At 44.0% G+C, this 112,286-nt stretch overlaps 1 protein-coding gene across 2 annotated transcripts; it reads right to left on the bottom strand.

Moving 5' to 3' along the window:
* Positions 1–11,603: 11,603 nt before the first annotated feature.
* LOC139578129 (microtubule-associated protein 1B-like) lies at positions 11,604–103,800 on the bottom strand. 2 transcript variants are annotated; one of them, XM_071405373.1, is made up of 7 exons: positions 103,523–103,800; positions 88,564–88,665; positions 32,611–32,693; positions 31,958–32,095; positions 20,293–31,696; positions 19,606–19,838; positions 11,604–17,334 (listed from the first exon to the last, which is right to left on the bottom strand). In XM_071405373.1, exons 1-7 carry the CDS (start codon positions 103,773–103,775, stop codon positions 17,179–17,181), a joined length of 12,369 nt encoding a protein of 4,122 aa, XP_071261474.1. In that variant the 5' UTR covers positions 103,776–103,800; the 3' UTR covers positions 11,604–17,178. The 2 variants fall into 2 exon arrangements, with proteins under 2 accessions (XP_071261474.1, XP_071261475.1); XM_071405374.1 differs by lacking the exons at positions 88,564–88,665; positions 103,523–103,800 and adding an exon at positions 59,726–60,022.
* Positions 103,801–112,286: the final 8,486 nt, after the last annotated feature.

Raw genomic sequence — 112,286 nt, 5'->3', positions numbered from 1 at the left:
TATTTCATATTCACCTATTTGTTCAAATTAGATTTCAAATGGGTTGTGTTCATTAGGCACCAACCCCCCCCCCCCCCCCCCCAAAAAAAAACTAATGGGGAGGGAATACCTGGACTTGTTGAATAAGAAATGTCCCTTGCAAAACGATTTCCCGCTGTGTGCTCTAATGAGCACAAACCTAATCAAGGGGCCTCTCTCTCGCCGCCATGGTCCTCTGACTGGAATCAGGCATGCAGCCATCGGTATCCAATTACACTTTCTAAAGCGGAACGGGTCACCATGGCAACCCCTGTTCCGTTCCTAGGGCGACTACCTGCAAGAGGCTGTTTTGCTTGGCTGGAGGGTGGCAGGATGGCATCCAGGGAGGCAGAGAGGCTGTGTGGGTCTGGTCACCCAACTGCAGACCTCGGAGAGACCGAAAGAAGGCAGGGCTGTCAGCTGAATATGGACCAGCTCACTCTCCCTCCTGCCTTGCATCTGCAAAGTGTGTGTATGTGTGTGTTTTACCTCTAACTAGGGTACAGAGAGTCTTTAAGAATCATTCACATCTGTAGATGACTGCTGCAAAATGTATTAGCAGAGATCGAGAGAAAGAAAGAGTAGAGTGTACAAGAAATTCAGAACAGCTTCCTAATATTGAGTCATTAGAGCCAGCCTCAGAACACCCTCCATTCATCAGGGCATGGACTCTAAAATGGGTCAAAAGCGTTCCACAGGGATGCTGGCCCATGTTGACTTCAATGCTTCCCAAAGTTGTGTCAAGTTGGCTGGATGTCCTTTGGGTGGTGGACAAACTGTTGAGTGTGAAAAACCCAGCAGCGGTGCAGTTCTTGACACAAACCAGTGCGCCTGGCACCTACTACCATACCCCCATTCAAAGGCTCTTAAATATTTTGTCTTGCCTATTCACCCTCTGAATGGCACACATACACAATCCATGTCTCAAGGCTTAACAATCCTTCAGTAACCCGTCTCCCCCCCTTCATCTACAGTGATTGAAGTGGATTTAACAAGTGGCATCAATAATGGATCATAGCTGGATTCCCCTGGTCAGTCTATGTCATGGCAAGAGCAGGTGTTCTTAATGTTTTGTACACTGTGTATAAACATCCATTCATCATTGGTTGCAGTTACACTACCATTCAAAAGGTTGGGGTCACTTAGCTTTTCTTTCAAAAACAAGGATATTTCTATTTTTTTGTCCATTAAAATAACATCAAATTGATCAGAAATACAGTGTAGACATTGTTAATCTTGTAAATGACTATTGTAGTTGGAAACGGATGATTTTGGATGGAATATCTACGTAGGTGTACAGAGGCCTTTATCAGCAACCATCACTCCTGTGTTCCAATGGTATGTTGTGTTAGCTAATCCAAATGTATAATTTTAAAAGGCTAATTGATCATTAGGAAACCCTTTTGCAGTTATGTTAGCACAGCTGAAAACTGTTGTTCTAATTATAGAAGCAATAAAACTGTCCTTCTTTAGACTAGTTGAGTATCTGGAGCGTCAGCATTTGTGGGTTCGATTACAGGCTCAAAATGGCCAGAAACAAAGACCTTCTTCTGAAACTCATCAGTCTATTCTTGTTCTGAGAAATGAAGACTTCCATGTGACAAATTGCCAAGAAACTGAAGATCTCGTACAATGTTGTCTACTACTCCCTTCACAGAACAGCACAAACTGGTTCTAACCAGAATAGAAAGAGGAGTGGGAGGCCCCGGTGCACAACTGAGCAAGATGACAAGTACATTAGAATGTCTAGTTTGCCTCACAAGCCCTCAACTGGCAACTTCATTAAATAGTACCCGCAAAACACCAGTCTCAATGTCAACAGTGAAGAGGCGATGTACAGACAAATCTAAGTTAGAGGTGTTCGGATCACAAATAAGAACATTCGTGAGACGCAGAAAGAATGAAAAGATGCTGGAGGAGTGCTTGACGCCCTCTGTCAATCATGGTGGATGCAATGTGATGGTCTGGGGGTGCTTTGGTGGTGGTAAAGTGGGAGATTTGTACAGGGTAAAAGGGATCTTGAAGAAGGAAGGCTATCACTCATTTTTGCAACTCCATGCCATACCCTGTGGACGGTGCTTAATTGGAGCCAATTTCCTCCTACAACAGGACAATGACCCAAAGCACAGCTCCAAACTATGCAATAACTATTTAGGGAAAAAGCAGTCAGCTGGTATTCTGTCTGTAATGGAGTGACCAGCACAGTCACCGGATCTCAACCCTATTGAGCTGTTGTGGGAGCAGCTTGACCGTATGGTACATAAGAAGTGCCAATCAAGCCAATCAAACTTGTGGGAGGTGCTTCAGGAAGCATGGGGTCAAATCTCTTCAGATGACCTCAACAAATTGACAACTAGAATGCCAAAGGTCTGCAAGGCTGTAATTGCTGCAAATGGAGGATTCTTTGACGAAAGCAAAGTTTGAAGGACACAATTATTATTTCAATTAAAAATCATTATTTATAACCTTGTCAACGCCTTGACTATATTTTCTATTCATTTTGCAACTCATTTCATGTATGTTTTCATGGAAAACAAGGACATTTCTAAGTGACCCCAAACTTTTGAACGGTAATGTACATGGTAGCTTATAAGTGTGTGTGTGTGTGTGTGTGTGTGTGTGTGTGTGTGTGTGTGTGTGTGTGTGTGTGTGTGTGTGTGTGTGTGTGTGTGTGTGTGTGTGTGTGTGTGTGTGTGTGTGTGTGTGTGTGTGTGTGTGTGTGTGTTAGGATCAATAAATCATCAATCAATAGCATGATCTGGCATAATACCAGTAAGGAGAGAGACGTAATAATATTGGCCAAGGCCAGAGCCTTCACTCATTTTGCAGTATAAAGTCAGCCAGGTGAAATATATTGAGATTTCATTCAAACCAGCACATTTGCTTAGTCAGGGCTTTGTAAATATCAAAATAAAATGTAAAAATACCTTTGATAGGTACAGTGCCTTCAGAAAGTATTCACACCCCTTGACCTTTTCTACATTTTGTTGTGGTACAAGGTGGGATTAAAATGGATTTAATTGTTATATTTTCTCAACGATCTACACAAAATACTCTAACATTTGTAAAATAAATAGAAAAGTATTCAACCCCCTGAGTCAATACATTCTAGAATCACCTTGCTGTGAGTCTTACTGGGTAAGTATTCAACCCCCTGAGTCAATACATTCTCCAATCACCTTGCTGTGAGTCTTTCTGGGTAAGTATTCAACCCCCTGAGTCAATACATTCTCCAATCACCTTGCTGTGAGTCTTCTGGGTAAGTATTCAACCCCATGAGTCAATACATTCTCCAATCACCTTGCTGTGAGTCTTTCTGGGTAAGTATTCAACCCCCTGAGTCAATACATTCTCGAATCACCTTGCTGTGAATCTTTCTGGGTAAGTCTCTAAGAGCTTTGTACCCCTGGATTGTACAATATTTGCACATTATTATAAAAGATCTTCAAGCTCTGTCAAGTTGGTTGTTGATCATTACTTGACAACCATGTTCAAGTCTTGCCATATATTTTCAATCTGATTTAAGTCAACACTCAGCAACATTCACTGTCCTCTTGTTAAGCAACTCCAGTGTAGATTTGGCCTTGTGTTTTCAATTATTGTCCTGCTGAAAGGTGAATTCATCTCCCAGTGTCTGATGGAAAGCAGACTGAACCAGGTTTTCCTCTAGGATTTTGCCTGTGCTTAGCTCCATTTAGTAAAAAAAAAAAATCCTGAAAAAACTTCCAGTCCTTTATGATTACAAGCATACCCATAACAGGATGTAGCCACCACTATGCTTGAAAATATGAAGAGTGGTACTCAGTTACAGTGGGGAGAACAAGTATTTGATACACTGCCGATTTTGCAGGTTTTCCTACTTACAAAGCATGTAGAGGTCTGTCATTTTTATCATAGGTACACTTCAACTGTGAGAGACGGAATCTAAAACAAAAATCCAGAAAATCACATTGTATGATTTTTAAGTAATTAATTTGCATTTTATTGCATGACATAAGTATTTGATCACCTACCAACCAGTAAGAATTCCGGCTCTCACAGACCTGTTAGTTTTTCTTTAAGAAGCCCTCCTGTTCTCCACTCATTACCTGTATTAACTGCACCTGTTTGAACTCGTTACCTGTATAAAAGACACCTGTCCACACACTCAATCAAACAGACTCCAACCTCTCCACAATGGCCAAGACCAGAGAGCTGTGTAAGGACATCAGGGATAAATTGTAGACCTGTACAAGGCTGGGATGGGCTACAGGACAATAGCCAAGCAGCTTGGTGAGAAGGCAACAACTGTTGGCGCAATTATTAGAAAATGGAAGAAGTTCAAGATGACGGTCAATCACCCTCGGTCTGGGGCTCCATGCAAGATCTCACCTCGTGGGGCATCAATGATCATGAGGAATGTGAGGGATCAGCCCAGAACTACACGGCAGGACCTGGTCAATGACCTGAAGAGAGCTGGGACCACAGTCTCAAAGAAAACCATTAGTAACACACTACGCCGTCATGGATTAAAATCCTGCAGCGCACGCAAGGTCCCCCTGCTCAAGCCAGCGCATGTCCAGGCCCGTCTGAAGTTTGCCAATGACCATCTGGATGATCCAGAGGAGGAATGGGAGAAGGTCATGTGGTCTGATGAGACAAAAATAGAGATTTTTGCTCTAAACTCCACTCGCCGTGTTTGGAGGAATAGAAAGATGAGTACAACCCCAAGAACACCATCCCAACCGTGAAGCATGGAGGTGGAAACATCATTCTTTGGGGATGCTTTTCTGCAAAGGGGACAGGACGACTGCACCGTATTGAAGGGAGGATGGATGGGGCCATGTATCGCGAGATCTTGACCAACAACCTCCTTCCCTCAGTAAGAGCATTGAAGATGGGTCGTGGCTGGGTCTTCCAGCATGACAACGACCCGAAACACACAGCCAGGGCAACTAAGGAGTGGCTCCGTAAGAAGCATCTCAAGGTCCTGGAGTGGCCTAGCCAGTCTCCAGACCTGAACCCAATAGAAAATCTTTGGAGGGAGCTGAAAGTCCGTATTGCCCAGCGACAGCCCCGAAACCTGAAGGATCTGGAGAAGGTCTGTATGGAGGAGTGGGCCAAAATCCCTGCTGCAGTGTGTGCAAACCTGGTCAAGAACTACAGGAAACGTATGATCTCTGTAATTGCAAACTAAGGTTTCTGTACCAAATATTCAGTTCTGCTTTTCTGATGTATCAAATACTTATGTCATGCAATAAAATGCAAATTAATTAATTAAAAATCATACAATGTGATTTTCTGGATTTTTGTTTTAGATTCCTTCTCTCACAGTTGAAGTGTACGTATGATAAAAATTACAGACCTCTACATGCTTTGTAAGTAGGAAAACCTGCAAAATTGTCAGTGTATCAAATACTTGTTCTCCCCACTGTATGTGTTGTATTGTATTTGCCGCAAACATAAAACTTTGTATTCAGGAAAAAAAGTGAATTGCTTTGCCACATTTTTTGCAGTATTACTTTTAGTGCCTTGTTGCAAATAGGATATATGTTTTGGAATATTGTATTATGTACAGGCTTCCTACTTTTCACTCTGTCATTTAGGTTAGTATTGTGGACTAACTACAATGTTGTTGATCCATCCTCAGTTTTCTCCTGGTGAAATCACTGAGCGGTTTCCTTCCTCTCCGGCAACTGAGTTAGGAAGGACGCCTGTATCTTTGTAGTGACTGGGTGTATTGATACACCATTCAAAGTGTAATTAATAACTGTTCCTGAGTGGCACAGTGGTCTAAGGCACTGCATCTCAGTCCTAGAGACGTCACTACAGACCCTGGTTCGATCCCGGGCTGTATCACAACCGGCCGTGATCGGGAGTCCCGTAGGGCGGCGCACTGTTCGACTGAGGGACTTTACAGATAACTGTATGTGTGGGGTACGGAGATGAGGTAGTCGTTCAAAAATCATGTTAAACACTATTATTGCACACGAGAGTCTTTGCAACTTATGTGACTTGTCAAAGCAAATTCCTGAACTTATTTAGGCGTGCCATAACAAAGGGGTTGAATACTTACTTATTGACATTTCTGAAGGCACTGTACAGTGTGAGTGGGGTGTAGTCAGCACTGGTAAACCTTACTCTCATATTTCCCATATATAACTTTAACTTTTCAAACCTCCTTTAGGCAACAGGGGTAACAGTAATATTTACCTGTCAAATGATATGGTGACAAAGCCCGTAACATGTTCTCTGACGTCTCTCCTTACATCTTCTGTTGACATACGGTTGACTCCTAACCTGAGATACTGTATGCATTCGTAAATCAGGCATTGATGTAAAAGGAATATTTTCAGAACGGGAAGTAAGATATCATCTCTGCATTGAAAATCTATGTCATTTTCTCCTACTTTACAGTTTTCTGGTTTGAATTATGCAGTATGCTAAGATTCAGCCCTTAGACAATGTAAAAAGATTGACAGACATTGACTTGGCTCTTGCTGAATGATTAAATATTCATTATTAGCATACTTCCATTTCATTTTTGACTATGAACCTATATCATAGTCTAACCAAGATTGACAATAGCAATTTATAGACTAAAGCATATCGTGCTACTTTAAACTTAGCCATTAATAATCCTCACAAAAATGTACTATTTGTCAAAACACCACTGAAGAATAGGCATTAATCAAGGTTTGCAAATACCTGGCTAACAAGAATGTCCAAATAAGGTATAAGAGAACTAATAGCGTAATTTTTGTTTGAGCAGGTACATTTTTTTGGGGAAAACTAATAGATTTTAGATTAATTCCTATAAAAAGCATTGCGCTGGCACACACCCAGAGAACATTATTTAGTGTGGAGGTGCTGACTAACGGAGAATAAACTGTAAGATATAAGAAAAACAAAGAGAGTCACACACTCCATATGTATAACCTCCCAGTCATTTATTGGGTAAAACACTTAGGTGAAGTCCTGACAGAAGCCTGATACATTGTTGGGAGAAAATATCATGTTATACATGTCATCTTAAATGTCATAGAAAGAGCAGCTGTTCCTAATGTTTTGTACACTCCCTGTATAAACATCCATTCATCATTGGTTGCAGAAGATTGAATTAGATTTAATTTGTAATCTCAGTCTTTCCTGACTGTAATCAATAAATGTTTATTATAAGTGAGACTAGAGATGATGAATGTGGCGTCAACTACCAACCAGTCTGCCCATTTGTTTTGTGTTTAGGTAAACAGCTCATTGTTGACTTGTGTGAGGTCAGTGTTAGCTTTGTGTGAGGTCAGTGTTAGCTTTGTGTGTCATCAGTGTTAGCTTTGTGTGTCATCAGTGTTAGCTTTGTGTGTCGTCAGTGTTAGCTTTGTGTGTCATCAGTGTTAACTTTGTGTGTTAGCTTTGTGTGTGGTCAGTGTTAGCTTTGTGTGTGGTCAGTGTTAGCTTTGTGTGTGGTCAATACTAGCTTTGTGTGTGGTCAATACTAGCTTTGTGTGTAGTCAATACTAGCTTTGTGTATGGTCAATAATAGCTTTGTGTGTGGTCAATACTAGCTTTGTGTGTGGTTAATGTTAGCTTTGTGTGTGGTCAATACTAGCTTTGTGTGTGGTCAATACTAGCTTTGTGTGTGGTCAATACTAGCTTTGTGTGTGGTCAATACTAGCTTTGTGTGTGGTCAATAATAGCTTTGTGTGTGGTCAATACTAGCTTTGTGTGTGGTCAGTGTTAGCTTTGTGTGTGGTCCGTGTTAGCTTTGTGTGTGGTCCGTGCTAGCTAACTTGTCCCGAAGCCACTACTCCATTGTCTTGACTGTGTGCTTAGGGTCGTTGTCGAAGTGAACCTTTGTGCCAGTCGTAGGTCCTGAGCGTTCTGGACCAAGTTTTCATCCACGGTCTCTCTGTACTTTGCTTCGTTCATCTTTCCCTCAATCCTGACTAGTCTCCCAGTCCCTGCCACTGAAAAACATCCCCACAGCATGATGCTGCCCCCACCACGCTTCACTGTAGGGATGGTGCCAGGTTTCCTCCAGACGTGACACTTGGCATTCAGGCCAAATAGTTCAATCTTGGTTTCATCAGACCAGAGAATCTTGTTTGTCATGGTCTGAGAGTCATTTAGGTGCCTTTTGGCAAACTCTAAGCGGGCTTTCATGTGCCTTTTACTGAGGAGTGGCTTCCATCTGGCCACTGTACCATAAGGTCTGATTGGTAGAGTGCTGCAGAGATGGTTGTCATTCTGGAAGGTTCCACACAGAGGAACTCTGGAGCTCTGTCAGAGTGACCATCGGGTTCTTGGTCACCTCCCTGACCAAGGCCCTTCTCCCCCGATTGCTCAGTTTGGCTGGGCGGTCAGCTCTAGGAAGAGTCTTGGTGGTTCCAAACTTCTTCCATTTAAGAATGATGGATGCCACTGTGTTCTTGGGGACATTCAATGCTGCAGACATTTTTTGGTACCCTTCCCCAGATCTGTGCCTCGACACAATCCTGTCTCGGAGCTTTACAGACAATTCCTTTGACCTCATAGCCTGCTTTTGCTCTGACATGCACTATCAACTGTGGGACTTTATATAGACAGGTGTGTGTCTTTCCAAATCATGTCTAATCAATTGAATTGACCACAGGTTGACTCAAAACAAATTGTATTAATATCTCAAGGCTGATCAATGGATACAGGATGCACGTGCGCTCAATTTCGTGTTTCATAGCAAAGGATCTGAATATTTATGTAAATAAGGTATTTCCATTTTTTATTTGTAATAATTTTGCAAACATTTCTAAAAACATATTTTCGCTTTGTCATTATGGGGTATTGTGATGTCATTATGTGGTTACTGTGTGTAGATTGATGAGAAAAAAAAATATTTAACGAATTTTAAAATAACGCTGTAACGTAACAAAATGTGGAAAAAGTCAAGGGGTCTGAATACTTTCCTAATGCACTATAAATAAACCCTGGACTGTACATGAAAGGAACGCTCCCTCTGACATGCCCCGTTTCCTTTCCCCTCTCTATACTACCCTATCAATACTCTATACTACCCTATCAATACTCTATACTACCCTATCAATACTCTATACTACCCTACACTCGCCATACTATTTATTTATTTTTTATTTCACCTTTATTTAACCAGCTAAGCTAGTTGAGAACAAGTTCTCATTTACAACTGCAACCTGGCCAAGATAAAGCAAAGCAGTGCGACACAAACAACAACACAGAGCTACACATGGAATAAACAAACGTACAGTCAATAACACAATAGAAAAGTCTGTATACAGTGTGTGCAAATGAGGTAGGATAAGGGAGGTAACGCAATAAATAGGCCATAGTGGCGAAGTAATTACAATTTAGCAATGACACACTGGAGTGATAGATGTGCAGAATATGAATGTGTGAGTAGAGATACTGGGGTGCAAAGGAGCAAAAAAAGAATAACAATATGAGGATGAGGTAAATAGATGGGCTATTTACAGATGGGCTATGTACAGGTGCAATGATCTGTGAGCTGCTCTGACAGCTGATGTTTAAAGTTAGTGAGGGAGATATGAGTCTCCAGCTTCAGCGATTTTTGCAATTCGTTCCAGTCATTGGCAGCAGAGAACTGGAAGGAAAGGCGGCCAAAGGAGGAATAGGCTTTGGGGGTGACCAGTGAAATATACCTGCTGGAGCACGTGCTACGGGTGGGAGCTGCTATGGTGACCAGTGAGCTGAGATAAGGCGGGGCTTTACCTAGTAAAGACTTATAGATGACCTCAATGGGATTGAGATTCGGGCTCTTCGCTGGCCGTGGCAGAACACTGACATTCCTGTCTTGCAGGAAATCACGCACAGAACATGCAGTATGGCTGGTAGCATTGTCATGCTGGAGGGTTATGTCAGGATGAGCCTGCAGGAAGGGTACCACATGAGGGAGGAGGATGTCTTCCCTGTAAAGCACAGCGTTGAGATTGCCTGCAATGGCAACCAGCTCAGTCCGATGATGCTGTGACACACCGCCCCAGACCATGACGGACCCTCCACCTCCAAATCGATCCCGCTCCAGAGTACAGGGCTCGGTGTAACGCTTATTCCTTCGACGATAAACGCGAATCCAACCATCATCCCTGGTGAGACAAAACCGCGACTCGTCAGTGAAGAGCACTTTTTGCCAGTCCTGTCTGGTCCAGCGACGATGGGTTTGTGCCCATAGGTGACGTTGTTGCCGGTGATGTCTGGTGAGGACCTGCCTTACAACAGGCCTACAAGCCCTCAGTCCAGCCTCTCTCAGCCTATTGCGGAAAGTCTGAGCACTGATGGAGGATTGTGCGTTCCTGGTGTAACTCGGGCAGTTGTTGTTGCCATCCTTTACCTGTCCTGCAGGTGTGATGTCCTGATGTAACGATCCTGTGCAGGTGTTGTTACGTGGTCTGTCACTGTGAGGACAATCAGCTGTTCGTCCTGTCTCCCTGTAGCGCTGTCTTAGGCGTCTCACAGTACGGACATTGCAATTTATTGCCCTGGCCACATCTGCAGTCCTCATGCCCCCTTGCAGCATGCACGTTCACGCAGATGAGCAGGGACCCTGGACATTTTCCTTTTGGTGTTTTTCAGAGTCAGTAGAAAGGCCTCTTTAGTGTCCTAAGTTTTCATTACTGTGACCTTAATTGCCTACCGTCTGTAAGCTGTTAGTGTCTTAACGACCGTTCCACAGGTGCATATTCATTAATTCTTTATGATTCATTGAATAAGCATGGGAAACAGTGTTTAACCCCTTTACAATGATGATCTGTCAAGTTAATTGGATTTTTACGAATTATCTTTGAAAGACAGGGTCCTGAAAAAGGGACTTTTCTTTTTTTGCTGAGTTTATAATATCCTGTACTATCCTACCAATACTCTCTATACTATCCTAATCTATATTATCCTAACCTATACTATCCTACCAATACTCTATATTACCCTAAAATACTCTATATTACCCTACCAATACTCTATACTATCCTAATCTATAATATCCTATACTATCCTACCAATACTCTATATTACCCTACAAATACTCTCTATACTATCCTAATCTATAATATCCTATACTATCCTACCAATACTCTATATTACCCTACCAATACTCTATACTATCCTAATCTATAATATCCTATACTATCCTACCAATACTCTATATTACCCTACCAATACTCTCTATACTATACTATCCTAATCTATAATATCCTATACTATCCTACCAATACTCTATATTACCCTACCAATACTCTATACTATCCTAATCTATAATATCCTATACTATCATATACTACCCTATCAATACTCTTTAATACCCTATCAATTCTTTCTATACTATCCATTCCTCAAACATTTCAACCTGAATGGATTTGTGAAGGAATTCATTCATTGTTTGGTGTCCATATTAGGACAGCCTCAGAGTACATTGTTTTCATAGTTATTTCATTAATTTCTCCTTTTGGCTACATTTTTGGGCTAATACATCTTTCACGATGTGTTCCTTTTAGTCTGCATATGCCCCTCCCCCTTCATTTACATAGGAATCACAACACAACACTGACTCACATGAGAAAGATCCTAAAACAACAAGCGGGTCGTGGTCTGATTTCAATAAATGCATTTTTATTGGTGATCACCAGGCTGTTTCCCTTTTACAATTAATCTGCGGTAGGCCTAGTTGTAGTTTTGCATTTTAGATTTAAAGAGAGAGAGAGAGAGAATTTTCTACAATCGCACTGAAGATGGTAACAGAACTAAGATTAATACAGCGACAAAGACCCAAGAACTACAACATGTTTTATTATAACAACATCTTAGGGCAAAACAATCACGCACAGCACAGTTATAATATATGTCATCCCAGTATCAGTTAAACAATCAGCTGTTTCAAATATACCATTTTAAAAGAGCATTTCCTGTTTTCATTTTCATGTTAATAAACAATTACATTCAGGATTATAACCAAATAGTTCACATGCAGAGAGATAAGATGGGACAATGATATATGTTCAAAAGAGTTCAATCTTTTTATGATGAGAGAGTTGGGGAGAATGGAATTGAAACTGAAAGCCGTTTATTTTTCATCTGAAGCTACCTAGTTATCATTGGCTATGTTTCTTTGTTCAAAGCTTGGGAGATTTTGATCATACACTTGATTAAAATCTGCTAAAATAACAAGAAGGATCATACGCTTCATAACATATCTATTTAGATTTTGTTTTAAGGTGTATATACATAGTTGTGTACAGTACATAAATGTACATGTATCATTCATTTGACTAATTCGTTATTTTTTTTCTGTCTCCAATGTGTTTTTCAAGTCATATTCAGGAAAAGTTTCAGCTGCAGTTAGTTTCTGTGTTATTGTAAGTATGTTTCTGTTTGTATAGGACACCAAGTCTTTGTGTTGTCATAAATGACAGTTTTCTCCTCTTGGGACAGAACCGCAAATGAAACAACAGCCACTGCAATGTGAATAAACTGTGCTATCCGTTTTGAGTTACAATCATTGTTCTAGAAATTAAATCTGAATACAGTAGTCTGTCTCTTCCTTAGGCTTTCCTCCACTGATATATCTCTTAGATATTTGCGTACAATTCTGTTTTGTTCGGGGGTTTTTTGTCCAGCAGCATTCAGTATAGTACCAACTGTACCAATGGTATTATTTCAGGTTTAGTGCATTCTGTAAAGTCATATTTTGTATATTATTTTTTTATTTAGCATTTCACAGCCATCTGCCAAGGCCCCAGGGTGCTTGATCCTAAGGCTGGGTATTTGGAATCGAACCACCAAGATGCTCCACGACAACTTAAAACAAAACTCAGACTTGAGGACAATACACCATATCAACCCATTCAGAAAACCCATGCCATAGACAGTATACGTTAAACAGCCAATCTTGAGCCTGGTTCAGATTTTCTACTTACCTACCCTGTACTAGATATAGAGTGCCAAAAAGGGGTAGAGAGACTTAGATTGATATGATCCGTTTAGAAACCGTAGTTCGTGACGACATTGTAATATATCCAAGGCCATGTATTTATACCTTCACTAACAACCTGTCGTAGGCTTAGTGTGGCCCCTCTATCCAGGGACATGTAGTTGCGCATACACAGCGATTTGATAAACATCCTCCATCTCTATCCCCGGGGGATAGAGATGCTCTCTTACTCAGCGTAGCAGCTATTCTGACCTTACTATTAATCAACATGACAAGCATTTCAACGCATTCGCAGTGCATACTAACTCTAAAGCTAACAAAATTGAGTATCTCAATAATACTGAAAGAAACCATTCAGCCGGAGCCGCGAGTCCGGCTAGCTCTGCCGCGTTGCTAGTCAGAGAGTGGGCCGGGCTAGGAACAGACCTGGGGGAAGCTGTCCTGCAGCCTATTATAGCAGCGTACATTTGAGTAAGTTGAGAGGGAAAAAAACGACAAAGATGGCAATGTTCTCAGGCTAGTGCAAGATGGCTACAGACTGTGGCTTTATGGGTTTAGCCTAAGAGGAGACTCCGTTAGGTTCTGGATCCGATAGAGGGAGAGAATGTTCCTCTTGCAGGTCGATGTAAAGGATGTCCGTGCGTCTGCAGACTATGAGTCATAGACAGTGTCTCCAGCAATATCTGTCTGCCCCTCCCAGTCCACTCTCTCTGGCCTCAAGCCAGGAGCCCCAAACACACAACACAGCAGCTCTAAACAGAAACACGTTAACATTTAAGAATCACTAAGCAAAAATGAATGCTGAAAATCAGACGCTTATTATAAAACACATTTTTAGCCAGTCTTTTCAAAAATACAATCTAAGAAATGTAAACAAAAGAGACAATCATAATTGTTAGTCCTACATGTAACTGAAATATTGAAAAACGATTCAAATCAATTTAAAAAATCTAATACTGACAATTTATACATCAATTCATTTAACTAATACAACTACAAAAAAACGACCAGAAAAGTACAATAAAACATAAAACAAACAAAAAAGTTACTCTATAATCTCTATGGAATTTAACACAAATCTGAATCACGTTTTGTAATGAGCTCCAATGAGCAGTGCGACAAAGTAAGAAGCTCCACCTCTGATTACCCACCGCAAACGGTAACTTTGAAGACACACTTCGTTGTCCCTGTCTCTCTGTGTGTGTGTGTCACTCAAGCACGTACTACAACGCAAAACGTCATTCTACTTGTAAGACCCGTGGTACACGTGCCACATCTCTCTCCACTACAATCAACAACATCACATTCATGTTCGTTTGATAAATATGATCTTAGGGTTGAAAAGTTGATTTTTATTAGATAAATATCTACCTTGCGTTATTGTTGGAACGTCTTCACATACAGTATGGAGCGTTTGCTCTAGCCACCTGTTCTAAAATCAAAGGCTACCATAGTTCACATTATGGTAAAGAACGCTGAATAAAAATAGCATCTGTGCTTCTCTCACTAGAACCACAGCCCCACTCCGAAGCTCCTCTTCTCCCCTTTGAAAAGTGCATTCTTGCTCTTTGACCACATTATTGTCTGATACATTTTCTGGGCGGCACTTTAAGATAGGGGACAAATGCTAACCAGCAATAAACTGATAAGAAACTGAATATAAAATGTGCTCGCTAAGCTGGCTACCGCACCTAGCTGCTCGCTAAGCTCACCTACCAACTGTGTGTATACAGTATACAGCATCCATCCACATGGATCAGACTAGATGCAGTATTCCTGGACAACAACTATGGATTTCTTTGATATTCTAAAGTGTTCTCCTCTCCACCATTTCTTGTGTTATCCCCGGATCCAGGTTCCCCTCTCTACAGTTTCTTGTGTTATCCCTGGATCCAGGTACCTCTCTACAGTTTCTTGTGTTATCCCTGGATCCAGGTTCCCTTCTCTACAGTTTCTTGTGTTATCCCTGGATCCAGGTTCCCCTCTCTACAGTTTCTTGTGTTATCCCAGGATCCAGGTTCCCTTCTCTACAGTTTCTTGTGTTATCCCAGGATCCAGGTTCCCCTCTCCACAATGCCTACTATAAAAGTAACCCTTCTCTCTTGACCAATACCTCAACCAGAAGGCGCATGAGAGCGATTGTCTACCACCGCAGTCATGTTTTTTTTTGTTGCACAAGAACACTCACACAACCTCCACACAACCCTGTCTTAGTGGGACGGAGTAGACTCTATTGCTGCATTCGCCATGGAAAATCAATGCAGTTTCCATCAATTCATTAAATAGTTTCATACAGACAGTATAATTTAACTGAAAACGGGAGAAAACATCAAATGTAATACATTCATCTCGGTTGCCTCTGTCCCGACCAATCAGCTGCATTCATTTAAACATCCTTCTCTAATGGGTTATAACACAATCTCTCCATGTATCAACATATCAACATACCAACATAGACCGTGATAATGGCTTCAGATCACAGGAGGACGGGCTCGTGGTAACGACTGGAGCGGAGTGGAATGGTATCAAATACATCAAACACATGGTTTCCATGGTTTCCATGGTGTTTGATGCCATTCCATTCACTCTGTTCCGACCATTATTATGAGCCGCCCCTCCCCTCAGCAGCCTCCACTGCTTCATATATTGATAAAGAACCATTACATCCAGCAGAAATATAGCTAATACAAGAGAACCATCTCTTTGCCCGGTGCCTACAGTGTAACGTTCCTTTTAGCAAACACACAGCCAAACGGTAAGGTATTGGAACATGTTTATAGGCTACTCGAGGGAGGAGTCTGAGCTAAATGCAAGAATCATGCTTCAGCTACCGAGGAAAAATAATTCATAAAAGCTAGCTAGTTATTTTAACTGAAAGTAGCACTTTCAGGCCCCTCCTAAAGCTTCACGACAAGCTATGTGGTAATAGTCCTCTGTAACACTAGTTGACGTAGTTAAGAGTACTGACAAAGTCAAACGGTACAGCATCTAGAGCTGCATCTTACGTAATATCTCCTAACAGGAGTAATGTCTTATATATCGAAAACAAAGCCTCAATTTAGGATACTTACTAAGCTACTACCATTATACAACATTGTGCGTAGTCTAGCGAGATCAAGTAACTGTTCATCTCGTAACGGTTTTGGACTTATTTTGGAGAGTGTTAACAACTGGCCGTGTCCGAATATCCATACTAGCATTCCTAAATAGTAGGCCGTTTGCGTATGTGAAATTTCGAAAAATCGAGTATTCAAGAAATGCCCAGATGTCATACTTATTTAGGCTGTTCGTCTGGTAGAATTTACTACACACTATTGAGGAAGTGAATTGCTCGTTCGACACCAGCTGATAATCAGATGTGCTTTACAAAAACAAAAAAAAATGACGTGGGACCAAGTGCGATAACACGTTTGATGATGCCTCCTCATTATGGACGAGTAGTATGTTGATATTTGTTGCTTGCTGCATACGTTTTTTTTACTAAGTACATTGTAGTATGTAGTACAATTAGTACGCAGTATACAGTTTAGGTAAGTAGTAGGCAAGCCAGATTTCGGACACAGCCACTGTCTTACCTCAAGACTGTTTTGGCACTTCCTTTGGATAAGCAATTTATACATTTTATTTTCATTTTGTATTTCTCTGTTGAGTTTAAGACAATAAGTAAGAGTGTTTAAGTTTCACATGTTGAATGTGACTTAACTGTGCACAATCTTAATGGAGCATTAGGCACTAGATGCCCCAACAACGCTAGACAAATCGATACATTGTTAAGATAGCACTTTTAGTTGGAAAGTGTTGTCCATTTAGATGTGGATTTGAGGTGCAGTACAGTGATTTGAAAGCTGAACTAGCTATTGAGAATTATCCTCATCACGGATGATGTGCGTGATCACAATATGTGCACGTTGGAGAGGTTATATGTGAAGAAAAAAAACTATATTGTTTAAGACCGAATCTAATAAAAAGGTGTTTTTATCGTGCAAGTATGTTGTTTAAATGGAAAGCATAATTGAAACAAATATACATCACACCTTTGTACAGCTACCATGTACCCTGTACTTTAGCTATGTTTCTGCCTGACATACTGTAGCTGGCTGTATGTCAGATAACATTGACCAGTTGGAAGCCAGTGCACATGCCGAAGACGGCAGCAAATGCAATGGAATCTTACATATGGGATGATAAAGAGTAGCACGGATGAGGGGAGGATGAAATAGCAACGGGTACAGAACTTAGAACTCAATCTTGCAGGCAGGGAAGGACTCGTCCTGCATGACCACTGTGCTGCTACTGGCCAAGACCATAATGTTCAGGTCCTGCTGTTTCTCGTGCGTCTGCTGGTACCAGTCCCGCGTCACCTCCGTGTCATGAGTAGGGATCAGAGTCACCTAGGTTAGAGATGGAGGACATGTAACAAGTCAAATTCACCAATACATTGATCAAACAATTAGCCGAACCGGCAAAATTAGGCAGCATAACGTCATAAAACATTTTTTTCCCCCCTCGTCAATAATATGTCATAAGAAGATTATAGCGAACCAGGAAAATTATTTTGAAGACGTCTGGTCAAATTACAACCAGATTAAGACGTGTTTTTTGTCGGATGCTAAATTAATGTTTTTCAAAATGTCATATTACAGCACAACCAGTAAACAACTGAACTATGATGTCACAAAATATGTCATACTGATGTTATAGCAACCAGTTTTGCCAACCGGGAATATTGAACAACATTGACAATTACACTACTGTTCAAAAGCTTGGGGTCACTTAGAAATATCCTTGTTTTTTAAATATATATATATATTTTTCCCCCCATCAAAATAACATCAAATTGATCAGAAATACAGTGTAGACATTGTTAATGTTGTAAATGACTATTGTAGCTGGAAACTGATGATTTTTTAATGGATTATCTACATAGGTGTACAGAGGCCCATTATCAGCAACCATCACTCCTGTGTTCCAATGGCACGTTGTGTTAGCTATTCCAAGTTGATCATTTTAAAAGGCTAATTGATCATTAGAGAACCCTTTTGCAATTATGTTAGCACAGCTGAAAACTGTTGTCCTGATTTAAAGAAGCAATAAAACTGGCCTTCTTTAGACTAGTTGAGTATCTGGAGCGTCAGCATTTGTGGGTTCGATTACTGGCTCAAAATGGCCAGAAACAAAGACCTTCTTCTGAAACTCGTCAGTCTATTCTTGTTCTGAGAAATGAAGGCTATTCCATGTGACAAATTGCCAAGAAACTGAAGATCTCGTACGTTGTCTACTACTCCCTTCACAGAACAGCACAAACTGGTTCTAACCAGAATAGAAAGAGGAGTGGGAGGCCCCGGTGCACAACTGAGAAAAAGGACAAGTACATTAGAGTCTAGTTTGAGAAACAGACGCCTCACAAGTCCTCAACTGGCAGCTTCATTAAATAGCACCCGCAAAACACCACTCTCGACTTCAACAGTGAAGAGGCGACTCTGGGATGCTGGCCTTCTAGGCAGAGTTGCAAATAAAAAGCCACATCTCAGACTGGCCAATAAAAATAAAAGATTAAGATGGGCAAAAAAACACAGGATACTGGACAGAGGAAGATTGGGAAAAAAGTGTTATGGACAGACAAATCTAAGTTTGAGGTGTTCGGATCACAAATAAGAACATTCGTGAGACGCAGAAAGAATGAAAAGATGCTGGAGGAGTGCTTGACGCCATCTGTCAATCATGGTGGAGGCAATGTGATGGTCTGGGGGTCCTTTGGTGGTGGTAAAGTGGGAGATTTGTACAGGGTAAAAGGGATCTTGAAGAAGGAAGGCTATCACTCCATTTTGCAACGCCATACCCTGTGGCCAGCACAGTCACCGGATCTCAACCCTATTGAGCTGTTGTGGGAGCAGCTTGACCGTTTGGTACGTAAGAAGTTCCCATCAAGCCAATCCAACTTGTGAGAGGAGCTTCAGGAAGCATGGGGTGACATCTCTTCAGATTACCTCAACAAATTGACAACTAGAATGCCAAAGGTCTGCAAGGCTGTAATTTCTGCAAATGGAGGATTCTTTGACGAAAGCAAAGTTTGAAGGACACAATTATTATTTCGATTAAAAATCATTATTTATAACTTTGTCAACATCTTGACTATATTTCCTATTCATTTTGTAATTCATTTAATGTATGTTTTCCATGGAAAACAAGGACATTTCTAAGTGACCCCAAACTTTTGAACGGTAGTGTACATTGTAACATTCACAATCTAAACGCTCAAATAATGATGTCAGTCTCAGTGGCTGTAAACAATGACATACATTGTCTAAAGCATTGTCAAGCATCTGTTTACACTACCAAGTCCATTTTACAAGTGATTCAGATCAGTGATTCTGAATATATCCCTCTGGATCCTGAGATTAGCAGTGGTGCAGAATGTCTCCACAGCGAGAAAACACAGGCTAAATGGAAATGTGGAGAAAAGTCAAAACAAATTTAGGAAAAACGTAGAAAACTGAATGTGGGGGAAAAAAAAAAAAGTCTAACAGAATGTACTAACAATGTGGAGAAAAGTCCAAACAAAATTAACTAACAATGTGGAGAAATGTCAAACATTTACTTAACAGCAGAGCCTGCATGTATGCAGACAGAGAGAGACCAAGGGAATGAAATAGAGCAGGCACCTGTAGATTGGAGCCCCATGTGGCCTTGCCCTCCAAAAGGGCATCCAGGACACCACGACTGGGCTCTCCACCGGCCGGGTCGTTGCCGCTCACCACGTAGTACGCAGCACGCACCCGCTTGAAGAACTCCTGGTCCACGTTCTTGGCACTGCAGTGGTTGGGCACGTAGGCCAGGTCCACATAGATTGGAGGCCCAGGGGGGACGGCTGAACTAGATTTCTGGGAGTTGGTACCTGGAGGAGGAGGGACCATATTGTAAAATTGGAGAAGTCTCTACTGACTTTAGAATGTCTAATGACTTTAGAATGACTAATGACTTTAGAATGTCTAATGCCTTTAGAATGACTAATGACTTTAGACTTTAGAATGTCTAATGCCTTTAGAATGACTAATGACTTTTCCCCTGTTTGAATGGGGGGGATTCAAACTTCTATGTCTATGTAAATCAGGAGTAAATTAGAATGGGGAAGTGTGTGTCATCAAGCCTTTTGGGGATGATTTTTGAAATTTAAAGGGGAATGGAAACACTAGGATTTAGAACACCAGCTAACTGTAACTGATTTACTTCCTAAAGTGTTTCCTTTCCCCTTTAAGGTTATAACGTATTGCATTGTTATCATCTTTGATGTTTTTCAAGTTTCCTCTACTACTGAATATGGAGTCATATCATCCTTCTTTATTTTTTACCCAAATTGCTCTTGACGCCGTTCACCAGGCCTTTCCCTGGAGCGTGTAGGTCACCCTTGGATCCCAGGCCCTCGGACTTCTGCGTCAGCCTGGAGCTCCTTTCCGTGTCCCTCCTTCTCAAAGAGGCCGATCGAGGCGAGGAGTCCTTGGAGGTCTGCTTCACAGGGGTGGTGGACCTCTTCCCCTTCCGGGCTGGGGACGCAGACTTAGGCTTGCCCAGGCCCTTCCGTAGGCTCTTGGTGGTCTTGTGATCCTTCTTGAGAAGTTTCTCAGTGCTGCTTTGGTCATTAGGGAGGGTCTCTGGGTCCACCATGCACACGTCAGGGTGTGGCGGGTGTGGGAGGGGGTCCTTCATAGGGGCAGGTAGGGGGTCGTGGGCCTTCGCAGCTGATCTGGGCGAGGGGGGTTGATGGCCCCCTCCGGTGGCGGAGGCTGATAGTTTATCCACCGGCAGGTGTTCTGCATCTTCGTCCGAGTCCAGGTTTCCCTCTGCTGTAATTGACGGGCACTCCTCGGTCTCTGGAGGTACGTCTGAGTCAGACTGCGACGCTAACGAGTCGCTCACTGATGTGGGAGGCGTCTCCTCTCCAGCTAGCACCACCCCGAGTCCAGTTGCCATGCCACCAGGAGGCATGGAAACTGGTTGCGACCCCTCCCCTGCTCCAGTAGCTCCACATTGAGTGAGATGTCGCTTCTGCTTGTGAGACCTCCTCTTGACCGAGTGTTGTTCGCGGTCGTCTTCATCCCCCTCAAGAGAGTGGTCGCTCCCTTTGTCCTCTTCGCCGTCATCGCTGGAGAGGGCGTGTGGACTGGGGTTGATGAAGGATGGGGAGATTTCTCCTTTGCGGTGTTTGTATTCACATGAGGAGTAGCTAGGGGGGGACGAGGAGGTAGCCTCCATATGCAGGTCAGTGGGACGACTGGATTCTCCATCTGTTTTGGCAGATGCCTTTGTATGGTGGGCATGTTCTGCTGTGGACAGAGGGGTGGGCTGGCCTGGAGCTACGCATTCTTCTTGACCATATTCTTCCTCTGCTTCTTCTGCTTCTTCCGTTTTGTACGCTTCCTCCTCCTCCTCTTCCCTGTCGTCTTCATATCCTGGAGGGGCGCTTGGGCATGCGCCCGGCCCTTGTAGGAATTCCCAGTCAGATAAGCTACTCTTTCTCCTTTCGGACATCTTCTCTTCCTGTTTCTCTGCTTTTTTATCCTCTACTTTCTCTTTCTCTCCCTCTTTCCTCTCCTTCTCTTTTTCACTCTCCTCATCAGTCTGATCTTTCTTCTCCTCCTCCTTCCCGTCTTTCTCCAATTGCTTTTCCTCTACCTTTTCCTTCTCTCCAGCCATCTCTTTCTTCTCATCCATATCTTTCTTCTCATCCATCTCTTTCTTCTTATCCTTTTGCTCTGGCATTTCCTTGTCCTCCTTTAGGGTCTCCACTTTGCTCTCCTTCTCCTCCTCTTTTATTTCCATCTTATCTTTCTCTTTCTTTGTCTCTTTTTCTTCTTCCTCCATTTTCTGATCAGATTTAAGCAGATCAGATTTAGGTAGATCTGACATTGTGGCACAAGAGGCTTTGCTTGCTCCACTGAAGACTTCTTGGGCACTTGTGCTAACCTCAGTAGGCCCATTGGAAGAGGCTTCAGTTGACTCCTGTGGTTTTGTCACCACATCAGATTGGGTCACTGTTGTGGTTGTACTGGAGACGATGGTGACCATGTGTGTCTCAGTCATGGACAGCATGCCTTCTTTTGGCTCTGTCACTGAAGATTTCTGGCATTCAATGCGGCATGGAAGAGTACTGTCCTCCATTTCATAAGTGTAGGACTCTTTGCTGCCCAGTGAGCTCTGGGATTCTCTGTCGGGAGAGTCAGCTCTTTGCAATGGGGAAACATCAAAGAGAGCCCTCGAAGTGGATATGGTTTCAGCAGGTTTGGACAGCTGGGAACTTAATGGTTCTGAAGCCCCAGCAGACATGGTTTTGGTTTCAACAATGCCCTCAAGTTTATGAAAGGTATCAGAGGTCTGACCCTTGTCCATTTTAGGGCTTGACGATGTGTCTTGTTGAATAGTGTCTTTGGCTGGAGTAGGTAAGACTGGAGAGACTTGTGTCAGACTGAATGTAGTTGTAGTTGTTGAGGTAAGCTTTTCAGAGGCTTCTAGGTACTCCTCTTTTAGTATTACCCCTGAGGTTGAGAGGATTGAGTGCTTGACTGAGGAGTCTTCATCTTTGAATGAAGAATACTCCACGGAAGCAACCTCAGAATCTGTCCTGTAGGGGGCACTAGACACTGTCACGGGAGTCTGTACCTCCTCTCGAAACTGGTGGCTGGTTGATAGAGAAGCTGAGGCAGATGGGAGGTAAGATGAAGGAGCTTCCTCTGGTTTTCGACTAGCGGTATCTGGGCTTCTCTGCCTCTCAGCTTCAATGTCTCCCTGACTGTAATGTTTATCTTCACTGGACTTGGTGGGCAGAGATAGGTCAGGACTGTCAAACCTCTCCTCCTTTAACCCCAGCTGGCTGTCCTCGGAATACTCTGAGGATTCAGAAGGATATCCTCCAGAACCTGTTTGTTGCATCGCAGTGGAACTGCCAGACTGGAGTGGCGAAGCACCAACTACATTCTTCAAAAGGGAATCTGTAGTATCTACCAGTGGAGGGCTGCTTGTGGTCATTGAATGGGTAGGTTCCTCCTTTTTGAGGAGGCTGGGTTCGGGTGAGATGGCCTTCTTGTCCTCTTCTTCTGTAACAAGAAGTTTATAAGGTGTGGTATCATCCGATGTAGTTTTACAGATTTCTTTTTCAGACTGCTCTCTCGCACCCTTCTCCACATCTAGATCACTGGCTTCTTCTTCTTCTTCCTCCGCATCTTCACCGTCCTCATCTTCATCAACATCTTCATCATCATCATCATCGTCATCATCATAATCCTCTCCTACCACCAGTAGCCTCTTATATACACTGTCCGAAGTGTCTTCTCTTTCAGAATAGCCCATTGTAGATTTACTGGTGATAGAGCTGCCAATTTGAGTGTTCTCAGATGCAAGAACATTATCGTCTATGAGATGTCCTGAATATGCGGCCAGGGGGGCAGCAGTAGCCTGATTTTCCTTTTCCTTAGGCAAAACTTGATGAGGTAACATGTCTTTCTCCGCTGGTGAGTAGCGACCAGAGGGAGAGTCTCCTCGCTCACTATCAGATGAATCCAACTTGTCTTTCACTGGCTCATCTTTTTCCTTCTCTGTTGTCTGCTTCTCAGGGACGTCTTCAAAAGGCATGGCAGTAGCTGAGGCTTGGGCACCAAGGTTGGATTGGCCCCATGACAGAGAGGCTGTTTCCTTTCTGCCTGACTGGACTGGCAGATACTCCTCTATACTAGGAGATGCTCCAGTCTTGTCCGTCTCTCCTGTAGATGTTTGAGGGGCCGACCAGGCATCGTCCTTCATTTCATCTTTCTCAACTTTTTCAGGTTTATCTTCTTTGAGATTGAAAGGTAATGAGCATGGCTCTGCTGGGGTGGTTTTGTTGTCTTGAGTCTCTGAATATGCAAAGCTGTTTTCCACGTGTGGTGTAGCATGTCCCTCCTTCCTATCACTCTCTTCTTCTTGACCTTTCTCTTTGTCATTGTGTTCAGGGAAGGCACTTGAGCTACAACTGGGGCTTCTCTCGCTCTCTGTGAAACGTGGGGGAGTGTAATCAACGCTGCTGAATGACAGCGGTTCCTCTTTTTCCTCGTCCTCTGAGTCGAATGCAGCTGCACCAGCGTCTGCCTGTCTAGTTCTCCTATTATCATCAATGCCAATATGTGCCGACCGATCAAACTCTCTAGAAACCGCACGGTCTTCTTTATTGTCTGATGCCTGGTCTTTCGAAATGGGCTTTTCATAGGGTTCATACTTAGAAAAGCCCTGATTTTCTTCTTGCAAGCTCACACTGATCGCCTCCTTCTCTGTTCTCATTGTGTCAAAACCTTCCACTTTTTCAGAGGCGCTGTCTGCTTTTGTAGCATCGATGTGGCCCACTTCCTCCGGAAACTTCGCAGAATCTTTATCCAAGAGAAAATATGAACAAGGTTGTGTGTGTCCCGGGGAAGCAACTTCCCGCTCTGTTTCTAATTCCCTCTCAGCTTCCTTGCCTGGTTTCTCCTCTCCTTCTTGAGAAACATGCTTCGTCTTTTCATCCGTATTAGATGCTTCTTTGCTTGTTGTCATAGAAGGCAGCAGTGTTTCATGCTGGGTGGATTCCTCCACACCTGCCTGGCTATCGGTGCTCGAGAGAGTGGAACTTACAGCCTGGCTGTCAACGCTTGATAGTGTTGAACCTACTGCCTGGCTGTCAGAGCTTGATAGTGTTGAACTTATAGCCTGGCTGTCAACGCTTGATAGTGTTGAACTTATAGTCTGGCTGTCAGAGCTTGATAGTGTTGAACCTATAGCCTGGCTGTCAACGCTTGATAGTGTTGAACTTATAGCCTGGCTGTCAGAGCTTGATAGTGTTGAACTTATAGCCTGGCTGTCAGAGCTTGATAGTGTTGAACTTATAGCCTGGCTGTCAACGCTTGATAGTGTTGAACCTATAGCCTGGCTGTCAACGCTTGATAGTGTTGAACTTATAGCCTGGCTGTCAGAGCTTGATAGTGTTGAACTTATAGCCTGGCTGTCAGAGCTTGATAGTGTTGAACCTATAGCCTGGTTGTCAATGCTTGATAGTGTTGAACTTATAGCCTGGCTGTCAATGCTTGATAGTGTTGAACTTATAGCCTGGCTGTCAGAGCTTGATAGTGTTGAACTTATAGCCTGGCTGTCAGAGCTTGATAGTGTTGAACTTATAGCCTGGCTGTCAGAGCTTGATAGTGTTGAACTTATAGCCTGGCTGTCAATGCTTGATAGTGTTGAACTTATAGCCTGGCTGTCAGAGCTTGATAGTGTTGAACTTATAGCCTGGCTGTCAGAGCTTGATAGTGTTGAACTTATAGCCTGGCTGTCAGAGCTTGATAGTGTTGAACTTACAGCCTGGTTGTCTGATCTTGATTGTGTTGAACTTATAGCCTGGCTATCGGTGCGTGATAGTGTTGAACTTATAGCCTGGCTGTCTGTAGTGATGGAGTCTGAGACTGGTTCTTCTTTGGTGGTAGAGATAGCAGAGACTGGTTCTTCTTTGGTGGTAGAGCTAGCAGAGACTGTATCCTCTTTCAAGGTAGGGAAACCAATGGTGGGCTCTTGGCTGAGATGGGGTCCTGATGTGGTCTCAGTTGTCCTGGTGTCCTTTTCTAGTTCAGGGGAGAGTCTATGTTGTTCTTTATGCTGCTCTTTGATGTCTTTCTCAGGAGAGGCCTCCCGTTTCGGTAATGAAGACGCAGGCCCAGTGGTCTGTTCAGAGTGGCGGTCCTTCGTTTGGTCACTAAGCACATTCTCTGATGGCTGAGTTGAGAGCAGATGTTGAGACATGATGTCGTGCTCTGATTGTCTAGGTTCCACTGATAAAGGTCTTGAGCCTGCACCAGCCATGCAAATGGATTCATCTTCCTCTTCCTCCTCCTCATCTCCGTCTGAGTACTGAACCTGAAATGTAGACTCGAGCTTTATCGCAGACGTCACCTCTAGTTTCTCTACCGTTCTTGTCTGTGTGGTGGTGTGTTCTTCCTCCTCGTTAGCAGGTTCAATCTCATGAGAATCATATTTTTCGGTCTCTTCCTTGCTCTTCTCGTCTTTGACTTTGTCAGCTGTTTCATTTTCTTTTGCTCTCTCCTCGTCTTTGATGGGTTCAGGTTCATAACTTTTATCTCTATCTTTCTCATCTTTCACGTCTTTGAAATCACTAGTATCTTCTTTCTCTTGCTCCTTTTCCATCTTCCGTTCTTTACTGACATCAGCCACATGAGTATCATCTTTCTCTTTCTCCATTTTCTCTTCCTGACTGACTTCAATCTCAAAAAAAGTATCCTTCTCTTTATTCTTCCCCTGGGTGTATTCAGCCATGCATGTATCACCCTTCTCTTTCTCTCTGGGCTCTTCTTTCGTCGGTTCACTGTCAAGGGTATCTCGCTCTTTTTCTATTTTATCTTCTCTTATCGGTTCAGTGTCAAAAGTATCCTTTTCTTTCGTCTCATCTTTCATGGGTTCAGCCACAAAGGTATCTTTGTCTTGTACTATTTGTTGTGTTGTGGTGGAGTCTGAGGCTGGCTCCACTTTAGAGGTAGAGATACAAGAGCTGAGCTCATCTTTAGAAGTTAATATAGTCTCTATTTCTTTCTGGTTCTCTTCTTTCATAGGTTCACACTTATCCTTGATGAGCTCGGCCCCACAAGTATCTTTATCTTCCTTGATAGTTTCAGCTTCAGTAGTACCAACCTTTTCTGTTTCTTTCTTCTGTACCTTGATGGGTTCAGTGTCAAGAATGACATATTTTTCTTTCCCATCGTAATCTTCCTTGATGGGTTCAACTTCATGAATATCACATTTTTCCTTCACTTTCAAATCTGTATCTTCCTTGATGGGTTCAGTGTCAAGAATGACATATTTTCCCTTCACTTTCGAATCTGTATCTTCCTTGATGGCTTCAGCTTCAGTAGTAGCAACTTTTTCTGTTTCTTTCGTATCTTCCTTGATGGGTTCATCTTCATGAATATCACCTTTTTCCCTCACTTTCAAATCTTCATCGTCCTTGACGAATTCAGCATCATGAATGTCCTCTTTTCCCTTCACTTTCAAATCTTTATCTTCCTTGATGGTTTCAGTGTCAAGAATGACATATTTTTCTTTCACTTTCCCATCGTAATCTTCCATGATGGGTTCAACATCATGAATATCACATTTTTCCTTCACTTTCGAATCTTTATCTTCCTTGATGGGTTCAACTTCATGAATATCAAATTTTTCCTCCACTTTCGAATCTGTATCTTCCTTGATGGGTTCAGCATCATGAATGTCCTCTTTTCCCTTCACTTTCGAATCTTTATCTTCCTTGATGGGTTCAGCTTCAGTAGTACCAACTTTTTCTGTTTCTTTCGTATCTTCCTTGATGGGTTCATCTTCATGAATATCACCTTTTTCCTTCACTTTCAAATCTTCATCGTCCTTGATGGTTTCAGCTTCAGTAGTAGCAACCTTTTCTGTTTCTTTCTTCTGTTCCTTGATGGTTTCAGCTTCAGTAGTACCAACTTTTTCTGTTTCTTTCGTATCTTCCTTGATGGGTTCATCTTCATGAATATCACCTTTTTCCTTCACTTTCAAATCTTCATCGTCCATGATGGTTTCAGCTTCAGTAGTAGCAACCTTTTCTGTTTCTTTCTTCTGTTCCTTGATGGTTTCAGCTTCAGTAGTACCAACTTTTTCTGTTTCTTTCGTATCTTCCTTGGTGGTTTCAGCCTCATGTGTGTCATGCTTTTCTGTCTCTTTCATGTCCTGTTTTATGGGTTTTACATCAGAAGTATCATCATCATCATCCTCACCGTCGTCATCATCTAAGAAGCTACTCTCCTTCTCCTTTGGGAATTTAGCCTTACTGCACACTTTGGATTCTTTCTCTTGATGGTCATCATCGTCTTCCTCATCACTGTGTCCGAGTATAGCCTCGCCACTAGAAATGTCTTCCCGTAAAGACTCCTTTCCTAATACGGAAACTTCGTCTTTCCTTGTGACTGACTCAGAGGGAAGAGGAGTTGTCTCCTGTTTCGGTTGGATCTCATCTTTGGAAGCGGAGAGACCATCTTTTTCTTCCACTTTTGTAACCGGCAAGTCTTTTTCAAATGATTTCTCCCCAGATGGTGGTGCATCTGACTCATGTTGACTTTCTTTCTGGATGTCAGCATCTAGTTTTCCATTATTACCTTCTTGATCTTTCTTCGCATCCTCATTGTCTGTTTTGGTGGCTGAATCATGAACGTCCTCCTGTGTTTGATGCTCCAGTCCTGGGAAGCTCTTGGTCTTTTCTTCCACAGGCGACTGATGAAGAGGAGAGTGAGTTGGAGAGTGGGTTGCACTGGGAGGTCCAGACTGTGTGGGAGAGGCCATTTTCACAGTGCTATCGTCTGGACTGAAGCACCGCTCTTCACCTTCTGAAGTAACTGAGTCTGACCTAAATGGCTTTGAGAAAGAGGGTGGAGGTGAAATAGGTTTTGAAGGCACTGCCGTTGAGATGTCTTCTTTGGACTTAAAGAGCTGTACCTCCTCATCAACTGGTGGGTGATCCAGCTTCAAATCCTGAACCGGTTTGGAGACGTGAGACTCAGAGGCAGGCAGCTTTTCCACATCCCTTTCTCTATCCTGGAACGCTTGAGGAGAGGCAAAACGCTCCTGTAGTTTTTCACGTGAAATGTCAACGTTAGGAGTTTGGTCTTCTTCTTCTTCTTCCTCTTCATCGTGAGCCTTGATGACCTTATCCTCAGTCTTCACATCAGAGACAACAGGAAGGCACTCCTCAGATGGAGGTGACTTTAAGCACTTGTCGTCCTCCAAGGAGGATGTTGGTGAGATGGTCCCAGCCGAGTGGAAGTGTTCTTTCCCATGTGTGGCCTCGGTTGGAATTGCCAGGGGAACGCTGTTAACAGTATCGTTAACCAGTGAGCTTTTGCCCGTTTCCTCAGTCTGAGGTGTAGTGACGGGAGTAACCAATTGGTCCTCTGCAATAGAGGTAGGAAAGGAGGACAATTTATCATACTCCGTGATGGATGTGGCTGAGGAAACAAGTTCTTCCTCAGCCAAGGGAGCAGACATGATGTTAGTGAATACCGACACTTGTTCCTGTCCACTAATGAAACCTTTGGCTGTTATAGCTGCGGCTTGCATCTCCTTCATCCCGTGGATGGTGTCAAAGGAGCCTGTCTGATCTGGGACAGAGATGTCATATGTACCCACTTCGTATTGGAGGTGTGGTATCCTGTCTTCCGCCTCCTCGTGAATCTCCTCATCCGAGATGGTCTGTTCAGTTTCGGAGTAGCCCGGAATGGTTTCGTCTTGAATGAAGGAGATGGGCTCGGCAGCAGCGGCTCCTTGCAGTGTTGATACTATGTCGGCTGTAGCGCCTCCAACATTTGAGATGTAGCCTTCCTCATCTTCCTCATCCTCATCTTTGGCTCCAGCAGTCTGTTCGGCTGCTTTGCTTTCCCAGTTCTTGGCCGATGTTTCTTTCTCTCCCGCTTCAGGTTTGTCTTTGACCTCTTCATCAGCTATCACGTCTAAGTCTTCTACCTCTTCCAGCTCGGCCTTTTCAACAACATCTTCATCTTCCTCTTCCTCCTCCTGGGATGAAGGCCTTCTGCTTTCCTCTTTAGCCATAGCTGTGGGCTTTTCAGCTTTCTCCATTTCCTCCACCTCATGTTTCCTGTCTAGTCTGTTATCTTCTCCTTCCTCTTCCTCCTCCCCTATCCCCATATCTTCCTCTTCCTCCATCCCTTCCTCTACCGTTTTCCTCTCTGCTATCAGGCCTTCTTTTTCCTCCACCTCATCGTCCTCAATGGCAGCTCCCTCATCCTCATAGATATCCACATCCTGTGCTTGAAAGTCTTCTTTATGCTCTTGTGCTACTTTGTCCTCTTTTCTTTGAGATTCAGTCTCAAATTCCATTGCTGTGGCTGCTCCCTTCTCAGGAGACTTTGTGCCCGTTGGAGTTTGAGAGACAGTTTCCTGTTCTTTCTCCTCCTCCTGGGTAGGGGATTCGGTCACGCTTTCTTCTGCTGGTGTCTCCACTGCACTCTCTGGTGGCTTGGTAAGATCCTCTGGAGTGGCGGAAGCAGACATGCCCTCAACAGCCCCATTCTGTAATGGCTCAGGCTGAATGGTATCTGCTGCTAGTTCCTCAGATTTGGGTTCAGCAGGCTCTGCCTTGGCCGTTTTGACTTTGCTTTTGTCGGTTTTGGGTTTACTTGACGCTTTTGCCCTGTGCAGGGTCTTTCTGACCTCTGGTGTGAGGGGTTTTAGGTCAGGTTTAGTTATCTTTCTCAACTCTGGTTTGGACGTGTCCTTTTTCTTGTCAACTTTGGGGTCTTTTTTTTTGTCTTCTTTTTTAGCTGTGTCATCTTTCTTGACTTTTTTGATTTCTTTCTTTTCCTTGTCTTTTTTCTCATCCATCTTGGATGCCCTTTCCTTTGAGTGTTTTTTCAAGGATTTCTCCTTCAATAGTTTTTTATTTTCTGGTCCATCAGTCTTGGATTTTAGTATTTTTGTGGGTTTTTCATTCTCTTTCAGTTTCCTCTCTTCCTTCACAGAGTCACTCTTTGCCTCTGTGGTCGCCGAAACCTCATCGTCTGCTTCTTTCTTTGGGGCTTTGGTAGTCTTGGGAGATGATTTGAGACTCTCTTTGCTGTCTGTCCTTTGCTTCAGCTTTGTCTGTTTTACAACAGCGGGTGGAGCTCCTGAGGCAATGTCTTTTTGTGTGGCTACCGGGTATCGCAAGAAGTCAAGGTGCTTTAATTTCTCCAGCCCCTCCAGGATTTTGTTTTGCGGTGCGTTTCCAGGGAACAGCACTCTGACAATCTTTTCTGCGGGATTGGCAGGAAGCCAGACGACTAATGCTGTAACTGACGTCAGGTAAGGTACTGATATTTCTCCCTCTTTTCCATTGGGGAGCACAATGCCAGTTTTGGCCTTGCTGTTACCCGCCCACTTTTGCATGAGAAACTGCATCTCTTTACTGTCCTTGACGGGGTTCAGAACATACATGTCTAACTTGCCCACTCCCATCTTATGGAAAAGAGTTAAAGGCTCAATAGGGTTACTGACCAGTCTACAGAGAGGCTCCGGCTTGATTCCCAGTTTGTTGAGGTACTGCAACGTGAGTGAGGCCTCCTCGATGCTACGCTTGACCTTTAGGTTTGATTCTGGCATACGTAGCTTCTCGGGTACATTGAAGAAGATCACACCAAGCTCTGGAGAGATCAGGTTCTTCATCCAATCACTGTAGCTAGCAGAGCCTTGTGACTGTTCCTCTTCCTGCTCTGCTATTTTCCTCTGAAGGAGCCCGTTGATGCCTGGCAGATTGTCTGCACCGATGTGAGTGAGTAAAATCGAGTCGATGCGGTCCAAGTGTCTGACCAACTTCCAGAAGCATGATTTCCTTTCAGAGCCTCCATCCACTAGGATGTTGAAGCCGTTGACCGCAAACAGGGCCGAGTCGCCCCTCCCCCCAGGGAAGACATAGCAGCAGGGCCTGGACAGTTTCAGGAAGCCTCCAGATGTGGGCGGCTCCAGGAGGTCAAAGGGCGAAGGCACGTCCACCGTCTCGGAGATGTACTCCGTGAACTCTGTGACTCCCTCCATCTTGGGGAGCACAGGCTCGGGGTTCAGTCTGTACTCAAGGAACTCCCGTAAGTGCTGCTGCTGACCCAGGGAGCTCCAACCCACCTCCGATCGGCAGGACACAGTGAGTGTGGCCCGCTGCTCGGGGGCCGCTTCGCCCAGCAAATCACTGACCTACAGGAGAATGACAGACAGAGACAAGCCCCAAGGTCAGAGGTCAGTGCTGATGTATAAAAATTGCTCAATGACTTTGTTGTTTTGATTTTCATACACAATTCCAGTTCATGGGAGTAATATTTAAGATACATTTTTCATTAGTAATCTAATCTTCATTAAAAGAAAACATAAGCTTTTCAGTACTACAGACTAGAGTCAACAATGCCAGAAAAGGCTGTTCTGAACAGGAATTGACTGTTCTGAACAGTAATAGCTTACCCCAGGATCAGCAAAGACTTGTGAGAAGCTCTGATAGGTGAAAACCCCACTTTGGAGAAGCAGATCACCGTGGTCTGAGTTCTGCCCACTCAGGACCAAGAGCTTATGTCCTGCTGAGTCTGTGACAAGAGACTGGATCTGGGCCAGAGAGCAAGACAGAGGATAATTATAGGACACAGCACAGGGTAAAGATATATATTTATATTGGTTAGGGCCAGTGGTTCCCAACTCCGGTCCTCCAGTATCCCCAACAGCACACAATGTTATTGTCGCCCCAGACAAACTCTACCTGATTCAACTCATTCAGGGCTTGACGATTAGTTGACAGTTGAATCCGGTGTGCTTGTCAGGGGCTACAACAACAAAACATGTGTGCTGCTGGGGGTACTCAAGGACTGGAGTTTGGAAACACTTGGTGAAGCTCTGAATTTAATCAAATGTTTTTCAATTTCGTTAAGCCGTTATGGTATGCCACTTAAATCACAGTGAGAGAAAATGGTTTTCTTTCAGGATGTTTTAATTTTTTAAATGTATGAGATTCTAAATCATCATGACAATTAATGTAAAAACAAAATGCATGTAATGATTGATAGGTCTAAATATAGCACAAGACTAGATTTTCCTAAATGTATTTTAAAATCTTGAAAACGCACCTCTAAAGCAACCGTATCCTCGGATGGGTTGACTAACACCACAGTCTCTAGGACATCACTTTTGTGGTGGAGAGTCCGTTGTCCTACAGGGGCGAGAACATCGAACAACATGAGGAGAGAGGACGTGTTTTGTCAATATCGTTCATGTACTTGCTTTAAAAAGGGTTCCTTTCAAATCCTTCTAGACATAAGCAACATTGGCACAGGTCAACAACTTAAGAGGCTACTGAGAATCTTGGCAGAGTCTGAGCAGTCTGCCCCAAAGACATCCTGCTGGAGAGTATCCAGTCTTTGAGTCTGGGAGATTTAGTACTGCATGGTGCCTGTACAGTATGTGGGCCAGACGCTTATAGAGACAGTGCGTCAAGGCAAGAACAAAAGTTGGAAAAGGAAATAGGTCACCAAATGTCTACTGGCTGTGGCTTGAAATCAGAGCTTCTTAGAACAGAACAAAGTTGAGAACAGCTATTGGTATTGTCATGCAAGGGAATTGAGAATTGGACAATACCGAAGCTACATTTGCATGGCTTGGTAACGTATCAACATTGGCCGAATATTTCAGAACGTATGGCAATCACCATCACAAGGGCTGCGAGCATATGGTTTTCAGGTTATTGGTCAATATCACAGACACTTAGGTATGAAGTCACTGACATAAAGAGAGAGGGCAAATACGATAAATCATACGAGGCTACTCAGTACATATGATGTTGAACGTCCCTGTCAGCATTTCTACTCATTAAAGTTCAAAAGTGTGACGATAAGCATTTCATTGCCTTTTGTTTAAGGACCAACGCAGACTCTAATAGGGATTCCCATACATCTCCTGAGTTTTTCCGTGCTGCGGCCATTTTGGTATCTGCACTGTCATCTGTTTGCTGTGAAAGACCTCTGCAGAGAGTCGGCTTCATGTCGCCGGGCAACCTGCAAGGTAGTGATTACTGGATTATCGACTGAGGTGAGTCAGGGTAAAGGATTAAGGCCTGGATTCAAGCCGTACACCGGAAGATCCATGTTAAAATGTAAAAGGTATTTTCCGATTGAGCTGACCTTTGCAGCGTTTACCGTGTATGCAGTCTCCGCGACCGCAGCAACGCTGCCTTTAATTGTCAATTGTGCAATAAATCGGATGTTCAAATCCAATGTTATTTGTCACATGCGCCAAATACAACAGGTGTAGACTTTACAGTGAAATGCTGAATACAACAGGTGTAGACCTTACAGTGAAATGCTGAATACAACAGGTGTAGACCTTACAGTGAAATGCTGAATACAACAGGTGTAGACTTTACAGTGAAATGCTGAATACAACAGGTGTAGACTTTACAGTGAAATGCTGAATACAACAGGTGTAGACTTTACAGTGAAATGCTGAATACAACAGGTGTAGACTTTACAGTGAAATGCTGAATACAACAGGTGTAGACTTTACAGTGAAATGCTGAATACAACAGGTGTAGACTTTACAGTGAAATGCTGAATACAACAGGTGTAGACTTTACAGTGAAATGCTGAATACAACAGGTGTAGACTTTACAGTGAAATGCTGAATACAACAGGTGTAGACTTTACAGTGAAATGCTGAATACAACAGGTGTAGACTTTACAGTGAAATGCTGAATACAACAGGTGTAGACTTTACAGTGAAATGCTGAATACAACAGGTGTAGACTTTACAGTGAAATGATGAATACAACAGGTGTAGACTTTACAGTGAAATGCTGAATACAACAGGTGTAGACTTTACAGTGAAATGCTGAATACAACAGGTGTAGACTTTACAGTGAAATGCTGAATACAACAGGTGTAGACTTTACAGTGAAATGCTGAATACAACAGGTGTAGACTTTACAGTGAAATGCTGAATACAACAGGTGTAGACTTTACAGTGAAATGCTGAATACAACAGGTGTAGACCTTACAGTGAAATGCTGAATACAACAGGTGTAGACTTTACAGTGAAATGCTGAATACAACAGGTGTAGACTTTACAGTGAAATGATGAATACAACAGGTGTAGACTTTACAGTGAAATGCTGAATACAACAGGTGTAGACTTTACAGTGAAATGCTGAATACAACAGGTGTAGACTTTACAGTGAAATGCTGAATACAACAGGTGTAGACTTTACAGTGAAATGCTGAATACAACAGGTGTAGACTTTACAGTGAAATGCTGAATACAACAGGTGTAGACCTTACAGTGAAATGCTGAATACAACAGGTGTAGACTTTACAGTGAAATGCTGAATACAACAGGTGTAGACTTTACAGTGAAATGCTGAATACAACAGGTGTAGACTTTACAGTGAAATGCTGAATACAACAGGTGTAGACTTTACAGTGAAATGCTGAATACAACAGGTGTAGACTTTACAGTGAAATGCTGAATACAACAGGTGTAGACTTTACAGTGAAATGCTGAATACAACAGGTGTAGACTTTACAGTGAAATGCTGAATACAACAGGTGTAGACTTTACAGTGAAATGCTGAATACAACAGGTGTAGACTTTACAGTGAAATGCTGAATACAACAGGTGTAGACTTTACAGTGAAATGCTGAATACAACAGGTGTAGACCTTACAGTGAAATGCTGAATACAACAGGTGTAGACCTTACAGTGAAATGCTGAATACAACAGGTGTAGACTTTACAGTGAAATGCTGAATACAACAGGTGTAGACTTTACAGTGAAATGCTGAATACAACAGGTGTAGACTTTACAGTGAAATGCTGAATACAACAGGTGTAGACCTTACAGTGAAATGCTGAATACAACAGGTGTAGACCTTACAGTGAAATGCTGAATACAACAGGTGTAGACTTTACAGTGAAATGCTGAATACAACAGGTGTAGACTTTACAGTGAAATGCTGAATACAACAGGTGTAGACCTTACAGTGAAATGCTGAATACAACAGGTGTAGACCTTACAGTGAAATGCTGAATACAACAGGTGTAGACTTTACAGTGAAATGCTGAATACAACAGGTGTAGACTTTACAGTGAAATGCTGAATACAACAGGTGTAGACTTTACAGTGAAATGCTTACCTACAAGCCCTTAACCAGCACTACGGATTGAACAGATCCCTATGTTAAGGGATAAAAAGGCTGGCCTAGGTGATGAGAAGGACAACCTGATACTTTTGATTCAAAATCAGGAGGGATACTTTTGATTCAAAATCAGGATGGATACTTTTGATTCAAAATCAGGATGGATACTTTTGATTCAAAATCAGGAGGGATACTTGATTCAAAATCAGGATGAATACTTTTGATTCAAAATCAGGATGGATACCTTTGATTCAAAATCAGGATGGATACTTTTGATTCAAAATCAGGATGGATACTTTTGATTCAAAATCAGGAGGGATACTTGATTCAAAATCAGGATGAATACTTTTGATTCAAAATCAGGATGGATACTTTTGATTCAAAATCAGAATGGATACTTTTGATTCAAAATCAGGATGGATACTTTTGATCCATTTCCAAAATATAAAGTTTGCATTTGAATAGCTACCCCCACACATCACAGGTATTATGCATATTAATGTAAACAAATGAATAAAAATGGACGTGTAAATTAAGTGATCGTCATGGCAATGCTGTGATTGGTTGGAGTCAGTCAGCTGACCCAGGAGGAACAGAATCATTGGCTGATACAAAACCAAGTGAAACTTCTTCTGAATGGTGGAAGTGATAATGAGCTTTCGTTGTCAATGATAAAGTAAGCTTTGTTACTGTTAAATGCTGGCTATATCATTACACCACTGATGAACAGACAGTCTTATTAGCAGTAGCAGAGGATACAATTACTACTGAAAGCTAATAGAACTTGGAAAGTGGAAACCGACCAGCATAAAAGGAAAAAAAGGAATATGAACATTTCTGGATGTCGTGGTAACAAGTCAGAGACATTTCGGAACAAAAGCACTCTGACCACAGGACACGGCTCACTTGGTTGCCGTTGCCATGGAAATGGACCAAATACCTCATCATTACCCTGACTTGGCCTCTTGTGGGGGTTTTTCCCAGTGAGACGCAAAGCAGCATTAGTCTGTAAGAGAGGAAAGGAGACTGGACCTGGGGCTTCAGGTGACCTGACCACTGCTACAGAACTGACCGAGTGCTGCTATTAGCTGCAGAAAGCAGCAAACTGTTAGTCTGGTCCCTGATCTGTTTGTTCTGTCATGCCAATTCCCGTAAAAAGCTGGTTAGATAACGTAAACAGATCTGAGACCAGGCACACCGAGAGGGACAGCTACTGTAAGTTGTACAGCCATAGGCCAACTATGGATGCGCAGTGAGCTACCAAGAGAGAACCCTTGTTCATCAGAGCCTACTGGAAGAGCAGCCTAGCCGTCCTCGGACTGCGGGGGATAAAATGATCACAGCATGATTCTACATCACTTTGTTTTGATATCTTCCAGAAGCAATGAGGGAGTACAGAGTATGAGCGACATAATACAATAGGGACGTTGGGGGATATTCAAAACATGGGCCTAGTAGTAGAATACGTGCGCAAAAGACATATGATATCAGACCTAGGGAGATGACGATCAGAAGAGAGACGCAATGTGCTCACTCAGGTCAAACAGAGGAGATTTCATCAGCTGCTTGTCCCTGTAGGATGACCCCCCCCCCTCTCTGACACTGCAGACTGGTACAGTGTGATACTCGATGAACAAAGAGTCTGTGTCAGACAGGGGCTGGTCAGTCTGACAGGGACGAGAGAAGCAACAACAACAGCAGTAGAAGTCATTAGGCTGGTCCCAGATCTGTTTATGCTGTATATCTCCCTATGATCATTATCTCCTAGGATCATTGTTATGCATCACCATGACCGCAGGAGCTTTACAGCACAAACAGATCTGGGACCAGCCTAATAACTCCCTGATGTTGTTAAGACTAAAGAGTAAGGTAATGAGCATCCCTACTGGCTGTAAATGGGTATCCCATACCAGTTCAGTGCTGTGGTATCATGTGCACATCCCTTACCTGTTACCAACTCTAAATGCTCTAGTTAAGGTAATATATGTGTGGCCCTGTGTCTCACCAACTCTAAATGCTCTAGTTAAGGTAATATATGTGTGGCCCTGTGTCTCACCAACTCTAAATGCTCTAGTTAAGGTAATATATGTGTGGCCCTGTGTCTCACCAACTCTAAATGCTCTAGTTAAGGTAATATATGTGTGGCCCTGTGTCTCACCAACTCTAAAATGGGTATGGATGAATTGAAGCATATCAGAACTTGTATCTAATGGCTCAATATTGGTATCTAAAGGGTTAAAGTGGAACTAGAATTTGTGGTAATCTCTGAGAAACTAGCTCATGCTAATGAACCGAGAAGCTCAATTCCACCCCCACATTTTCTGAAGTAAATCCGCCCCAAAGACATGCCTGCAAATCCACACTCAGATTTATAATAGGAAAACTCCAGTAATCCGATCCTCACTGAAATGAGTTGGCAGCAAGTAGCTTTAAGAGAAAAGTTAGTAACGATGTTCTAGAATAGTCTATACTGTGCAGTAGGTAGACGGGTAAATAATACCTTACACTAGAGATTTAAGGCTCGATTCAATCCGCAAAAATAGATCCAGTTATACAGTTGAAGTCGAAAGTTTACATACACTTAGGTTGGAGTCATTAAAACTCGTTATTCAACCACTCCACAAATTTCTTGTTATCAAACTATAGTTTTGGCAAGTCGGTTAGGACATCTACTTTGTGCATGACACAAGTAATTTTTCCAACAATTGTTTACAGACAGATTATTTCACTTATACAGTGGGGCAAAAAAGTATTTAGTCAGCCACCAATTGTGCAAGTTCTCCCACTTAAAAAGATGAGAGAGGCCTGTAATTTTCATCATAGGTACACTTCAACTATGACAGACAAAATGAGAAATAAAATTCCAGAAAATCACATTGTAGGATTTTTAATGAATTTATTTGCAAATTATGGTGGAAAATAAGTATTTGGTCACCTACAAACAAGCAAGATTTCTGGCTCTCACAGACCTGTAACTTCTTCTTTAAGAGGCTCCTCTGTCCTCCACTCGTTACCTGTATTAATGGCACCTGTTTGAACTTGTTATCAGTATAAAAGACACCTGTCCACAACCTCAAACAGTCACACTCCAAACTCCACTATGGCCAAGACCAAAGAGCTGTCAAAGGACACCAGAAACAAAATTGTAGACCTGCACCAGGCTGGGAAGACTGAATCTGCAATAGGTAAGCAGCTTGGTTTGAAGAAATCAACTGTGGGAGCAATTATTAGGAAATGGAAGACATACAAGACCACTGATAATCTCCCACGATCTGGGGCTCCACGCAAGATCTCACCCCGTGGGGTCAAAATGATCACAAGAACGGTGAGCAAAAATCCCAGAACCACACGGGGGGACCTAGTGAATGACCTGCAGAGAGCTGGGACCAAAGTAACAAAGCCTAGCATCAGTAACACACTACGCCGCCAGGGACTCAAATCCTGCAGTGCCAGACGTGTCCCCCTGCTTAAGCCAGTACATGTCCAGGCCCGTCTGAAGTTTGCTAGAGAGCATTTGGATGATCCAGAAGAAGATTGGGAGAATGTCATATGGTCAGATGAAACCAAAATAGAACTTTTTGGTAAAAACTCAACTCGTCGTGTTTGGAGGACAAAGAATGCTGAGTTGCATCCAAAGAACACCATACCTACTGTGAAGCATGGGGGTGGAAACATCGTGCTTTGGGGCTGTTTTTCTGCAAAGGGACCAGGACGACTGATCCGTGTAAAGGACAGAATGAATGGGGCCATGTATTGTGAGATTTTGAGTGAAAACCTCCTTCCATCAGCAAGGGCATTGAAGATTAAACGTGGCTGGGTCTTTCAGCATGACAATGATCCCAAACACACCACCCGGGCAACGAAGGAGTGGCTTCGTAAGAAGCATTTCAAGGTCCTGGAGTGGCCTAGCCAGTCTCCAGATCACAACCCCATAGAAAATCTTTGGAGGTAGTTGAAAGTCCTTGTTGCCCAGCAACAGCCCCAAAACATCACTGCTCTAGAGGAGATCTGCATGGAGGAATGGGCCAAAATACCAGCAACAGTGTGTGATAACCTTGTGAAGACTTACAGAAAACGTTTGACCTCTGTCATTGCCAACAAAGGGTATATAACAAAGTATTGAGATAAACTTTTGTTATTGACCAAATACTTATTTTCCACCATAATTTGCAAATAAATTCATAAAAATTCCTACAATGTGATTTTCTGGATTTATTTTCTCATTTTGTCTGTCATAGTTGAAGTGTACCTATGATGAAAATTACAGGCCTCTCTCATCTTTTTAAGTGGGAGAACTTGCACAATTGGTGGCTGACTAAATACTTTTTTGCCCCACTGTAAGTCACTGTATCACAATTCCAGTGGGTCAGAAGTTTACATACACGAAGTTGACTGTGCCTCTAAACAGCTTGGAAAATTCCACAAAATTATGTCATGGCTTTAGAAGCTTCTGATAGGCTAATTGACATCATTTGAGTCAATTGGAGGTGTAACAGTGGATGTATTTCACGGCCTACCTTGAAACGCAGTGCCTCTTTGCTTGACATCATGGGAAAATCAGCCAATACCTCAGATTTTTTTTTTAGACCTCCACAAGTCTGGTTCATCCTTGGGAGCAATTTACAAATGCCTGAAGGTACCACGTTCATCTGTACAAACAATAGTACGCAAGTATAAACACCATGGGACCACGCAGCCGTCATACCGCTCAGGAAGGAGGAGCGTTCTGTCTCCTAGAGATGAATGTACTTTGGTGCAAAAAGTGCAAATCAATCCCAGAACAACAGCAAAGGACCTTGTGAAGATGCTGAAGGAAACAGGTACAAAAGTATCTAAATCCACAGTAAAACAAGTCCTATATCAACATAACCTGAAAGGCCGCTCAGCAAAGAAGAAGCCACTGCTCCAAAACCGCCATAAAAGAGCCAGACTACACTTTGCAACTGCACATGGGGATAAAGATCGTACTTTTTTGGAGAAATGTCCTCTGGTCTGATGAAACAAATATAGAACTGTTTGGCCATAATGACCATCGTTATGTTTGGAGGAAAAAGGGGGACACTTGCAAGCCGAAGAACACCATCCCAACCGTGAAGCACGGGGGTGGCAGCATCATGTTGTGGGGGTGCATTGCTGCAGGAGGGACTGGTGCACTTCACAAAATAGATGGCATCATGAGGGAGGAAAATTATGTGGATATATTGAAGCAGCATCTCAAGACATCAGTCAGGAAGTTAAAGCTTGGTCGCAAAATGGTCTTCCAAATGGACAACGACCATTTGTGGCAAAATGGCTTAAGGACAACAAAGTCAAAGTATTGGAGTGGCCATCAGAAAGCCCTGACCTCAATCCTATAGAAAATGTGTGGGCAGAACTGAAAAAGCATGTGCGAGCAAGGAGGCCTACAAACCTGACTCAGTTACACCAGCTCTGTCAGGAGGAAATGGGCCAAAATTCACCCAACTTATTGTGGGAAGCTTGTGGAAGGCAACCAGAAACGTTTGACCCAACTTAAACAATTTAAAGGCAATGCTACCAAATACCCATTGAGTCTATGTAAACTTCTGACCCACTGGGAATGTGATGAAAGAAATAAAAGCTGAAATAAACCATTCTCTCTACTATTATCCTGACATTTCACATTCTTCAAATAAAGTGGTGATCCTAACTGACCTAAAACAGGGAATTTCTATGAGGATTAAATGTCAGGAATTGTGAAAAACTGAGTTTAAATGTATTTGGCTAAGGTGTATGTAAACTTCCGACTTCAACTGTATGCATGTATGTATGTATGTATGTATGTATGTATGTATGTATGTATGTATGTATGTATGTATGTATGTATGTATGTATGTATGTATATATATATATATACACACATATACATATTTGCAAAAACATATATTGGGGATTGGAAGTGATGCAGACAATTATATTGATGGAAGCCACAATCTATCTGCAATATTAAAGCTGCTCTACCTCCTAAACAACCCCAAACAAGTAATGGAGAGTATAAACGTAGATTACACTCAATTATTGATGTAGGTTTGTCCATCTGAGTCCACCATGATTAAGTCATATTTAGTAATATAAACACGTAAAACTAAATCACGAGTACACGTCAGACAGCTGTGTTTCCCAGCTTTGCCATTTTGTTTAAACAGTCCTTTTGAAGAGCAGGATGTTCAGCCAAGTTTCCCTCCTCTATTCATCACACTGGCTTTTCCTTTAACTCGCATCCCAGAAACAGCGAAAGCATCCCACTTCAAGGTAACTGACATCCCGCCAAAAGGCATGTCGAAAACTCCAATCCTAAAAAAAGAGGCTAAAGGCTGAACAAATGCATTTGGTGGTTGAGTTTCCTGCTCAATATCCCCAGACTGCTCTAATTTCAGCAAAGGATTTTCTATCACCTCTCACTTCTGCGTCATTTCCTGACATGTACAAAAAAAAAAGTATTCACCAGCTGTTAACATCTGAAAGCAGCCTCCATCACACATTCAGCAATAGGCTTGTTTCCCCAAGATCAAAGAAGATCACAGAGGAGGGACATTACCATAGAATTAGCTTGTGTAGTCACTTCTCTGTACAAGGGTGGTACTAACTTCTTGACGATACACATAATAAAATCCCATATGAACTCTCCCACACAATCCACAGAGACCCGAACCACCCAGACACCCACATTCAGAAGAACTTGAATGAGAAGCCAGTGAAACAAGAGCAGATACTGACAAATCTCAATGTCCTGATGCCTACGACTAAAGCAACACTGTTGACGTTGGATCACGTCCGGCTTGGTCAGCGGTTGACTTTAAGAACCTCAGTCAGGAGGAACCTAAAGGATTAGCTCCAGACTCGACTTGACTCTCCATTACAGCACTCCAACACCCAGAAGGTTGTTCTTCCAGACAGAACTCACTGTTACTCTCCTCGGTCCTCCTTTACCTCAGCTGACCTGCTTGATATAAATACCTCCATCTGAACTCTGGAAATGAGAGCACTCTGTTTAAAAAAGCAGCTCAACCACAGCTCAGATGCTGCACTGCTCCACATAGCCTGCTCCACATAGCCTGCTCCACATAGCCTGCTCCACATTTAGCAATAATCAGGGACTGAGAGGATGTTGAAGGAATTTTTTAAAAGAAGGCATCTAAACTTGTCTTGCTTTTGGTCTTCAGAGGCAGCATCTAACTCTGTCTCACTGTTGCCAGCTTTACCAGCTGGATTTTGAGCTAGAACTGAGACAATGTTGAATCAATGTTAGATGGTTGACATCCGTCGTGCTTCTCCTACTGATGAAACATGTTGCAGAGAGTTATCAGAATGTGAGGTACGGAGTAGGACACAGTTGATTTAGGGTCAGTTTTGCATTTTTCCATTACTAGATACTGGTTAGATAGGTACCTGCAGATCCCCCAGAACTACATAATGGTTAGATAGGTACCTGCAGATCCCCCAGAACTACATCATGGTTAGATAGGTACCTGCAGATCCCCCAGAACTACATCATGGTTAGATAGGTACCTGCAGATCCCCCAGAACTACATAATGGTTAGATAGGTACCTGCAGATCCCCCAGAACTACATCATGGTTAGATAGGTATCTGCAGATCCCCCAGAACTACATAATGGTTAGATAGGTACCTGCAGATCCCCCAGAACTACATCATGGTTAGATAGGTACCTGCAGATCCCCAGAACTACATAATGGTTAGATAGGTACCTGCAGATCCCCCAGAACTACATAATGGTTAGATAGGTACCTGCAGATCCCCCAGAACTACATCACGGTTAGATAGGTATCTGCAGATCCCCCAGAACTACATAATGGTTAGATAGGTACCTGCAGATCCCCCAGAACTACATCATGGTTAGATAGGTACCTGCAGATCCCCCAGAACTACATAATGGTTAGATAGGTACCTGCAGATCCCCCAGAACTACATCATGGTTAGATAGGTACCTGCCGATCCCCCAGAACTACATAATGGTTAGATAGGTACCTGCAGATCCCCCAGAACTACATAATGGTTAGATAGGTACCTGCAGATCCCCCAGAACTACATAATGGTTAGATAGGTATCTGCAGATCCCCAGAACTACATAATGGTTAGATAGGTACCTGCAGATCCCCAGAACTACATAATGGTTAGATAGGTACCTGCAGATCCCCCAGAACTACATAATGGTTAGATAGGTACCTGCAGATCCCCCAGAACTACATAATGGTTAGATAGGTACCTGCAGATCCCCCAGAACTACATCATGGTTAGATAGGTATCTGCAGATCCCCCAGAACTACATCATGGTTAGATAGGTACCTGCAGATCCCCCAGAACCGCATAATGGTTAGATAGGTATCTGCTGACAACTCTTATCAAGGGCGTTAGATACAGACACAGTCTCATGTAGTAGCCTGTGTTTTGGCTAAGATCCTCTATCCAAAACGCATAAAATATACAAACCGGCATAAATCTGGTCCCTGATAGAGATCTGATGCATTCTCTTCATAAACCTGCATATAAATAAACTCACTGGTACCCTTTTCACACTACCGTGCCAATTATAGCTGGGCTTGGGCTTGGTTTAGCTATGGATGAGAGACTGATTGGCTTGCTAAGACACCTTCAAAAGTACACAACACGTACGGTGCCATTGTGGCAGCCCTATGACGCTAAGCGTTTAGATAAAGCTCTAAGGGCTACGTCTGACAACGGTGACCTGACGACGTCATCTCCTGTTTACTGCTGTCACTCTTAACTCGTTGAGACAAGGTGGGCTTTTTTTTTTAACGCAACACCGGCACCCAACAGGTCAACAGGGGAAACGTAAGAAGGACATTTTTGACCTGATGCCAGCCGGGTCATCTTATCGAAAGACGCCCAATCGCAGTAAATAAAAGTAAAGTAAAGAGTCACATCAAAACATAGGTTAGCGCCGCTAATCTAATTTTGCTAATGTGACTTTAATTCTCTTCTGAGGACAAAGAGCCATTATCTTCACTATAACTTCTTGGAAAAAGAAGTGAACTGGAAAATTAAAAAGGAGTCGGCGAGACCAGGCAATAGCCAAAAGATCATTACGCAACCTTCACAGAACACCAAGTATTACGTTTCAAGTGAAAGTCCACTTTCGTGTAGGCTTCCTTATCAGATGCTGAACCACTGATGTGTCATATCTGCACAGAGCTAACAGGGCTCTAGAGGGCGGCCATTTTACTTGTATATACACCTAAACATCTGGAATTTCTATTTAGAAGCACCAGTGCACCTAGAAAAATTTAAGGATTTCAGCTTTATTACCTCAAATATTTTTAATTGTGCTCCTAATTTTTTTTGTGTGCGCCTACATTTTTTTCACATTTTCACCCACACGTGCTCCTTTAAAAAAAATATCAGCGTAGATCCCTGCCTAAATGACCACCTCAAATGTCTCTATACACCCTCTATGGGCTTATTCAGTGGAAAGACCATATAGACAGACCTTATTTTTTAAAATGTTTTTATTTTACCTTTATTTAAACAGGGAGTCACATTGAGATTAAACATCTCTTTTACAAAACAGTCCTGTATATATTACAATAAAAAAACAGCCCTGTATATATTACAATAAAAAACAGCCCTGTATATATTACAATAAAAAACAGCACTGTATATATTACAATAAAAAAACAGCCCTGTATATATTACAATAAAAAAACAGCCCTGTATATATTACAATAAAAAACAGCCCTGTATATATTACAATAAAAAACAGCACTGTATATATTACAATAAAAAACAGCCCTGTATATATTACAATAAAAAACAGCACTGTATATATTACAATAAAAAAACAGCCCTGTATATATTACAATAAAAAAACAGCCCTGTATATATTACAATAAAAAGACAGCCCTGTATATATTACAATAAAAAAACAGCCCTGTATATATTACAATAAAAAACAGTCCTGTATATATTACAATAAAAAAACAGCCCTGTATATATTACAATAAAAAACAGCACTGTATATATTACAATAAAAAAACAGCCCTGTATATATTACAATAAACATATTTAATAAAATCAATCACATTGAACTACATAGAGGTCCACAATCAATATAAATATATTGCATAAAGCTTGACCCATATATTTACTCAACATGAATGAGAAACATGTCAGTTCCACACCACACATCTCTATAGTACATATAAATGTTACTGTAGGTAATGTTGCACTCTCCTCAACTTCACTTTAGCACCTTTGGCTTTTAACTTTCGGGACATCTTGTCCTAAAAATAAATAATATATATTTTTTCATCTGTTCCGGATTTATTTCCAAACCCTCAAACAATATATGGGTCTCTTTTCTCCTATGACCTTGCTAAGGCACCTGTGACAGAGTCTATCAGGGACTGAGAGTAAGGAGCAGACAGCCACCCACTGTTTCTCCTAAACAAGCCCGATCCTAACACCAGCCAACCATTTCTTGGGTGTCGATTGGCTCACCAACTTGCACCTTAAAGCCGAACAGGAAGTGTATGTCCTAGTTCCTGGCCGTAATCCTAGTCCTGTGATTTGGCAGTGCTGGATGTTTGTGCTGCTAAGCCAGTGAAACCCTCTCTACGTTAATCACAGCTGGGCTTTCGAGTTCCAAGCTGTCCCAATCCCAATCTCAGACCCTCAACTGGATTCTGGGCGTGGCCATTGAGTCCAGGGGTGTGTTCATGAAGGCACACAAATGGACTAACGAAAATGTGTGTTTCTAATGCACGAGCGTTGCAAAATCAATGTACACATACAGTACCAGTCAAAGTTTTGGGCACACCTACTCATTTCAAGGGTTTTTCTTTATTTTTACTATTTTCATTCCAGGTGAAACTGGTTGAGAGAATGCCAAGAGTGTGCAAAGCTGTCATCAAGGCAAAGGGTGGATACTTTGAAGAATCTCAAATAGAAAATATATTTTGATTTGTTTAACACTTTTTTGCTTATTTTATTTTTATTTAACTAGGCAAGTCAGTTAAGAACAAATTCTTATTTTCAATGACGGCCTAGGAACAGTGGGTTAACTGCCTTGTTCAGCGGCAGAACAACAGATTTTTGTCTTGTCAGCTCGGGGATTCGATCTTATAACCTTTTGTTTACTAGTCTAACACACTAACCACTAGGCTACCTGCCACCCCATATGTGTTATTTCATAGTGTTGATGTCTTCACTATTATTCTACAATGTAGAAAATAGTCAAAATAAAGAAAAACCCTTGAATGAGTAGGTGTGTCCAAACTTTTGACTGGTGATTGTTATTCAATCATTTCATCCAAACTTCTCACGCGAGTCAACGAGCGTCTGCATAGCCAGGCGCTAAAATAGCACTTGGTTATATTTTTGACGTGTGACACACTGCAAGTCTCGCCTCTCCCATCTCCTCATTGGTTTTCACGAGCTTACACCCACGTAGATGATTGAAAGATGAACTGAGGTCCACACTCCAGTCCAGTTGGTGGTGGTAATGTACCTTAAAGTTGGTTGCCAACCGCCATATTAAATCCAAAGAAGAAGAAGTCTGAAGGAGGAGAGATTACTAGAAACTAACTAGGTTTCCCCTTTTATCTGGGGATTAATTGTCGGAGTAGAGAACACACGAATTCTACAAAAATCCTGAAATAAATGACCTTGTGCATTATTTCAGGTAAAATAATAACCCAATGTTTATATCCCAGGACAAATTAAATGTCCATGAATGTTTCATGTGTTTCGACCTGTCCTCAAATTAATATAGTTGGTTCAGAGTTCCGTTTTGATATTTCAACCTCCGTGTCCTGATCACGTCTGGTGTGGATGGACAAAATCAACATGCGCGTACGATGGCGCACCCACGCGCGCGCCCGGTTTAGTCGGCATGCAAGGCTCCATACCTTACTGCTCGGATCAGACAGAATAAACCCCAGGAAGCTAACAGTTGGATATATAGGCTGGGCTGGCATCATACTGCTCTCACATGCGTGGCCAATCTTCTCTGACCAATGAGGAAGGATGTGCTATAATAATAATATACAACAAGAGGAAAGGATCAAACTAAGTGTATTCACCTTCATCAATATCAAGACAGAGACACAAGGAGAGATAGACGACACAGCAGTGATGGTCAAATAATAGACTATGAAACCGAGAGAGAGTATAAGGATGGAGAGATAGTTAGAGGATATATAGGCAATAGAGTGGAGAGATGCATAACTAGACAGTCAGAGACAGACAGTCAGACAACAGATAGACACAGACAGACAGATAGACACAGACAGCCAAACAGACAGCAGACAGACAGATAGACACAGACAGACAGATAGACACAGACAGCCAAACAGACAGCAGACAGCCAGACAAAAAGACATCCAGAAAAGGGCAACAGTAGAGGATTGGCGCTGTGGCAATCGTCTCCTAGAGACCTGGGATACCCACACTGTGCCAACCATGACATCACTACTGCCATCAAGGACAACAACCACCTGAGCCACTGCCTGTTCACCCCGCTATCATCCAGAAGGCGAGGTCAGTACAGGTGCATCAAAGCTGGGGCCGAGAGACTGAAAAACAGCTTCTATCTCAAGGCCATCAGACTGTTAAACAGCCACCACTAACATTGAGTGGCTGCTGCCAACATACTGACTCAAATCTCTAGCCACTTTAATAATAAAAAATTGGATGTAATAAATGTATCACTAGTCACTTTAAACAATGCCACTTTATATAATGTTTACATAACCTACATTACTCATCATATTATATACTGTATTTTATACCATCTACTGCATCTTGCCTATGCTGTTCGGCCATCGCTCACCCATATATTTATATGTACATATTCTTATTCATTCCTTTACATAGTTGTTGTGAAATAAGGTAGTTGTGAAATTGTTAGATTACTTGTTAGATATTACTGCACGGTCGTAACTAGAAGCACAAGCATTTCGCTACACTCGCATTAACATCTGCTAACCATGTGTATGTGACCAATGACATTTGATTTGATTTGACACAGGTGGCCTATAGAGGCCCTGTGTGGGTCAAAGATCATAGACACACTTCCAATAAATATTTAACCTCCAACTCTCCTGATCAAACCATCTCTTTCACTCCCGTTTTACTATATCTCATATAAAATCATGTCTTTATTTTCCCCTTATTCCATTCTATCTCTATGTAGGCTACGAAGGAGCTTGATTGACTATTACGTAAGAATCTGCGAGGGGAGACAGAACAGTAATTAAAAAAAAAAAAGTTATCCATAGATCCTTGTTTTGACTTCTCTTATTAAATAATTCAGATGTAGGGATGTCAATTGCATGAGGCCGCAGGAAGCAAACGATAACAAGTTGGTAATGAATACTAATTGCATCCACAATGTCGTGCTTGTGTAACCACAGCTGATCTACAGCCCACACAGCCAGTAACATATTGGAGTAGTCTGGATATTGGATTTTTTTTCACTGTATGACAAAAAAAGAAGAAGCTTGTCATCACTTGTCATATATTCTTGTTATGCTGAGCATCGCAAAAGGCCAGAGGTGTCAGGTTTCAGGTCATCAATGAGTTGATGCACAGTGACATGTCATCCATCTTCATGACAACCCAAGACAGGGTCACGGGGTCAAATGGACAACCAGGAGACAGGTATTATGAAAAAGAACTGTCATAGTGACCTTCAACACAATGACAAGTGATACCATCGCTCGAGGTGAGAAAACCCAGAGAAAAAGAACATTCTCCATTCTTTCCCATCTCACAAATCTTATTTCGGGACACTGAGTCCTTCCAGGAAAGCTGACAGAGATAGCAATTCCCCTAAAGAAAAGTTACTCAGAAAACTAATTTGGTATAAAATTGGTATGGCTATCGAGTAAACCACTGCTTGCCTGGGGGCCTTTCAGTCACTCTTCATGGAGAGGAAGTGAGCCTCGGAATTTACTCTCAGTTTAGGGTGGATTTCAGAACTGCTAGTAGGCAGTTTGGGGTTACGGGTTGGTTTCAACCAGTTTATTTTAAAACAACGACGCCGTAGATATGCCTCTTCAAGTGAATGTTGAGCGTTAAGACATATGTAAAATATGTAGGCGGGATTATTTTCGGACAACAGATTTCCGTATTGACGTGGCGGTTATCATGGTTACGTACTCAAAACTCCCAGCCCTCAATTATGTTTTGTCTCTCACTGGATTTAGGATTTGGATTTTGTCTCTCGTTGGGAGTGTGGGAATTTATGTTAAAGCTTGAGGCATGTTTTTTTATTCCTTTAAAAGCTAACACAATACACAAATATAATCAAGAATAGCTGCAACACATATGAGAACGACGCCAAGCCAGCATGGTAACAAACCTAATCATCTAGTTTCCTCAGGGAGAATTTCAGTATGGAACTCTACGTCAAAAACAAAAAGGCAGAGCTGTCGCCTACGTGAAATTTAGCTTCCCAAAAGGACCGTCTTAGCTTGCACGGCTGGTTTAAGTCCAAGCACCTTAGAGCCTAGGTGTCAGGCAAATTGGATGCCTGGTGCACCAGGTGCAGTCAGCAGATCTGGGATCAGGGAGGGAGATGGTGCAGGACGACCAGTGGGAATAGAGCTCTTCAGTAGAGGATTAATGTTTACTGCTATACTGCACCGCTTAAATGGAACGGTCGCCTCAGCCCAATATGCTTGCTTTCAGCAATAATGCCTGTCTGTGATGTGACTGCTCTCCCCCTCTCCCTAGACTATCTTTCTATCAAGAGACAGACCATATAGAGAGAATGGTGTGTGTCTGTGTGAAAGATAGAGAAATTTGTCCTGTCCTACCTACCCACTGCATTTCAAAGGGAGAGTTTACTCACTGCAGAGAGAGAGTGAACGCCCACACAGTCCCTCAGCACCACAGTAGCCTTAGAAAGCTGGCACTCTCTGTACCTCAACACAGCAGGCAGAGAGACTGCTCACTTTAATTAATTGTTTTATTTTTATTTACCGTAACCTTTATTTAATTAGGCAAGTCAGTTAAGAACAAATTCTTATTTACAATGACGGCCTACAACGGCCAAACCCTAACCCGGATGACGCTGGGTCAATTGTGCACAGGCCTATGGGACTCCCAAGGTTATGATACAGCCTGGAATCGAACCAGGGTCTGTAGTGAAGCCTCTAGTACTGAGATGCAGTGCCTTAGACCGCTGCGCCACTCGGGAGCCCCAAAACTACTGCACTCTCTGAGACAGACGCCTGTTCTTTCTACTGCAGTCATTTCAGAGCATGACAGTTCTAGTATCTTCCTTTCCTTGTCTCCTTTCCTCAAGGATCTGAATGTGGTTGAGAGGTGTTCACAATAAGATGGAGATATATCCTGTGCTTCTACCTATCGGTGCTCATGAAGGAAAGAAGGACAGAAAAGACAAGTTGTAGAGGTACAGGAGGTGTTCCAGTCATTGTAGAGGTACAGGAGGTGTTCCAGTCGTTGTAGAGGTACAGGAGGTGTTCCAGCCGTTGTAGAGGTACAGGAGGTGTTCCAGCCGTTGTAGAGATACAGGAGGTGTTCCAGCCGTTGTAGAGGTACAGGAGGTGTTCCAGTCGTTGTAGAGGTACAGGAGGTGTTCCAGCCGTTGTAGAGGTACAGGAGGTGTTCCAGCCGTTGTAGAGATACAGGAGGTGTTCCAGCCGTTGTAGAGGTACAGGAGGTGTTCCAGTCATTGTAGATGTACAGGAGGTGTTCCAGCCGTTGTAGAGGTACAGGAGGTGTTCCAGCCGTTGTAGAGGTACAGGAGGTGTTCCAGTCATTGTAGAGGTACAGGAGGTGTTCCAGTCATTGTAGAGGTACAGGAGGTGTTCCAGTCATTGTAGAGGTACAGGAGGTGTTCCAGTCATTGTAGAGGTACAGGAGGTGTTCCAGCCATTGTAGAGGTACAGGAGGTGTTCCAGCCGTTGTAGAGGTACAGGAGGTGTTCCAGTCGTTGTAGAGGTACAGGAGGTGTTCCAGCCGTTGTAGAGGTACAGGAGGTGTTCCAGTCATTGTAGAGGTACAGGAGGTGTTCCAGTCATTGTAGAGGTACAGGAGGTGTTCCAGTCATTGTAGAGGTACAGGAGGTGTTCCAGTCATTGTAGAGGTACAGGAGGTGTTCCAGCCATTGTAGAGGTACAGGAGGTGTTCCAGCCGTTGTAGAGGTACAGGAGGTGTTCCAGTCGTTGTAGAGGTACAGGAGGTGTTCCAGTCGTTGTAGAGGTACAGGAGGTGTTCCAGTCATTGTAGAGGTACAGGAGGTGTTCCAGCCTTTGTAGAGGTACAGGAGGTGTTCCAGCCATTGTAGAGGTACAGGAGGTGTTCCAGTCATTGTAGAGGTACAGGAGGTGTTCCAGCCATTGTAGAGGTACAGGAGGTGTTCCAGTCATTGTAGAGGTACAGGAGGTGTTCCAGTCGTTGTAGAGGTACAGGAGGTGTTCCAGTCATTGTAGAGGTACAGGAGGTATTCCAGCCATTGTAGAGGTACAGGAGGTGTTCCAGTCATTGTAGAGGTACAGGAGGTGTTCCAGCCGTTGTAGAGGTACAGGAGGTGTTCCAGCCGTTGTAGAGATACAGGAGGTGTTCCAGCCGTTGTAGAGGTACAGGAGGTGTTCCAGCCATTGTAGAGGTACAGGAGGTGTTCCAGCCGTTGTAGAGGTACAGGAGGTGTTCCAGTCATTGTAGAGGTACAGGAGGTGTTCCAGCCGTTGTAGAGGTACAGGAGGTGTTCCAGCCGTTGTAGAGGTACAGGAGGTGTTCCAGCCGTTGTAGAGGTACAGGAGGTGTTCCAGCCGTTGTAGAGATACAGGAGGTGTTCCAGTCGTTGTAGAGGTACAGGAGGTGTTCCAGCCATTGTAGAGGTACAGGAGGTGTTCCAGCCGTTGTAGAGGTACAGGAGGTGTTCCAGTCGTTGTAGAGGTACAGGAGGTGTTCCAGCCGTTGTAGAGGTACAGGAGGTGTTCCAGCCGTTGTAGAGGTACAGGAGGTGTTCCAGCCGTTGTAGAGGTACAGGAGGTGTTCCAGTCATTGTAGAGGTACAGGAGGTGTTCCAGTCATTGTAGAGGTACAGGAGGTGTTCCAGTCATTGTAGAGGTACAGGAGGTGTTCCAGTCATTGTAGAGGTACAGGAGGTGTTCCAGCCGTTGTAGAGGTACAGGAGGTGTTCCAGTCATTGTAGAGGTACAGGAGGTGTTCCAGCCTTTGTAGAGGTACAGGAGGTGTTCCAGCCATTGTAGAGGTACAGGAGGTGTTCCAGTCATTGTAGAGGTACAGGAGGTGTTCCAGCCATTGTAGAGGTACAGGAGGTGTTCCAGTCATTGTAGAGGTACAGGAGGTGTTCCAGTCGTTGTAGAGGTACAGGAGGTGTTCCAGTCATTGTAGAGGTACACGAGGTGTTCCAGCCATTGTAGAGGTACAGGAGGTGTTCCAGTCATTGTAGAGGTACAGGAGGTGTTCCAGTCGTTGTAGAGGTACACGAGGTGTTCCAGCCGTTGTAGAGGTACAGGAGGTGTTCCAGTCATTGTAGAGGTACAGGAGGTGTTCCAGTCGTTGTAGAGGTACAGGAGGTGTTCCAGCCGTTGTAGAGGTACAGGAGGTGTTCCAGCCGTTGTAGAGGTACAGGAGGTGTTCCAGTCGTTGTAGAGGTACAGGAGGTGTTCCAGCCGTTGTAGAGGTACAGGAGGTGTTCCAGTCATTGTAGAGGTACAGGAGGTGTTCCAGTCATTGTAGAGGTACAGGAGGTGTTCCAGCCGTTGTAGAGGTACAGGAGGTGTTCCAGTCATTGTAGAGGTACAGGAGGTGTTCCAGTCATTGTAGAGGTACAGGAGGTGTTCCAGCCGTTGTAGAGGTACAGGAGGTGTTCCAGTCATTGTAGAGGTACAGGAGGTGTTCCAGTCATTGTAGAGGTACAGGAGGTGTTCCAGCCGTTGTAGAGGTACAGGAGGTGTTCCAGCAGTTGTAGAGGTACAGGAGGTGTTCCAGTCATTGTAGAGGTACAGGAGGTGTTCCAGTCATTGTAGAGGTACAGGAGGTGTTCCAGCCGTTGTAGAGGTACAGGAGGTGTTCCAGCCTTTGTAGAGGTACAGGAGGTGTTCCAGCCGTTGTAGAGGTACAGGAGGTGTTCCGGTCGTTGCCTGGTAAAATGGTGAGTGGCAGTCAGACAGACTTCACTGATAAGTGGAACCATGTGATCTAGTTTTGGAACTATAATGAGAGCCTAGTCATTTTCCATCCTTCTAGGGCTCAAAAGCAACCAGTGACCCAAATTGTTTACGGTTCACATAGAGTCTGACTGGGATGGAAGTGAAACGGTTCACATAGAGTCTGACTGGGATGGAAGTGAAACGGTCCACAGAGTCTGACTGGGATGCAAGTGAAACGGTTCACATAGAGTCTGACTGGGATGGAAGTGAAACGGTCCACAGAGTCTGACTGGGATGCAAGTGAAACGGTTCACATAGAGTCTGACTGGGATGGAAGTGAAACGGTTCACATAGAGTCTGACTGGGATGCAAGTGAAACGGTTCACATAGAGTCTGACTGGGATGCAAGTGAAACGGTCCACATAGAGTCTGACTGGGATGGAAGTGAAGCGGTTCAAGCTGATTTGAGAGCTACTGTTACTGCATTTACATACTAGTCCCTCGGTACTAGAAGAGTCTTGTAATCTACTTCAGAATATTGCAGTAGAGTGGTTCTTCAGTGGTCTAATAGCTGATTAACTTAATCACATACTCTGATGAGGAAACTCAATGCCGAGGCATGCTTGAGGGTAAATCTTAGCCTGGGTAAACCAGACTGAATGCTGAGTGAAACAATGGTGGCAGGGCATTCAGTCTGGTTAAACCAAGCTAGGCTAGCTAGACTAAATCCCAGCACATTAACCCATCTTTGAAACCAAATCAAATCAAATCAAATCAAATTTTATTAGTCACATACACATGGTTAGCAGATGTTAATGCGAGTGTAGCGAAATGCTTGTGCTTCTAGTTCCGACAATGCAGTAATAACCAACAAGTAATCTAACCTAACAATTCCACAACTACTACCTTACACACACACACAAGTGTAAAGGGATAAAGAATATGTACATAAAGATATATGAATGAGTGGTGGTACAGAACGGCATGGCAGATGCAGTAGATGGTATAGAGTACGGTATATACATATGAGATGAGTACTGTAGGGTATGTAAACATAAAGTGGCATAGTTTAAAGTGGCTAGTGGTACATGTATTACATAAAGATGGCAAGATGCAGTAGATGATATAGAGTACAGTATATACATATGAGATGGGTAATGTAGGGTATGTAAACATTATATTAAGTGGCATTGTTTAAAGTGGCTAGTGGTACATTTTTACATAATTTCCATCAATTCCCATTTTTAAAGTGGCTGGAGTTGAGTCAGTATGTTGGCAGCGGCCGCTAAATGTTAGTGGTGGCTGTTTAACAGTCTGATGGCCTTGAGATAGAAGCTGTTTTTCAGTCTCTCGGTCCCTGCTTTGATGCACCTGTACTGACCTCGCCTTCTGGATGATAGCGGGGTGAACAGGCAGTGGCTTGGGTGGTTGTTGTCCTTGATGATCTTTATGGCCTTCCTGTGACATCGGGTGGTGTAGGTGTCCTGGAGGGCAGGTAGTTTGCCCCCGGTGATGCGTTCTGCAGACCTCACTACCCTCTGGAGAGCCTTACGGTTGTGGGCGGAGCAGTTGCCGTACCAGGCGGTGATACAGCCCGACAGGATGCTCTCGATTGTGCATCTGTAGAAGTTTGTGAGTGCTTTTGGTGACAAGCCGAATTTCTTCAGCCTCCTGAGGTTGAAGAGGCGCTGCTGCGCCTTCTTCACAACGCTGTCTGTGTGGGTGGACCAATTCAGTTTGTCCGTGATGTGTACACCGAGGAACTTAAAACTTTCCACCTTCTCCACTACTGACCCGTCGATGTGGATAGGGGGGGTGCTCCCTCTGCTGTTTCCTGAAGTCCACAATCATCTCCTTTGTTTTGTTGACGTTGAGTGTGAGGTTATTTTCCTGACACCACACTCCGAGGGCCCTCACCTCCTCCCTGTAGGCCGTCTCGTCGTTGTTGGTAATCAAGCCTACCACTGTAGTGTCATCCGCAAACTTGATGATTGAGTTGGAGGCGTGCATGGCCACGCAGTCGTGGGTGAACAGGGAGTACAGGAGAGGGCTCAGAACGCACCCTTGTGGGGCCCCAGTGTTGAGGATCAGCGGGGTGGAGATGTTGTTACCTACCCTCACCACCTGGGGGCGGCCCGTCAGGAAGTCCAGGACCCAGTTGCACAGGACGGGGTCGAGACCCAGGGTCTCGAGCTTGATGACGAGTTTGGAGGGTACTATGGTGTTGAATGCTGAGCTGTAATCGATGAACAGCATTCTCACATGGGTATTCCTCTTGTCCAGATGGGTTAGGGCAGTGTGCAGTGTGGTTGCGATTGCGTCGTCTGTGGACCTATTGGGTCGGTAAGCAAATTGGAGTGGGTCTAGGGTGTCCGGTAGGGTGGAGGTGATATGGTCCTTGACTAGTCTCTCAAAGCACTTCATGATGACGGAAGTGAGTGCTACGGGGCGGTAGTCGTTTAGCTCAGTTACCTTAGCTTTCTTGGGAACAGGAACAATGGTGGCCCTCTTGAAGCATGTGGGAACAGCAGACTGGGATAAGGATTGATTGAATATGTCCGTAAACACACCAGCCAGCTGGTCTGCGCATGCTCTGAGGACGCGGCTGGGAATGCCGTACCATGCAGTGTCTTTGTGGCAAATTATACGTGTTTAATGACGACGGTAATCGCAATGTCCTTCCTCCTTGTGCATGTCTGCCAGTGTGTGTGTGTGAGAGAGAGTGTGTGTGTGTGTGTGTGTGTGTGTGTGTGTGTGAGAGAGTCTGTGTGTGTGTGTGTGTGAGAGAGAGAGTCTGTGTGTGTATGATTACCTGTAGTTATTCATAGATTGCACTTCACTTCAACAAATTAGGTTATCTAAATTAGGTCTCAGGCCAGTGATTACATAAGTTCCCGAACATATTTCCCCTGACATGCAACTGTCGGCCAGGTCGTGAACCAACACTCCTAATTTCAGAGTGAGAGTGGCTCATTGTTTCAAACCCAATCCCAAATCCTGACAGATTAGGAAGTAAGCACCCTGTTGAGTAGCTAAGACTCCATTGATTTGAAACCATTCAGAAAGTAGTTGAAGCAAAATGTACACGTATAGTGGCGACGGTAATCGCAAACGTCCTTCAATTAGAAATGGACTTAAAGAGGTTAAAGTTGAATCACCTGATTGTGCCTCAATGATTGTGCCTCCTAAATGACTTGGCAGACCACTACTGTTTATCAAGCGTTTGTCTGTTGATGTGGAATGTCCAGATTGTTATGGATATGGTTATTAAGTCCCTCGGTTTCCTAGAAACCTGGTGATCACAACTGAATGAATGGGACCGTAATTAAAAGGGCAACGCACTCTATAATCTACAGATGGCACCACACTCCATAATTAAAAAGGGCAACACACTTCCGTAGTCTCTGTTGCCTGCAGTTATCAAATGTCTAAACGTTAACTATCAGGACAGTGCCCAGACTTAAGGCATGTTTCATTGAAGAATCCCTATTGTTGACCAATGACCGAAGGGTCGTAGACTTTGGCTCCGAACTTCGACTTGCCTCAAGGAAAAATGCTGTGTTCACAAAGAGCAGAAAAAAAACCTTGCCGAAGACCAAAACTAACAAAAACGTCACAAAAATGGCATCATAATATATAGGATGGGAAGCATTCGGACGCCTTTAGCCTAACCTGGGGCGGCAGGTAGCCTAGTGGTTAGAGTGTAGAGGTGGCAGGTAGCCTAGTGGTTAGAGTGTAGAGGTGGCAGGTAGCCTAGTGGTTAGAGTGTAGAGGTGGCAGGTAGCCTAGTGGTTAGAGTGTAGAGGTGGCAGGTAGCCTAGTGGTTAGAGTGTAGAGGCGGCAGGTAGCCTCGTGGTTAGTGTTGGGCCAGTAACTGTAAAGGCTGCTGTATCAAATCCCCGAGCTGACAAGGTACCAATCTGTCGTTCTGAGTAAGGCAGTTTAACCCACTGTTCCCCGGGTGCTGAAGACGTGGATGTTGATTTAAGGCAGCCCCCCCCCCACCTCTCTGATTCAGAGGGGTTGGGTTAAATGTGGAAGACACAATTCAGTTGAGGGCATTCAGTTGTTTAACTGACTAGGTATCCCACCTTACCCTAAGCAAGCTAATAGCTCTACGAAGGTCAGAGAAACAAAAGATTACGACTGATATAGCTAGCTTGTAGAGAACAACCAGACAGGTTTATCTAATGACTCGTGTCTCTAGCCCACAGACACATTTAGCTCACTGTCAATCTAGTGCACTTTCACTTGACCCTGGTGGGTGAGTGAGAGCTGCAATATATTCCGATTGTTCAGTGTGTGTATGTTGGGATTCAAAACATCACCCCAGAATGCGAGCCTGATCCTTTTATTTTAAAATATATATATATCTATATATATTATTTTTTTAAATAAACATCTCCACTTTACAGTCATACTAATGGCTAAATCGTTCATTTACATAAACCTTCATTATATTGCAGTACAAACATTTAATGTGGCATCTTTTCAATTCAGGCTTGAGTAACATCATTTGAATCCCCGTCTCATCCCTGCTGTCGATCAGTTTTTCCATTCATCATCCCCTCAAGTCATACAGACACACGCACACACACGCACGCACACACATAGACATGTCATACATGCTGCGTCTGAGTCATAGGGACCATTGCTGAGTCACTGGAGAGGCCTGGGGTATTCCCAATGCACCCAGCACTAGTATCCATAGGTAACAACATTGCTCCTGAGTCTCAAACGAAAAGGGTGCAGATCGCATTGATTCCAAAGCAGGAAAATAATTATCTCCCACCATTTCTTTACAGCAGGATATTTGTTTCATTCATAACATAACGCAGATGGTGACGTTGAACAAAGAACCACATTCAACAGCGTGAACGCTCAGTTAACCAATATTCAGTCCCTGCGGTGACTGAGAGAAATATCTGACATGAACAAATATGACTAATTCATCTAGTTTACGATTAATGCCCCCGGATATCTTTAGCAAATCCAAAACATTCTACCCGTGCACATTCTGAGGAACGTGCACGAGCATTAACACTTCATTATAGTCCATTTTGCTATAGGGGCGTTTGCGCGTCCTTGTGAGATTGTAAATTGTCCTCGATTGAACCGAGAGGCAAGCTAGGTCATACACGCAACAAGGTCGATCTACACAGTTCAATAAACGTACATCATCCAATCAAGCGGAAGGAATCGAACTATAGCTTAATTAAGGCGCCCAGGGGTAACAAAACAGCAATCTACTGCGCCAATGTATTTAATCGTATTCATATCTCAGTCTATTCAATATTAAATTCTAATAAATGCAAAGGCTACATTCGTAAACCTGATACAGTTCAATATTAAAACGCATTATACCACATGCGTACGTCCAAGCTTCACCTTACAGACCGTTAATCCAGTTACGTTGGATAAAGGGAAGGAGTGGTTGAAATCCGTCACCTGAACGTACAGTAAGTAGCCAGTACTGCTGTCCATTATGTCAAGGTAGGTTTAAATGAGTCTGATTATTTAATGACTTAATACTGTCTCTGGCAAGTTTTCAACAAATTACTGTCACGGTAAATATTATATTGAAATCATATGAATTAAATGTGTAGTCAAACTGTAAATGGAAATAGCATACGGATGGTGTCGTTTAAAAATGGGTCCGTAAAGTTTCTGATGAAATACATTGGAAATTAAATGCGGTCATCTGAGGATAGATAACGGGAGAGGAGACAGTCACCCCCCTACGAGTATATCCGTACCGTACACGTCGGTAAACAGTCTACCAGTGATCAATTAAATGAAAACAAACGAAATCATAGAAAAGGCTAAACCTATAGGCTAGGGTAATCATTCCGTATATTTTTTTGTAAAACCGTTTAGCCAAGATAACTTGTTATAGACATATACATACCGTTACCGATGCAGAGCACTGAGGTATGATAAAACGATGCAGAGCCACTTTACCGGAGAGTCGTGTGTCTAGAAACTGGAGAGCATTGTTGGTGGTCTGCGGGCGGGGGGAGGAGGAGGATAAGGAGAAGGAGAAGGGGGAGGGATGAGAGGGAGGGACTGGAGAGAAGATTGGCAGATTTGGATACGAATGCAAACCTGTGGCAAAGCGGGACGGGATGCGGCAACGTCGTCAGGCAGCCAGCCGCCTCTGGTTCAGGCCAGGGAGCGGCGCTATGCGACTCACATTGCACCAGCGGTAACTCACTGCCTGAACTCAAGACTAAACGAAAAAAACATTCTGGCGAATCTGACAATGGAAATGTTTTAACAGGAACTTACCAGACAGGTTTCTTGACATAACAGCTCATAATTTGGAAGCAATCTGATACAAATAGAAGTATGATGACGCAGATAATAGCGTTGCCTTTGGGGTGAATAGGTTCATATGGAGAAGAGGCATGCAGCAAATAGGCTATCTTGGTTCATATGGAGAAGAGGTGTGTGTGTTTTAGTTCAGACAGGAGACTACATCAGACAGCTGTTTGGTGCAATGGGACTGCTACTGCATCTATTCACACACACACAAGCCTCGTTATCTCTTCCTTTACAAACATCACAGCTATTTTCTGCCTTTCTAACACTCCCAGCCAGCTGGTAATGCTGGCTCTGCTTAGATTCTTTATATAGCAAATAAGGAGGTTACTGTTCTCATTCTCTCCACTTCTCTCTCTCTCCCTCCTCTCGCCACCCCTCTCTCTCCCCTCTCCCCACCCCTGTCTCTCTCTCCCTCCTCTCACCACCCCTGTCTCTCTCCTCTCACCACCCCTGTCTCTCTCTCCCTCCTCTCGCCACCCGTCTCTCTCTCCTCTCCCCACCCCTGTCTCTCTCTCCCTCCTCTCACCACCCCTGTCTCTCTCCTCTGCCCACCCCTGTATCTCTCTCCCTCCTCTCACCACCCCTCTCTCTCCCCTCTGCCCACCCCTGTATCTCTCTCCCTCCTTTCCCCACCCCTGTCTCTCTCTCCCTCCTCTCACCACCCCTGTCTCTCTCTCCCTCCTCTCACCACCCCTCTCTCTCTCCTCTGCCCACCCCTGTATCTCTCTCCCTCCTTTCCCCACCCCTGTCTCTCTCTCCCTCCTCTCACCACCCCTCTCTCTCTCCCCACCCCTGTATCTCTCTCCCTCCTCTCCCCACCCCTGTCTCTCACTCCCTCCTCTCACCACCTCTTTCTCGCTCCCCCTCCTCTCCCCACCTCTCTCCCTCCTCTCCCCACCTCACTCTCTTTCTCCCTACTCTCTCCCACCTCTCTCTCTCCCTCTCTAACCTCTCTCTCTCCCTCTTCTCCCCACCTCTCTCTCCCTCCTCTCCCAACCTCACTCCCTCCTCTCTCCACCTCTTTCTCTCTCTCCCCTTCTCTCTCTCTTTCTCCCTCCTCTCCCCACTTCTTTCTCCCACCTCTCTCTCTCCTCCCTCCTCTCCCACCCCTATCTCGCTCTCTCCCTCATCTTCCCACCTCTCTCTCTCCTCTCCCCACCTCTCTCTCTCTCCCCACCTCGCTCCTCCTCTCTCCACCTCTTTCTCTCTCCTCTCCCCACTTCTCTCTCTCCCCACCTCTTTCTCTCCCTCCTCTCCCCACCTCTCTCTCTCCCTCCTCTCCCACCTCTCTCTCTCTCCCTCCTCTCCCCACCTTTCTCCCTCCCACTATCCCCACCTCTCTCCCTCCTCTCCCCACCTTTCTCCCTCCTCTCCCACCTCTCTCTCTCCCTCCTCTTCCCACCTATTTCTCTCCCACTATCCCCACCTCTCTCCCTCCTCTCCCCACCTTTCTCCCTCCTCTCCCACCTCTCTCTCTCCCTCCTCTTCCCACCTATCTCTCTCCCACTATCCCCACCTCTGTCCCTCATCTCCCCACCTTTCTCCCTCCTCTCCCACCTCTCTCTCTCTCCCTCCTCTCCCCACCTATCTCTCTCCCACTATCCCCACCTCTCTCCCTCCTCTCCCCACCTTTCTCCCTCCTCTCCCACCTCTCTCTCTCCCTCCTCTTCCCACCTATCTCTCTCCCACTATCCCCACCTCTCTCCCTCCTCTCCCCACCTTTCTCCCTCCTCTCCCACCTCTCTCTCTCCCTCCTCTTCCCACCTCTCTCCATTCAATTCAATTCAAGGGGCTTTATTGACATGGGAAACATATGTTAACATTGCCAAAGCAGGTGAAATAGATAATAAACAAAAGTGAAATGAACAATAAAAATGAACAGTAACATTACACTCATAGAAGTTCCAAAAGAATAAAGACATTTCAAATGCCATATTATGTATATATACAGTGTTGTAACGATGTACAAATGGTTAAAGTACAAAAGGGAAAATAAATAAGCATAAACATGGGTTGAATTTACAATGGTGTTTGTTCTTCACTGGTTAACCTTTTCTTGTGGCAACAGATCACAAATCTTGCTGCTGTGATGGCACACTGTGGTATTTCACCCAATAGTTATGGAAGTTTATCAAAATTGGGTTTGTTTACAAATTCTTTGTGGATCTGTGTAATCTGAGGGAAATATGTGAGGTTAGGAATTGCAGCTCAGTTTCCACCTCATTTTTTGGGCAATGTGCACATAGCCTATCCTCTCTTGAGCCAGGTCTGCCTACGGCGGCCTTTCTCAATAGCAAGGCTATGCTCACTGAGTCTATACATAGTTAAAGCTTTCCTTAAGTTTGGGTCTCTCTGTTTAGGGCCAAATAACATTCTAGTTTGCTCAGTTTTGTTGTGAATTCTTTCCAATCTGTCAAGAAATAATCTTTTTGTTTTCTAATGATTTGGTTGGGTCTAATTGTGTTGCTGTCCTGGGGCTCTGTGGGGTCTGTTTGTATTTGTGAACAGAGCCCCAGGACTAGCTTGCTTAGGGGACTCTTCTCCAGGTTCATCTCTCTGTAGGTGATGGCTTTGTTAAGGAATGTTTGGGAATCGCTTCCTTTTAGGTGGTTGTAGAATTTAACAGCTCTTTTCTCTCTCTCCCTCCTCTCCCCACCTCTCTCCCTCCTCTCCCCACCTCTCTCCCTCCTCTCCCCACCTCTCTCCCTCATCTCCCCACCTCTCTCCCTCCTCTCCCCACCTCTCTCCCTGCTCTCCCCACCTCTCTCCCTGCTCTCCCCACCTCTCTCCCTCCACTCCCCACCTCTCTCCCTCCTCTCGCCACCGCCCTCCTCTCCCCACCTCTCTCCCTCCACTCCCTCCTCTCCCCACCTAGTTCCCTCCTCTCTCCACCTCTCTCCCTCCTCTCCCCACCTCTCTCCTCTCCCCACCTCTCTACCTCCTCTCCCCACCTCTCTACCTCCTCTCCCCACCTCTCTCTCTCCTCTCCCCACCTCTCTACCTCCTCTCCCCACCTCTCTCCCTCCTCTCCCCACCTCTCTCTCTCCTCTCCCCACCTCTCTACCTCCTCTCACCACCTCTCTCTCTCCTCTCCCCACCTCTCTACCTCCTCTCCCCACGTCTCTCTCTCCTCTTCCCACCTCTCTACCTCCTCTCCCCACCTCTCTCTCTCCTCTCCCCACCTCTCTCTCTCCTCTCCCCACCTCTCTACCTCCTCTTCCCACCTCTCCCCACCTCTCTCCTCTCCCCACCTCTCTACCTCCTCTCCCCACCTCTCTACCTCCTCTCCCCACCTCTCTACATCCTCTCCCCACCTCTCTCCTCTCCCCACCTCTCTACCTCCTCTCCCCACCTCTCTCCTCTCCCCACCTCTCTCCTCTCCCCACCTCTCTCCTCTTCCCACCTCTCTACCTCCTCTCCCCACCTCTCTCTCTCCTCTCCCCACCTCTCTACCTCCTCTTCCCACCTCTCCCCACCTCTCTCCTCTCTACCTCCTCTCCCCACCTCTCTCCTCTCCTCTCCCCACCTCTCTACCTCCTCTCCCCACCTCTCTACCTCCTCTCCCCACCGCTCTCTCCTCTCCCCACCGCTCTCTCCTCTCCCCACCTCTCTACCTCCTCTCCCCACCTCTCTCCCTCCTCTCCCCACCTCTCTCCCTCCTCTCCCCACCTCTCCCTCCTCTCCCCACTTCCCTCCTCTCCCCACCTCTCTCTCTCCTCTCTCTCTCCTCTCCCCACCTCTCTCTCTCCTCTCCCCACCTCTCCACCTCTCTCCCTCCTCTCCCCACCTCTCTCTCTCCTCTCCCCACCTTTCTACCTCCTCTCCCCACCTCTCTCCTCTCCCCACATATTTCTCTCTCTCTCTCCCTTCTCTCGCTCCTCCACACTATGGTTGTTTTTGGGACACAAGGCAACAGCTGCTCTGATCATCACAGCCCAATCAAGTATGGTGTGTGTGTGAAACCACGCCCCTTCATTTCCATTGTCACTCCCAGCCAGTATAGCTGAGATATCAACTACAGCATCAGACATTGCAGTCATGCACCAAATCTCCCAACGCCTAGACAAGTGTTTATCATGTCATTAACCGCATCAATATGATATCGCTATCTGATGCCCGCCTGCTATGTAAATTATGTGGCATTCAATCAAATTTGTGCAGCAAGACTGATTGAGGATTGCAGACGGTTTGGAATGCTGACAGAGATTGCCAGCTAAAGAGTCGGACGTGGCACTGGTGTAATTCTGAGGGTACAGATCTTGGATCAGCTTCCCTTCCCCCATTCCTCACCTTAACCACTAGTGGGTTAGTAAAACTGACCCGAGATCAGTGTCTTGGGGCAACTTCAACAACACCAAATGTATCACTGCAATAGACCTACATCTCATCAGACAGACAGACAGACAGACAGACAGACAGACAGACAGACAGACAGACAGACAGACAGACAGACAGACAGACAGACAGACTCACATAGACACGCAGACACACACAGACACAGACACACACAGACAGACACACACAGACAGACACAGACACACAGACACACACAGACACACAGACACACACAGACAGACACAGACACACATAGACACAGACACACAGACAGACACACAGACAGACACACAGACAGACTCATGTTTGGCCACAAACACTGTTTTGATTTGACTTGATTCATTATTCAGTTTGTTATGTTTGTTTTTCTGAAAAGCGGTTTCAAAAGGAAAGTGATACGATAAATTTGTCATTCTAGTAATGTTTACAGTCTCATTTCAATTTCTTGTCAGACGTTCCTGCCGGCGCTATCTCTTTGTAGTGTAAAGTGTGAATGTTCAAAGTAAAAATTCCTTCCATGGATTCTCTGTGTCCTGTTATCTGTTCAGGCCTGGTGTACCCCCTGTAAACCCAGGGTTGGGTTCTGTTTGGCCCCCTGTAAACCCAGGGTTGGGTTCTGTTTGGCCCCCTGTAAACCCAGGGTTGGGTTCTGTTTGGCCCTCTGTAAACCCAGAGTTGGGTTCTGTTTGTCCTTCTGTAAACTCAGAGTTGGGTTCTGTTTGGCCCCCTGTAAACCCAGGGTTGGGTTCTGTTTGGCCCCCTGTAAACCCAGGGTTGGGTTCTGTTTGTCCCTCTGTAAACCCAGGGTTGGGTTCTGTTTGGCCCCCTGTAAACCCAGAGTTGGGTTCTGTTTGGCCCCCTGTAAACCCAGAGTTGGGTTCTGTTTGGCCCCCTGTAAACCCAGAGTTGGGTTCTGTTTGTCCTTCTGTAAACTCAGAGTTGGGTTCTGTTTGGCCCCCTGTAAACCTAGGGTTGGGTTCTGTTTGTTACCCTGTAAACCCAGGGTTGGGTTCTGTTTGGCCCTCTGTAAACCCAGGGTTGGGTTCTGTTTGGCCCCCTGTAAACCCAGGGTTGGGTTCTGTTTGGCCCTCTGTAAACCTAGGGTTGGGTTCTGTTTGTTACCCTGTAAACCCAGGGTTGTGTTCTGTTTGGCCCCCTGTAAACCCAGGGTGGTGTTCTGTTTGTTACCCTGTAAACCCAGGGTTGGGTTCTGTTTGGCCCCCTGTAAACCCAGGGTTGGGTTCTGTTTGGCCCCCCTGTAAACCCAGGGTTGGGTTCTGTTTGGCCCCCTGTAAACCCAGGGTTGGGTTCTGTTTGGCCCTCTGTAAACCTAGGGTTGGGTTCTGTTTGTTACCCTGTAAACCCAGGGTTGTGTTCTGTTTGGCCCCCTGTAAACCCAGGGTTGTGTTCTGTTTGGCCCCCCTGTAAACTCAGGGTTGGGTTCTGTTTATCCCCAGTAAACCTAGGGTTGGGTTCTGTTTGTTACCCTGTAAACCCAGGGTTGGGTTCTGTTTGGCCCCCTGTAAACCCAGGGTTGTGTTCTGTTTGGCCCCCTGTAAACCCAGGGTGGTGTTCTGTTTGGCCCACCAGGATACCATTGCAGTGTGGGAATGGTCTGAGTGATCAATGGGATGATGAGAGGGTTGTCGTCCGTTTGAACTAAGCTTTTTCTATCTCTCGCTCTCTCGCTCGATCTCTCTCTCTCTCTCGATCTCTCTCTCTCTCTCATTCATTCTTCCCCCTTCTCTCTACTCCCTCTCAACCTTTCTCTATGTATCTCTCCATATCTTTCTCGCTCGATCTCTCTCTCGCTCGATCTCTCTCTCTCTCGATCTCTCTCTCTCTCTCATTCATTCTTCCCCCTTCTCTCTACTCCCTCTCAACCTTTCTCTATGTATCTCTCCATATATTTCTCTCTCTCTCTCTCTCTCTCTCTCTCTCTCTCTCTCTCTCTCTCTCTCTCTCTCTCTCTCTCTCTCTCTCTCTCTCTCTCTCTCTCTCTCTCTCGCTTTCTCTCTCTCTCTCTCGCTTTCTCTCTCTCTCTCTCTCTCTGAGCCAGACTGCAGTGATATCAGGCCCTGGGATCAATATCAGTAGTGCTTTGAATTATTCAACAGCTACTTCAATAATACATGACGCATGGGTGCGCAAACACACACACACACACACACACACACACACACACACACACACACACACACACACACACACACACACACACACACACACACACACACACACCATTTAGGAGAGACTGCGCTCTTACGCCAGATGACTGAAGCCACTTTTTATTCCTGGGTTTTGGATTCTCTGTTGGTATTCATGATTGTTGTTTTTCATTCATATTAATTCATGAGGTTCTACAGCTGTATGAAGTCAATAGTAATTCATGAGGTTCTACAGCTGTATGAAGTCAATAGTAATTCATGAGGTTCTACAGCTGTCTGAAGTCAATAGTAATTCCTGAGGTTCTACAGCTGTATGAAGTCAATAGTAATTCCTGAGGTTCTACAGCTGTATGAAGTCAATAGTAATTCCTGAGGTTCTACAGCTGTATGAAGTCAATAGTAATTCATGAGGTTCTACAGCTGTATGAAGTCAATAGTAATTCCTGAGGTTCTACAGCTGTATGAAGTCAATAGTAATTCCTGAGGTTCTACAGCTGTATGAAGTCAATAGTAATTCATGAGGTTCTACAGCTGTATGAAGTCAATAGTAATTCATGAGGTTCTACAGCTGTATGAAGTTAATAGTAATTCATGAGGTTCTACAGCTGTATGAAGTCAATAGTAATTCATGAGGTTCTACAGCTGTATGAAGTCAATAGTAATTCATGAGGTTCTACAGCTGTATGAAGTCAATAGTAATTCATGAGGTTCTACAGCTGTATGAAGTCAATAGTAATTCATGAGGTTATAAACTGACCCACTGGGAATGTGATGAAAGAAAAAAAATCTGAAATAAATCATTCTCTCTACTATTATTCTGACATTTCACATTCTTAAAATAAAGTGGCGATCCTAACTGACCTAAGACAGGGAATTGTTACTACTAGTATTAAATGTCAGGAATTGTGAAAATCTGAGTTTAAATGTATTTGGCTAAGGTGTATGTAAACTTCCGACTTCAATTGTACAATGTTCACTGGATTCTCCCTATGTAGCCCTTTGGATGACCTTTTGACTCCCCTGTCTCTCTGTCTTTACCCCTGTAAACTCTCTCTCTCACCTCCTCCCTTGCTATATGCCACTGTAGTAGAGCAGAAATGCTTCCTAGAAAGCACAAGTCAACCCAATGTGCAGGGAGGTGGAAAAGGGGAGAGCCAAGGCCATGTTCTGTTGATTTAGAGACTACTGACATGGAATGGAAGCTGGCAGCTCTACACCGTCCATTCAAATGTGTGTGTCTGTGTGTGTACGGAGGACTGAGATGAGCAGGACAAAGCGGGTACCAGACGTATGTCTAAGGGAAGTTCACAACCACGTGTAACAAGATTAACCCCAGTTATTAAAAGACCACCATTCCACTAAGAAAGTAATCCACAGCTCAACCTGGGCTTCTACTCAGGACAATGCATTGGGGCACGGTAAGACTGAAAGAGCAGGGTGACCCAGTCAGAACACCAGTGGCTAGCAGGGTAATGAAGCACAGCCAGTCTCGGGGCCCCGAATGAGGTCAGAGAACTGGGCTGTGTCGAATCACAAGGCACTAATAGAACCAGGAAGTGTCACTGATAGAGCTAGGAAGACTATCACACAGTTTTAAAACTCTGTTCTCCACCACTCTGGCCTAAGATGACCTTGAAACAAAAGGCATATAAAACAAGCAGAAGCACAGATGCCTGGTAAGAATGTTGAATAAGTATCTAGTACTGACCATATAAAGGTATTTCTAATAAAGTACCAGCTGACCAATACATATGATTAAGACTTGATTAGTTGTTGTTAATATGATGTTATTAGTATCTTGTATCATAAACTGTTATTTATGGACTTGCACTCACTGTTACTGCTGTTCAGTTATTAAAATCCCATAGCAAACTAAGGACAGGCCACATCTTTGAAAGGAACGAGACAAGAGGAGATGAGAAAGCACTTGAAGAGCTGTAGAGAGGAGAGGAAATTAACAGTCTGCAATATTGCTGTGGTGCCTTGTGATAGGGAAACAATCTCCTTGACTTCCTGTTGGCAATCAGTTAGAGCGTCGGACTAGTAACCGAAAGGTTGCAAGTTCAAATCCCCGAGCTGACAAGGTACAAATCTGTCGTTCTGCCCCTGAACAAGGCAGTTAACCCTAATTGAAAATAAGAATTTGTTCTTAACTGACTTGCCTAGTTAAATAAAGGTTAAATAAAAAAGAAATAAAAATCGATTCCTTCTCTGGATTATAGCAGAGCTTGACAGTAATACAAATGTCAGAAACAGATATGGATTCATGAGGATGGGGAATGTCAGAAACAGATATGGATTCATGAGGATGGGGAATGTCAGAAACAGATATGGATTAATGAGGATGGGGAATGTCAGAAACAGATATGGATTCATGAGGATGGGGAATGTCAGAAACAGATATGGATTCATGAGGATGAGGAATGTCAGAAACAGATATGGATTCATGAGGATGGGGAATGTCAGAAACAGATATGGATTCATGAGGATGGGGAATGTCAGAAACAGATATGGATTCATGAGGATGTGGAATGTCAGAAACAGATATGGATTCATGAGGATGGGGAATGTCAGAAACAGATATGGATTCATGAGGATGGGGAATGTCAGAAACAGATAAGGATTCATGAGGATGGGGAATGTCAGAAACAGATATGGATTCATGAGAATGGGGAATGTCAGAAACAGATATGGATTCATGAGGATGGGGAATGTCAGAAACAGATATGGATTCATGAGGATGAGGAATGTCAGAAACAGATATGGATTCATGAGGATGGGGAATGTCAGAAACAGATATGGATTCATGAGGATGGGGAATGTCAGAAACAGATATGGATTCATGAGGATGGGGAATGTCAGAAACAGATATGGATTCATGAGGATGGGGAATGTCAGAAACAGATATGGATTCATGAGGATGGGGAATGTCAGAAACAGATATGGATTCATGAGGATGTGGAATGTCAGAAACAGATATGGATTCATGAGGATGTGGAATGTCAGAAACAGATATGGATTCATGAGGATGGGGAATGTCAGAAACAGATATGGATTCATGAGGATGGGGAATGTCAGAAACAGATATGGATTCATGAGGATGGGGAATGTCAGAAACAGATATGGATTCATGAGGATGAGGAATGTCAGAAACAGATATGGATTCATGAGGATGGGGAATGTCAGAAACAGATATGGATTCATGAGGATGGGGAATGTCAGAAACAGATATGGATTCATGAGGATGGGGAATGTCAGAAACAGATATGGATTCATGAGGATGGGGAATGTCAGAAACAGATATGGATTCATGAGGATGTGGAATGTCAGAAACAGATATGGATTCATGAGGATGTGGAATGTCAGAAACAGATATGGATTCATGAGGATGGGGAATGTCAGAAACAGATATGGATTCATGAGGATGGGGAAGTCAGAAACAGATATGGATTCATGAGGATGGGGAATGTCAGAAACAGATATGGATTCATGAGGATGGGGAATGCCAGAAACAGATATGGATTCATGAGGATGGGGAATGTCAGAAACAGATATGGATTCATGAGGATGGGGAATGTCAGAAACAGATATGGATGATGTGACCGTGTAATAAAATGGGCAAAAGAGTACGGGATGACATGTGTGTTGTATTTGATAAAAAATACTGTTTATACTATTTTGACTCCTCATATGGATTGAGTTGCTGGTGCTCTACTACAGCTAGGAACCTCGGACTGTAAATGACTTTAATCTGATTACAACCTCTTAACCTGTCACACTAGTCTTCATTACTGTCCATCTTTAAGTCTAACCAAGCACACAGTGATGAACCCTGTGACAGACACTTTGTTATGATGGGGTGGGGATAGGTAGCCCAGGGTGTTATGATGGGGTGAGGATAGGTAGCCCAGGGTGTTATGATGGGGTGAGGATAGGTAGCCCAGGGTGTTATGATAGGGTGAGGATAGGTAGCCCAGGGTGTTATGATGGGGTGAGGATAGGTAGCCCAGGGTGTTATGATGGGGTGAGGATAGGTAGCCCAGGGTGTTGTGATGGGGTGGGGATAGGTAGCCCAGGGTGTTGTGATGGGGTGAGGATAGGTAGCCCAGGGTGTTATAATGGGTTGGGGAGAGGTAGCCCAGGGTGTTGTGATGGGGTGGGGATAGGTAGCCCAGGGTGTTATGATAGGGTGAGGATAGGTAGCCCAGGGTGTTATGATGGGGTGGGGATAGGTAGCCCAGGGTGTTATGATGGGGTGAGGATAGGTAGCCCAGGGTGTTGTGATGGGGTGGGGATAGGTAGCCCAGGGTGTTATGATGGGGTGAGGATAGGTAGCCCAGGGTGTTATGATGGGGTGAGGATAGGTAGCCCAGGGTGTTGTGATGGGGTGGGGATAGGTAGCCCAGGGTGTTGTGATGGGGTGGGGATAGGTAGCCCAGGGTGTTATGATGGGGTGAGGATAGGTAGCCCAGGGTGTTGTGATGGGGTGGGGATAGGTAGCCCAGGGTGTTGTGATGGGGTGGGGATAGATAGTCCAGGGTGTTATGATGGGGTGAGGATAGGTAGCCCAGGGTGTTGTGATGGGGTGGGGATAGGTAGCCCAGGGTGTTATGATGGGGTGGGGATAGGTAGCCCAGGGTGTTGTGATGGGGTGAGGATAGGTAGCCCAGGGTGTTGTGATGGGGTGGGGATAGGTAGCCCAGGGTGCTATGATGGGGTGGGGATAGGTAGCCCAGGGTGTTATGATAGGGTGAGGATAGGTAGCCCAGGGTGTTGTGATGGGGTGGGGATAGGTAGCCCAGGGTGTTGTGATGGGGTGAGGATAGGTAGCCCAGGGTGTTGTGATGGGGTGGGGATAGGTAGCCCAGGGTGTTGTGATGGGGTGGGGATAGGTAGCCCAGGGTGTTATGATGGGGTGGGGATAGGTAGCCCAGGGTGTTGTGATGGGGTGGGGATAGGTATCCCAGGGTGTTATGATTTTAAAAATGTTTTTATTTCACCTTTATTTAACCAGGTAGGCTAGTTGAGAACAAGTTCTCATTTGCAACTGCGACCTGGCCAAGATAAAGCAAAGCAGTTTGACACATACAACAACACAGAGTTACACATGGAATAAACAAACATACAATCAATAATACAGTAGAAAAATCTATAAACAGCATGTGCAAATGAGGTAGGATAAGAGAGGTAAGGCAATAAATAGGCCATGGTGGCGAAGTAATTACAATATAGCAATTAAACACTGGGATGGTAGGGTGTGCAGAAGATGAATGTGCAAGTAGAGATACTGGGGTGCAAAGAAGCAAGATAAATAAATAAATACAGAATGGGGATGAGGTAGATTGAATGGGCTATTTACAGATGAGCTATGTACAGGTGCAGTGATCTGTGAGCTGCTCTGACAGCTGGTGCTTAAAAAGCTAGTGAGGGAGGTAAGAGTCTCCAGCTTTAGTGATTTTTGCAATTCGTTCCAGGTATTGGCAGCAGAGAACTGGAAGGAGAGGCGGCCAAAGGAAGAATTGGCTTTGGGGGTGAACAGTGAAATATACCTGCTGGAGCGCTTGCTACGGGTGGGTGCTGCTATGGTGACCAGTGAGCTGAGATAAGGCGGGGCTTTACCTAGCAGAGACTTGTAGATGACCTGGAGCCAGTGGGTTTGGCGACGAATATGAAGCCAGGGCCAGCCAACGAGAGCATACAGGTCGCAGTAGTGGGTAGTATATGGGGCTTTGGTGACAAAACAGATGGCACTGTGATAGACAGCATCCAATTTGTTGAGTAGAGTGTTGGAGGCTATTTTGTAAATGACATCGCCGAAGTCAAGGATCGGTAGGTTGGTCAGTTTTACGAGGGTATGTTTGGCAGCATGAGTGAAGGATGCTTTGTTGCGAAATAGGAAGCCGATTCTAGATTTAATTTTGGATTGGAGATGTTTATTGTGAGTCTGGAAGGAGAGTTTACAGTCTAACCAGACACCTAGGTATTTGTAGTTGTCCACATATTCTAAGTCAGAACCGTCCAGAATAGTGATGCTGGACGGGTGGGCAGGTGCGGGTAGCGATCGGTTGAAGAGCATGCATTTCATTTTACTAGCATTTAAGAGCAGTTGGAGGCCATGGAAGGAGTGTTGTATGGCATTGAAGCTCGTTTGGAGGTTTGTTAACACAGTAACCAAAGAAGGGCCAGATGTATACAGAATGGTGTCGTCTGCGTAGAGGTGGATCAAAGAATCACCTGCAGCAAGAGCGACATCATTGATATATACATAGAAAAGAGTCAGCCCGAGAATTGAACCCTGTGGCACCCCCATAGAGACTGCCATAGGTCCAGACAACAGGCCCTCCGATTTGACACACTGAAATCTATCTGAGAAGTAGTTAGTGAACCAGGCGAGGCAGTCATTAGAGAAACCAAGGCTGTTGAGTCTGCTGATAAGAATACAGTGATTAACAGAGTCGAAAGCCTTAGCAAGGTTGATGAAGACGGCTGCACAGTACTGGCAGTTGCTGCGGGGGGTGCAGAGCTGTTGGCCGGGGTTGGGGCAGCCAGATGGAAAGCATGGCCAGCCGTAGAGAAATGCTTATTGAAATTCTTGATTATTGTGGATTTATCGGTGGTGACAGTGTTTCCTAGGCTTAGTGCAGTCAAGTCTGTAGTGAACCAAGGGCTGTATCTGTTCTTAGTTCTACATTTTTTTAAAGGGGCATGCTTATTTAAGATGGTGAGGAAAGCACTTTTAAAGAACAACCAGGCATCCTCTACTGACGGGATGAGGTCAATATCCTTCCAGGATACCCGGGCCAGGTTGAGTAGAAAGGCCTGCTCACAGAAGTGTTTTAGGGAGCGTTTAACAGTGATGAGGGGTGGTTTGACTGCGGACCCATAACGGACGCAGGCAATGAGGCAGTGATCGCTGAGATCCTGGTTGAAAACAGCAGAGGTGAATTTAGAGGGCAAGTTGGTCAGGATGATATCTATGAGGGTGCCCGTGTTTACGGATTTAGGGTTGTACCTGGTAGGTTCCTTGATCATTAGTGTGAGATTGAGGGCATCTAGCTTAGATTAAAGGACGGTTGGGGTGATCTACTTAGTGGGGATTGTTATTACAGGGCTTACTGTATCTGACACACACACACACTATACCATCTCATCTCTCCTCCTCTCCACCTGTGGACATGTACGGCAATTAAAGCTGCTTTCGTTTCCACCTCTCTCTTTCTTTCCCTTTTACTGAAAGAATAAATGTCCTCACTTTAAACCACCCCATAGGCCTTTTGGGCATTGAAGCCTGCATCCGCCCTCATTTCCCATAGCTCACTGCTCCCATAGCTGTTTGATAGTTTGGGAGGAAATGGAGCCAATTCTGTTGACGGGGAACGTTTGAGAGCCATCGATACTCTCCATGTGTGGCTCAGCCTACACACCTCTGTGTGTATCGGTGTGGTGTAACTAAGGCCTTAATTAAAACGGTAGTGCTGAAAATCTGCTTTATTGTGCGATTGGCAATTAAAGGCAATGTTCCAGCGGTCGTGGAGATTAGAGGTAAACGCTGCAAATGTCGGCTCAATCGGAAATGACCTTTACATGTGAACCGTGCTACAAGGCAGATATTTTGGGCCCTAAACATAGAGGCATAGGGGGTTTAATAAGAGTAAATTGCTGACGGTAATCCATGCCTCATACCTCGCTTCACTGTAGGGGGGGTGGGGGGTATTGTGGGGGGGTTGAACCCACCAGAAATTAAAACCTCTCACTTTCAGCTAATTGAAAATTGAAATCTTTTTCAAAATATCGTATTTTCTAAAATAAGCCATTCAAAGCTGGTTGCAATTCTAGTTTTATTCTCTACAAAAGACAGAACAAATATATTTTTAAATTATGTGGTTTATTCAAATATACTAATTGATAAAAAAAAATATATATATATAAAAAAATAAAAAAAATAGAATGAATTATCTTTGTTAATGATATTATGAATAGAGAAGGTGGAGTTATGTCACATGTGCAGTTAACAAACATAAATGGAAATGTTTGCTTTATCCAAAATTACAACCAGCTGATTGCAGCATTAACACAAAAATGGAGGAGGCAAGTGGAAGAGGGAGAAGCTGTTATGCTGATGAATGAGGACCCAAAAGCGACGTAATAGTAACAGAGTCTTTATTCCAGTATTAAACAAATAATGATTCTCCTGGATATTATCAATGGTCAATCCAAAACAGGAACTGAAATCCTCTCGTCAATAGAGAGGAACGACTGGAGACGCGACCACAGACTGCAGGTCGCTTCAGGAAGGCACTGGCCGTAGCTGACATAGACACCTGCTCACTCGCAGCATCTGAAGAAGGCAAAGAACACGACAGGGCGGAACAAGGACACAGGAACAGCAAACATCAAACAAGAATCCGACCAGGACAGAAGCGGAAAACAGAGGGAGAAATAGGGACTCTAATCAGAGGGCAAAATAGGGGACAGGTGTGAAAGAGTAAATGAGGTCGTTAGGAGAATGAGAAACAGCTGGGAGCAGGAACGGAACGATAGAGAGAGAGAGCGGGAGAGGGAGAGAGGGAGGAGGAGAGAGAGAGAGAGAAAGAGGGAAAGAACCTAATAAGACCAGCAGAGGGAAGCACAGGGACAAGACATGAAGATCAAAGACAAAACATGACAGTACCCCCCCACTCACCGAGCGCCTCCTGGCGCACTCGAGGAGGAACCCTGGCGGCAACGAAGGAAATCATCAATCAACGAACGGTCCAGCACGTCCCGAGATGGAACCCAACTCCTCTCCTCAGGACCGTAACCCTCCCAATCCACTAAGTACTGGTGACCACGTCCCCGAGAACGCATGTCCATGATCTTCCGTACCTTGTAAATAGGAGCGCCCTCGACAAGGACGGGGGGGGGGGAGGGAAGACGAACGGGGGCGCGAAGAAAAGGCTTGACACAAGAGACATGGAAGACAGGGTGGACGCGACGAAGATGTCGCGGAAGAAACAGTCGCACAGCGACAGGATTGACGACCTGAGAGACACGGAACGGACCAATGAACCGCGGAGTCAACTTGCGAGAAGCTGTCGTAAGGGGAAGGTTACGAGTGGAAAGCCACACTTTCTGACCGCGACAATACCTAGGACTCCTAATCCTACGTTTATTGGCGGCTCTCACAGTCTGCGCCCTGTAACGGCAAAGTGCAGACCTGACCCTCCTCCAGGTGCGCTCACAACGTTGGACAAAAGCCTGAGCGGAGGGAACGCTGGACTCGGCGAGCTGGGACGAGAACAGAGGAGGCTGGTACCCAAGACTACTCTGAAACGGAGATAGCCCGGTAGCAGACGAAGGAAGCGAGTTGTGAGCGTACTCAGCCCAGGGGAGCTGTTCTGCCCAAGACGCAGGGTTTCGAAACGAAAGGCTGCGTAATATGCGACCAATCGACTGATTGGCCCTTTCTGCTTGACCGTTAGACTGGGGATGAAACCCGGAAGAGAGACTGACGGAAGCACCAATCAAACGACAGAACTCCCTCCAAAACTGTGACGTGAATTGCGGACCTCTGTCTGAAACGGCGTCTAACGGGAGGCCATGAATTCTGAACACATTCTCAATGATGATTTGTGCCGTCTCCTTAGCGGAAGGAAGCTTAGCGAGGGGAATGAAATGTGCCGCCTTAGAGAACCTATCGATAACCGTAAGAATCACAGTCTTCCCCGCAGACGAAGGCAGACCGGTAATAAAGTCTAAGGCGATGTGAGACCATGGTCGAGAAGGAATGGGAAGCGGTCTGAGACGACCGGCAGGAGGAGAGTTACCTGACTTAGTCTGCGCGCAGTCCGAACAAGCAGCCACGAAACGACGCGTGTCCCGCTCCTGAGTAGGCCACCAAAACCGCTGGCGAATAGAAGCAAGCGTACCCCGAACGCCGGGGTGGCCAGCTAACTTGGCAGAGTGAGCCCACTGAAGAACAGCCAGACGAGTAGAGACAGGAACGAACAGAAGGTTACTAGGACAAGCGCGCGGCGACGCAGTGTGAGTGAGTGCTTGCTTTACCTGTCTCTCAATTCCCCAGACAGTCAACCCGACAACACGCCCTTCAGGGAGAATCCCCTCGGGGTCGGTAGAAGCCACAGAAGCACTAAAGAGACGGGATAAGGCATCAGGCTTGGTGTTCTTATTTCCCGGGCGATAGGAAATCACGAACTCGAAACGAGCGAAAAACAACGCCCAACGAGCTTGACGTGCATTAAGTCGTTTGGCCGAACGGATGTACTCAAGGTTCTTATGGTCAGTCCAAACGACAAAAGGGACGGTCGCCCCCTCCAACCACTGTCGCCATTCGCCTATGGCTAAGCGGATGGCGAGCAGTTCGCGGTTACCCACATCATAGTTGCGCTCCGATGGCGACAGGCGATGAGAAAAGTAAGCGCAAGGATGGACCTTATCGTCAGAGTGGAAGCGCTGAGACAGAATGGCTCCCACGCCCACCTCTGAAGCGTCAACCTCGACAATGAATTGTTTAGTGACGTCAGGAGTAACAAGGATAGGGGCGGATGTAAAACGCTTCTTGAGGAGATCAAAAGCTCCCTGGGCGGAACCGGACCACTTAAAGCAAGTCTTGACAGAAGTCAGAGCTGTGAGAGGGGCAGCCACTTGACCGAAATTACGAATGAAACGCCGATAGAAATTAGCGAAACCGAGAAAGCGCTGCAACTCGACACGTGACTTAGGGACGGGCCAATCGCTGACAGCCTGGACCTTAGCGGGATCCATCTGAATGCCTTCAGCGGAAATAACAGAACCGAGAAATGTGACAGAGGAGACATGAAAGGCGCACTTCTCAGCCTTCACGTAGAGACAATTCTCTAAAAGGCGCTGGAGTACACGTCGAACGTGCTGAACATGAATCTCGAGTGACGGTGAAAAAATCAGGATATCGTCAAGGTAAACGAAAACAAAAATGTTCAGCATGTCTCTCAGTACATCATTAACTAATGCCTGAAAGACAGCTGGAGCATTAGCGAGACCGAACGGCAGAACCCGGTATTCAAAATGCCCTAACGGAGTGTTAAACGCCGTTTTCCACTCGTCCCCCTCTCTGATGCGTACGAGATGGTAAGCGTTACGAAGGTCCAACTTAGTAAAGCACCTGGCTCCCTGCAAAATCTCGAAGGCTGACGACATAAGGGGAAGCGGATAACGATTCTTAACCGTTATGTCATTCAGCCCTCGATAATCCACGCAGGGGCGCAGAGTACCGTCCTTCTTCTTAACAAAGAAAAATCCCGCTCCGGCGGGAGAGGAAGAAGGCACCACGGTACCGGCGTCGAGAGAAACAGACAGATAATCCTCGAGAGCCTTACGTTCGGGAGCCGACAGAGAGTATAGTCTACCCCGAGGGGGAGTGGTCCCCGGAAGGAGATCAATACAACAATCATACGACCGGTGAGGAGGAAGGGAGCTGGCTCTGGACCGACTGAAGACCGTGCGCAGATCATGATATTCCTCCGGCACTCCTGTCAAATCACCAGGTTCCTCCTGAGTAGAGGGGACAGAAGACACAGGAGGGATAGCAGACATTAAACACTTCACATGACAAGAAACGTTCCAGGATAGGATAGAATTACTAGACCAATTAATAGAAGGATTATGACATACTAGCCAGGGATGACCCAAAACAACAGGTGTAAAAGGTGAACGAAAAATCAAAAAGGAAATGGTCTCACTGTGGTTACCAGATACTGTGAGGGTTAAAGGTAGTGTCTCACATCTGATACTGGGGAGAAGACTACCATCTAAGGCGAACATGGGCGTGGGCTTCCCTAACTGTCTGAGAGGAATGTCATGTTTCCGAGCCCATGCTTCGTCCATAAAACAACCCTCAGCCCCAGAGTCTATCAAGGCACTGCAGGAAGCAGCCGAACCGGTCCAGCGTAGATGGACCGACAAGGTAGTACAGGATCTTGATGGAGAGACCTGAGTAGTAGCGCTCACCAGTAGCCCTCCGCTTACTGATGAGCTCTGGCTTTTACTGGACATGACATGACAAAATGTCCAGCAGAACCGCAATAGAGGCAAAGGCGGTTGGTGATTCTCCGTTCCCTCTCCTTAGTCGAGATGCGAATACCTCCCAGCTGCATGGGCTCAGTCTCTGAGCCGGTGGGAGGAGATGGTTGAGATGCGGAGAGGGGAAACACCGTTAACGTGAGCTCTCTTCCACGAGCTCGGTGACGAAGATCTACCCGTCGTTCTATGCGGATGGCGAGTGCAATCAAAGAGTCCACGCTGGAAGGAACCTCCCGGGAGAGAATCTCATCCTTAACCTCAGCGTGGAGTCCCTCCAGAAAACGAGCGAGCAACGCCGGCTCGTTCCAGTCACTGGATGCAGCAAGAGTGCGAAACTCTATAGAGTAATCCGTTATGGATCGATCACCTTGACATAGGGAAGCCAGGGCCCTGGAAGCCTCCTTCCCAAAAACTGAACGATCAAAAACCCGTATCATCTCCTCTTTAAAGTTCTGATAATCGTTAGAACACTCAGCCCTTGCCTCCCAGATAGCTGTGCCCCACTCCCGAGCCCGACCAGTAAGGAGTGATATGACGTAAGCGATCCGAGCTCTCTCACTAGAGTACGTGTTGGGCTGGAGAGAGAACACAATATCACACTGGGTGAGAAAAGAGCGACACTCAGTGGGCTGCCCAGAGTAACATGGTGGGTTATTAACCCTAGGTTCCGGAGACTCGGAAGACCAGGAAGTAGCTGGTGGCACGAGACGAAGACTCAGAAACTGTCCAGAGAGATCGGAGACCTGAGCGGCCAGGGTCTCAACGGCATGACGAGCAGCAAACAATTCCTGCTCGTGTCTGCCGAGCATTGCTCCCTGGAACTCGACGGCAGTGTTGAGAGAATCCATAGTCGCTGGGTCCATCTTGGTCGGATTCTTCTGTTATGCTGATGAATGAGGACCCAAAAGCGACGTAATAGTAACAGAGTCTTTATTCCAGTATTAAACAAATAATGATTCTCCTGGATATTATCAATGGTCAATCCAAAACAGGAACTGAAATCCTCTCGTCAATAGAGAGGAACGACTGGAGACGCGACCACAGACTGCAGGTCGCTTCAGGAAGGCACTGGCCGTAGCTGACATAGACACCTGCTCACTCGCAGCATCTGAAGAAGGCAAAGAACACGACAGGGCGGAACAAGGACACAGGAACAGCAAACATCAAACAAGAATCCGACCAGGACAGAAGCGGAAAACAGAGGGAGAAATAGGGACTCTAATCAGAGGGCAAAATAGGGGACAGGTGTGAAAGAGTAAATGAGGTCGTTAGGAGAATGAGAAACAGCTGGGAGCAGGAACGGAACGATAGAGAGAGAGAGCGGGAGAGGGAGAGAGGGAGGAGGAGAGAGAGAGAGAGAAAGAGGGAAAGAACCTAATAAGACCAGCAGAGGGAAGCACAGGGACAAGACATGAAGATCAAAGACAAAACATGACAGAAGCCTTTTATTAAAGACTAAAATGTTTTGAAAAAATATCATAATTTTTTTTTTAAATATCAGTTTTAATTGAGGACCAACATGTTGACCACGGTGCCATACAGGTTGCAAAATAGTTGAGATTTTCGATGTGCCTATTCCATGGCACATGTTTTATGAACTGACATACAAAACAACGCTTGATTCAAAAGTTTTTCAATTTAAATTATTACACAAAATTCTTGCCACAAACAGATAGTTTTTTTGTTGTTGTACTTTTACCCCTTTTTCACGAGAGCATTCCCCAGCCTTTGGTTGTGTCATGCTAGAAGATGTTAAGACTAGCCTTCACTTTGTGGACATGGACACTGATTTTTAGTTCAGGACAATGCTTAATCTGTGTCCAAAACACAAGTCTGCCAAAGTAAACACCAGCCAAGAGTCAGCTTGCAGGCATCCAGCCCACCATAAGGAGTCACAATGGGACAAGGAAATCCCGGCCTGCCAAACCCTCCCCTAACCCAGACAACACTGGGCCCGTTGTGCACCACCTCATTAGTCTCCTGGTCACGGCCAGTTGTGACACAGCATGGGATTGAACCCGGGGCTGTAGTGACACCTCTACAGACCACTGCGCCACTCGGGAGGCCCCACAAACAGAATGTAATGTATGGGGCATACAACCATCTCAGCTCTGCAGATTTTGCTACGAAGAGACAGAATCATTAGATCAGTTATTTTGGTATTGTAGCTTGTTTCTGGTCACAGGTTGAGGAATGGCTGAAAAATCACAACAGTTATCTAAAATTAACACTACAAATAGCACTGTTGGGAGATTTGGAAAACCATAGTCAACCTATCAACAATATAATAATACTTTTAGTAAAAATATGTATCTTTAAGTTACAATCTGTAGATACTATGTGACTAGACAGGTTCAGAATTTATGTGAAACATCACAGTACTGTTGAAAAATATATGGCACATGGAAATCAGAGGGCGGTTTACAGAGATAGCTACTCTCAGTCCATCCCACCTATCACCTTAACCCCACCCCTCAGCTACTCTCAGTCCATCCCACCTATCACCTTAACCCCACCCCTCAGCTACTCTCAGTCCATCCCACCTATCACCTAAGGGGTGGGGTTAAGGTGATAGGTGGGATGGACTGAGAGTAGCTGAGGGGTGGGGTTAAGGTGATAGGTGGGATGGACTGAGAGTAGCTGAGGGGTGGGGTTAAGGTGATAGGTGGGATGGACTGAGAGTAGCTGAGGGGAGGGGTTAAGGTGATAGGTGGGATGGACTGAGAGTAGCTGATGGGTGGGGTTAAGGTGATAGGTGGGATGGACTGAGAGTAGCTGAGGGGAGGGGTTAAGGTGATAGGTGGGATGGACTGAGCGTAGCTGTGGGGTTTAAGGTGATAGGTGGGATGGACTGAGAGTAGCTGAGGGGAGGGGTTAAGGTGATAGGTGGGATGGACTGAGCGTAGCTGTGGGGAGGGGTTAAGGTGATAGGTGGATGGACTGAGAGTAGCTGAGGGGTGGGGTTAAGTTGATAGGTGGATGGACTGAGAGTAGCTGAGGGGTGGGGTTAAGTTGATAGGTGGGATGGACTGAAAGCACCTGAGGGGTGGGGTTAAGGTGATAGGTGGGATGGACTGAGAGTAGCTGAGGGGTGGGGTTAAAAGCTCATGTTCTATAATAGTTATGACAGAACAAGATTTATACCAAAATATCAAATTAGTTTATTCTTGCTATGTAACTAGTGTAAAATAAAAATACATTTAAAAAATGGCATGTGTGTAGAATGTAACAAGAACAGAAAAAGCTGTAAAAACAACATTTATTTTTGAGTGTAGAGGACAGATTCCAAAAGGAATAAACAGATTGAACAAAATGAAAAATAAATGCAGCAAGGTGCCACATACGCTGCAGACATCCGTTCTAGCTGAGGAGGCCAATAGGAGAGCGTTCACTGCTGCACTTCTAACAAGACTTGAGGGCGCCAACTGAAGAATCCAAGGTCACTGAAGCAACGTATGTGGTTAGAAGGAGCCAGTCAGGAAGACTGCTCTAAAGGACCCGAAACGAAATGTCACAGGTGACGTCCCAAATGGCACCCTAATTTCTATGAACGAAGAAGAACGTAGCACAAGCATTTCGCTACATTCGCATTAACATCTGATAACCATGTGTATGTGACCAATAACATTTGATTTTATTTGAATTTCTAAGAATGTAGCACAATTCTTGCTTGAGAAATTGTTCTTTGATAAAAAGCTTATTTTTTCCCTCTTCTTTTTGACCATTTTGACATCAAAACAGTCACAGTATGGTACTCCATTGTTACCCAGAAATAATTGACTGTATACTAACGGCTGCATTGGATCTTCAAGGCTGACAATATGAGTCATGTATTGCTCCACAACATAAATGACACCACAGTTTCCAAATGCATTCCCCAGCCTTTGGTTGTGTCATGCTAGAAGATGTTAAGACTAGCCTTCACTTTGTGGACGTGGACATTGATTTTTAGTCCAGGACAATGCTTAATCTGTGTCCGGGAAACCAGTCCCTGGGTGTTTTTCATCGACTCTGAGCAACATGATCCCATTAAATATTTCTGTAGTGTTGAATTCCCCTTCCCATCCAGTGCCATTGATCTGCGTTGTAGCCTTTCTCCTGCTGAATAGACGAATGCAATCCATAGCCCCAGCCCTTCTCGCTTCCTACCCCCCCATCCCCAGCCCTACTCTCTACCTCCCCCATCCCCAGCCCTACTCTCTACCCACCCCCCCATCCCCATCCCCAGCCCTACTCTCTACCTCCCCCACCCCCAGCCCTTCTCTCTTCCTACCCCCCCAACCCCAGCCCTACTCTCTACCTCCCCCATCCCCAGCCCTTCTCTCTTCCTACCCCCCCATACCCAGCCCTACTCTCTTCCTACCCCCCCATCCCCAGCCCTACTCTCTTCCTACCCCCCCATCCCCAGCCCTACTCTCTACCTCCCCCATTCCCAGCCCTACTCTCTTCGTACCCCCCCCATCCCCAGCCCTACTCTCTACCTCCCCCATCCCCAGCCCTACTCTCTACCTCCCCCCATCCCCAGCCCTACTCTCTACCCACCCCCCCATCCCCAGCCCTACTCTCTACCTATCCCATCCCTGGCCCTCCTCTCTATCCACCCCCCCATCCAGCTTTCTCTGGCCCTCCCGCTCCTCAGAAGCTCCTCAGAAGCTCCAGCCCCACACTCAACCTAAGCTGCCTCAGAGAACCAGCAGTCCCTGTGTCTCCACTCTTCACCACAAAGCCCAGACTCGACACATTCTGATCCCATTCCCGAGTGCCCTTGGCTGGGTTTGGTGGCCTCGCTCACCCCCTCTCTGCCTGGAGGACCAGCATGCAGACATGATGTAATGTAGAGGGGGTCTAAGATTAAAACAACACACTAAGCTATACACAGCACCGTATGGGACCATTTTTTCAACTCTTTATTGTGTCAGTGTTTCAACCCAAGAATAAACCCATTTAAGAGCATAAATATTGACTTAAAATACTTTTTTCTGGACATCCAGAAACGGCAAAGTCACTGGCTTGGTTACATGTTCAGACTATTCAGCATTTCTTCAGTTTCTGCAAATGGCATGGATCAATAAAATACAAGTCAAGAGTTAAGTGGAAAACCTAGCTGAATGTTAAACACAAAATAGAGAGAGGTGACAGTATGGTCCATTAACTCATCATTATTATTGTATCAAGGCCAGTTTGTCGCTTCTATTGAAGGAAATCAGTGCTAAATTGCTTGTAAACATTTCATAGTTCCCTTGGGCTGAAACCATTTTTATAATTTTTTATTCACATTCAATCACAGTAAATATCTACATTCTTATGAGATACATAAAGGGCGGCTGAACCCAAAAAAAGACTACTTTGTCACGGCTGTTGAAAGAAGTAGACCAAGGTGCAGCGTGGTCAGCGTACATATTCCTTTTAATTTGGAATGTCGCCAACAAAATAATAAACGATACAAAACGACCGTGAAGCTTAACAGGGCTATGAAGCCTCTAACAAAGTTAACTACCCACAACCCTACCCTGATTGAGAACCATACCCGGCCAAAACATAGAAACACAAAATCATAGAAAAACAAAACATAGAATGCCCACCCCAAATCACACCCTGACCAAACCAAATAGAGACATAAAAAGGCTCTCTAAGGTCAGGGCCTTAGATGAGTCACTAGCACACAGCGCCTCTCGACTTCGGGGTTTGATTGACATGAGACAATGAACCAGACATGGTTACAATACATCGTCCCCAACGTTATGTTAACGAACCAGACATGGCTACAATACATCGTCCCCATCGTTATGTTAACGAACCAGCCATGGCTACAATACATCTTCCTCAACGTTATGTTAACGAACCAGACATGGCTACAATACATCGTCCCCAACGTTATGTTAACGAACCAGACATGGCTACAATACATCGTCCCCAACGTTATGTTAACGAACCAGACATGGTTACAATACATCGTCCCCAACGTTATGTTAACGAACCAGACATGGTTACAATACATCGTCCCCAACGTTATGTTAACGAACCAGACATGGTTACAATACATCGTCCCCAACGTTATGTTAACGAACCAGACATGGTTACAATACATCGTCCCCAACGTTATGTTAACGAACCAGACATGGTTACAGTACATCGTCCCCAACGTTATGTTAACGAACCAGACATGGCTACAATATATTGTCCCCAACGTTATGTTAACGAACCAGACATGGTTACAATACATCGTCCCCAACGTTATGTTAACGAACCAGACATGGTTACAATACATCGTCCCCAACGTTATGTTAACGAACCAGACATGGTTACAATACATCGTCCCCAACGTTATGTTAACGAACCAGACTTGTTCTTTATAAATGTTGCTAGTTCGAATCCCCTAGCCAGCAAGGTAGACATCTGTCGATGTGCCCTTGAGCAAGGCACTTAACCCTAATTGCTCTAGGGTCGCCGCTGATAATGACCGTGATAATGGCTGTGACCCCACTCTCCGAGGGTGTTTCATGGAGAGTTGGGATAAACAAAAAACATATTTCCGATTCACACATGCGTATTAACACAGACTTGTACATGTGTGAAATAGGACAAATATAACAACCCACCTATTTTTATTATTATTATTTCAACTGTCATTCCTTTAGCCAGTCATAGATAGTACAGTGGCTCCTCAACTGCAGAGATAATCAACTGCAGAGATGACTACAGAGATACTCAACTACAGAGCAGTGGCGGTTCTAGACCATTTCAACTGGGGGGGGGGGGGGGGGTTGTACTGTTAGAGGGGCCAGTTACATTAGACGTTATTGTTGTCATATTGTTTTCTTCACTGCATTGCAGGCATTAGCAGGCAAAAGACCATGTTCATAATCATCATCGTTGCCACTGTCTAATAACGGATGTAAAAAAAGAACGATAGCAAAAATTAGTTATGTAAAAATTATTTCATACTCCACATTTTCATACTCCACAAAATTGTTGTCACAGGGGCACTGGCCCCCCCTGCCCCAGAACCGCTAGTGCTAGACTACAGAGATAACTCAGATACAGAGAACTCAACTACAGAGATAATCTACTACAGAGAACTCAACTACAGAGATAACTACAGAGATAACTCAACTACAAAGATAACAGCTACAGAGATAATCAACTACAGAGATAACTCAACTGCGGTGAGTGAAGAGGAACAAACAACCATAACTGCCAGGGAAGGATATAACAAACATCAAACCACACCCCCACGACACAAATCTTTTTTGTTGTTGTTCTTAATGAGGACAAAAACCCTGGCGAAATCAATGAGTTCGTCCCCCCCCCCCTAGATCGCTAAGAAAATATCGACTTTAGATCAAAGCTGCCCATACAAGCAGTGCACAAGGTCTCTGATGGAGGAGAGGGCTTTTATGCAGCACAATGTCAGTGTGTATTTATGACGACACCTTTTAGAGCCACATGGAAAAACCCGGAAGGGACGGTCCAAAATAAATGTTACACCACTAAAAATAATCATTTTTATAAGATGGTACATTATCTGGATGTCTTGACAAAATGCTGCGTCATTTCTGCTGGCTTCCATATAGCTCAGTACTTACTGTCAGTGCATTGTTGCAATGTATCCCATAGTTTCCTATTTACCGTGTGTGTGTGTGTGTGTGTGTGTGTGTGTGTGTGTGTGTGTGTGTGTGTGTGTGTGTGTGTGTGTGTGTGTGTGTGTGTGTGTGTGTGTGTGTGCGTAATACAGAGGCTATGGGATAGCAGTCAAGCCCCTTGGATGCGATGAAGAAGTATCAATCACCATCTTAGTTTCCTATTTACCGTGTGTGTGTGTGGTTTAGGACATGTGTGGTTTATGTGATCTTTGAGCAATGAATTCAGACTGCATTGAAACACTGTGCCTTGAGATCATAATACGTATTCCTACCGTAGCTGTGGAGATGAATCATAAATCCTTTGATGACCCCTTAATCTTTCTCAGAAAACATCTATTCTGAGTTACTGTACATTGTGGATTCTCCTCAGATGGATCAAGAGGTCCATATTGAAAACTGATGTAAAATGCAAATGCATTATAATGACACAAACGATAAGAAAATTACAATTACAGTGCCTTCAGAAATTATTCATTAATTTCAAATCGATTAAATTGAGGTTTTTGGTCACTGGTTTACACACAATACCCCATAATGTCAAAGTGGAATTATGTTTTTCACAAATTTTTATAAATTAATTCAACTTGAAAAGCGGAAATGTCTTGAGTCAATAAGTATTCAACCCCTTTGTTATATCAAGACTAAATAAGTTCATGAGTAGAAATGTGCTTAAGTCACATAATAAGTTGCATGGACTCACTCTGTGTGTAATAATAGTGTTTAACATGATTTTCGAATAACTACCTCATCTCTGTACCCCACACATACAATTATCTGTAAGTTCCCTCAGTCGAGCAGGGGACTTTAAAACATTTACAGAGTTGAATGGTTGTGCCAGGAGAAAAGTGAGGATGGATCAACAACATTGTAGTTACTCCACAATACCTTAACCTTACTGACAGATGGAAAAGAAGGAAGCCTGTACAGAATATAACATGCATCCTGTTTGCAACAAGGCACTAAAGTAATACTGTAAAAAATGTTGCAAAGCAATTCACTTTTTGTCCTGAATATGAAGTGTGATGTTTGGGGCAAATCCAACACAACACATTGCTGAGTACTACTCTCCATATCTCCAAGCATAGTGGTGGCTGGATCATGTTATGGGTATGCTTTTAATTGTTAAGGACTGGGAGTTTTTCAGGATAAAAAATAAACAGAATGGAGCTAAGCACAGGCAAAATCCTAGAGGAAAACCTGGTTCAGTCTGCATTCCACCAGATACTGGGAAATCAATTCACCTTTCAGCAGGACAATAACCTAAAACACAAGGCCAAATATACACTGGAGTTTCTTACCAAGAAGCCAGTGAATGTTCCTGAGTGGCCGAGTTACAGTTTTGACTTAAATCTACTTGAAAATCTATGGCAAGACCAAATGATTGTCTAGCAATGATCAACAACCAATTTAACAGAGCTTGAAGAATTACAATAATCCATTTTTAATTCAGGCTGTAACACAAAACAAAACGTGGAATAATATTACAAAACGTTTATGGACCACACCATGTATGTAATTAAATAGTTCATGAAATTATTTAAAAAAAATACCTTACTGACCATACAGTCTCAAACCCCTGGCCATCCTAGTATTGTGTTCAACAGCTCATTTTTATCTGATAAAGATACATGAGTAAGTTAATAATATTATTATCATGACTTATCAGTAAAGAAATGCATCTTTCCCTCCATCCTCATTGGATTTAGTCACCTGACAAGTCTGGATGGGTGAAAGCATTTGAGTAGTACTAGAAACACATCATATGTGTGTGAAGGTGGAAGGACTCCACAGAGTAACTCTACTCACCTTGCACCGGAGTACTATTACTGTACCTGAAGTAATAAGGAAGTCATCATCTTATTTACTCTGACATTAATTCTTGTCACTAGGTGTTAAGAGCCTGGGCCCGGTCCCAACTCCTATGTCATCATTGTCATTGTTTGTTGTGACAAAAACCATAGGAGTTGGCAAGGTAGAACAAACAGAATCTGGGACCAGGCTTGTTTGAAAAAAGGTAAAAAATGTAAAATGTAAAAAAGGGCCCATTATAGTCCAACGTTGTTGTGTGTGTGTGTGTGTGTGTGTGTGTGTGTGTGTGTGTGTGTGTGTGTGTGTGTGTGTGTGTGTGTTTGTGTGTGTGTGTGTGTGTGTGTGTGTGTGTGTGTGTGTGTGTGTGTGTGTGTGTGTGTGTGACGTCACAGGACCCAGGTTTGACTGACCTCTAACCTCTGCGGAGAACTGGGCGGAATGACGCGTCACAAACAGCTGCAGCTGATGGTCCAGGTCACATGACTTGAGGCTGACGTCCCAGGAGCGGATCCCTGGTATAACAAGACAGAAGAAGAGGGTAATGTTACATTAAAGGATAAGTTGGCTATTCAAAACCCTTACTGTTTTATGGTTTCTTATCCTGATAGTAGTACATGGGCCAGAAGAAACTGTTTTTGTTTACTTTTCTTTAAACAGTCACTACTAACTTCAATGGACGTGATGAGGGCAACCGTTCAACAGTGGCCCATTCTGTACTTTCGTGGCGAGAAACTATTTAAAATTAATTTATAAAATACTAAACTTCCATTTGAGTATTTCTCATTATCTGCAGATCTTGTGCAAAGGGCACAGGAAATTGGAAAACAACCAACGTCTTTTAAATCTCTATATCTTTATTATTTAAAATATTTCAGTGGGATTTTTTTTTCTCCATTTCATGGAAGACTTAATTTCTCCAAGATGGTAATTGAACCCCAGTTGATACTGGATGTAATTGAACCCCAGTTGATACTGGATGTAATTGAACCCCAGTTGATACTGGATGTAATTGAACCCCAGTTGATACTGGATGTAATTGAACCCCAGTTGATACTGGATGTAATTGAACCTCAGTTGATACTGGATGTAATTGAACTCCAGTTGATACTGGATGTAATTGAACCCCAGTTGATACTGGATGTAATTGAACCCCAGTTGATACTGGATGTAATTGAACCCCAGTTGATACTGGATGTAATTGAACCCCAGTTGATACTGGATGTAATTGAACCCCAGTTGATACTGGATGTAATTGAACCCCAGTTGATACTGGATGTAATTGAACCCCAGTTGATACTGGATGTAATTGAACCCCAGTTGATACTGGATGTAATTGAACCCCAGTTGATACTGGATGTAATTGAACCCCAGTTGATACTGGATGTAATTGAACCCCAGTTGATACTGGATGTAATTGAACCCCAGTTGATACTGGATGTAATTGAACCCCAGTTGATACTGGATGTAATTGAACCCCAGTTGATACTGGATGTAATTGAACCCCAGTTGATACTGGATGTAATTGAACCCCAGTTGATACTGGATGTAATTGAACCCCAGTTGATACTGGATGTAATTGAACCCCAGTTGATACTGGATGTAATTGAACCCCAGTTGATACTGGATGTAATTGAACCCCAGTTGATACTGTATGTAATTGAACCCCAGTTGATACTGTATGTAATTGAACTCCAGTTGATACTGGATGTAATTGAACCCCAGTTGATACTGGATGTAATTGAACCCCAGTTGATACTGGATGTAATTGAACCCCAGTTGATACTGGATGTAATTGAACCTCAGTTGATACTGGATGTAATTGAACTCCAGTTGATACTGGATGTAATTGAACCCCAGTTGATACTGGATGTAATTGAACTCCCGTTGATACTGGATGTAATTGAACCCCAGTTGATACTGGATGTAATTGAACTCCAGTTGATACTGGATGTAATTGAACCCCAGTTGATACTGGATGTAATTGAACCCCAGTTGATACTGGATGTAATTGAACCCCAGTTGATACTGGATGTAATTGAACCCCAGTTGATACTGGATGTAATTGAACCCCAGTTGATACTGGATGTAATTGAACCCCAGTTGATACTGGATGTAATTGAACCCCAGTTGATACTGGATGTAATTGAACCCCAGTTGATACTGGATGTAATTGAACCCCAGTTGATACTGGATGTAATTGAACCCCAGTTGATACTGGATGTAATTGAACCCCAGTTGATACTGGATGTAATTGAACCCCAGTTGATACTGGATGTAATTGAACCCCAGTTGATACTGGATGTAATTGAACCCCAGTTGATACTGGATGTAATTGAACTCCAGTTGATACTGGATGTAATTGAACCCCAGTTGATACTGGATGTAATTGAACTCCAGTTGATACTGGATGTAATTGAACCCCAGTTGATACTGGATGTAATTGAACCCCAGTTGATACTGGATGTAATTGGAATGAATACAAGTTGGTCCAGACAGCTAATATGTTTTTTATAGTATGGAGAAAAAACATTGGTCATTTAGTTAAGGAACAGAGTTTACCTCAAAATAACTGTCAGAATCACGATGAGATTACAATAATAGGGCATTATAATGGGGGTCATATGCTTATGACAAGACTTACAATATAACTGCATCATAACGCGTTGTACATACCTTGAAGTCTATTACTGAAACAGACACACTGATTATTAAGGAGAAACAGGCTTAGTACAAGCTGAACATTTCTAAGCCATGTTCCTGGGGGGGGGGGGGGGGGTCATACATGCTTATAACACGTCTTACAATGCATTATAACTGCATCATAACACATTATACCTGGATTTAAAGTAACGTATTACCAGAACAGACACACTGATTAAAGAGCAAGCAAAACAATTCTCATTCATGTTCCAGTCAACTTCCTCGTTTCCAACCCCACAATAGAGAGAGAGCCTTTGTCAGATTGGATTCGAGTGAAGATTCTCAGGAGTTCAGAGAGAAACCTGCGTCAGATGTCATTCAACAGGGCATTTAGCCGCAGGAGAAGCCTGTCTCTGATCCTATTCAACAGGGCATTTAGCCGCAGGAGAAGCCTGTCTCTGATCCTATTCAACAGGGCCTTTAACAGCAGGAGAAGCCTGTCTCTGATCCTATTCAACAGGGCATTTAGCAGCAGGAGAAGCCTGTCTCTGATCCTATTCAACAGGGCCTTTAGCAGCAGGAGAAGCCTGTCTCTGATCCTATTCAACAGGGCCTTTAGCAGCAGGAGAAGCCTGTCTCTGATCCTAATCGACAGGGCGTTTAGCAGCAGGAGAAGCCTGTCTCTGATCCTATTCAACAGGGCATTTAGCAGCAGGAGAAGCCTGTCTCTGATCCTATTCGACAGGGCATTTAGCCGCAGGAGAAGCCTGTCTCTGATCCTATTCGACAGGGCATTTAGCCGCAGGAGAAGCCTGTCTCTGATCCTATTCAACAGGGCTTTTAGCCGCAGGAGAAGCCTGTCTCTGATCCTATTCAACGGGTGGATACTCTGTCTGAGTCTGGGATAGGAGATGAATATCATTTCCTTTCCTCCACCCCCTTAGCCTCAATAAGAAGAGGATGACTGTACTTAGGTTATGTTGTATTTTTTCCAGCCTCTGTTTTGCTTCACAGAGAGAGAGAGAGAGAGAGAGAGAGAGAGAGAGAGAGAGAGAGAGAGAGAGAGAGAGAGAGAGAGAGAGAGAGAGAGAGAGAGAGAGAGAGAGAGAGAGAGAGAGAGAGAGAGAGAGAGAGAGAGAGAGAGAGAGAGAGAGAGAGAGAGAGAGAGAAATGTTCCCCGTTGCAGACGACTACGGTCTATTCTCAGAAATGCTGAGTCACTGATATTAATTCTGTCAAAGGCCTCAATGCTCCTTGCTCAAATTGGTATTTTGTGTTTGGACTGACAAAACCCTTCTCAAAGACGTGACAATTGCATCGATCATTATGACAGACAACTTGACATGTTTTGACATGTCTAAAATGTAATTTCCTGGACTGGTGGAAGGTGAGATAAGATAGTGGGTATCTGTCTTTCAATACTTAACTCATAGAAGAAGGTGTGTGTGTGTGTGTGTGTGTGTGTGTGTGTGTGTGTGTGTGTGTGTGTGTGTGTGTGTGTGTGTGTGTGTGTGTGTGATCACTCAATAGTCGTAGGAAAACTGTGTTCAGGAGAGCTCTCATACCACCCTGCATCCCACTGCTGGCTTGCTTCTGACGCTAAGCAGGGTTGGTCCTGGTCAGTCCCTAGATGAGAGACCACATGCTGCTGGAAGTGGTGTTGGAGGGCCAGCAGGAGGCACTCTTTCCTCTGCTCTAAAAAATATCAAAATTCCCCAGGGCAGTGATTGGGGACATTGCCCAGTGTAGGGTGCCGTCTTTCGGATGGGATGTTAAACAGGTGTCCTGACTCTCTGAGGTCATTAAAGATCCCATGGCACTTATTGTAAGAGTAGGGGTGTTAACCCTGGTGTCCTGGCTAAATTCCCAAGCTGTCCCTCATAATGACCACCTAATCATCCCCAGCTTACAATTGGCTCATTCCTCCTCTCCCCTGTAACTATTCACCAGGTTGTTGCTGTAATTGAGAATGTGTTCTCAGTCAACTTAACTGGTAAAATAAAAAAACACCCACTGAATGACACTGCAGCTCAACAACTGATTGGCTCAAACTTCCCACAGAACCAATAAGCATCATTGAAGAGGTCCAGAGAAGTAGTTGATTAAAAACTCATTACAGTAACTCCTTTGCTTATAATTTATGTCATACAAACTTATCAGACACCAATTCACCCAACTAGAAAATTATACTACTAAGTTAGTAATGATCAACTAATTAATACAATGCATTCGGGAAGTATTCAGACCCCTTCCTCTTTTCCACATTGTTACATAACAGCCTTATTCTAAAATGGATTAAATAAAACATGTTCCTCATCAATCTACACACAAAACACAATAATGACAAAGCGAAAACAGGTTATTAGAATTATTAGCAAATTTATTAAAAATAAAAAACGGATTCCTTATTTGCATAAGTATTCAGACCCTTTGCTATGAGACTCGAAAATTTTGCTCAGGTGCATCCTGTTTCCATTGATCATCCTTGAGATGTTTCTACAACTTGATTGGAGTCCACCTGTTGTATATTCTATTGATTGGACATGATTTGGAAAGGCACACACCTGTCTATATAAAGTCCCACAGTTGACAGTGCAAGTCAGAGCAGAAACCAAGCCATGAGGTCAAAGGAATTGTCAGTAGAGCTCTGAGACAGGATTGTATCGAGGCACAGATCCGGGGAAGGGTACCAAAACATTTCTGCAGCATTGAAGTTCCCCAAGAACACAGTGGCCTCCATAATTCTTAAATGGAATAAGTTTGGAACCACCAAGACTCTTCCTAGAGCTGGCCGCCCAGACAAACTGAGCAATTGGGGGAAAAGGGCCTTGATCAGGGAGTTGATCAAAAACCCGATGGTCACTCTGACAGAGCTCCAGAGTTCTTCTGTGGAGATGGGAGAACCTTCCAGAAGGACAACTATCTCCGCAGCACTCCACCAATCAGACCTTTATGGTAGAGTGCCACTCTTCAGTAAAAGGCACATGACAGGTACATGAGAGCCGCTTGGAGTTAGCCAAAGGGCACCTAAAGGACTCTCAGACCATGAGAAACAAGACCTGGCACCATCCCTACGGGGAAGCGTGGTGGTGTTTTTCAGCGGCAGGGACTGGGAGACTAGTCAGGATCGAGGGAAAGATGAACGGAGCAAAGTACAGAAAGATCCTTGATGAAAACCTGCTCCAGAGCGCTCAGGACCTCAGACTGGGGTGAAGATTCACCTTCCAACAGGACAACGACCCTAAGCATACAGCCAAGACAACACAGGAGTGGCTTCGGGACAAGTCTCTGAATGTCTTTTTAAATTTTTAATGTATTTATTTAGCCTTTATTTAGTTAGGCAAGTCAGTTAAGAACAAATTCTTATTTACAATGACGGCCTACCAGAAGGCAAAAGGCCTCCTGCGGGGACGGGGGCTGGGATTAAAATGTTTAAATAAAATAAAAATATAGGACAAAACACACATCACAACAAGAGAGACACCACAACACTACATAAAGAGAGATCTAAGACGACAACATAGCATGGCAGCAACACATGAAAACACAGCATGGTAGCAACACAACATGACAACAACATGATAGCAACACAACATGGCAACAACATGATAGCAACACAACATGACAACAACATGATAGCAACACATGGCAACAACATGATAGCAACACAACATGACAACAACATGATAGCAACACATGGCAACAACATGATAGCAACACATGGCAATAACATGATAGCAACACAACATGACAACACCATGATAGCAACACAACATGGCAACAGCACAACATGCTAGCCGGCACAAAACATGGTGTCCATGATTGAGTCTTTGAATGAAGAAATGGAGACAAAACGGTCCAGTTTGATAGTTTTTTGCAGCTCGTTTCAGTCGTTAGCTGCAGCGAACTGAAAAGAGGAGCGACCCAGGGATGTTTGTGCTTTGGGGAACGGGTGTTGTATGTGGAGGATGAGGGTTGCAGTAGGTATCTCAGATAGGGGGGAGTGAGGCCTAAGTTACCTTCCTTGAGTGACCCAGACAAACCACAGACTTGAACCCGTTTGAACATCTCTGGAGAGACCTGAAAATAGCTGTGCAGCGACGCTCACCATCCAACCTGACAAAGCTTGAGAGGATCTGCAGAGAAGAATGGGAGAAACTCCCCTAATACAGGTGTGCCAAGCTTGTAGCGTCGTACCCAAAAAGACACCAGGCTGTAATCGCTGCCAAGGTGCTTCAGTAAAGTACTGAGTAAGGGTTTGAATAATTATTTAAATGTGATATTTCAGTTTTATATTTTGTATAAATTTGCAAAAAATTCAAAAAAAAATGTTTTTGCTTTGTCATTATGGGGTGTTGTGTGTAGAGTGATGAGGAAAACAAATTTGTTAATCCATTTTAGAATAAGGCTGTAACGTAACTAAATGTGGATAAAGTCAAGGGGTCTGAATACTTTCCGAATGCACTGTACATGCTTAGTAATACTTCAAACATGTTCCGCATCCATCCACATTCCCCAAGTGTTACCAAATGAATAATGCAGGACAAGTTCTGCACAACACCCCTGTAAATCTGTGTGGAGGGCGCACAGTGCCATACAAAAGGTGGTTGAGAAATCCTGTGAGGACGAAGGGTAGAGAATACAAAATGGGGACTCTATGTTCGCATCGTGTCCGAGGAGCGGAGAAAGCTGGGGGAGCCCACATTCTCAATTACACTGACAAGGGGTAATTTTCCATGCTGCTGTCTGCCTCCCGTCTGCCTCTCTGCCTCTAGTTTTGGCTAAGCTAGTGTGTGAGCTAGGCTATATATCTTCTCCTGACACTTAGTTTTTTGTGGAATATGCCTGTAACCTATATCATAAGCTCATACAGAACATGTTTCAGACGTTTGATTAGTAGGTTATTCCCTATATCTCCTTGTGCCTGTTTTTTAACATGACATTTGCTGTTCCCTGAACTAAGTCTATGTTCAGTGGTGTAGTGGAGGGTTTACGCCGTATCAATTAATAGGGTTGATGAAACAGATCGGAATGTTTCGCCTTAAGATATCGGAATGTTTCGCCTTAACAGATCGGAATGTTTCGCCTTAACAGATCGGAATGTTTCGCTTAACAGATCGGAATGTTTCGCTCAACAGATTGGAATGTTTTGCCTTAACAGATCGGAATGTTTCGCCTTAACAGATCGGAATGTTTCGCTTAACAGATCGGAATGTTTCGCTTAACAGATCGGAATGTTTCGCTTAACAGATCAGAATGTTTCGCCTTAACAGATCAGAATGTTTCGCCTTAACAGATCGGAATGTTTTGCTTAACAGATCGGAATGTTTCGCCTTAACAGATCAGAATGTTTCGCCTTAACAGATCAGAATGTTTCGCCTTAACAGATCAGAATGTTTCGCTCAACAGATTGGAATGTTTCGCCTTAACAGATCAGAATGTTTCGCCTTAACAGATCAGTTCTAAAATGCACATTTGCACATGCGATCAGTTTCATGGACAGAGGTGGAAGTATCTGTTAGAAAGAGGGGGGGAGGGGGGGGTCTGAAGATGCAACAACTATCATGGGTTGCTAATATGACTGAGATAATGCCTTTGGCTGTTAGACAATGAAAGTAAGTTGACAGAAAACCAATAGAACAGGAGAACGCATAATGAGGAAGTCTGTATAAAAAATGATTGCCTCCACGTTTCCATGGTGGGATTTTGGCTATAGGCTACTTTGAAGCAAGGTAAGACATGCCTCATACCTCATAATATGAAGTAAAACATCCAGGTTTCAAACAATTAAGGAACAGGAAAAATATAGCGATGATAATGATAGACCTAACTGTTTTCTGGTAGATGGAAAGGCTTTCCCAAAATCCTTCTCTATTAAACGTTAACTAGCTACAAAGTAGCCCATGTCTACCTGCCAGAATGAAATCATGTCGTGCCATTAATCCGCCACCATCACCTCATGTTTCAACATGATAATGCACGGCCCCATGTAGCAAGGATCTGTACACAATTCCTGGAAGCTGAAAATGTCCCAGCTCTTCCATGGCCTGCATATTCACCAGACATGTTATCCATTTAGGATGCTCTGGATTGATGTGTGTTCCAGTTCCCGACAAATTTCCAGAAAGTTAGAGCAGTCAATGAAGAGGAGTGAGATAACATTCAACAGACCACAATCAACAGCCTGATAAACTCTATGTGAAGGAGATGTGTCACGCTGCATGAGGCAAATGGTGGTCACACCAGATACTGACTGGTTTTCTGATCCACACTCCTACCTTTTTTTTAAGGTACACTACATGACCAAACATTGATGCGAGGGACTTGCTTCCATTCAGCCTCAAGAGCATTAGTGAAGTCGGGCACTGATGTTGGGCGATTAGGCCCGGCTCGCAGTTGCCATTCCAATTCATCCCAAAGGCGTTCAATGGGGTTGAGGTCAGGGCTCTGTGCAGCCCAGTCAAGTTCTTCCATACCGATTTCAACAAACACTTTCTGTATGGACCTCGCTTTGTGCACAGGGGTATTGTCATGCTGAAACAGGAAAGGACCTTCCCCAAACTGTTGCCACAAAGTTGGAAGCACAGAATCGTCTAGAATGTCATTGTATGCTGGAGAGTTAAGATGTCCCTTCACTGGAACTAAGGGGACTAGCCTGAACCATGAAAAACAACCCCAGACCATATTTCCTCCTCCAACAAACTTTAGAGTTGGCACTTTGCATTGGGCCAGGTAGTGTTTCCCTGGCATCCGCCAAACCCAGATTCGTTCATCGGACTGCCAGAAGGTGAAGTGTGATTCATCACTCCAGAGACCATGTAAACCCCGAGCATATTTCAAACCATGTAAACACCTAGCATATTTCACACCATGTAAACACCTAGCATATTTTACACCATGTAAACACCTAGCATATTTCACACCATGTAAACACCTAGCATATTTCACACCATGTAAACCCCTAGCATATTTCACACCATGTAAACACCTAGCATATTTCACACAATGTAAACACCTAGCATATTTCACACCATGTAAACCCCTAGCATATATCACACCATGTAAACACCTAGCACATTTCATTCACACCATGTAAACACCTAGCATATTTCACACCATGTAAACCCCTAGCATATATCACACCATGTAAACACCTAGTACATTTCATTCACACCATGTAACCACCTAGCATATTTCACACCATGTAAACATCTAGCACATTTCACACCATGTAAACCCCTAGCATATTTCACACCATGTAAACACCTAGCATATTTCACACCATGTAAACACCTAGCATATTTCACACCATGTAAACACCTAGCATATTTCACACCATGTAAACACCTAGCATATTTCACACCATGTAAACCCCTAGCATATTTCACACCATGTAAACCCCTAGCATATTTCATTCACACCATGTAAACACCTAGCATATTTCATTCACACCATGTAAACCCCTAGCATATTTCACACCATGTAAACCCCTAGCATATTTCACACCATGTAATCACCTAGCATATTTCACACCATGTAAACACCTAGCATATTTCACACCATGTAAACACCTAGCATATTTCATTCACACCATGTAAACACCTAGCATATTTTACACCATGTAAACACCTAGCATATTTCACACCATGTAAACACCTAGCATATTTTACACCATGTAAACACCTAGCATATTTCACACCGTGTAAACACCTAGCATATTTCACACAATGTAAACACCTAGCATATTTCACACAATGTAAACACCTAGCATATTTCACACCATGTAAACCCCTAGCATATATCACACCATGTAAACACCTAGCACATTTCATTCACACCATGTAAACACCTAGCATATTTCACACCATGTAAACCCCTAGCATATATCACACCATGTAAACACCTAGTACATTTCATTCACACCATGTAAACACCTAGCATATTTCACACCATGTAAACATCTAGCACATTTCACACCATGTAAACCCCTAGCATATTTCACACCATGTAAACACCTAGCACATTTCACACCATGTAAACACCTAGCATATTTGACACCATGTAAACACCTAGCATTTTTCACACCATGTAAACACCTAGCATATTTCATTCACACCATGTAAACCCCTAGCATATATCACACCATGTAAACACCTAGCACATTTCATTCACACCATGTAAACACCTAGCATATTTCACACCATGTAAACCCCTAGCATATATCCGACCATGTAAACATCTAGCATATTTCACACCATGTAAACACCTAGCATATTTCACACCATGTAAACCCCTAGCATATTTCACACCATGTAATCACCTAGCATATTTCACACCATGTAAACACCTAGCATATTTCACACCATGTAAACACCTAGCATATTTCATTCACACCATGTAAACACCTAGCATATTTTACACCATGTAAACACCTAGCATATTTCACACCATGTAAACACCTAGCATATTTCACACCATGTAAACCCCTAGCATATTTCACACCATGTAAACACCTAGCACATTTCATTCACACCAAGTAAACACCTAGCACATTTCACACCATGTAAACACCTAGCATATTTCACACCATGTAAACACCTAGCACATTTCACACCATGTAAACACCTAGCATATTTCATTCACACCATGTAAACCCCTAGCATATTTCACACCATGTAAACACCTAGCATATTTCACACCATGTAAACACCTAGCACATTTCACACCATGTAAACACCTAGCACATTTCACACCATGTAAACACCTAGCATATTTCACACCATGTAAACACCTAGCACATTTCACACCATGTAAACACCTAGCATATTTCATTCACACCATGTAAACACCTAGCACATTTCATTCACACCATGTAAACCCCTAGCATATTTCACACCATGTAAACCCCTAGCATATTTCACACCATGTAAACACCTAGCACATTTCACACCATGTAAACACCTAGCACATTTCACACCATGTAAACACCTAGCATATTTCACACCATGTAAACACCTAGCACATTTCACACCATGTAAACACCTAGCATATTTCATTCACACCGTGTAAACCCCTAGCATATTTCATTCACACCATGTAAACCCCTAGCATATTTCACACCATGTAAACACCTAGCATATTTCATTCACACCATGTAAACACCTAGCACATTTCACACCATGTAAACACCTAGTATATTTCACACCATGTAAACACCTAGCATATTTCATTCACACCATGTAAACCCCTAGCATATTTCACACCATGTAAACACCTAGCATATTTCATTCACACCATGTAAACACCTAGCACATTTCATTCACACCGTGTAAACACCTAGCATATTTAATTCACACCATGTAAACCCCTAGCATATTTCACACCATGTAAACACCTAGCATATTTCACACCATGTAAACACCTAGCATATTTCATCCACACCATGTAAACACCTAGCACATTTCACACCATGTAAACCCCTAGCATATTTCAAACCATGTAAACACCTAGCATATTTCACACCATGTAAACACCTAGCATATTTCATTCACACCATGTAAACACCTAGTACATTTCACACCATGTAAACCCCTAGCATATTTCACACCATGTAAACACCTAGCACATTTCACACCATGTAAACCCCTAGCATATTTCACACCATGTAAACACCTAGCATATTTCACACCATGTAAACACCTAGCATATTTCATTCACACCATGTAAACACCTAGCACATTTCACACCATGTAAACCCCTAGCATATTTCACACCATGTAAACCCCTAGCATATTTCACACCATGTAAACCCCTAGCATATTTCACACCATGTAAACACCTAGCACATTTCACACCATGTAAACACCTAGCACATTTCACACCATGTAAACCCCTAGCATATTTCATTCACACCATGTAAACCCCTAGCATATTTCACACCATGTAAACACCTAGCATATTTCACACCATGCAAACACCTAGCACATTTCATTCACACCATGTAAACACCTAGCATATTTCATTCACACCAAGTAAACACCTAGCATATTTCACACCATGTAAACACCTAGCACATTTCACACCATGTAAACACCTAGCATATTTCACACCATGTAAACACCTAGCATATTTCACACCATGTAAACCCCTAGCATATTTCACACCATGTAAACACCTAGCATATTTCACACCATGTAAACCCCTAGCATATTTCACACCATGTAAACACCTAGCATATTTCACACCATGTAAACACCTAGCATATTTCATTCACACCATGTAAACACCTAGCACATTTCACACCATGTAAACCCCTAGCATATTTCACACCATGTAAACACCTAGCATATTTCACACCATGTAAACACCTAGCATATTTCATTCACACCATGTAAACACCTAGCATATTTCACACCATGTAAACACCTAGCACATTTCACACCATGTAAACACCTAGCATATTTCACACCATGTAAACACCTAGCATATTTCACACCATGTAAACCCCTAGCATATTTCACACCATGTAAACACCTAGCATATTTCACACCATGTAAACCCCTAGCATATTTCACACCATGTAAACACCTAGCATATTTCACACCATGTAAACACCTAGCATATTTCATTCACACCATGTAAACACCTAGCACATTTCACACCATGTAAACCCCTAGCATATTTCACACCATGTAAACACCTAGCATATTTCACACCATGTAAACACCTAGCATATTTCATTCACACCATGTAAACACCTAGCATATTTCACACCATGTAAACACCTAGCATATTTCATTCACACCATGTAAACACCTAGCACATTTCACACCATGTAAACCCCTAGCATATTTCACACCATGTAAACCCCTAGCATATTTCACACCATGTAAACACCTAGCATATTTCACACCATGTAAACCCCTAGCATATTTCACACCATGTAAACACCTAGCATATTTCACACCATGTAAACACCTAGCACATTTCATTCACACCATGTAAACACCTGGCATATTTCATTCACACCATGTAAACACCTAGCATATTTCACACCATGTAAACACCTAGCATATTTCATTCACACCATGTAAACACCTAGCATATTTCATTCACACCATGTAAACACCTGGCATATTTCATTCACACCATGTAAACACCTAGCATATTCTACACCATGAATGTGTTCCAAATGGCATCCTATTGGACCCTGCTCAAAAGTAGTGCACTATAACGGGAATATGGTGCCATTTAGAACGTAGGCCGTGTGTCAGAAATCACTGGACCAACACCCTCCATTTGTACCCAACTATCTATCATCCAACATGCCCGTTTAGCTCATATTGAAGATTTTTACCATGCTGTACGTGCAACAATTGGCATAGCCCTGGGCTACCTTGATACAGAAAGAACATGACAGCTATGGTTTTGAACAAGACAACAACATTACTGTATTTAACTGAACATCATTTTGAATGCTTTAGTGCAACGGATGACTCATTATTAATGAGGGCAACGTCCCAGGAGTTTGGCACAGTGCATTCGTAACAAGCACAAGCAGTTAGTCTACGGATTTTTCCCCCTTCGTGGTCAATTTAGGCTTTCATATTGTTGTTGTTTTTGTATCACACCATTGCTGAGAATGTGTGCAACTGTTTTCTTCCTGTAGCAGGCCCTCTCATGGCAGGCTACATGTGAGTTATTACAGTCTGGTCTCATAGACTAGACGTAATATAGTAAATGTAAATCGGGGATTCTCAAATTAGTATGATGTGTTACGTTGGTATGGTTACATAAGACAGAAGTTTACTTTGGTATGGTTACATGAGACAGAAGTTTACTTAAAGCAAAAACAAAAGGAGGGTGATTGGTCGGGCGTATAACGCGAACATCTAGCAACCCTAAGGTTGCATGTTTGAATCTCATCACGGACAGCTTCAGCATTTTAGATAATTAGCAACTTTGCAACTACTTAGCATGTTAGCTAATCTTTCCCCTAACCCTAACCTTAACCCTTTCAGCTAACCCTTCCCCCTAACCCTCACCTTTAATCCTAACCCTAACCTTAACCCTAACCCCTAGCTAACGTTAGCCAGCTAGGAATTCGTAACATATTGTACGAATTGCAAATAGTAACAGGTCATATGAAATGTATGATGGACATCCACAAAATAATACATACCATACGAAATGTAACATGTCATATTATATGGTGTGTCTCGGATTTATGTACAGAATAACACGAAATGCTCTGAGACCATGTTGGTTAGGATCATAGGCACAGTTTTGGAATGACATGGCTACATATTATGTTGGAGGTTTTATAAAACAACCATACATTTTCTGGGAATCCATGAGACTTGCCTGTTTGTGTCCCTATTTGAAAAACGAATAAATGTCTATATTTTTTCATCAAAGAATTACAGAATACCTTGTAATTATCAAACGAATGTGAAACGAGTAGGCAAGGCTCCACAACGTTTTCGTTCCACTAAAAAGTGGCGTAGTAGGCTATTCGTTTGTGCAAAACTGCTGATTCAATATGCCTGATGCGTCATTTTTTTTCATTAGGAAACCGGCCACACATTCTTCATATCTTTCAATTGCATCTTATACATTTCAATCCGTTCTATGCTATCTTTTTTTATATAGGTATATATTGGAGGTTATGCATGCTGGAATTACAGAATTCGTGTGTAAAAGTGAGACTCGTTGAAGTAGCCTACTCACCCCGCTCTAAGTGATCTCTGGCGCGTTGCAGCTGGTGGTCTGTCGCTATCTCTCCGATCACTATGAGCATGTAGTAGTTCCCTTGGCTGAAAGGGGGTCCTCGGCACCGCTTCTCTCCAAGGTCCTGAATTCGCTTCTCGGACCCCAGCCGCGAGCTGCTCTCTTCCTCCAGCACTGCCGTGAGCGGACCTCGAGCCGGGATCTCCATGGCAACACCCCAGCGAGCAGACGCCGGGGACGGTTCTATCTCCATGACAACTTCCACAAGCGCGGAGTGTGCGGCGGAAAGGTAGGAGGAGGGCTAGCAGGGCTATTAGAACGTTCACTTTTGAAGCTATTTACTTCCATGTGATTGGTCGAAAGGCCCATGTAGCAGGATGATGTCACATATTGAGTTATCGGGCAAGTCCAATGGTTAGGACCTTGATTTTGGAAACAGTGAGCCCCCCCCAAAAATATGATTATGTTGAATTCTCAAAGGTAAATTGTAAATACCAAAATACCAATGGGCTGACTCCTGCAGCATCTAAAAGTTTATTTTCAGTAGCTTACAGCCTATTCTGAGAACACACACACACACACACACACACACACACACACACACACACACACACACACACACACACACACACACACACACACAGATCAAATAACATTTGAGCAGTTTGTCAAAGTGTGTTTGTGTTAGCCTCTGCCCAAATTGGCAGATTAAGGTGTCAGTATGTTACCAGTCTAATTCCAAAGCCATGGTAAACTGCTGATTCCCCTTCTGAAATTTGCACATTTCTCAGACAGTTTGGCGATGCCAGTCTGAGTGACAAAAAAAACACAACAGAGGGAGGAACTCTGTGGCAGCAAGCTATCCATTTACCCTGTTATATATATATATAAAATGAAACACAGATCACTGTTATATCTCTTCCTATCTATCTATCTATCTATCTATCTATCTATCTATCTATCTATATATATATATATATATTATCATTAGTATGATATCATATATATACTGTATATTCACATCACCAAATAATTGATTAAAACACACTGTTTTGCAATGAAAATCTACAGTAGCCTCAACAGCACTCTGTAGGTTAGCACCATGGTGTAGCCGGAGGACAGATAGCTTCCGTTCTCCTCTGGGTACATTGACTTCAATACAAAACTTAGGAAGATCATGGTTCTCAGTCCCTTCCATAGACTTACACAGTAATTTTGACAACTTCTGGAGGACGGCCTCCAACTTATCAGAGCTCTTGCATCATGAACTGACATGTTGTCCACCCAATCAAGGGATCATATTAATCTAGTACTGAAAGCATAAGCTACAGCTAGCTAGCACTGCAGTGCATAAAATGTGGTGAGTAGTTGACTCAGAGAAAAAGACCATAGTTGAACAGTTTTGAACAAAATAATTTCTTACAAAATCAGGAGAAGCAACAGAGCGAGAGACCTGTCTATTTTTTCACCACTTTCACTTACTTAGCTAGCTAATGCACCTAGCTAATTTAGTCTACTCAAATACCCGGCTCAAACAGAAAGGAATGCTATTTATGTTAGCTAGCTGGCTAAGGCTATCCAACACTGGAACTCAAGTCATGGTAAGCTTTCCATTTTATGAATATATTTCCACCGGTGCCAGCCATTTTAACTGCTAAACTGCTTGCTGTACACTGTAGAGTGCCTCTGTGGACATGTGCGAACCTTCCAGAAAGGACAAGCATCTCTGCAGCACTCCACCAATCAGGCCTTTATGGTAAAGTTGCCAGACTGAAGCCACTCCTCAGTAAAAGGCACATGAAAGCCCGCTGGAATTTGCCAAATGCCCCTAAAGGACTCTGAGAACATGAGAAACAAGATTCCCTGGTCTGATGAAACCAAGATTGAACTGTTTGGCCTGAATGGCAAGCGTCACATCTAGAGGAACCCTGGCACTGCCCTACGGTGAAGCATGGTGGTGGCAGAATCATACTGTGGGGATGTTTTTCAGCGGCAGGGACTGGGAAACTAGTCAGGGTTGAGGGAAAGATGAACAAAGCAAAATACAGAAAGATCCAAAGCGCTAAGGACCTCAGACTGGGGCAAAGGTTCACCTTCCAACAGGACAACGACCCTAAGCACACAGCCAAGAAAACACAGGAGTGGCTTCTGAATGTCCTTGAGTGGCCCAGCCAGAGCCTGGACTTGAACCCAATCAAACTTCTCTGGGTCTAAATACTTATGTAAATGTGATATTTCAGTTTTTTATTTTGAATACATTTGCAAAAATAAAAAATAAAAACTGTTTTTGCTTTGCCATTATGGTGTATTGTGTGTAAATTGATGAGGGGAAAAAATTATTTAATAAATTTTAGGATAAGTGTATAACGTAAAAAATTGTGGAAAAAGTCAGAGTCTGTATACTTTCTGAATACACTGTGTGTCTTCCTCAACGAGGACTATCCAGAGGCTGTGTGCCAGAAGAGAAAATAACTTATCCCAGCTATGAAATCTGCCAGAGCGCGTGGGGACATTGCTTACGTCCGCTATGACAGGCTCATTGTCCACCCTCCCTCCCAAAATCCTCGAAGGGATGAGAGAGCTAAGCCTATGGGTTCATAGCTTCAACCCTGCAGCACATACACACACACCAACTGATTGATGGACTGCTGAATGTTTTTTTTTTTTTATCTTGCTATGTTTGCTCTTTTCTATATTATGCCTATCTCTGATAAGCTACCCAGGAAAGGGCTGACAATAGCCCATATGAATATATGTAGCCTTAGGAATAAGGTTCATGAAATCAATAACTTGCTAACATCAGATAACATTCCTATATTAGCCATTTCTGAGACTCACTTAGATAATTAATTTGATACAGCAGTAGCAATACAAGGATATAACATCTATAGAAGAGACATGAATTCTCATGGGGGAGGTGTTGCTGTATATATTCAGAGCCATATCCCTTTAATGCTTAGAGAATAGCTTATGTCAAGTGTTATTGAAGTGTTGTGGTTGGAGGTTCACTTGGCACATCTAAAGCCTTTTCTTTTGTGGTGTTGCTATAGGCCACCAAGTGCTAACAGTCTGTATCTAAATAATGTGTGAAATGCTTGATAGTGTATGTGATGTAAACAGAGAGGTCTACATTCTTGGGGACCTGAATATTAACTGGTTTTCATCAAGCTGTCTGCTCAAGAGGAAGCTTCTCACTGTAACCAGTGCCTGTAATCTGGTTCAGGTTATTTTTAAAAACGACCAGGGTTTTCACAAACACTACAGGAACAAGATTGTCCGCATGTATTGGTCACTTTTTTACTAATACTGTAGAACTTTGTTCTGAAGCTGTATCTGTACCCATTGGATGCAGTGATCACAATACAGTGGCTATATCCAGGAAAGCCAAAGTTCCAACAGCTGGGCCTAAAATAGTGTATAAGAGATCATACAGAATATTTATCTGTGACTCATGTGGATGATTGTAACGACGTGCGCTGAGAGTCGGGAAGCAAGTTCAGGGAGTGAGTGTTTTAGTAAATAAACGTAACATAGTACAAAACAAGAAAACACGAACGCACAGACATGACCCCAGAAACAATGACGCCTGGGGAAGGAACCAAAGGGAGTGACATATATAGGGTGAGGTAATCAGGGAAGTGATGTAGTCCAGGTGAGTCTGACGACACGCAGGTGCGCGTAACGATGGTGACAGGTGTGCGCCGTAATGAGCAGCCTGGTGACCTAGAGGCCGGAGAGGGAGCACACGTGACAGTACCCCCTCCCCGACGCGTGGCTCCAGCCGCAGGACGCCGACCAAAATGACGATCCCGGGGATCAGGAGCGGACCAGTCACCCCTGCTGATGCGCGGGAACTTGTCGCCGGCTGGGGCGTGGGAATCTGACGAGCCGGCTGAGGCAGGGGAGCCGGACGAGCCGGCTGAGGCAGGGGAGCCGGACGAGCCGGCTGAGGCAGGGGAGCCGAACGAGCCGGCCGAGGCAGGAGAACCTGACCATCTGTCTGAGGCATGAGAGCCTGTAGCGGCTCCCGGACCCGACAGCATTCCCACCGAAATAAGAAAAAAACCACTACCTGATGCTTCCCTTAGGTGAGGCGTCATTCTGAAACAACGTGCGCTGAGAGTCAGGAAGCTAGTTCAGAGAGTGAGTGTTTTAATAAACGTAACATAATACAAAAACAAGAAAACATGAACAATGCACAGACATGACACAGAAACAATGATGTCTGGGGAAAAGAACCAAAGAGAGTGACATATATAGGGAAGGTAATCAGGGAAGTGATGTAGTCCAGGTTTGTCTGACGACACGCAGGTGTGCGTAACGATGGTGACAGGTGTGCGGCATAATGAGTAGCCTGGTGACCTAGAGGCCAGAGAGGGGGCACATGTGACAATGATGTTAGAAATATATAAAGAATGATGGAGAATTTTTTTTTTTAAGTACTTAAAATGAAATGATGGGCAGAAAGACAAATTCAACTCCATATTCAGATGACTTATTCATTGCAAAACCATTGAATGTTTCCAATTCTTTTAAACGATTATGTAATTTGCGAAGTGGCAAATGTAGGCAGGAAATGCCAACAATGAACAGTGAGCCACCGTACTTATGCATAAAAAACTACTAATGAAAGAAAAGCATTGCAAGTTTGAATTTTGTCAAGTTAGTGTGGGAGAGGTGGAAAAATGATTGTTAATAATGACAAGCCTCCTGGCATTGACAACTTAGATGGAAAGCTACTGGGGATGGTAGCTGACTCTATAGCCACTCCTATCTGTCATATATTTAATCTGAGCCTAGAGGAAAGTCTTTGTCCTCAGGCCTGGAGGGAAGCCAAAGTAATTCCGCTACCCAAGAGTGGTAAAGTGGCCTTTACTGGTTCTAACAGCAGACCTATAAGCTTGCTGCCAGCTCTTAACAAACTGTTGGAAAAAATTGTGTTGGAACTAATACAATGTTATTTCTCTGTAAACACATGATCAACAGACTTCCAGCATGTTTATAGAGAAGGACACTCAACATATACTGCACTGACACAAATATCTGAGGATTGGTTGATAGAAATGTATAATAACGAGATTGTGGGAGCTATACTGTTAGATTTCAGTGCAGCCTTTGACATTATTGATCATAACCTGTTGTTGAGAAAAAGTATGTGCTATGGATTTTCAACCTCTGCCATATCGTGGATTCAGAGCTATCTATCTAATAGAACTCATAGGGTTTTCTTTAATGGAAGCTTCTCTAATGTCAAACATGTAAAGTGTGGTGTACCACAGGGAAGCTCTCTAGGCCTTCTACTCTTTTCTATTTGTGAGTCTATGTATGCTGATGATACAACCATATACCCATCGCAACCACAGCTAGTGAAGTCACTAAAAACCTTAACAAAGAGTTGCAGTCTGTATTGGAATGGGTGGCCAATTATAAACTGGTCCTGTACATCTCCAAAACTAAGAGCATTGTATTTGATACAAATCATTCCCTAAGTTCTAGACCTCAGCTGTATCTGGTTATGAATGGTGTGGCTGTATCGCCGTCCACGGGAGGAACTGGAGGCAGCAAAAGCAGAGAGGCAGTGTTACGAAGGGACACGACTAGCAAGGAAACCCGAGAGGCTGAGTCAGGTTGGAGACCTGAGCCAACTCCCCGTGCTTACCATGGCGAGCATCGTACTGTTCAGGCACCGTGTTATGCGGTGGAGCGCACGGTGTCTCCAGTGCGCGTGCACAGCCCGGTGCGCTACCTTCCAGCTCCCCGAATCGGCCGGGCTAGAGTGGGCATCCAGCCAGGTCGGAGGGTGCCGGCTCAGCGCATCTGGCCTTCAGTACGTCTCTACGGCCCAGGATATCCTGCGCCAGCTCTGCGCACTGTGTCTCCGGTGCGTCTGCACAGCCCAGTGCGTCCTGTGCTAGCGTCCCGCATTTGCAGGGTGAAGTTAACCACCCAGCCAGGACGGGTTGTGCAGGCTCCTCGAGACCTCCAGTGCGCCTCCACGGCCCAGTGTATCCGGTGCATCTGCCAAGGACAGGGCCTCCTGTATGTCTCTCCAGCCTGGTGAGTCCTGTGCCTGCGCCCAGAACTAATCCTCCTGTATGTCTCCCCAGCCTGGTGAGCCCTGTGGCAGCTCCACGTACCAGACTGCCCATACGTCTCCTCCCTCCAGTGATGATCCATGGCAAGAAGCCTCCAGTGATGATCCATGGCACGAAGCCTCCAGTGATGATCCATGGCAAGAAGCCTCCAGTGATGATCCATGGCACGAAGCCTCCAGTGATGATCCATGGCAAGACGCCTCCAGTGATGATCCATGGCACGAAGCCTCCAGTGATGATCCATGGCAAGACGCCTCCAGTGTTGATCCATGGCAAGAAGCCTCCAGTGATGATCCATGGCACGAAGCCTCCAGTGAGGAGTCATGGCACGAAGCCTCCAGTGATGATCCATGGCAAGACGCCTCCAGTGTTGATCCATGGCAAGAAGCCTCCAGTGTTGATCCATGGCAAGAAGCCTCCAGTGATGATCCATGGCACGAAGCCTCCAGTGATGATCCATGGCACGAAGCCTCCAGTGATGATCCATGGCAAGATGCCTCCAGTGTTGATCCATGGCAAGAAGCCTCCAGTGATGATCCATGGCACGAAGCCTCCAGTGAGGAGTCATGGCACGAAGCCTCCAGTGATGATCCATGGCAAGACGAAGGCCTCCAGTCCGGAGCTTCCAGCGACGTTCTCCAGTCCGGAGCCTCCAGCGACGGTCCCAAGTCCGGAGCCTCCAGCGACGGTCCCCAGTCCGGAGCCTCCAGCGACTGTCTCCAGTCCGGAGCCTCCAGCGACGGTCTCCAGTCCGGGGCCCGCAACGAGGGTGCCCAGTCCGGGGCCCACTACGAGGGTCCCCAGTCCGGGGTCGGCGACGAGGGTCCCCGCACCAGAGGTGCCACCAAAGTGGGGTGAGCCAGTGGTGGAGCGGGGTCTGCGTCCCGCACCTGAGCCGCCACCGCGGATAGATGCCCACCCAGACCCTCCTCTATAGGTTTAGGTTTTGCGGCCGGAGTCCGCACCTTTGGGGGGGGGGGGTACTGTCACGCCCTGACCTTAGAGATCCTGTTTATGTCTCTATTTTGGTTTGGTCAGGGTGTGAGTTGGGGTGGGTATTCTATATTCTATTATTTGTATTTCTATGTTTTGGCCGGGTAGGGTTCTTAATCAGGGACAGCTGTCTATCGTTGTCTCTGAATGAGAACCATACTTAGGAAGCCCTTTTTTCCACCTGTCTTTGTGGGAAGTTGTCTTTGTTTGTTGACATTATAACCTTTAGCTTCACGGTTGTTTTCTCGTTTGTTGTTTTGTTGGCGTCATTTTTTATAATAAAAGAAAATGTACGCTCACAACACTGCACCTTGGTCCTCTTCTTTTAACGGCCGTGACAAGAACAAATTCAAGAAAGCGTACAGTATTGTATAGAGCCATTATTGCATGGAACTCCCATCTCATATTACTCACATGAACAGCAAACCTGGTTTTAAAAAACAGATAAAGCAACACCTCACGGCACAACGCTTCTCCCCTATTTGACCTAGATAGTTTGTGTGTATGTATTGATATGTAGGCTACATGTGCCATTTTTAAATGTCTGTAGTTCTGTCCTTGAGCTGTTCTTGTCTATTAATGTTCTGTATTATGTCATGTTTCATGTTTGTGTGGACCCCAGGAAGAGTAGCTGTTGTTTTTGCAACAGCTAATGGAGATCCTAATATAATACCAAATACTGGGCTGGCGTGGTTACACGTAGTCTGCGGTTGTGAGGCCGGTTGGACGTACTGAAAAATTCTCTAAAACAACATTGGAGGTGGCTTATGGTAGAGAAATAAACATTAAATTCTCTGGCAACAACTTTGGCGGACATTCCCGCAGTCAGCATGCCAATTGCACGCTCCCTCAAATCTTGAGACATCTGTGGCCTTTCACTGTCCCCAGGACAAGGTGCACCTGTGTAATGATCATGCTGTTTAATCAGCTTCTTGATATTCAACACCTGTCAGGTGGATGGATTATCTTGGCAAAGGAGAAATGCTCACTAACAGGGATGTAAACAAATTTGTCCACAAAATGTGAGAGAAAAAAGCTGTTTGTGGATATGAACAATTTTATTTCAACTCATGAAACATGGGACCAACATTTTACATGTTGCGTTTATATTTTTGTTCAGTATAAATATCATGTGGCTGTCCATGGTCCTGATTTCTGATGTGTGTGTGTGTGTGTGTGTGTGTGTGTGTGTGTGTGTGTGTGTGTGTGTGTGTGTGTGTGTGTGTGTGTGTGTGTGTGTGTGTGTGTGTGTGTGTGTGTGTGTGTGTGTGTGTGTGTGTGTGTGTGTGTGTGACTATAACAAAAAATGTTGACTCTGTACTTGTGAACTAGCTGAACGCAAATGCCATCCTCTCTTTCATGTTGGCAACACTGTCTATGGCTCTGTCATACAGTAAGTACAGTTGTAGTTTTTGTTGTCATAGGCTACCAAGCTAAAAATGCTTGCTAGCCTAACTTCCTGGCATGGGCAACAATGAACCAGCTAAGTTAGCTAGATAGTTAACGTGAGCCTACTAGTTTACACATAGGCTACATATTGAACTTCAGTCGTTTCAGGTCAGTGTCACAACATATTAATTCATGGTTAGATCAGAATCCCTTTCATAATCATTGGCCCTGTACAGAGAATTAAGTCAAAACCACAAGTCCAAATCCCCATCTCCATCCATGGTTTA

Source organism: Salvelinus alpinus, chromosome 6 (genome assembly GCF_045679555.1).
Source record: "Salvelinus alpinus chromosome 6, SLU_Salpinus.1, whole genome shotgun sequence".
In the NCBI taxonomy this organism is placed as follows: Eukaryota; Metazoa; Chordata; class Actinopteri; order Salmoniformes; family Salmonidae; genus Salvelinus; species Salvelinus alpinus.
Note: the sequence above shows the minus strand (reverse complement) of the source record. Positions and strands in the feature narration are given on the sequence as shown.

Bases quoted from the DNA above. Each gene is read 5' to 3' on its own strand.
- LOC139578129 (XM_071405373.1), bottom strand. From the start codon at position 103,775: ATGGAGATAGAACCGTCCCCGGCGTCTGCTCGCTGGGGTGTTGCCATG. The intron at 31,697-31,957 runs GTAAGCTATTAC...ATTCTCCTGTAG, and splicing joins AAGTCTTTGCTGATCCTGGG to GTCAGTGATTTGCTGGGCGA. The intron at 19,839-20,292 runs GTAAAAAATAAA...CTCCTCCTCCAG, and splicing joins CGGCGTCAAGAGCAATTTGG to GTACCAACTCCCAGAAATCT.